Source organism: Thermobia domestica, chromosome 17 (genome assembly GCF_964235325.1).
Source record: "Thermobia domestica chromosome 17, izTheDome1.hap1.1, whole genome shotgun sequence".
In the NCBI taxonomy this organism is placed as follows: domain Eukaryota; kingdom Metazoa; phylum Arthropoda; class Insecta; order Zygentoma; family Lepismatidae; genus Thermobia; species Thermobia domestica.
The window spans coordinates 635,833-780,011 of NC_137470.1; the positions used below are offsets into that span (position 1 = coordinate 635,833).

The window sequence follows — 144,179 nt, forward strand, 5'->3', positions numbered from 1 at the left end:
ACATACAGATATACGGATGTAAAATACAGCTGGCGTATGTAGCATACCTATACGTATGTGATATATGGAAGACTGTTAGATGTCATACACCATGAAACGGCATGATGTAACACCTAAGTGAGGAAAGTCTGTAGCATATGGATAACGTGTGCTACTTGCAGATTTATGTAGTAAACATAATGATTCTGTATATTTGTACAATATACCGCTGTCCGAACAACGGACTTTTCTCAGTGTATTAATTAATAAGAATTTGCGTCCGGTGAAGGGGAATGTTAAAAGTTCGAAACATTTTCTATATTTTTATTACAACAATGAGGAATATCACAATCTAATTATAAACTAGACAAATGTTTAGAAGAGGGGTGAAAAACAGAGCCGTCGCTAGAGATTTCCTCGCCCCTACATTCACCTTATGAAGCTTTTTCTTTTCTTTCTTTCTTTTATTCAAGAGGCTTATTTTGTAGTTTTTGTTTAACTTACAAAACTGCCTTTGGCTGTACACAAATCCACTTTGAGAACATAGGCTACTATCTGTTAAAAAATGAAATTTTAATATGATTGAAACTGTGTTTTTAAAGAAATGTTCGAAATGGGTAAGAGCATCAATTTCCAGTAATAATTGTAAATTTTTGTAATTTTATTCTGTATGTGACCATATAAAGAAGAGTTTGATTTTGATTGTTTTACAGTAAACAAAAATTTGTGAAATGTAACGGAAGCTCTGAAGGGACCTTCTTTGCGAATTTCTTAATATTGATCGACAGAGGTGAAGAATAGGTTTAATGTTTGTACTTGAAATCCAAAATATAGTTTGACTACTACATATGTTTAAAATTATAGTACTTACTTAATTTCCTAATGACTGAAAATTTTGAATTTAAGGTTATTTATTATTAATAAACATACAAAATACACAGACGCGTTATATATATATATATATATAGGGGCGGATCCAGGATATGATCCAGGATATTTTGCCGTTTTATCTAGTGTAAAGCAGGATTGAAGCTCATTTTATCCAGTGTATACCTCACCGTCAAGGGGGGGGGGGCTATAGCCCCTATAGCCCCCTTAGATCCGCCACTGTATATATATATATATAACGTGTGTGTGTATTTTGTATGTATGTAGATAGATAAAAATATCACACAACTAGATACGTAAGCACAATAAAAAAAAATCCAGGCGATACAAGTAGTTGATGGAGAAATGATCCCAATCGTGTCTTCACTGTTCGCCTTTTCCCGTTTTGCTTTATTATTCTTATCACAGGAAACGTCAACCAAAAATTGGTACCGGTACTTAATGACTTGTTATCGTAAGGCAAAACGGGAACTCCCCTTTCGCCTTACAATAATTTTCATATATTGGTAGCCCTGCTTTAGCAAATATAAATGTAATTAAAATGTTCAACAGAAGGATAATAAAAAACTGGAAAGAAATAAGTTTCATTGAAAAAGAAGGTAATGTAATGGATGCGAAATCAGAAGTTAGAATTAATGATCACAGAGCAGGGGTGGACTGGCGAACTTTGGCCCAACATCAAAATATTGACCCATGAATCTGTCCATTATGGCTCATGAATCCGGATTTTTGACACCCTACTGCAATTCACGGGAACAAAGTTATACCTAATCACAAAACAAAAGAAAAGAAAGAAAAAAAGAATAAAAGAAAAACGGCATAAACATAGTCCCACAAGTTCTGGAGTGCGTAAGTGTTTGTTTTTGTACATATAACAATAGAATCAATTTTATCATTATCCACCTTACATGTATTTTTTATTTCTTTTACCTCAATATCAATTGGGATAAAATAATTCCTAACAGGAGATAGTTGGTTGCTTTCTGAGGAATCAATGTTGCAGTTTGTTGCTTTTGGAAGGGATTAAAACAAAATAGAAGGAAATTACGCCCTGGGATTTGTACCCTGCCGTAAAGACATGAGCAGCACAAGCTGGATCCATGAGATATGTTACGCCACAGGGGTAGAATTATTTATTTATTTATTCGAGAAGTCTAACAAATTTAGTGAGAAAATTTATTAAATTGAATTACTGCTTTCGCAATATCATGCATTTAGCTTTCGTTTTTCTTTTGTTCGTTTTCTTTCTTTCTTTCTTCCTCACTTTTTTTTTAATCTGTCTAATTTAACTTTGTTAAAACAGTCTATGGGAATTTTCACATTCCGATACAGTACTATGAAGAAGAAATAAAAACTATTCCTACATTTAAATATCACTTCCTAATCCAAATCTTTCTATAGTTTTGTTCTTTGTTTTTATTCGTTTCCTAGTATAATGTTTATAGGACCTGCACTTAAAAGATAGATCTGTCCTGTTCAAACAAGTTGAGCAAACTGGAAAACGACCGCGTGCTCAAACAACAGGCAAGAGGAAGAGCTAAAAATGACCGGTTCTTTTTCTTCTTCTTTTACGCACCTATTTTTACGGTAGGCGTATGGGCCAACTAACGTACCGAAATTTACATACGGACCGAAATTATTCGCCGAAAATACGTTAGTGTATGTTGGCCTTAAGAAGACGATTTTCATGGAATGCCATGCAAATCGTTAAGTGGTATGTCGAGGCTAGTGATGGGTAAATTCCCGGGAAGATATTTTTTGGGAATATTACCTGGGAAGATTCCCAAAAATGGGAATATTCCGAAAAAAATATGTACAAACACAAAAAAGTGAATTATATTAGGTCGCTCTTGGAGACACACCCCTGGTACAAATCTAGTGTGAAAATAACAATACACCTCAGTACTGCGCATGCGCAACACACATAAATTGCTTCTCTCGTAAATATGCATGTACAATTCTTTGATTGCGTCATTACTGTTACGTCATAAACCAAATTGTAACAAGCCTTATAATTGATTAAAGTTATAGCAGACGCTTTATGAATTCAGTCCGGGCTCCGGGGAGCATTAGGTGATGAAAGTAATTTTAAACACCTCTTTAATACATTTTTCCAGTTTGGCACCTTAGTTTTATAGATAAGATATAATCTTGAGTGATTTTTTTTATATAGTTCAAGTATGACGGCAAAATAACAATTAATTTAGTGCTATGATATTTGATTGAACTTCGGAAGGCAAATTACGAATATAGAGGCATTGTATTAAAATCAGCAGGTAAAATATGTTACTTCGGAAGGGAAGGGTAATATTTAAAGAACTTGTTTATGAAGCTATGGAACATGTAAGTCATCTATGAAGGTAGATACAGTGTGAAAGTAATATTTGTTTTATTTTAATATATCATGATATGCCCTTTAGGCTAAAAAAGACAGGCATCGTTAAAAAAAAATCCTTCATTACTATAGAGTCTTGTAGAAATTAGAAATGGAAACAATTATAAAACAACGGAATTTACATTTCCTTTTGGAAATAGCATCCTCATGCTTTTTAACCTACTTGGGCTAGCTTTGGGGGGCCAGTTTTTCGCCTACTTTTCTGCGATATTCTATTCCGATTCGGTCGTTTTAGGGTTTCATACGTTTGATTAGGACATCAACATAAAATTCAGACAGTATTGCCAAGCGAGAGTTAGCGAGTGAAGGCGGGTTAGAGCCCCGCAGGGCACGTTGTTTTCTGTCTTTATTACAGCTAAATGGGAAGGGGGGACCTGTGTTCTAGAACCTTGCCGCTGCAATGTGCAAAAGTAACGAGTGATCTTTTAAAACTTTGTCAAAATATGGACAAATGAATCTAAAAACAAATTGCAGAAAGTGTGGTAAGGAAATAAGTGCGAAGAAACGCGGGGAAAGTTATGCTTTTGGGTTAAGTTTAGAGTTGCCCTTCCGTTTTTCATAAAAATTAGGAAAATTTACAGGAGAAATGAGGAAAGAAATTATGATTTGGAGTTCTTATGTTATGTTTAGACGTGTAAATTTGGTAGTGAAGTTATATTTAATACGAGGAAAGATGTGTGGAAGTTGGTACTATTTGGAAGACGCGGAAGATTTCATGATTCAGCAGTATGCCCATTTTATATCGAGAACAGAACCCAACGAACCCCTGCAGGGCTTCTAACCCGTTCCTCCTCCTACTACTACTTATACTATGGATCTGTATAATAAAACTGCACGTTTTAATGTTTCTACTGCTTCTTTGTAGGTTTGAAACTGGAGGGCAACTCTAAACTTAAGCCATATTTTTTAATATAATAGTCTCCCTTCCCATTTAACTGTAATAAAGACAGAAAACATGCCCTGCGGGTCCCTATCCCGCCTTGACTCGCTAACGCTCGCTCGGCAACACTATGTGAATTAAATATTAAAGTTTGGTATAGAAAGAAACCAATGTAACTACTAACCTGTATGGCGGGACCTGTGTTCTAGAACCTACCCAACCTAACGAAACTGAACCTAAGCTTTCTTCCACCTCGCGAGGTAACGAAAGTGAACAGAAAGTCAGTAAACACAGTATAAATTGAAAATTTTTTAATTTCAGCTTTTATTACTCCTTCGGCGGAGAACCAGACGGACGACCAACTTCAAAATAAATGCCCCGACGTTATCTGCCACACTGACTTGGACGGGGACCGAAGGAGCCCACGCACCAAAAATAAGACTACCAGTAAGCCACCATGCCTCCCTGCATATGCAAAAAACTAAGATAGTGCAAAAAAAAAACACTTGATTTTGTAATCACCCATGTAAACCCTACCATGGCCTTTGTAATGCTTTCACAACAGTAACATTATACTTTGTAAACAGAAATTAAGGATTTCCTACATGGTGCAGAAATCCTACAATGGAAATTAATATCCTCTCAATTCTCCTTTCATATGCACTCACTCATTATAACCGTAAATTCACCAATATTGACGAATTATTCTTAACCAAAGACCAAAAAATTAACGTGAAATAATAAGCATACCTACTAACAACTTATACAAGGTGATAAAACTGAAACAGCAAACAGCACTCACTCATATTTTTTTCATTCAATTATGTCCGCTTATATGACGTAAAACCCTTTGTTCACCCTTTGCTTTTGATACGGAAAATATGATTGGCTGCTATGAATAGTGACATCATACAGCACCCAAAGTTTGATAGTTTCTATCCTCTTGCCTCTCTTGAGGGGGTGTGGATCTAAGCACTACCATTATATTATTATATTACGATTGGAAAGGTAAATTCGTTTCTTATCTATTGTTACTGTTATCTCCAGAGGATTCTTCAAAATGTATATTCTGAACTGTATTATGTTCTTTTATTTACATTTTATTATATTTAGAGAATACGCATAAATGTATATTTAATTAGAATATGTTCTATGCAAGTAAATATGTGAAAAAATGGTATAGTAAGTCCACATACTTTCACACCGCTAAACAGTTTAAATGAAATGTAAGTGGATTTTCTAAACTTGATTCTACTACTGATATTATAAACATATTAAATTTTTCGTTATAGTGCTTGGGGTCTCTGGTTAGATTCCAGCTCGCGCGAAGTGGGCTTGTGGTAGACAAACACCGTGTGCGTAAGTTTTCTCCGAGTTTATTGTTTCCTCCAACTTTCTTCATTATAAATTTTGTCGTTTATTATTATTATCATCACCTTTAGCTTACATGGCATACCGTATGACGTAAAACTGAAACATTTCATTTTTCTTAAGTATATTTAATCCAGTTCTTTAGTCGCATATAGCATAAAGGAAAACAGAACATTATGTGACAGACAGGACCGTGGTGTGGGCGGGGCGACCACGGTTGGCGCCGAGACGACAAATCAACAAAATTGAGGGAATTCAGATAATGTCTGTAAATGACTTTTTAAAAATAGTGGTTATTCAGATATTTTAATAATGATCAGGCAACGGCTAAGTAAAATTACTGGTAATGTACATCATCATATAGAATTATTCAACGGGAACTCTCTCCAGCCCTCTGTGAGAAGAGGTTTTATCTCGGAAAACTGACCGAGATCTGCTACAACTTACTTCTTATCCGTATGACAGTTTGGTACAAACTGAAGAAACTTCAGTAGAATTCCATAACATTTCTTTATTCTTATTCCGTCCAAGAAGTGCTCAAGTAATACCACAATAACTGCAATTCTGCAATTATCTGCTTATTTTGACACCACTTGATAATAACCGGTTAGCATCAAAAATAAAAGTTTCCAATCAATAACAGAATAAATTTTTTTTTTTTTTAGTTCTTCAATACTGTACTAACCTCATACAACAACTGTGTTTATTAACCATCAGGGACGTAGCCATGGAGGGGTCTCAAGGGTCCAACCCCCTAAAATGAACAAAGAAATAATAAAATTCAAAGAGGTGCCTGGTAATCCTTCCTTTTACTTCAAGTGTAAATTAATTTTCACGATAATGAGATCTGATAAAATCTGAATGCAAATACTGTAACAAAATCATGCAACACCAAAATCAAGTCGTGGCAAACAATACGCCACCTATATGTAAATAAAACTGGTTTTTAAATTAACAAAATGAAACTTTAACAAGGTGCGGCTTCTAAAAAGGAACCTTGTCTGTTACAATAGTCAAGAAATCGTAATAAAAACAAACAAACAAAAAAAATTTTACAACTATGAACAAGTTATATGTAAATAAGTTATTTTTAAATTATGAAATGCAGTCAAACTCAATGCATTAAATAAATGTGCATTCAGATAGAATAAATTAAGAAAAGTAAAATTATTTGTTACTAATCACAGTTACTAATCACCTAATCATCTAAATGAACGCAGTGTGCCACAGCAACAACATAGAGGTTTAAGTCAGTGTGACCATTCGAAGTCTAGTCTTGAGTCTTGAGTCTAGTCTAGGCGTTCGTTTATACGATTCTCTTTCATCTCTTGTGGCTTAGAACAATATCCAACTTCCAACATGTACGTTAATGTTTTGTTTTTTGCTTGTTTCTTTTGCATCAAGGTAATAAACCTAAATATATTTGATCATTAATTGACTTTCTCCTCATCTTCGAATGCCATCCTTCAAAATCATTTGCACATTTAATTTAGTAGTTTCTTGAGAAAAAAAAAACTTTCTGTACCCAACAACACCTAAGTGGAGCGTAAAGCTCGAAGACGATACACATAGTTTCCCATGAAAATTGGCAACATTATTGCACAAATGAACCATAAGCAAATAAACACTTAGACGGAAAAAGTAACTTTCTGTATACAAATTCCCTTTTAACTATTTTCGGCCGACCGCCACGTGTACGATAATTTCTTTGCACTCGGAGAAACATGAATCGGCGAAATATACAGGAACCATTGAATCTGTTTATTTATCTCCAACTTTTTTCATTAGGTATGGGCACGCGCGAGTTCGAGCGAGTTTTGTTTGACTCGACTCGAAACAGATATCTTTGAGCTCGACTCGAGAACTCGGCTCGAAAAATTTCCTCCAACTCGACTGGAATTTGGTTCGAGTTTGGAGTCGAGTCGAACCAAAAGGAGTCAAATCGAGCCAAATCCTGTGTGTAGTTTCAAGTACTCTCTTAAAGTATCCTACATAGACAATATAATTAGTATCAACGATACTACTACTACTACTACTACTACTACTACTACTACTACTACTACTACTACTTATTATTATTATTATTATTATTATTATTATTATTATTATTATTATTATTATTATTATTATTATTATAACAAAAACAACACCGTGCATAAACATGAAAGATAGGCACTTTGTATATGAATATTAAAAACTGGTTGACTGTCGACCTCTGTAGTCGTGAAGTCTAGGAGACAAGGACATCGTTCACGAGGTTCCGGGTTTATATTCCGGAGGAGCATCAGACCCGTTGCCAGACGGGATCAGGGGAGTGATCCCTCCCTCAAGGTTAATTGACCTCCCTGGAACTCTGAGTTGTGATAACCTGTGTTTGAGTATTTAATTAAAACATGAATTTTGTTTTCATGATAACTTTACGTCATATATCGAAAACGAGGCAAATCCTGTATGCATGTAGTTTTAAGTACTCTGAGCCTAGAAGAATGGGTGGAACGAGCAAATGAAGATTAAGGAACACATGCAAATTCAATGTCCACCCTCCGCAGAGCTGACGTCATCCTTAAGGACGAGGGGATAGATAGAAAAAGGAATTACATTTAATTACAGCAAACTGGCATCTTGGCCTATGCTGTCTGAAAAAGATGGAAGACTGGTGACGGCTATTTTAATACAGATACCATCCCGACATCGCCTCGTAGATGAAAACAGTGTACCATCCTTTTTTCTTATGTCAAATGAATGGTGTCAGGACAAAGTATGCAACGCTCATAAAAAGATGCCGAACCAAACCGAACCTTGTAAGTGTAGTACAAGTCACCTACTAGTTGAAACATTCCGTAAATGCGGCAATTGTACTATATGTGCCAAGTGTGTTCCTAGGGCCTCACTGATGCTAAAAAAAAACCTTTCTAACTAATGCCAAATATTCCTCATATTGGAAAAAATATCCCTAGACTTAGTATGGAAAGATATCAGATACATGGCATCCACGGCGGGGGGGAGTCACTGTGCCCGGACCCTCCAGGTCAAAAGTTCGCAACTCTTTTTACATGATATAGGTCTACTTGTGTTTTGCCTGCACCAGGGATGCATTCACGGGGATCCAACCGATCTGGATAAACTCAAATCTCCTGACTTTGATCCTTCCAAAAAAAAAAAAAAAGGTGCTTGCCTGGTTGTATATTACAATACGCAACAACATATTAACATGAAAAATAGGAGGATTAAATGTGATCCTTGAAAATTAAACTCCACGGTCCTGCCGTGTAAGGTAAAAATAATGCAAACATGAGACAGTAAAATCATAAATCATGCTCTAAACAGGACTCGATCCCATAAACTAGCTCATGTTTTACTCGCCGGTCCTTTCTCTCATATATCTCAACAATTTGCTTAAAAGAAAAATATAGGACATGACTTCAATGATCCGTTGTGGCAACAAAATACATTAATGTTGATAGTGCAATTTTTCAACAATTTTATAATAGACTTTTGTGTTTGAAGCACGAATAAATATGTCGTTAAATACACCATTGTATTTTTGTCTTTTGTCCGAAGCGTGCGATAGCATCCCAAATAAAACTATTGAAAGCTATATTAAACTAATATACTGTACAATAGGGATATTTGTGAAGGCTACAAGCATATTATTTAAGTGCGGAGATTCAAGAGGTCCCAGAACTCCCTCGGACCGCCGGGTAAAGGGGTTTCTGATTGGTTTCCGAGGGGCTTGTAATTAATGAGCATTGACTTATTACATCATGTAGGACCACGTTTGTCATGTCAAGTCTAGGAGACTGACCCAGTAGTACTACAGGAACGTTGATTGGCGGCTAAAATTCCGCTCAAGTTTTTTTCACTCAGTAGCAAGTACATGTGGGATAGTACCTTTACAGCAGGCCAAACTATTGTATCTAATTCTTTCCCTGCATTCTGTTGAGCGTAAGGAATGTAATCTCTCTCTAGACTTGAGATAGTATATTTGGGGTGCAGAGTCTATCACGCAAGTAATTAGAAATAGGCAAATAATTGACAAACGGAAAAGTGTTTTATGCTACAATTTGTTTCAGAAGTTATTGTAAATAAAGCATTAATTCAATCATATATGTACTTCGTATTACAATAAAGATGAAAACTACGTCATCTTAAATTAATGTGAAATTAATTTCTCTCCCCTCCTCACAGAAAACAACAAACCGAAACCGAAAGCAAAAATGAACTCGATTTAAAAATTCCCGGAAGTAAAATACATGCTTCAAGCATAAGGTAACCAGAAAATCCCTATATTTCATAGAGCTCCTTCGTGGGTAAGCGGTTAGCGTACGCGCCTTTGACATGGGGGACAAGGGTTCGATTCCCGGCGGGAGATCATGTAGTTCGGATTCAAAGTTAATCAGTAGGTCCACGTCTCATATAGCCACGCTGCTGAACGGTACGTTAAACTCCAAATAAACTAAACTCAACCTATATTTCAGACGCTTTACCAGAATCTTCCCATAATCCCTGACCACGTCAAAAATCCTTACACCGCGATATTCCTCAACATGGCAACACTAAATATTGTCCATCGTGTTGTGCACACATATGATACCGCACATCTTGTTATATGAAACGACTTTTTTAGTTACATAATGTCATTATTATCAATGATACAAATAATAATATTAATAATAATAGAACATGTATAAACATATCTGAATACTAAAAATTATATAATTTGTTTATTGATTAACTGTCGACCTCGGTCGTCTAGAAGTCTTCAAGAGGCAAGGACATCGTTCACGAGGTTATGATTTGAGTTCCGGACGAGCAAGTATTCATAATCGAGCCAAAAATTGTTAGTCATAGGTCGCGGGCTAAATATGTTCAAAACTGCTCGGCCCGGGTTTAGGGTTGTCAACGGCTCAGCTCACAACTCATTCACTATCGAGCCGAACAGAGAAGTGAGCTGAGCCAACAGCTCACTCATCCGACCCGACTAGAGCCCTCAAAATTTCTCTCAAAAGCTTTTAATGTGCGTTCATACATTAACGTAAAAGACAAAAGACAGGCAAAATAATTGTTTTATAATTCTAGTCGTTAAATTCTTAGGGTGTCTTGATTTGTTAATACTTTAAGTATATATAAGGTATTCCAATGACAATTAACACACATTTTCTTTATAAGCAGTTAGCGTACGCGCATTTCGCGTGGGAGAACTGGGTTCGATGTAGGGATGGCCAGATCCGGATATTTTTGGATCCGGATATCCGGATCCACTTGGGTCCGGATATCCGATATCCGGACACTGGATCCGGATAAGAGATTTCGGATCTTGGATCCGGATCCGAAAAAAACGGATCTTGGATCCGGATCCGAAATTTCGGATCTTGGATCCGGATCCGAAAATCCGGATCTTGGATCCGGATCCGAAAAAACGGATCATGGATCCGGATTCGAATAAAACGGATCTTGGATCCGGATCCGAAAAAACGGATCTTGGATCCGGATCCGGATCCGAAAAAAAAAACGGATCATGGATCCGGATTCGAATAAAACGGATCTTGGATCCGGATCCGAAAATCCGGATCTTGGATCCGGATCCGAATAAAACGGATCTTGGATTCGGATCCAAAATTTCGGATCTTGGATCCGGATCCGAAAAAACGGATCTTGGATCCGGATTCGAGAAACCGAATCTTGGATCCGGATCCCAAAATCCGGATCCGAAATTTCGGATTCGAAACTCCGTGTGAAAAAATTCGGGTGTTCCGAATCAGCAAAATTTTCGAAATTATTGACAAAGTGATTTTCATTCCTATGCTTAAAATAAGATTTTAAGACACTTTTGGTATCTGATTGTGTGACAGCCTTGCGTTCTCTTCATTTTGTTGATATTTGGTTTTCATGCCTTAATATGTCACAATTACTCCAAATTTGATTGAGTAAAACTGTCGACTTAGGTGAGAGCAATCTCATTGTCAGATTCGATTCTAGTAAAGATACTTGACCGAAAAGGTAGTAAATCTTTTTTAAAGCGGTCGTCCTGATGGAAATTTGTCCTTTGTTTTCTGTAACACTAGTCAAATGCTGGGATGAAACCTTAGTCTCAAGCCCAAGCTTCTTCATTAGACTCAGGCTGCTTACTTTTCTAATTCTTTCTGAGTTATTGTGGTCACTGAATGAGGCCATTTCCTAGTCGTGATGGGCTAGGCCATTCATAATGGAACAGCCCATAAAATATAGATCAAATCAAATTAAGGAGCAACTTCCTTTTCTTGCTCTTGATGAGCTTTTTTTCTTTCTTTAAAAGTACGTTTCTCCGTGACCGTACCACTCCAGTTAGAATTAAGAATTGTAGTAGAGATGAAGTTCTAAATGGCAATTAATGTATCAAAATCAATGTATTAATGTACTGTATGTGTATACAAAATACCATATGGAGCCTCGAGCAGTAACACGTGTCTTTGTAATTAGTAATCCACTACTATTAACTCTGCATAGGTTGTATAAGGAGCTGTATCATTCATGTAAACACATAGACGGATGCAGGGGGAGGGCGAAAAGTCGTTCGCCGCTACCCAGCGCCACCATTAACAGTGTACTTTAGTAGTAATTTGTGGCAATTTCAGATCATCTAAGTAATTTTTCACTGTTAGCATCCCCAACCGTCCCCTAAGAATCCATCCGCCCCCTTCAGGAGTCCGTTCTGGATTCGCCCCTGCGCAAACATAATATACAACTCATTCAAGAGTACATTTTGGTAGCTTTCTAAAATTTTTATCTTAAAGGATTGTCATTTCTCGTTGCTACTTATGCAATTTTGTCCACAGGCATACATGCAATTTCCAGTCATTACGCAAATACATTTATATACTTAATAGACCTCGGCTAGTTGGGGGCTTCGCCACTAGACCCCCGTTACTAGGGCCTCGCACCACAAAAGCCTCTAATCATAATCAATTTAAAAAGAAATGTCTGGGGATTTGCCCTTAGACCCTCTGATATCTCATTTGATCGGCCTATGACCTCGTACCTCGTAAACCTACAACCATACCGAATCTAAGTTCGAATATCAAATTGTATGTAATAACATTCCGGTATCCCGACACATACCGAATTTCAGTGCGAGTACATGGGGGCTTTCCCCCCAGCCCACACATTTGCTCGGTCTACGGCCTCGCACATCATACGCCTGCAAACAACGAATTTTTAAGGGGCCTCGGTGGCTCAGTGGTAGAGCGTTCACCTCCGGTGCTTGTGGTCCCTGGTTCGATCCCAGCTCGCGCCGTGTGGACTTTGTGGTGGACAAACACCGTGCTCGTGGGTTTTCTTGGGGTTTTCCCGTTTCCTCCCAATTTCTTCATTTCATTTATTTCTCATAATCACCGTCTCCTTTAGCCTAACTGGCATAATCGTGGGACGTAAAACTCAAGGATTTCATTTCATAACGAATTTTTGTTCAAATAACAAGTTTCATTTCTCTAACATTCCAGGATTCCGAGATATAAAAGTCTTTTCTCCCCGACCCTTTTCTTCCCCTCTAAGACATACATCAAAAAACGCTTAAGTACATACCTAATTATTTCAAATGTAAAGTCCAAATACCAAATTCTATGCTCCTAACCTTCAGAGGTTCCCAGATATTGACATGTTATTATAATAATTACAATCCCCACCCTCTTTCCTTTCCATCTCTTTTCTTTTCCTTTTTACTGAAACGTCAAAAAACACTGAAACACATGTCAAATTATTTTCAATGAGGAATGCAAATACCAAATTTCAAGTCTCTAACCTTAAAGGATATAACATATTAATACAATAATTGTAATCCCCACTTAATTTTCTTCTCGCCCTTTTTCTTCCCTTCTGGGCCACACACACACACACACACACACACACACACACCCATATATATATATATATATATATATATATATATATATATATATATATAAACGTTGAAATACGTATCTAATTATTTTAAGTGAGAAGTCCAAATACCAAATTCCATGTTTCTAACCCTTTAAGTTTCCGAGATATAGGCATATTATTATACTAATTGCAATAATTGCAATTACCACCCGCTCTTTTACTTTCTATATCTTCCCTGCCCCTTCTAATTTAAATATCAAAAAGCACTTAAACAAGTATCAAATTATTTTCAATGAGAAACCCAAATACCAAATTTGAAGTATCTAACGTCTAGAATCATCAATATTTTCCACCCCATTTCCCCCCTTCCTCGTCGAATTTCCCAAAGTCCTTCCTTAGTGGTATTCTACGTCACAAAGCCTATAAACTGTCCAAATTTCAAGTTTGTAGCTTAAGCGATTTGGCCTGTACGGTGATCTGTCACTCACTCACTCAGTCACTCAGGACTTTGCCCTTTTTATATAGAGAGATTTAAGATTTTATGGGAAAGCCATGGATTATGTCCTAAGGCCGCCAGTGTCGTAGAAATGTAATAGCTTTGCTATAAACTTTAAGCAATCAACTGACTGATCTGCGTCTATATGTATTATGTAAAATACCGCTTATGATATTTATTTTGCTCGTAATAAAAAAAAATATAAATGATGACGAAAATTCAAAGACATCCATGATTTTAGCGTAATGCTGCAGGAGTTCAGATCATTGAATTAATCATAAGAGCCGGCTGTATAAGATAGATTACATTAAATTCCAATGTGGCACAAAGAAAATATGCAGCATTACTATGCACTTTTTCAACGTTATAACACATTCTGAAAATATTATCATAGGTCTCACAAACAATCGAATTTTAATCCTAACTCGATTAATATATAACAAAAGGTAGATCTATATAACTACTGACTTGAGATGAAAGTGGCATACTTGTAGTACGTTTAAAGATATACTAAAGACTAAATGATGGAGTGTGCGCAACAATGGTCTAACCCCGAAAAATGTGAAAATGAGATTTTGATGTAATCTTTTGTCATTTAAATTCAATTGTCTTCCCACTGAGTTAGATAAAATTCACCTAGTAAATTTTATACATATGGATATTTTAGTTCTGGGTCTCAATCTAAGGCCTAAAATATTCAAAACAGGAGTCCGAATCTGAACTTCGAAATTTCGGGTGTGGATCCAGGAACCGGATATCCGGATCCACTATTCGAAACTTCGGATCCGGATCCAAGATACAAAACTTCGGATCCGGATCCAAGATCCGAAATTTCGGATCCGGATCCAAGATACAAAACTTCGGATCCGGATCTTATAGGATCCGGATATCCGAGATCCGGATCCGTCTGGCTATCCCTAGTTCGATGTCGGCCGAGGATGCTGTGGTTCGGATTCCACGTTAATCAGTAGATCCACGTCTCATATAGTCTCGCTGTTGAACGGGACGTTAAAATCAACTCAACTCAACTCACATTTTCTTTATTGTTATTGGATTTGGCTGTTGGAGATATCAGTAAAAGTGTTTAATCAGTATCAATTTGGACACCAGCGACATGCTGAGGTTCTCTCAGCCTTCAAAGTGTACGCGCGATGATGCATAAATTATCAGAAATGAATTTTATTAAAACGTAGGCCAATCTTTTGACTAGAAATAGGGTAAGTTTGAATAATATGGGCATAGTGAAAGCAAAATGAAAAAAAAATATTTTATTGATATCAAAAGATAATTTGACAGAAACATGAAATGTCTTGTCTAAAAAGAGTTCAATATTGATTAAGTTACTTTTAAATTCCAAAACATTACCTTGCATCAAGTTTGTCTATTCTCAGCAAGTTTGTTGTCTCGGTTCCAACAAACGGTATGCGCAGAAAGAGACCATTTAGAACACTAATGTCATACCCAAAGGAGGCGCAAGTGACCCATGATCCCACCCACCTAAATCAATGGAAGCTACTAAACACAGCTTCAATCCATTAATTCATCAAGATAGATATACAAGAAATTTATCAAGTTGGAAATTTATACCTGACTGTACAAGAACTTAGATTCGTAATAGTCTTATCACAGCCGAATCAAGGATTTCTTTAAACTAGACCCCCGATACAAGAAGACCCATTCAGCCGAATATACAGTCACTTCCATAAAAGCCACATCTGACCTGTAGCGAACCAACTCGAACATTTGATCAGGTTAAATGACCTGAGCCTACTTTACCTACTCTAATGGTGCAATTGGTTTAAATGGGTCGACTCACGGCTTGTTCACCACAGAGCCAAGCTCAGAAAGACCGCTCACATGTCACGTCTACCGAGTTGGCTGGATCGAGCCGATGGCTCACTTGAGCACAACCGAACCGAGCTAATGACTCATCCCAACACAGCCGGCTCGAGCCATTGGCTGCTGAGTTGAGCCGGGTCAAACAGAGCCGATTGACTCGCTTCTACCAAGCCAGTGCTAATTATAACCGAGCCGGCTCAAGCTGTTCACTCACTTGCACCGAGCCGAGCCGGTTGACATCACTATCCGGGTTCTTGTTCTAATTGGGCTAAAAAATTCAACCAGAGCTCCTTCGTGGCTAAGCGGGTTCGATTCTCGACGGGAACTCTTGTGGTTAGGACTCCACGTTAATCAGTAGGTGCCGTCTCATATAGCCTCGCTGCTGAAAGGGACGATAAAATCAAAATCAACTCAATTCAAAAATTCGACCGTGCAAGTCTCAGCCTAGATGGTAAAAACTACAGTAATTATATATTTATTCGAGTCGAGTTTCGAGGAGAGTCGCGTTTTAGCTCGACTCGTGCCCGTCCCTAGTTTTCATATTAGTGGTACTTGACGTTTTATTTGATACAGGCACCATGTCTTGGCGGCCATTTTGAAAACGGTGACTGATATGAAAAATCTTTTGCAACAGTGCTCTTTAGTTTTTTAAAAAACTAACGAACGAGATATTACTGGATATATATTTACATTTAAATTTTTAAAGTTGGGCCCTGAGCCCCCATGAAGAGCGGACCTGGGCGGCACAGCGACAATACCATTCGACGTACCTTATTGGATTTCCAATTTGAGTTATTGTTCGGTTCATTTATCTTCAAAAGGTTTCAATATATTTTCATGGAAATATTAAAATGGGCCACCCCATATAACTTTTTTTAAAGTAAAATTTTTAACTAACAAATAAAGTAACGTCTACATACAAAATATTCGATTCCCGGTTGAAGATATTGACATTTGAACCCACTACAGTGATTCGAATTCCAAGTTAAATGGTCTCTCTGTATTTTATATAGCTTCGGTGCTGAGAAAGGCCTATTTAACCTACCTAATTGAAGATACCTTAGTGAACTTAGATTTAACCGATTACACCGGCCTATCAGCATTCGAAAACTTTTTCCAATAAAATTTACGTATCGAATCTTCAATTTAAATGACGGGGTTTGTAAACAGTTTTTCATTTTCGCCGTACACCTCTAAGGGGGAAGGGAATTTTATCATAGAGAAATTTCTGCCTGCAAAATATAAATTTTATTTCGTACATTTTTTTGTCTGATGCTTTTTTTTCCGAGATATTTTGCAGTATGGAATAACAAAATTCACCCTATGTGTACCTTTTCATCCCTCATTTTAATGAACGTCCTCCATATTTTAAGTACTTTAAGAAAAAAGGTCAGTGGTAGAGCGTTTATCTCTGGTGCAAGGAGTAAATGGTTCGATCACGTATTGCGCCATGTGAGCTTATTTAGTGATGGGCAGTGGGAATTATCCCGATGGGAAGGAATTTAAAAAATGGGAATATTCCCGGGTTTTTCCCTGGCCTATAAATTCCCGGGAAGGAATTTATTTCCATTTCTTTACTTTATCTTCCAAATTATAAGAACCGTATGACTAATTACATTATTTTATATTTTATGATTTACTTCTAGGTTTTAAAGAATTTGAAGGTTAAAAATTTTAAAATTCTTTGACAGTACTTTATATAACTAATAATATGATCTTTTAAGTTCCACTTCCATTTGCACTAAAAAGTAAAGTAATTGTTTAGTATTGGGGGGCCAAAAATAGCCGAAAGTAGGATGATTTACTGAAGAAATGAGTTGAAAGTAGTGTTAAAGTAGTCAAGAAAGTATCGAACACTTTTTTTTTGTTTTTTTTTAGGGCAGTAGGGGATTTGTACAAACCGTAAAGGTAAGTCGAAGTGATTTATGTGAGAAAAGAAAGTGAATTGTTGGTTACGAAGATAGAAAACAACGTGCCCTGCGGGGCTATAATCCGCCTTCACTCGCTAACGCTTGCTCGGCAATGCTCTCTAAATTTAATGTTGGTAACGTAATTTAACGTATGAAACCATAAAACAACAACATCGGAATAGAATATCGCAAAAAAGTAAGAGCAAAATTTTGGCAGCCAGAATTTAGGGGGGTTCACCCCCCTAAATACAGGCCTGGAGACAACTGTAATAATATAGCTACTGTGATAAAAAAAACACAAAAAAAACGAACTTTGAAACCATAATATAGTAATAGAATGCAATTTTATTTAAGATTGTACATAAATTCCCAGAAAAAATCCAATTTTGGTAATCTTCCCGGGAATTTACCCATCACTAAGCTTATTTTTGTGGACCGCGGGGCTTTTCTCGCGGTTCTCCCATATTCTCACACTTTCTTCATTCCACCATTTCCTTCATTTTTCATCATCACCGTTTCCTTTAATCACCCTAGCGGACATATTCGTGGGACATAAAACTTAAAGATTTCATTTCATTCTCATTTACAGAATTATTAATATATTAAAATAAGTTTGCTGATTATTTGAAATCAGACGCTTTTCTGAAATGCACATTATGACTATCTATTCCGTGTCAATACTATAAATTATTAAGCTTTATAAAAGTAGAGGGGAAAAAGTAAACCAATCTAGCATATTTTAGAACTAACTTTCTTTCTTTTCTTTTCTTTTTTTTTAAATCGAAGTAGCGTTGCCAGACTACGGAAACAAATTTATTGTCATAATACCTAAAAATTATCGAATATCGGAAGAAATTATCGTATTTCTCGTATATATATATATATATATATATATATATATATATATATATATATATATATATATATAAAATGTGTGTGTGTGTGTAGCATCCTTGTTTAATCCCTCTTTTTTTGTTCCTGTTTATCTCCGCCCAAACCGTTGGTCTTCCTTAGGCAAAAAGAAAATACCAGTGGAAAATGTATATTCTATCCAATCCTAAAATTATCGTACGTTTTATAATTATTATTTTCTATCAACCGGAGCACAAAATTATCGTATCTTTTGATAATTATCGTACACTATGGCAACGCTGAATCGAAGTCTGTCCAAACCATTGAAACATTTCCAAATTACAAATGAAATTGCTATTTATATACAAAATATATTAAACAAACGATGGGGGAATTTTCTGTTGGCACTGGTATCGAAACTATTTGTGTACAAACAAGAATTTCGCATAAGCATTTACTTGACTTGTTATTATAGTTTACTAATAATTAAACAATTATATATGCGTGTAGAAGCGGTTTAGGTCGACCTTGGAAATATTACGGAAACAATCATTACACATATCTATCTAGTTCAATTGCACATACGCGTACGCTGATGAACTAAATAACTGAACGTGTTTCAAACACTGAAGTAGCAACACTGAATGCAAAAATTATGGAATAGAGACCATGGCGACATCTCATGAGAAGTAGGTAAACTAGAATTGGGACTGTGTAAGTCTAACTGAGTCGCGTTATATGTGGATGGTAGCGACATCCAACGGCGTAGCAGATTATTGTTAGGATTAGCGTAGTCTTGACGCAAACCATTCCTGAATGTGCCCACTTCATTGCACATTCAAATAATTTAGATGGTACTGGCATTCTGCTCCCAGTGAGCTTGTTTGTAAAGTCAGTCCGCTACTATTTTGAAGTGTATCGCAAGTATAGCGTTGCTATAATGCAAAACATTCCTGAACGTCCCTATTGTCATTGCACAGTCTTCTATCGGAACCAAATAATTTATATCGTCCTGGCACCCTGCGTCTGTGTGAGCGTTTATCAGTGAACTGTTGTAAATTTCTCCCACGTAGTTTATATCATTGATGTATTTTAAAAGTGCTAACGTGGTTGTCAATGCATTAATATATCAGGTTAGTGTTTCACGTCATGATATATATATATATATATATATATATATATATATATATATATATATATATATATATATATATTACCCCTACCCGTCCTTCACATTGTTCTCCAGAATACTTTTCCCTGGGTAATACACAGTGTTCGAAGTGGAAAAAAAAAGCAGAGGCGATATGTTTTATTATGATTTTGACTCGACGTATCTGTTATTTAAATATTGTCGTGATCAGTGAAAAACCAGAGACGGTATATCCTCATTACCGGAAAACCAGATGCGGTATGGCATACTACCGCATACCGTCTCACTTCGACCACTGGTCACACCGTAGTATCCTACTGGGCATAGATGAAGTTCACGGTATCCACCAGAAGTAACTGTATAATACATGTTTTCACATTCCCTGTGTAAATATTTGCTCCAGTCAAAGAAAAAAAAAGCGGCTTGTGTATAGCCCGCTCCCCCAGTTCTTTGTCACCGGAACTGGAAGAGTCGCTACTACTACTACTTCTACTGCTACTACTACCACTACTACTCCTACTCCTACTACTGCTACTAGTACTATTACTGCTGCTGCTACTACTACTACTACTACTACTACTTATATCCATACCTACATCCCAACCAACCCCTGCGGGACTTCTAACCCGTTCCTACTACTAGTACTACTACTACTATTGCTACTAATTACTACTACTACTACTACTACTTATACTAAAGCTTCCCCACCACAAGATTTTCATCTTAAATCTTTATAACATGTGATTCCGATTTATTAGGAACAAATAGGAATCGTTAGAATCACTATGATTCGTTAAAAATAACTGGGGGGAGCGGGCTATAGTCAATACAAAACACACAAACGAATCTGACTCAACAGCAGATTTAAACGAACAATATGTTAGTGGGTCAGGGTAGTGATGGGTAAATTTCTGGAAAGAAATTTTTCAGGAATATTCCCAAATGTAGGGATTTTTCGTGAATTTATGTACAATCACAAAGAAAACTGCATTCTATTACTATGTTATGATTTAAAAGTTAGATTCGTTTCCATCACAGTATATTATTACTGTTGTCCCCAGAGGAGTCTTTAAAATGTATATTCTTAACGATGTTATTTTATTAATACGGTAAGACGAGGTTACTTTGCACAAGATTTAAGCCATTTTAAAGAAAATCGCATTTAACTTACAAACGTGATGATTTAGAACACTGTAATTTAAACATATAATAGCTAGATATATAAGGAAAACATGAGTGCAAGTTCATTAGTAGACATTCAGTATAACCATAATTAGTTATTGAAATATATACTTTGGTGCAAAGTAACCCCATAGCTGCGGTTACTTTGCACAACATGCAAAAAAAAAAAAAAAAAAAAAAAGTATGTTGAACATACGAACGTAACATAAGTATTTATACATTTTACTTTCTATACAAAACTACTTGCAGTCTATGAAATATTGCTATTAGAATGATTATACCGGTATCAGTACTTAGCTTCAATTATTTATATTTGTAAAGAGAATTATGTATTTTCTGATACCGGCACAGGAACCCCATTCTAATAGTTCAGTGTGTCCCACAAAAATGCCAACTCAGGAAAAAAAAATTGCCGTGGACTGATTTTCCTTGGTTATTTCTTATGTGCAAGAGTATCATCCCAATCATAATTAGTGGGAGATTTACGTGATTTGGGACTTTCAGGCTGAAACTCTTCCAAATTGCATGATTCTTTTTTTTTAAAAAAAAATCTAATGTTGGTCATTCCTATGTGTATAAGCTGCAAGCTCCCCACAAAAGTGTAGTGATTTTTAAACAAAAAACAAAAAAAATAAATAAATAAAATAAAATAAAATAATAATAAAAATAAAAAATTAAAAAAGTTTGTGAGTAAAACCTCTCTCAAAGTACTTTTCTGGATCCGCCGCTGTTCATAATTTATTTTCAAACAATAAATTCATTCCGGCATCTTCCTAAATAGAAAATTAACTAAATTTAGAATGCAGGAGGTTCTAGTAGTAATAATTTCCTACATGAGTGGTTTTTTAGACCGGTGCAAAGTAACCCCGAGTAGAGGCTGAAACTGCCTTCTCCCAGTTTTACTTTTTCTATTACTTTAAAACGTTTCAAATTTCAATTTTAACTACACTGGTCGGCAAAATGAAAATCTTTTTCGCTCCCACGAACGAAAATAGGTGATTCCTATAGGTTTCGAGCTCCTGAGTTTGAATTCGTAACCTGTTTTTCTCCAGGACCTACCAGTTTTCAGGGAGGAGGGGGAGAGTTTCAATATCCACCGAAAGATGTTATTCTCCACCCATAATAATTTGCACGTTATAATTTAAATATCAATAAAAATTATGCAGATAAAATTGCATAAAAGTTAAACACTTAGGTGTCACTTGGTTTTCCTACTCCTCTTGTAATTACTACAGGGTGTCTCGCGTGTCACATTCCAACAGAAGTCTGCCAACATGTTTGCACTCCATTTATCACTGTAGCGCCTCTCCATGCTGGCTATTTGCTGGTGAAACCCTACCCCGTGTTCGTCAGAGACCTCCCCCAAGCTGTACATTTCAGGGAAGAAGTCCAGGTGGCAATGCAGGAAGAGTAACTTTAGGGACATATTACATCCCATGTTACGAAATGAAGTAATTAACCTGCCCACAATGTGTTTGTAATCAGGAGACTTATGATTCCCTACAAAGTTACTGCACACTTCTCGAAAGCCTCACTTTTACTTCATTAAGCTTAGAAGAAAATATAGTATCCTTAAAAACGTCTCTGATTTGAGGTCCCGTAAAAACACCTTCTTTCACATTGGCCTCGCTGAGTCTTGGGAATAGTTTTCTGAGATGATTAAATGCTTCACCATACCGGTTCAGGGCCTTGACGAAGACCTCCATGAGTTCTAATTTGATATGAAGGGGTGGTAAGATATTTTCTCCGGATCCAAAAGACGTTCATTAGCCACGTTCATCTCCTCTGGGACCAGTTGCTTCCTTGGCGACCATTTTGTGATGGTGTACTGATCTTTGGCTCGATTATCCCAATGACATAAGAAGCAGCAGGGCTTTATGTAACCTCCTTGTAAACCGGTGAGGATGACAATAACCTTAAGGTCAGCGCATACAGACCACTGGAACTGTTCGTAATTTATTTCCTACAATAGGTTTCGCATGTTCTCGTATGTTTCTTTCATATGTACAGCATGAGCAATAGGGATGGCTGGCTTTTCATTGCCATTGTGCAACACTCCCTTTAGACTTATTCTAGAGGAATCTACGAATAGTCTCCAATCTTCAGTGTTCTAGTTCAACTTCAGTTGTCCCATAAGCGATGGAATGTCACTGCAATACACCAAATCACCATCCTTTGTAAAATTAGGAACTAGGCTCACCTCTAGTTCATCTCATATTCACATCTTTGTTTAGTACATTCCATTGTTGAAGTAGTGGTAAAACCAAGAGGGCCTTAGACTTGGAAAGGTTTAAGACCCTGATCAGATCATTTAGCTCTTCCTGACTTATCACATGTGGTTCATTAATGTCAGGCAATGGAGCATATTTGGGATCTGACTGTGTATTCGAAGATTGTGCAACATCCTCACAAGCAGCAGGTTCTTCATCAGATGAAACAATGCACAGGGTGTATGAGTCTGGTGGTACGGGTACAGGCACACAAACATCATGTTTCACAGATCTCCTCGCGGAATCCAAGTTAGGATACTGTGTTTTATGCTTCATAGTTTTTGAAACAATTTTTATATTAGTCAGGCAGAAGTAACAGTCTGAAACATGATCACGAGGTTCGCGGCAAACCATAGGTACGGCGAACGGCATCGATTTATGTGTACCTTTGAACTATCCTGTGAGAGTACGCGCACACGAGTTACAACTTTGTTTCGGAGCCCAAACGCGATCCTAGTCGCCGATTTTACACCCGAAGTACAGATAGCAGGCTGTCTTCAGGAACGGTGACAATGGCCATGAAAATCCTTGAACATCCTTTGTTCCTTGAAAATCACTTCCCCACATATGCAGCAGAATGAATCTGTCGAATTGTTGCAAGTTATCGGCATGTTCGTTTAACACAAACGTCAATATTTCACCCAAAAATATTTTTCACCTACGGTATACACAGACACAGCGTAACACCACGTTCTAACACGAACATCAACTCGAAACTGAAATATTTGTTTCACGCGACAACGTGGTGTATGTCTTCACGCCCTTTTTTTTTTTTTAACAATTTGTCTGTCGTCTAGACGAATGGGAGCCGACGAATGATCGCAAGTTGATTAAGAAACCTTTCTCCGTGAATAACAGCTAGGTTTTAATGTATGCAGTGTGGAACGACAATAAATCTTTGCAACGCAAGCGGAGGGGGTACGTTTCCGGGGGTCGTTAGCTAGAGAAAACAATGTTGCTGGGATATAGTCTAGTAACAGTTCTTGGATTAAGATAAAAATTCAGAATTATGCACTCCAAACACGGAAAACACGTATTAAATACGAAAAATGCAATTTTTCTGTCAACTATGGAAGCAGCATCCCGCCGAAAAAAAAAAACTTACGTGCTGGAACCTTCTCGATTTGATATTCGTCATCAGTTTCTCGAAATCTATCCGCTATACCCTTCCACCCTCGTAAAATTTCTGAATTATGTACTCCAAACACGGAAAACTCATATTAAGTACGAAAGATACGATTTTTCTGTCAATTATGTAAACAGAAGCCCGCCAAAAAAAAAAAAAAAAAAGTGCAGCAACTTTATCGATGGGATATTCGTAATCAGTGTCTCGAAATGTATCGGGTACACCGTTTCACCCTTGTGGGAGGATTTTCATGCCGACCAAGTGCTATTGCATCAAAATCACATTATACACAATAGTATTCTACGAACCTGACTTAACTTTGACGGAAAGTCTTGTACGTGATATCTTTCAAATTTTAGTGGCTTTTACAGTGACTGCTTTCCATACCTCTACAACAATGAACCCTCCCGGTAATTAGAACTGATGTTAACCGCCAATATTATAGCCAAAATACAGTTAGATGTTCTGTCTTACGGTGCCAATTGAAACTTTTCTGTTCATGGTTTTGCCGAGAGAGGACTGTGAAACTCTTTTGATATTTTGTGCAAAGTAACCCCGTCTTACGATGTTTTATTATATTAAGAGAGTACGCATAAATAGATATATTTTTACAATATGTTCTATAAAAGTAAATATGTTCCAAAATTGTTATAGTAATTCCACACACTTTTAAACCGCTAAACAGTTCAAATTTAGATATAAGTGGGTTTTCTAAACTTGACTCTACTACTGATATTATAAACATACAAAATTTTTAAATGCTATAAACAAATTAAGTTAGATTACTGCCAGAAGACACATCTACCACCACTTTTTCAACATTTGCGCATAAATATGTATGTTCACAATATTTGAATGTCTTTCTTGTCTTTATAATTTTGCATGTAACACTGCCACACACGACTTTCCTTCCTACCTATTTCTCGAAATTTCATGCGTTAATTCACATGTAAAGGAAGTCCGAGTACCTCTTCAGAAATTCGAGTCAGGGAGAGGAGACAGACCGACGTCTATTACAAGGATGGTTCAGGGTTTACTAATAGTACTTTACCTCTATTTCTATATAATTCTACATTACTGTACAAAATGGTACCTTTTTATTATTTGTAAATTAGTATTTTGCTACTTTTGGCTGTTATTTAGCTTTCGGAGAGCCAGATTTTGCACCAACTTTTTTGCGATGAGGTAGTTTTATGGTTTCATACGTTAAATTACGTTACCAACATTAAACTCAGCCAGGATTCCCTAGCGAGCGTTAGCAAGTAAAGGCGGGTAAGAGCCCCGCAGGATACGTTGTTTTCTATCTTCGTTACCAACAATTCACTTTCTTTTCTCACATAAATAACTTCCACTTACCTTTACGGTTTGTACAAATCCCCTACTGCCCTAAAAAAAAAAAAAAAAAAAAAATGTGTTCGATACTTTCTTGACTGCTTGAACACCACTGTCAATTCATTTCTTCCGTAAATCATCCTAGTTTTGGCTCCCCAATACTGAACAATTACCCTACTTTAATGGAAATGGAACTTAAAAAATCATATTGTTCAAATTCTTTAAAACCTAGAAGTAAGTCATAATATATTAAAGTAAGTCGTCATATGGTTCTTATAATTTGGAAGATAAAGTAAAGAAATGGAAATACAATCCATCCCGGGAATTTATAGGCCAGGGAAAAAACCCAGGAATATTCACATTTTTAAATTCCTTTCCACCGGGAATATTCCCACTTCGCATTACTAGGTCAGGGAGGGCGAAACTGGTGGAACAGAGCTGAAGGTCGAGTGTACTTCCGTAGGAACAGGGGCATCAGTGACTCTAATGCTTAAATTTTTCCTAGCCTAATATTTAGTTGATGGAGGCCTGTGTGTGTTAGAATCGAAAAAGGATACAGGGTTAATTTCTGTCCGCCTTCATCTAAATAGAATACTTTTCCTAGGTGAAAAGGTCCAGAAGTACGTTAATAATACAAATGTACGGGAGTTGTAGTAAGAGAACTGTAACCAATTTCTGTGTAATTTAAGAATCGAATCGTACTACACGTGGAAATGAGAAACACGAAGTCTTGTAGACACTATATGTACTTAGCGGAAGCGTACATAAAAAATGTGAATACAGTGATGCAAGTACTTAATCCTTACATAACCTAACCTAATATTAATAGAAATCAGCGAAATTCTATCATTAAAAAGAAATGCCTAGACACCTTCTGCTAAACATTGGCAGAAACGAGGAATGCAAAAATTATGTATCATATATCGTGAATATTTTCACATCTTCTGTTTGTTTTGTTGTAGTATTTTTATATTGGAAGAATATTATGGCAATATTGGAAAGTGCATTACGTATTGGATAAAATTAAATAAAATTAAAATGTTAAGAAGACAGATATTCCGAAGACGTGTAGTATACTTTACTTATTCTAATTATTGATATTAGTTTTCAAAAACATCTTTAGAATTTTATTCCGCTACAATCAATCGATTTATTATGTGAAGTCTTTTTGTAAATTAGAAATATGGAAGCCATTTTGGATATAATATACATAAAGCTGCATCAGTTCCCGAAGGAGCAGGACGCTCATACTTTTAGGGATTATTCATTGAGTATGTACGAACTAACAAAGGGGGTAACAAAGCGACTCTTATTTACTTATCGACTGATACGAAAATAAAAAAGAACGTGCCTGTACTTTATATCTGCATGTGTAGTTCCTTTGTACTTTATCTATGACTATGTGTGTGTGGGGGAGGGGGAATTTAACGCATATCGTATGTCTTGTGCACATGGATACTTCTTACTGTTCCACTACGTAGGGAGATGATGTTATTTCATGTAGAAGTGGTAATAGAACACAGAAGAAACGCAGATCAGGCTGTATTCACACTTTACATTGGAGTGTGAATACAACATGATCTGGGTTTCCTCTGCGTTCTATTATCACTTGCACATGAAATAACATCATCTCCCTACGTAGTGGAACAGTAAGAAGTATCCTCGCGCACGGAAGACAAGGGGGTTCTCATGTATACTATTACCGCCATTTTCTTTGGAATTTTGTGTAAAAAATGTTATCCTAAACTCAGCATAGTAATTCTATATCTTTGTAATTTTCCCGCATCGGCCCCTTTCTGTACTCGCAATTAAAGAATTTAGGACAGAATTGCAGGAGGACAAAATGGCAGGAAACATAATGACAGGAAGACAAAATGGCAGCGTACGTAATGGCAGGATGACAAAATGGCAGCGGTCGAAATGGGAGAAGGACAGAATGGCCGAAAGTTAATTTGGCAAAAATTATAACTCCTAGGGCTCATATTTTAAGGTTTCATCTATTATATTTGTTAGTAGGTAACGGTTCTCGATTTAGTCATTTCTGCCTCGAATGTTCAATGCGTATAAATATAGCTAAATTGAACCAAGAGCGTAAATATCAGTTATCCAAACTTAACTTGAAACTTAACAAATCTTAACTTTTTTCTTATTTTTTTTATCATCTTTCAATTCTAAGTACAAGAAAATATAGATTGAAAGCATACAAAAACCTGAAAGAATTGTTACTATTTATTCTTCAATACTAATACACATCATGTTACAGACCTATAAAATTCCTTTACAGTTTTTTTCTAATTTCTTATTACATATACTTTAAATTATAAAACACAGCTTGTAGTTGCAAGAAATACTAATTACGTACATCTTTCTTAATTCTCAATAATAACGGATATCGTAGAACGGATTACAAGGAACAGTCCACAGTCGTCAGAATGACCTATTACTTACATCGTCATTAATTTTATATAACAAAACTAGCCTTTGAGTAGTTGGGGCAAAACCCCCAGGTCTGCTCGGCCTACTGCTTCGCATTTCTTATCTACCGGTCTTTCCATCAACAATAAATTTTGTGAACTCGCTCTTCGTATTTCCTGAATCTGCCCATCCGGGGGCTTCGCTGCCACACACTGTCTTTGCTCGGCCTACGGCCTCGCATCTCTTAAGTCCGTAATTCTATCGTTTCTTTTCCTATTTCAACTATCTAAAAGATAAGATTTTGTATCTTAAGAAAACGTCCGTTTAAATAACATGAGCATCTCTTCATCCCCCTTTAGACCCCTAAAAATTAAAAATATTCACTTTTGGCAATCTTCCTGTGGGTTTGTCCCAGAAAGCTACAATCATGCCAAATTTAATCATTGTAGCCCTACAGGAAATACTCAATAATTTGAGGGTGTAAAAGGTGTTCCACATGAATAACATGGGAAAGATTTTTTAGTTCCTTGGGGGGCGCGGTGGCTCAGTGGTAGAGCGTTCACCTCTGGTGCTTGGGGTCGCGGGTTCCATCCCAGCCTCCGCCAAGTGAACTTTGTGGTGGACAAACACCGTGCTCGTGGGTTTTCTCGGGGTTCTCCCGTTTCCTCCCACTTTCTTCATTCCACCATTTTCACTCATCTCTCATCATCACCGTCTCCTTTAGCCTAACCGGCATAACCGTGGGACGTAAAACTTAAAGATTTCATTTCATTTCATTTTTTAGTTCCTTATAAAACCACTCTAAAGTTGGAATATTTTGTTTTTACTGATTTACTGAGGTAGTGCCAACGAAAACGTACAAGCATACCGAATTTCAAGTTCATATGCCAATTCTAAGTATCTAAAACATGAGATTATATGTCCAAAATAAGCCCATTTAAAAAAGTTGGGGAAATTCTTCATCCTATCTTTAGACCCCTTAAAAATTAAAAATATTCAATTTTGGCAATTTTTCTGTGGGTTAGTTCCGGAAACCTACAATCATTCCAAATTTGGTCATTGTAGCCCTACAGGAAGTGCTCAATAATTTATGTCAGCTCATGTACAGTGCCCGATAATTATCCTGGCAGTGACGTAGGCTTCGCTCTTGCTCATATGCCATCCCACTGGTTAAAGCAGACGCTTCGTTCAATTCAACGTCCAATCCCAGGAAAGAGAAAATGCGCGAACACAAATACCAACTTAAAAACACGCTCCGTTCTCTACAACAGGAAAGCGAAAGGAAATGAACCTAAATGGGAGATTCGTTTTTGATAAATATACTTGTCATCTTTGTATAACGATAACTGGAGTTCAAGGAGACATAAATGCTACATTCTTTTGCTTTTATATTTATATAACTTTTATGAAGAATATGGTTATTTTATATTTGAATTTTATATATAAGTATGTGGAAAATAATTTTAAATGATAGCCATTTATGTTTATTCTGTTCTAACAACACTCAGATTTCAACATGCTACAAACTTTCGTTCTATTGAAGATTGATACAAATATGCAGTGGTCGAAATGGGAAGGGAAGTCCAAAGTTTATTTTAAAGAAACTTCCATGTCTTTACCTATAACGGTCCTTGAGTTAGAGGATGATATGTCAACGTGTTTCCTGGTCGCGGAAACAGAGCGTGGGGGTTAGTGAATGTAGCTTCGAAAAGTATAACATTTACCAATAGGACGTAAGAACAGTACTTCCAGGAAAAACAAACAAATTAGAAAAACAAAAGCGAAATGAAATAAACTGAAAAGCGCGTGTTTTCTTTCTCTAGGTCTGTACAGTCTGTGCTGACTGGTGAAAGTGGCCAATCCTTTCTTTTATTCTCGTTCTCAAAATTTTGTGTATAAGAATGGGTGATAGTACCTTACAGAAAGGCAAGCCGTTGCATTGTGATGCAGAAGAGATTGGTTTTAATGTTTACAACTTTTCTTGCAGCAAACAATAATAAATCTCACAGTGTTCATGAAACCTCCCGAGCAACATGTGTCAGTGAGAGATCCGTGTGGCGAATTATGAAAGAGAAGGAGTAAAGTCTGGACAACCCGCCGTAACACCCTGTAAAGCAAGGCCAAATACACAGAAAAGACAAACAAATTTAGATTCTTTCGATGAAGTAGTAGTTAGTAGAACAATTCACAATCTCTATGCTGAAGGCATTGTCGCCACTTTAAATAAATTATTTTGCGAACTTAAGAAAAGCATTGACTTCAAAGGTTCTGAGTGGGCATTACAACAAATAGGTTACTGCGCAAGTTTGGATTTAGGTTTTAAAAAAAAAAATCTATTGGAAATAGAAAACTGCTTTTTGAAAGGAAAGATATTGTCGTTTGACGACATAAATATAGGGTCTAATTTTATTTTTTCTTTCTTTGTCGTAACAATGCATATATATATATATATATATATATATATATATATATATGCTAGTATTAATCAAATACATTGTTATCTAAATTCTCTCTAGTTCGCTACCAGCATTATTTTAAACTGTAGTTACGACGAGACGTGCGAAGCGTTCAGTGTACCATCCAAGCACTATTTGTGAATAGCGTAAGTTGGTAGCCTTGCAACTGAGAGCGTTGACGTCACTGCCAAGATAGTTCTCGCCGACTCTAGTTTTATATATAGTTAAGATAGGATATATCGTAATATAGACTATAAACACACTTTGCAGTCGTAAGAATGACTAATTACATACCAGGTAGACCCGTATCCAGGGGGTCTAGGGTGCCGGGGGCCGGGTTCCGCTAAATTTTTGCAGCCCCTAAAATTTTCACGGTAGGCTTGCAAATGAACTATAATATAATTGGATCGCTCCCCCAAACTTCAGCCGGGTCCCCCCTACATTCTTGGGTTGGCTAACGGCCTGATGCCAGGTCGTTAACATCTTATAACACATATACTAGAACACAATATAAAAACATTCTGCAGTTGTACGAATGACTAATAATTACATCGGCGTTAATTTAATATAACATAATATATCGTAATATAGACTATAAATACTGTGGAGTCGTAAAAATGACTACTTAGTTACAGTGTCGTAAATATCCTATAACCCATATCGTAGAATATGCTATAAAAACATTGTGCAGTCTTAAGAAAAGAATGGCTATTTATTTACCCCGACATTAATTTTATATAACAAAATTTACCGTAAAATAGACTACAAAAACAATTTGCAGTCATAAGAATGACTAGCTACTTACATTGTCGTTAATTTCAAGTTCTGAGCAATTTCCCGCAAGAATTCCTCAAGATATCTTTTGTTTGTGTCATAATCCACACATAGGTTCCTCAATCTATACTGCAGATCAACATAAACCTTTTTATTTTCTTGACGGGGTATTGTCCTCTTTCGGACTAGGAAACTGTAGAATGAACGGTGGAATTTTCTTTCTGTAGTCTTTGTATGAGTTTGCATACCGTTGGGTAGTTGTATCCAACCAAATGGAAAAACTTATGGGTCCACCCCTCACATAAGTTATTTGTGCGAGAATTGTTAGACAGAGTTGCCTCATGACCATTCCAAATTTCCGGCGGAAATCTTGGTGGCACTCTCTCAATTCTTACGACATCAGAAATCTCAGAATTGAAGTATTATTAGCAGTTCGAATTTAGGAACATAATGAATAATTCGAAAATTTAAGTTGAAATCTTCATTTACCAAGTAAGAAACAAAATAGTTTAAAACCCGAGAATTCAAATTATATTTTCTGCCTTTATGTCCTCCTGCCATTTCGTCCTCTGCCATTTTGCCCTCTTGCCATTCTGTCCGTTCCCTCAATTAATTTCCTTAAATTCAAATTCGCTCGTAATTAGTTTGTTGCTGGTAGTTTTGTTGTACAGCATACAAAAGCTGACTCAAATCATTGAAATGTGTGAAATACCTCTGCATTAAAAATGCAATATATAATAATTTTCTAGAAATTGTGCATAATAGTTTAGATAGTAAGGGGAAATACGTAGGTGTTTCTCTTGATCTTTTCAAAACTATAAAATTATGAAATATGGAGCATTACTTCCAAATCGTTTAAGGAAGTTGATTCCGTAGGGGTCCAATAGACCAATTGTACGTGTAGGATACCCCAACCTTCCTTTTCACTACGCATTGCACAAAGCTTCCAAGGTGATCAGGTACTGTTAACACTGGGGGCTTGATGGTCTAGCTACATCTCGACCTAAGATTTGAAAAAATAAATAAATAAATAAATAAAGGTAACACTCCGAAGCTCAGTTGTACTCTGTTAAAGTGCAAACATCGCACGCAGCAACTACAATGATAAAATGCTTGTCACATACAACAAACGAAAGAAATTTTCATCAAGTGTTTGAAAAATTAATATGTACCAAGAAATAAGAAAAATTTTAAATGCTGGAGATTTAGAATACAGAATTTTGTTTTGTTTATTTTTGTTTTTTATATAAGATCAAAATCATAAAGGAAAACTAGTGAAGTTATTCAGGGAGCACATACGTGAGGGTGCAGATTTACAATAAATTCACCCATAGAAACAAATCTTATATGCAGTGTCTTTTTGTTAGGAAATCGTCTGCTAATAATTCCGGGGATCGTATTATATAAAATAAGTTGCATTTTAAGTTGAAGGTTAACTTTGGGAGAGTACAAGTTTTCTAGCTATGGCATTACTACTTGATCGCCGGATCTCACGAAAATGAGAAACAAAAGGGAATATTATTTAGTTTTTCACCCAAAATACTAGGTTGTGACCTTGGCTCAGTTAGTATCGTCAAATGGGGTGAATAGAAACACATTTTTGGCTATATGAGTTATAAGTCTGGTGATGTTTAAGATTTCGCGTATCACATTATTCCCAAAAAGTGTCTTAATATGCTAATGAAGTTCAGTAAACATCATATTAATTTATCAACTCCACTTTTCTTCACCTTGATTTTTCTTAATGTTTCTATTCACCCCATGGGTAGGGGTGAATAGAAACAATGACTATTTTCATTGTTGTTTCTTTTATACTATTTTAAAGGTTAAAAGAAACAGTGTATTTGTTGAGACGAACTATTTATTTGATACCTACAAGATATAAGTTCAATAAGACCAGTATTACATAAGCTACAAACTTATAAAACAATACAATGCACAATATAGGTACAAACGACCATACAGTTTTGATGATATTTTAATAAGATTTAAACCACTGAAATCACCACGGAAACTTACCATGAGTTGAGTTGATTTTGAGGTTAACGTCCCGTTCAGCAGCGAGGCTACATGAGACGTGGACCTACTGATTAACGTGGAATCAGAACCACATGAGCTCTCGCGGGGAATCGAACCCGGGTCTCCCACACCAAATTCGCGTACGCTAACAGCTTAGCCACGAAGGAGCCTGAAACTTATCATATACTTAAAGCGTGCTGACGAACTCCTAATAAAACCCAACAGTTTCGTAACAATATCCTCATGTAGTAAGAACGATTCTTCAGAAGTTTCTGAAAATTTTATTGTTTATGTGCTCCCTTATAAAACACTTCCACATATCCATCATGTTCACATTTTCGCACTTGAGTAGTGAATAGTCTTATCGAGTTTTAGCTTCTCATAAACCTTTACCACAACAAACCTTCACCAGCTTTAGAAAACCATCATCTAGTTCTTGATCGTCTGGAATGTTGTCTTTCTCCTCTTCCGACAATATAAGGGTAGGTTGAGTTTCGTTGTGATTTGATGAAAATGTATCATTTTCAGAAAAGAAACCAAAACTCTTACCAGAAACATCTATTCGTACTCTCTTCTTCTCTTGTTTAATTTTTTCATCTCTCATGCTCTTGAGAAGATCCATAAGAGAACGGTTTACAGTCTAAGATGTCTTTTGATGTTTTGTTTCTTCTCGTCCATTGTCTCTTTTTGGCAGCATCCTCAGTATTTGGTATGGACAAAGGGAAAAAATTCCACACTTTCCAAATCCAGCCCTGATATTTTCCTCCTTCAGTTTTTTTCAGACGACTGGGAAATTTGTTCTTAGAGATTGGTGATTCTTTCCTATCAGGTCCTTTTTTTCGCTTCTCAAGAATATTCCACTCCTCCAGAAGTGTTTCTATTCACTCCGCTAATTAAAAATCATAACAATAACCCAGTAAAGTTAAATTTTGATTAAAAATAATTTACAAAAGGAAAACTTTTACTATGAACGTCAGTACATAAAACAACAAACTACAAAATAGGCATATGTTCAAATGCAACAAATATGAAAATGTCATACTTACAAAGAAAGTTTGAGGAGCGCTAAAATACCTTGTAAGATTTCAGTAATACGTTAATGCTACTGCCGTCTACCTCAGTGTTCCCAACTCAGTAAAACATTTTGTCTCTGCTCTGAACACTTTAGCTGTATAAGACTATGTTAAGATATTTCAGTTTTCTTGATTAATTTATCGTCCCGATAAATCCAAAACTAATCTGGGAGTTTTGTTTCTATTCACCCCATTTGGCGGTAGTGATTATTGTTCGAAGTAAAGTATAGACGTATGGCATAGAAGCTAGGCCTAATGCATAAAACATGAACCCACTTGTGCTTGATGTCCACTAGAAAGCACGAGTACTCTCATACCGAGTCAGGGCAGGAGTGCAGCACGAAGTCCCGAACGATAACGATTGCGTCAACAGCGGTAGGTATAGGTATATACGAGGATAGTAGAAAAACACTTTATGCATGGCTTATGTGTTGAACAGCGTTGAAAAAGACACTGAATACAATCCAAATAGTACTAAAATGTGCTAAATTAGGTTAGAATAGATTTGGTTAGATGTTCCTCTTCTTTCCCGCAATTTTGTTTCCATTCTTACTACAAACTGTTCGCATGTTTAGTAGAGCATGCTTTTCAGAAAATTTAAACAACAGACACTCCTTCTTTTTGTACAACTCGAGAATATTCAGTAACTATATTGTCATTTACGCAACATTTCCACACCGCCTTTCTGACAAATCGCAAGTGTACTTCTACGCAAATAGTCCCTTCCACCTTCATATATAGTGCTGTTTGCAACATCAAAACCAACTAAAAACAACAACTATTTTCTTAAATTCAACGATTCCGTTGATCTGATTTTATTTACTCTTGTTTAAAAATCAAACTAACTTCTCCAATTAATCTTTTAATTTTCTAAAGTAGATCCGCCAAAGTATCTGTTAACCCATAACAGTTTTCTGACAAAATTTGATGCAGATACCTTAAAACGGTTGTATGAATTTCACTGGGGTGTTATGAACAAACGCGTTTTTCCGTAGATAAGAGGGACGTTTGCGATGGTGTGTATTCGCGTACATGCAGACGCGGTCGAAAAAGACTTACTAATTTGTTTAAGGTGGCCTCTACATTCAAGTTATGACTACAATTGCAAGCAATGAACCGTTTCTATCTTTACATAATGTCTCTTAATATTGCTTTTCCTTCCTAACTTGGCACGTTTCGCGTTGTAACCCTAAAGGTAGAAACAGCACGTCCGGAAAGAATGAAAAGCACCTTCATTCTTGGCAATCCACAATTGCTTCTTTGAAGGTTGTTCTGTACATAGTGTTCATATTTGCTGTGTGAATTCTTCGGTTAGGTTAGGTTAGGTTAGGTTAGATTGGACCCCTTCTTCTTCATTTTAAGTATGCGTGTCATCTGTTATCATAAAAAACTTTGAGGCAGTGCGATTCATTCCTATACCATTGTAAAGCAAAGGTACTTGCAGGGACCACCTAGCACAGGGTATGCGAATGTTTCTCAGACTCTTTTTCATTTTCACGTAACCTACCATTTTCTAGTAACCTACTCCCAAGATTAAAAGCGAGCTCAGGTCTTCAAATTCCCTTTGCTCTAAACTGGATTAGATTTTTGTCAAAAAAAATGTGGCCATATTCCAAACTCTTGTGCGGGATTTTCGGAGTTGATGCCTTCACACTGTATAGCTAAGTACGTATGTATGCATAATAAAAATTTGTACGCAATAAATGCACAGTACCAGTACTCAAGAAAATAAGAGAGTGGAAAACATCAGGAGATAAGCAATGACTTATCTGGTGGCATCATTTAACTTTGTTACAAATGTGTGCTAAGAAACAAAAGCATCATTATGATAATATGTTCCGGAAGAAATTATTATTATTATTATTATTATTATTATTATTATTATTATTATTATTATTATTATTATTATTATTAATTGTTTGGTGATCTCTTACGAACATTATGAAACTTTCAGAGCACAACGAAATCAAGTCTATGATCCGAGAAAGTGATACACTGTTTGTAGGTACGCGTACGTATATGATTATTTAGAATTGACCATTTTCTTATTCAAAAGGTATTTAGAATGGATATGAATTTATAAATAATGAAAGGGACTTCAGTTAGATATCTCAAATATGAAGTATGTAAAATGTTTTTTTCTTAAAAAAAGACGATTTATCTGTGCACTGAATGCCATAACGATAAATGATCCTGTGAAGAAGGCCCACCAAATTTTTATAAGGATGGAAAATCAAGGTATAATTTCTTACCCTTAAGTGTGAGTTCGTCTTTAACAAAAATGCAAGGAATATGTGTATATTTGTAAGTACATTATTACATTCTTTTTACATTTTATAATCATCGTGGCTACATGAATGAATAATTACTTGAAATATGAAGTACATCTCTGCCATATAACTACTTTCCATGTGACCTAGTACCAAAATAATTTTAATAAAGAGTGAATTGGTCTGACGTCTCTCTACAAAAGCCTGATATTAAAGCACATATCTATATAGATGGATAAACCTCATAGAAACGTTTTCACGAGCGGTATAGTAGTAGAAAATGCATTGATAAGAGACCAAGGGAAGACCTAAACCAGTTTGCTGTTATGAATCTCAAGTTCTAGGATACAGTATGAGAAGTTTTTCACTACTTATTTTATTTATTTATTTATTTATTTCGGTAATTCAAAAGTAGTGAGCCTTGTGCACAAAAGATGGCGTGATCATCCCAAATCTTAGATTATATGAGTCTCAGCCGGTAAGGCTTAAAAGCATTTGTTAGCAGACAGTTGAAGCTAGTAGATGTAAACCGTATTGAAATTCTCGCATTCAGACGTAAAATATTATGCCGTGAAAATGAATGATCTAGTCGCAAAGCTGCACTACATCTTTCGATTTTATTGCGATTAAGATGTAAATGCTGCGCAGGCCTGCTAAGAGATTAGTGTTGTTTACTAACAAGAGATGTTATAAAAAATAGAAGCCAAAACATAGTTCAGTCGCTTTCGCTCTAGAAATTTTGATGTCCAGGATGCTACTCGCGGTCAGCGACCAATCACAGAGAGAATGAATGATATTTCGGCAAAAGTCGCGGGACAAGTTCGACATATTAGCAGTAATGACATCGCCAATTACTTAACATAATTAAAGCGTTTGGATAAATCTGGTTAGAAAAGGAGAGCGATTCCCGGCGGGAGGTAATGTGTTTTGGATTCTATGTTAATCAGTACGTCCACGTCTCACATAGCCTAGCTGCTGAACGGGACGTTAAACTCAAAATCAACTCAACAAGAGCTCGACACTTGGGTGGCATATTGTGATTAAGTTTCTATTTGAGAATCTTGCTTAAGTAAACCGAATTCTAGCCATTTCTGAAGCGGCTGATCACGAGCGGTGAAAATATATAACAAACAACACCAATGTATAGGAGAGATTGAAGTCGAATCGAGCAGAAGTTCTATAATCTTTTGCAAAGCCTACACTCCGCGCCGGTAGATTAACTGTGCGTTTGGTGGAATTGAAGGAGCATTTTGCACCACCAACTGCTGTTGCCAGGGAGACTGACGACCTGTCAGAAACTCAGAGAATTCGGTTCAGAAGATATGACCCTAGTAGCAGAGACAAGTTGCAATTTGCTTGCTGTAAACTTGCATTCGAAATTAGCAAGAGCATGACGCAAACTGGATTACAGTAATGAAGTGACCTGAGGGCAACCTTCCATTCAGCGTTCTACTTAAGCTTGACTCGAGCGTTTTACGCTGGCTGGAAGACAATTGCCAATGAACTACCAGTGATGTTATGACGATCTGCGAATGATCTAAAGTACCGGTATCGCTTGAAAGTACAGCAAAAGCAGATTATGAAGGCACGCGTTAAAAGAGCAAGCGTAGAAAGCCAAAAGCCAATCACGTGTCAATTGGCCGAAACTTTCTTGCTACATTAGGATTTATCTACCGTATAATACGGGTTTGTCACTGTCAGACTATTGTTTGTTTCGGTATCTGGGGAATTCCGTGAACGGAGTTAAGTTAGATTTAAAAACAAGCCTGTTCAATCCATGTGTCACAATTTTTGCCCTGAAACTACAGAAGCTCTGTAGCAACAGGATTATGGTGTAACCGGAGAAATGACAAAATCATCGACTAAACTGGTGCAAATGTGGTTCTATAATATTTTCTAATCACAATTAACGTACTCCGAATTCTGACGTACAAAGGCTCGATGTTATTTAGACAAAACAACTTCCTTTATTTGTATATTTACTAACATTTTTGATTTCGGTGTGTACAGCTACTGCCCTAAACATTTTGCTCATTAATGCAGATCAATTGGATTACGTTAGGTACCATTAGGGTTAGAAAGTTTTCCTACCATGAGAGCGGATATTTTTTTAATAAAATATTTCAGTCAAATATAGCGTATGTAACTTGTTAAGGGATTGTTCTTTCGTAAATTTAAGGTATACATGCGCTGCTCTATAAAACATTAAGTAAGTACATTCCCCACTACTCCTTTGTATAAGCACTCTCTAGATGCTCTGTGGTTAGCCTGTGGACCTTTTCCACAAAAAGACCGGTTCATTTCCAACATTAACTAGTATGTCCTTGTTTCATATAACATTGGTGCTACAATGGACGCCAAACACCAATACAACCCAAACATGCTAGAAGAAAATCCAATGACTATCAAATAGTGCAAAGCAAGATCATCAAATTAAAATTCGCAGCAACCGCTACAAAATAAAATTAACTAGAATTTTCTAGCGCTACAGGTACTTAAGTAAAAACGAAAAACTGGGAAGAACGAGTAAATCTTTCTTTAAAATATTACACTGCGCCTTTGAAATGTTATCGCTTTTTAAGTGGAAAATTGGTATAACATTACATTGTACATTTTATTTATGAAATTAAAATTAGTAATGTAGCAGAGGAAATTTTAGTTTTGGCGTTTTCTCTTCTTATGGAACACTGGTCGTCCGTTGCGAACTTGTAGCTTTATTTAAGAACAAAAAAGCAAGTATCGTACTTTGATAAAATGTACTTAGGTATATAAAAAAGGCAATATTGTAATATATTGCATGGGTGTGTTTACAGTATGAGTATTTCTATAGTTCGGTATGGTTCTGTATTTTCAATATTTAGTTATATCAGTATTTAATATCACTAGTAGCAAAATTTCGATATTTAAAATACTAGTTTCAATATCTTTTACATTCCTTGTCTAATGCCAAACCATTTCACCCACTAATTCAATTTCTCAAGAAGTTGCACTTACCATTTTCTTCCCCCGACCAGCTTATAAATTTAATTAAAACGGCTTATATTTTTCTTATTACTTTCAGATTTCTTTGTTTCTCTTGAGAATGAAATGCTGAAGGTTTCAAATCTCCAACGTCAACACATCTTGTGATAGCAAAATGGATTTACATTATTTAGATCTTGCTTGTAATAAAGTTGAAATGAAGAGACAAAATGTTCCGGTTAAAATTGAAATGAAAACAGAAATCGAGTCATCTGAAGAATATAATTATAAACTGTGTACTAGTAACACCAATGACCATAAAGATCCCAAAAAAATACGTACAGATTGTGAGGAACGAAAAGATGCGACGGAAGGAGAGAATATCGCATCAGAAAGTAATGAAGATGAAACAATATCAGATTGGAAACTAACTTCGAAAGCAATATGTTTGGTCAAGCGTTTATCAACAGCTGATGTAAACCCCAAACGTTTTTACAGCAATATGAAACCAATATCCACCGATCATACACACAATTCGGAAGAATCTGCCACTATTAGAGGTAAAAAAGATAACGAAAGGGACGTTCAAGAGAGTAATCGAAAAGCAAGTAGCAATGTTCAGACCCTCAGGTACGTATAAATGCTGTTATTTTTTCAAAAATATCTTGTATAAATGTTTTTTCAACAGCTGCAATAATAGGTTTTTCGTTTAGCTTAAACTGAGTTACTGGAATTGCAAATATTTGAACATATAAAGAAACATATGCGTAGCCTTGAAGTAAGTGTTCAAACGTAACGGCAAATTCCTCTAAGCCTCCTCCTTGCTCCAAACCTTGAGTGTTAGGATTATACTCACATGCTTTTGAGTAATGTGAAGAGCGATCCTTCTTATAAACAGGTGCTTGCGCATAAAACTTTCACTCAGCATTAATTTAAACAAGATATAAACAGCTGTCAGGTACAAAGACTACTTAATAAAAGTATTCTGAAATTCTATGTGGAATAAGAAGTATTTGTTTAGTGCGCAACATATGATGGCAGGCCTCATCGTATGGCTTTGCACCGCTATTAGTAGCAGTAGTATTTTTACACCGATATTTGTGATGATACTGGACTGGAATCGTTGCCATGTTCTTACAGCACACGTTTGCTATTAGATCAATTCCTTTTCATTCGCCTGAGAAATGTTTGACTTTTCTTGAGGCCACACTTTAGAGCGGAGCACAAAATTTCTCACGCCATAAGTATCAAAATTCAGCAGTAAGCGGTCAAACAAAAGTAAGGAAAAAGATTTGTTTGGTTAGACAGGAAGGTCAAGGCAAGACGTGGTGACTTTTGATCCCCAATTGTGAAAAAAAAAGCCATAAGATATATGACTGTGTTTGTGGAACTGGGTGCGAGGATGTTGTTGATCTCTACAGTAAGAAGTAAGACAAAGTAGTCGGAAACATCTCTTTGTAAGACACTCACCGTGTTCTCCCTTATTTGACCAAAATTTACGTCACACATAAAACCAAACCAACACTGAAGTGCATAATAGTTCATCAGTAAGTTTGCATACTTCTTCAGCAATAAAGCTAAAGTGTGAATGTATGGTGGAATACAGGTTAATAGATGTCTTGCAAATTTTTCTTCATTGCAGTTTCATTTGTAATTCTCCAACTTGATTCCCCACTTTTACTGAGAATAATTACACACAATCTTTCACTCAAAAGGCAAAAGTACATGATTTTAAACTACTACTAAGGGACACTTACATTTCAGAAACACTTAGATGTTTAAAGAATTCTTTGTCTGTTTCAGATTAAGTCAAAAATACTTTTCCGATATTTGTATGTTTAATATATGCACAAAAAAATCTGATAATGTTAGTAAAACCCGTTTCAACATATGTTGCTCATGCGCGTCTGGAAGAAAATGTAAACAATTCGAGAACATAAAAGTAGCTGAAGTACTGTTATTTCTTCCATGCACATTAGGTTCTGGAACAATTGTTTTCTAGTTTCATTATGTATCTCATATGTGGAAAAATATGATGATTCTGGATTCACTGCACTGTTTTCTGTTTCAAAGCAATGGATCAAAGTGTAATGAAACAATGTACCAACATATGAGGTTAATTAAGAGAAACTGCCCTTCTCTAAACACGATCAATGGGTCTAACGATGACTGTATTGGATTAGATTTCGAGTTTAGCGTCCGGTTGAGCAGCGAGGGTATATGGGACATGGACATTCAGCCTAACTCTATATCCGAACCATATAATATCCTGCTGGGAATAGATCCCAGATCTCTCACACCAATGACGTACGCCATCTACGTGGACCTCAAAAACCAAACGACAATAACCATGTTAACGTATTCAGTATAACTTTTCCTCAAATGAAGAGAAATTTATTAACGTGATTTGAATTGGATTTTTGAAACCGATGACTTGTGTGTATTTCTATCCTTCAGTTTTACCTACAATCTTCAAGTATAATTTTCTTTCATGCCAAAAAGTGCTTCTGTGCATTATTGTAGTCGTAATTATGTCTAGATTTCTTTTGTAAGGTCCATTCGTTCAGGTCTAACACTTGATTGACATCATTTGGTTTTAACTCCAATTCTCATATTTCCTTTCCGAGATTAAGCAAAAATTTAAGTCTCATAAAACCCACAGTTAAATGGTTTTAAATGGGGTCTGTTAACTTTAGTTCTATACCACCCATTGGTTTCTGTTTGATAAGCGTCGTACGAAAGAGAAAAAAGATGGAAGAATGCTACAAGTTGTAAAGTAAGTTTCAGTTTCTTGTTTGTGGATACCGCGAACACATCTTTGGTGACGAGGGCAAAATTGCTATTTACGTGGTAAATGTGGTGACAGTTACGCTGTTAGTAGCTGTATATAATGAATAGTATATGCATCTGTGTTATACTTTTATGTAGTATTTTCCTTTCAATCCGTTCTAACAACGCTATAAATAAATTAATAACGTTAGTTTGTTATCCTTATGCCTATAATTATCTAATAATTTCCATGCATGAATAATTAACATTTTCTTTTCTGTGATTGGTTATAGATCAATTTACTATTTGTATGTGTTTAAGAATAACATATTAGCTCAGTATTTCTACCATACACATAAAAATTGTACTTGTTTATTTTGTGCTAATTTTACGCCGTATTTCAAACGAAATATATTCATGCATTTTTAATTTACATGTATGCTAATGCTTTTTTCCGGAGAATATAATGTTCATATATGGCGATGGAACACTTTCTCGTTATTTTTTTTAGTCTTAATTAGCAGTGTTCGATGCGCCTCGTTTTTATTAAAAAAATATATGGTATGTACGGATGGGTTGTCATAGGTAATCTTTGACTCCTTGTCCAATCTCAGAATTTTTCCAGTTGCTGTGCCTTATAGATGGTATTTTATTATAACAGACAATGTACCATTTCATCTTTGGGTTTCTACACACATGCTGTAACTTAAATTTTGGTCAAATACAGGGTAGAGAGACGCGCCATATACATATATGCCTCCAAGTATTTCGAATTTTTCCTTACTGTAATGATCAACAATTTCCGCTTCAAGTTACATAAACGTAGTCATATATCTTAGCACATAACATTTTGCTGAGTTGAAGATCAAAAAACACCACGTTACAGGTTAACGCTTCCTGTATGACTAATATTTTTTTATTAGTTTGCGCACTTACTGTTGGATACTTCAAATTTTTATGTATGACATGAGAACTTTCGTGCTAACTTCTGATATATACGAGGGTCATTTAACTCGAACTGGTAACACTGTACGATTGGAGACAAATGACGAACGTAGTGTGTTCCGTGAATGTGTACGGGTCAATTCAACGCTGCTGCGGTTCCATATTACGTGTATGTTGCGAGTAGACATTGTTAAAGTGATTGTTGTGTGAAATACCAACCTAACGCAGTGTTCACGTGTGCAGAACAGCGTGTGTTTTATCAAATTCTAGGTGGCACGAGGGCAAAATGCTAAGCCGATCCACAGAGGATTAGCATAGGCCTGTGGTGAAGCTGCTCTACCGTATCGGACAGTGGCGAGATGGGTTGCAGCATTTCAGGCGGGACGACATTCAACAAATAAAATACACGTCGGAGGGCATATGGGAACGGCTACTGACGAAATTCGTATTGTAATACTACGGACACTGCTTGATGGTGATCGGCGCTGGACATGTAGTAAATTGGCGCAGGAGCCCAACATTTCTTCCGGAACAGTGTTCCGCATGCTAACACAAGATCTTGGAATGCTGAGAATTGCAGCCACATGGGTACCGATTGCTCTGACCGATTTTGAAAGTGGCATAGGTGGAAATGTGCGCGCCAACACCTTCATCGTTACATTGAGGAAAGTGATGACTTCTTGCACCACATTATTGCAAGTGACGAAACGTGGGGAAGATCCTACAAGCCTTATTGAAACGTCAGTCAGTCAACACCCAGAATCTCCACGACCGAAAAATCTTGCGCAAGAGCCAGCAAACTTGAAGGTGATGATAAGGTGAAGGTGAAGGTACGACCACCAAGGCATTATCCTGCCACATCAAGTTCCGCAGGCTGTTACCGTCAAGGCTGCATACTATGCTTCATATCTCAATGACCATTTGCGACCAGCATAGCAGCGCTAACGTCCTCACCTCCTGGAGTCTGGACCAATTCTCCTACACGACAATGGGGTTGGGAGGTACTGGAGCACCGGCCATACTTCCCGGATATGAGTCCCTGCGAGTTTGATCTTTCCCAAAAATGAATGTACTTCTCAGGGGAAACGTTTCAGAGACATTCCCAGCGTTGTTCGTGCCTTAGGGCGCACTGTCAACACCCTCTCACAACGTAGGGCTTTGACAGGTATTTAACGGTTACCAGGCATCTAGCGAAGGGTTCAACAGGCTGGCGGAGACTACATCGAATCACTGTAAGCTTCTTCAGGTGAGTGATTTACTACATTCCACGTGTGCGTGGGTTTTCTCGGGGTTCTCCCGTTTCCTCCCACTTTCTTCATTCCACCATTTCACTCGTCTCTCACCATCACCGTCTCCTTTAGCCTAACCGGCATAATCATGGGACGTAAAACTCAAACATTTCATTTCATTTTCACTACATTCCATTCCACAATTATGTTGCCACTTCGATTTAAATTACCCTCGTATACTGACTATCAACGCATTAGGCTACTTGTGTTTTATGGTGGAATTGGTTATTTCTGCTTATGCAACAAGGAGATTTTGAATGATATGCTCTGCTGTTCTCATGGGCTCTGAAACACTGGCGCTTGCGCAATTGGTGTGTACAGTTGTGAAGGTTTCTTGAGAAACTGCTATTCAATTTACCGAACACGTGATGGGCACACTAAGTTCGCATGACTATACAAACACACCCTTTCTCAGCAGTAGTACGAACTCATAGATTACACTACCATTTTATGTGAGAGGGGTGAAGTATTACTGTGAAAATGCTGATAAGGCACGTTGTGCATGGTTAGAGATATCCACCAGGGGAAATTTCGTATCTTTTGAAGAGGGATGGAATTTCATCTCTAGACCACACTTTGAAATCATCCTCTAGCTCACACAACTGCGAATCTACTATCGCAATTTAACGTGAGATATTACTAATTTCTTTCCAAGGTTGTGTGCTTCACCAGGGATTGAATCAAGGATTACGAGTATTGAGGGCACGTGTTAACCTTTCTCACTTCAAAAGGGAACTTGCTCCTTTGAACAGAGTTATAGTAGGTTTTATGATGTGTTGTATGGAAAGAGGAAAAAAAATATATTTTATCCTTCAATATTTATTCTATGGTATATATAAAAACCATAATATAGACATGTCTCTTTCTATTTTCGCATAATATTGTGCTCAGTCGGACATCTTACACTTACAAGGAAGTAATTAAAGTGGTACGGGTGAATCTCAATATGTTATATATGGTTGGAAAGGCAATTCCTTTTCACCTTCACATAAGAAATATCTAGCTTCAATGGGGCCTGCAGGGTGCGTGATGACCATTTAAATATTCGAGCAAGGGACGCTCCAAGACACCAGAAAAAGTGAACAAAAAAAGAAGCTATGATACGATTAAAGGAGTAGTGGTGTATATAGGTTTGAAAGGTAGCTAATACGAATCTGACATCAAATGTTTATAAATCAAAATGGCGGACACATTCTATATATCTGAAATAGGGTATATAGAAACATTCCACGGTCGCTATGTATGAATCGGTTACAGAAGTGTAAAATTCAAAATGGCGAATCCAACATGGCGAAGAAAATGGAAAACACTGCATGGAACTGAAACATTGTAGTGGCAGTAAAAATTTCCTGTTTGAAGAGCAAATAATCCGACAACTGTGTTCATGGTATCACATTATGCCGTTTACACTTGTAAACCTAGGTATGCAGTAATGCACACCCAAGCACAGAAGTATCCCCCCCTCCTAAGTGCTCTAATTCCATTACTTGGGGTCCAGGTCATTTGCCTACAGAGATGTAACCCAAATTATATGTTACTTTTCTGTGCACTGACAGCAGTTGGTAGCCCTTATGAAGGTGTTTATGCTAGTAAAATTTTAAAGTAGGTGACTAACGAAACATTTCTCTATTCTAAGATGAATCTCTATGATTCGGATCGTAGTTTCGAAAGAACACCACATATTAATCTCAATATTGCTGTGTATGTAATGTATTATTTCTTTATATACTGTATGTTTAGAGAAACAAAAATACTAACCACGCATGAATCAGTCAATGCTTGAAAGTAGCTGAAAATATCAAATCTAGAACAACTGTTGGAAATAAGTTTGTAAATGATTGCCTTTATTGAGGGATTTCCTCCAATTCTCCTCATTCGAACATATTTTTCTTTCTGGAGGGAAGATCTTTCTTGTCACATTGAGTATACATTGAAATCAAAATTGAAACATTTGGAAAGGTTTCAACCTGGGTCCGCCGAATACAAGTTCAGTACGCTAATCACTTACCTAATGCGTCACTTCATCTTACAATTATTAGCTACTTAAAATCGTTGCATGTAAGACTATAGAAAATACTAATGCTCATATGATTCCAATTCTGTTATTACTTTCATATTATTATTATTATTGGAAGGGGAGACTTGGCTACATATTTTGTATTATATGAAGCTTTGGTTATTCAATTTGATTTTTGTTGTTGATATGGAACGTATTTGAAGTGGTGATTGCTTAAAACATTAATCTTTCTGGCAGTAGTAGTAGAATAAGAAGAAGTTGTAGAAACATAAGCAATTTCTTTGAAATAATAACATTTGTTTTTGATCAGTCGTATTTTTTACCTATACTAACGATATTCGTCAATTGTTCGCTAAACGCGTTACATTCCCAGACAATACGAATCAAGGTTAATACTGCTGACGTCATCTTGTAGGTTATTGTTCTATTACCAGTGCACTGAAGAAAGTTGTATAAACACAGACCGAGAGAAATTGAATATTTTCTGTTATCTTACATTGGAAGAATCAACAATACAAATAATAAAAAAAAAATATTAATTACCCGACGGGAATCGAACTGAGGACCGCCGGAGTGTGAAACTAACGCTTATCTCCCTACCCTTATACATCGCTGTCAATTACGTAGGCGAAAACTTGGTGTGACCTGTCTTAATCAAATTGCACATTTTTACCATTTGAATGTTGTAAGTGTCTTGTTTTGTTTAAGGGCCACGGTGGCTCAGTGGTAGAGCGTTCACCTCTGGTGCTTGGTGTCCCGGGTTCGATCCCAGCCCCCGCCAAGTGAACTTTGTGGTGGACAAACACCGTGTGCGTGGGTTTTCTCGGGGTTTTCCCGTTTCCTCCCCGTTTCTTCATTCCACAATTTCATTCATCACCACTCATCACCGTCTCCTTTAGCCTAACCGGCATAACCGTGGGACGTAAAACTCAAAGATTTCATTTCTTGTTTTGTTCACAATAAAATAGTGTGTGTTATGTAAACACAATATCAAGAGAATTCAAATCTAAATTGACAAAGTTAATTGTTGAAAATGAGTGTTTGAAGGAGTATTAGTGGATGCTGTTGCAGCATTTAGATATGCGGAAATTTAACGTCCTGCTTTAGGAGCAAGGCTAATGTTATGTGAAACTACAGATTAAATACATCTCTTCGAGTATTTCTTTATAATTATATACTTTCACGAGCCAGTAATATACATTGCAGATTGTCGAGTTCAACGTTTTATCCTGGTTGCTCGATATTGGGGAAAACCTCCTCCGAAAGCGTGATGTGTGCACAGAACACTCAAACGTACTTTGTATATACTTTTTTCTGTTTATTACGTTATTTTGTATGAAAGCTCTTTTTGTGAAAGGTAGAAAAGGAAAGGTGATAATGCAAACAACCTGAAATTCAAGCTATTCCATGCTGAAAGCGTCCGTGGAATTGCGGTGGGCAACTAGAGACCTCTTGTCAAAAATTAGATGCCCTGCAGTGATGATTTGCTGTAGTCTCACTTCCGTTCTGAAAATTATACCACCAGCGACAGAGACGCGACGAAACGCCAATGAACCACAAAATTACTCCCCCAAAATATGTTAAATCTTGTATGCGTGATTTGTTTACATTACAAGGAATCTATGAAAACACTTAGAAAAGTACCCCGAAGCGGGCGCGAGCCAACAACCTTACGATCCGAAGGCGTGTGTTCTTGCGACTTCGCCAAGGAGGCGATAAAGGTGACGTCGCATATAAAGGGATTAATTATTGAGGTCTTTTTAATTTGGTCAATCAGAGAGCTCCTGGAACCGTGTATATTCGACGACAGCCGTTTGGGATCAGAGGAAGTGTGTTGGCCATGTAGTTTTATATTAAAATTACACGCATCTATTTACTTTATTTCATAGTTCTCCCATTTTCGCGTACTTTTAGATAAATAAATAGATGCGCGTAATTTTATTATACAATTATATGTTGAACGCCTTTTTTAAATCCCAAACGGTTATCGTCGAATAAGCACGGTTAAAGGAACACTGTGTCGGTCAAATTAAAAAGACTCATAGATTTATCCCTCTGTAAGGAGTTGCTTATGTGAGTGTCACAATGACTTACTCAAGATTTCCTTCTTTAACCCAAAAACATGTTACATAGACGTTTTTCAATGAGGAACATGTCACGGAACGTTCTTAAAGGTTATGCTACGTCATCGGTTTCAGCCATGGTCCCGATTTACAGTAAAGTTCTTCTTTACCTTCTAGTTTCCAAAGAAGAAAAGATGGTAGAAATTAATTCACATTCTTTAAATTATATCAACACATATCGAAATAGTGTGTGTTATGTTTATCTAACATAACTACTAGTTTTTTTCTTATAATTGTATGAGGAATTGATGGTTAAGTCTGAAAGTAGAGAACTGCTATTACAGCGCCCCGGGTTCGAATCCCGTCGTGGCATTTAATATTTGCTATTTATTTGAAGGTATTGCTTATGTAATTGATATTGCAATTCTACTATTTCTCTATTATTATTACTATTATTGTTATTGGAAAGTCGAGACTTGGCTACATATTTTATATTTTATGAATTTTCTGATTGGGTTTGAAGTCTTTGTTGAATGATCAACACATTCCATTGTAGGGGGTTTGCCACAGGGAAATATCATCCTCTTGTCTTATATTTGTTTACTTGCACGATACACCAAGCCTGGATACTACGTTTCACTTTTCTATATCTACGGGAAATACCCTAGCTTTGATGATCATAAGAGAGTAAGTTGATAAGCGATCAGATCAATGAACATTCCTTATTAACAATATTTAAAATATCAGGTTGTTGGAAAAATCACGACGTATTTCGGTAAAATATAACAAATGATTTGTAGATATACTAGAGTTATTCGGATAATGCAGTAGTTATATCATGAATAGCTAAGATGTTGAGCGTATTGTGTATTAATATTGCTTTTGTTTGGTTTCGTTTATCTTACAACACACAGAAGATGGAAGACATAAAATTGCATGTTCACCATATTTTATTTGTTTACTTCAGGCAAGGGAAGAAAGTGCGAATAGTGTTTGTCATTTTATTGTCCTTAACGTTTCTGTGTTTAGTCTCTGTTCTTAAAAAGTTACTGGATAAACTGTTACAGTTAGTAAAACGCGTTAAAATAGAAAACATAAAGTACTGAGGAAGGTTCGTTTAATTAGTTAACATTTAGGAAAACAATTGCGTGCCCTGGAACACCAGATTCCAGTCAATATGAATATCTGTCCAGTGCCAAGTCGTGAAAAATCAGGGCCCAAGGCGAGAGCATACGGCAGCACCCCGTAGATATGATTGAGATCGCTACGAAAGCCGCGAAGCGCCACCATGGTTGGCAAAAAACAATTTTCAGAAGTAAACCCTGCTTTTCCTTGATTTTGAGGACCTTTAACACATTTTTCTTCTTTTCTTTTATTTTTCCTCTCGACTTTTGCGCTCCCTTACTTGGTTGCCCGAGGCCGTAGCCCCGCTCGCTTTCCGTCACGGCACGGCATTGTACCTGTGAAGAGTTCCAAGCACTCAAAAGACCAATTTCTCATGCATGGCCTTGATTGTTTGTATGTCCTTTTAGTTCTCAATTTGAAGTTGAATTCCCTGGACTATTCTTTCTTCATAATACTTTATATTTCATCATGACTGAAATCAGAAAGTTTCACCATTATTACATTGGAATCGTAAAAGTGCGTAACTACTGAATTTACTGCACATCCAGGTTTTCTCTTCTCCCAGAACAGTGATGTCTTAGGGAAGTGGCTTATGCGTTAATTTCATAATGTTTTTGTCGCGGGTCCGATAACCCCTGAGGATATTAAAGAAGTTTTTTATAATTTGCAATATTTATACTTCTCGTGTATATTTATATGAAAAATATTCAATTTCTCTGGGTCTCAGAGTTGAGACGACTTTCTTCACAGGTGAAATGTCAACTACACAAAATTACGTCATCCGGATCAACCTTGATTCGCACTGTCTGGGAACGTGACGTTTCTGGACAAGAACTGGTGAATGCATAAGGATAAACACGTCCTTACTGTTATAGCATGGGCCAAAAATGAGTTCCTAGAAATTGTTCCTACCTGTGCATAAATTGCAAATAATAATCGAACTTACAACTCTAGTCATGAGAATGATCCTATTTGAGATGTCACCTCACTTTTTTACCTAGAAGAAGGGCAGAGCAAAATGCATTAATGTTATCAGCTAAACAAATATTTATATTCCATTTCTTGTTGTCTTAAAATGATAATTCTATCTGTAAATCCATAAACGTAATATTATTGCGTTCATGTGTAAACGTCAAAACACCTGACATACTGTATGTATTTTCTGTTCCTATGACTTTTTCTTTCCTTCTGTGGCAAGGTCCGTCGACCCTACTGTTTCGCGCTTTTACAGGTCCCTTCATAACTTGCTGTTTCTGCGTAGCCACTTTCTCCAGCTGTAGTGTGACGTCACCGCGGTGAAGCAGGGACAAATATCGTATGCTAAGCCTATGTTCCGCCGTAGCGATTTGCAAAGGAAAACAAATTTTTAAATGCAATAAAAATAAAGACTACATACAGATACAATATGTACTCACTATAGCATTGAGTAGCACTTGCAGAATAGCTTTGCATCCGCTATTTTAAAGAACATTCCTCCTGCGGAGTTCCTGTGTTTTTCTATTCAAAAACCAAATTCTGAAGTATGTCTTAGCCTTGTCGAATAGTTCAAGATCGAAGTGTCTTTCTTAGGACATCAAACGGTAGGCCAATCACATTCTTTTTCTTTTCTTCGATTCACAGTTTTTTGTGAAATGTTCGAAATATTACTTCATACTATATTATTGCTTCCATCCGCCTGGAAGAAGGTGAAACGAAACCACCACGTAGCCACATATTGCCACCATTGAACTTCGAAAGAATCGCAACTATCTTGAATCCTGAGACTTCAACTTTCGATATGATTTCGAAGAGTAATTTTTTTAGTTTTCATTGTCTTATCGAAATCATAATACACCGGCTATTTCCACACATCTATTAAGCCTTGAATCATTGCCTCCTGGACATTTCTGTGGGGTCCTAAAAATAAATAAACGTATTGGTCATAGCATACGTGCCTATTAACATTAAATTCATCAAATATAAGCACTGAACATTTTCCCACACTGTTTAAGTAGTACCCCTGCTAAGTCAAAATTTTCAAAACTGGGGTAAGAATACCCGAAAAAAACGGTAATTTTTGCATACAACATCTAAATGTTGACACATTGGGTACGGGGATTCGAACTTGTAACCGCAGATGATTGTATAATTTATCAATGAGGCGTGTTGTGTTAATGCACGAATTATATCTTAATCAAGCCATCTTAGTTTTTTTCTTGCCATTTATTAGCATATTTACTTGGTCTAGTGTAAAACTTTTTCGTAATGTATTATCACCCGGTTATTAGCCACTTCAGTGAAGCGACCACAATATTATATTTTAGAACTGCCCTTTGAAATTAATTCTTTATTATATTTGCTTTCCAATTCTTTTAACTTCGTTTGTAAACATATTATTTTGGCTTTGTACATACTGTTAGACTTCAGTTTTTCGTTCTCTTTACGCAAAAAGGAGACCTCTTCTTTTGGTTTATGCCTCTCACTCTTCACAGAACAAGTGGGAAATAACATAAAGAGAGAGTTATTTTTTTGTTTCAGTCACAATAGTTATTTCATCTGGCTGCACGCCAATGTCTGATTTGTTTTTTTCTTTAAACACCTAACTTCCGTACATTTAATTCTTTCATTATTTACATCAACACGGTTCCGTATGGCAATGGTAAGTTTAGTGAAGGCACATCTTGTTTAAACTTTTTCTTGGGTAAAATATTTAGAAGCTCACATTTTAAATTATGTCCATAAGGTTCGGGAATAAAATGATCGGAACAGACGCTGGCGTTTTCAACTTTTAAGATGTCTTTCCGACAGCATTACTCTTGCCAAACTTTCCGCAGTGGATCCGAGGGAAATACATGATAAATAACTTTGGAACCCGTAGTATTTCTACTATAATTGCAATAAGTACTTAGTGTAGAATTCGACATGCTTATAGGCCAACACGAGCACTACAGTAATTAATGTTTTCTTAATACAGGAAAGTAAGAATCACTCACTTTCCTGCAAAAATCAAAGAAACAAGCAAGGGTGAATGACAAGAACCTGGGGGAAAGCTGTTTCTGCTCCCGCCGTGACGTCACAATTTTACTGCACCTTCGGTTTCCAAAGAAGGGTAGTTATGACGCGACCTTAAAAGAGGAATGGAACAGTAGGGTTGACGGACCTTGCCTCTGTGGTAATAATAATAATAATAATAAAGGAATAACAGAATTACAATACCAATTACACAAACATTGCCTTGTCATATAGATAAAGTAATAATTGCCAGGAAGGAATTTGAACCCAGGTAGTTAGAATTGGAGTTTCTGACTTTCGGAATTTTTTCTTAGAAACCACCACAACCTGGGTATTTTTCGCCAGTGGCCAGTGGATATTTTCCTCATTGAGGAACGTCTATTTAATTTGTTTCTGAGTTAAGCAAGGAAATCTCGAGAAAGTCAATTTGACACACACATAAGCATTAGTATCTTGTGTGTATTCTTCCACGAGACGATTTTAACTAGGTATTAGTTTGGGTGAAAGACTGAGTGGCGCAGTAGGTGACATCTCATTGAATTCTATTCCGTAGACCCGGGTTCAAATTCCAGCCAGTCTAAAACTTTTTAAAATGTTTTAAATTCAATTTCAATGCATACTCAGTGTGACAAGCAAGATCTTCTCTTCCCTAGAAAGAAAGAGATGTTGGAATAAGGAGAGTTGGAGAAGGTTTGTCAATGGAGACAGTGATTTACAAACTTATTTCCAACAGTTTTTCCAGATTTGATATTTTCATCTTCTTTGTAGCATTACCTGATTCATGCGTGATCAATGTTTTTATTTCTTTGAATATACAGTATATATTGAAATAATAGATTACATACACAGCAGTATTGAGGTTAACATATGATGTTCATTGGGTAACATCCTCTGAACCAGAGAGATTGATCTCAGAATGGAGGAATGTTTCGTTCATCATGTACTCACAATTTTACTTGCATAAATACCTGACTCAGTGCTGGCAACTGCTGTGAGTGCCGAGAAATATTACGTGTAATTTGGGTTGCATCTGGACAGGCGTTGTCAGAACTGCTATTTATCTGGAAACCCAAGTAGTGGAATTAGAGCACTTAGTGGGGATATATTTTTGTGGTTGGCTGTACGTAACATCCGTGTAAGAAGATGAAAGTAAGAGTTTAAAATGGCTAATGATAATGTTAGAGGTCAAGGAAAGAGGGGTTACTAGGTTTTACGACAAAATACATAAGAACACGGAGCGTAGGAAGTGTACTAGTAGCAACCTTTCGAAGGGTATGTAACATACACTGATTTGCGAGTATTTCTTCAGGGAGGAGGAGGGAGTTAACAGTAAAATAATCATCGTCTATGATTGCAATCCGTTAGCATCACAGTACTTCCATGTGTGCCAAACACTTCTATGCCTTCATTTCGGCATTATTATATAGCAAACATGCTCCCTGTTCTTTGTAAATCACCTGCCCTTACTTGCTCCCTTATGTACTGCACGTATTATTCTACTACATGTGTAATGATCACATATGTCTTTTCGGTAATATTTTTGTCCCGTTTGTCCGCCATATTGAATCTTTCATATTGCATTTTCTAATTTAACATTGGATTTATATTGCGAGACCACGAAAATCTCTACCTAATCTCTTTCAGTTCTAAAGCAGTATTTTGCACTTTGCCCGGTATCTTGGATCTACCTTTTTGAATTTAGCATTTTTGGTATCTCTACGTACCTGATTTCCAATTCATAACTTGTTTCTTTCTAAATCTGTACGCCATTTTGAATTGGGAACATTTTATGCCAGATTCGTATTCAGATGCCTTTTAAAGTTACATATATTACATCTCAAAACAATTATATAATAGCTTATTATTTCGTCCATTTCTTGTGTTTCGGAACGTGTCTTGTTTATATCTTGAAATGGCTGTCACGCCTCCTAAAGCCGCCATTCCAATGAGATATTTCACATGTGAGGTGTACTAAGTGTGACCTTTACTATGTATACCCCCCGTATATGCAGTCGAGTCAGCAAATTTTTTGTGACTTGTTAGATCAAAGGTTAATGACCTTAACCCGGAGTCAGTGACCTAGGGGTACCTAGGAATCTCCCCTCTGTATTTTGGAAGGGATACCTTGGCCCACTCCAAAAATTTTGGCAGAATGAAATAAGACAAACCTCTCTTAAATTTTTGAAATTGCCAAATCTTAAAGTTTGGTATGGTATGGTGTGTACTTCAATAAGTTTTGTATGTCAATCTCGTTTCCCTTTATGGTTCGAAAATTACGAAAACTTCGGACTTCGCAGGCTATTGAACCAAAGTATTCCCTTTGATGAGGCCTTATTTCTTTACATAATTATATAGGCAGGTACATGGGCTCATTCTCTTTTACAAGACATAGGTATATTGGTGCACCCCTTTGAAAATTTGGGAGGGATACATTGGCCCACCCTTAAATTTTGTAAATTGCCGAATTAAAAAAAATAAGTATAATAGTATATGATATCAATATATGTCACTATAAATTTGGGTGATTCATTTCGTTCCCTTTTACAGTTAAAAATTGCCAACTATTAGTACGACCACATTTTCGATTATTGAACCAGTTTTTCCCTTTGATGAAAATTTAATATATTATATGGACGTGTACAGAAGTCTATTCTCTTTCATAAGATATAGGTGCATTGGTCCACCCCCTTGAAAGTTTAACTCTTATCCGGGCAACCGGGGCCTCCCAGGCCCAGTAGCTTCATTTTTCTAAAATTTCTTAATAACCATACATATTTCGAAGACATAAAACACTGAATTCTTCTATCTTTCGTCGAAGTTAAAATCATGAACATATCGAGTTGGTAAAGCTAATGTTTTTTTTTTAATTTGAAAATCTTTTCCTGACGTAACCGGGCAACCGGGGCCTAGGAGGCCCCGTATAACTTTAGTGAAATTCCTGTCAAATATTAGATCAAATTGTGACATAATTATATATTGAACACGTGACTATTGTAACCTTTAGTCGGAACAGTATGCGGCAACAGACATTAAATTTTGAGTGTTCTACACTTAAAATATATACTGGGCCTGACAGGCCCCGGTTGCCCGTTTACGTTACAAAAATGTCTGGACCGGATTTGCTATTCTGCTTGGCGGCTTACAAAAGCGTGACACGAAGTTTCGCAACTTGACAAAAATATATACAGGTACATTCTAGACTAGTCTAAACAGTAAGTGACAATAGGCATTGATTTTGTGTATTCTGCACTTAAAATATATACTGGGCCTCACAGACCCCGGTAGGCCGTTTACGTTACAAAAATGTCTTGCCCGGATAAGGGTTAAGAGGGTACATTGGCCAGCCCCTTAAATTTTAAACATTTTATATAATAATATAGGGTCCTAATAAATATCATTATAAATTTCAGTGAATTATTTAGTTCCCCTTGATGGGTAGAAAATTGTCAAAAGTGTAAATTTCGGAAGTTATTGACTAAATTTATTCCCTTTGATAAGTATTTAACACGTTATATAAATATGTACAGGGGTTTTTTTCCTTTATAGTACATGCATACTTTGATGCTCTATTTTTAAATTCTTTTGAGATAAATAGGACCATTTCTTAAATTTGGAAAGTACCAAATAGCAAAATTCGGTAAACGCTCTCTAGGAACTTTGTAAATTTTTATGTTAGTCTTGTTCCCTTTTAAAGGTATAAAATGGCGAAATATTCAAATTTCGAATGTTCTTGACCTATTTTATGTTTATGGATACGACTTTATTATCTTCTGTGATGAAATGAATGAGTACGTTGTTTATTACATTTCATGAGACATAAGTATATTTGTGCACCAATTTTAAATTCTGGGAGGGGTATATTCCTTCATTAAATTTTGGGAATTGTCAAACCAATAATTTGTAATTGTTCTTAGACTATGAATATGTATCGTTGTAGAAAACGGGTGGTTCAGTTTATCCCATTCTTCAAGTAAATAATTGTCAAATATTAGTATGGTTACATGGTCATTTATCTTCTTTAATGGGAGTATGGTTATATAGGGGTCCATGGCATTGGTACATTGATGTGTTCCTCTTAAACTTTGGGAGGAGTACTTAGGATCGCTGTACCTAAATTTGAGAATTGTCAAAATGGAATTACGTAATATTCATTTCTGTACATTTTATTGACTGATTTTTCCCGCCTATGCATAAAAGAAATTCAAAAATATAGGATTAAGCAATACGTTGTTACCACCTGGAAGGTGTTTGAATCATGTTATTGTCCTTGATGAGATTTAACACGTTATATGAATATATGCAGTATACAATGATTCATTTCCTTTTATATTACGTGTACACTTTAACGCTCCTTTTCAAAATCTGTTGCGGTACACAAGAACAGTTCTTAAGGTTGGGAGTTACCTAATAACACGTTTCTAGACCCTACCTGGTTCTCCTTATTTCCTTCTAAGGTAAACAATTGCTGGAGGTTATTCACATATTTGATGTTATTACATGAGACTTATCTAGAACATATGGTTAAATACGTGGTTAATTCTTATACTGAGGTATGTTGGTGCAATATGAAAAGGTACGTAACACCATTCTTTAAATTTGGTAATTGTGATAAACAAAAATTTAGTATCATGCGCGAAATCTGAATGATGTGCTTAATGTCCAACACTCGATTGATATGAAAGAATACTTTGAACTTCAGTCACAACTCATAGTCTAAGATCATTGGTGGAAAGTTATATTTATTGAAATCTGATTGGTTGATTTTTTGCTCGAGCTTTAAATTATGGACTTGAAATCTGATACGTAACCTAAACAATTTTACAGTTTGAATCTTAATAGTTGTAGTTATGTCTCATAGTCTATAGCCAATATTTACATATGATACCTGATGTGAAACAACACTTTGAACTTTACTTACAACTCACTGTCTAAAGTGATGCAATCCGATTGGTTAGTCACTGACAAAATCACTGTTGATGCTACCTGATTGCCTGATCACATTTTTAGGTGGAATCTGATTGGATGATCACGTTAAAATTTTTGGTGCACACAGTTTTGCTTAAGGTTTTATCGATTGCTGTTTAAATATTTATTTCAAAATTTATTTCAAAAGTTTTAGTTATTTTTGTTGTATTTGAGTTGAAAATTATGTTTTTGAAATTTTTGTTTGAAAAATTAGTTTGAAAACCATTCGTTTCAAAATTTTCTTTCCAAATTTTCAATTTCGATATTTTTATTTGAATAGTTTGTTTCGATAATTTTTAGTTACGAAATTTTCGTTTCATTTTTTTTGAAAATTTTGAAATTTTATTTTTTTTATTTTCGAAATTTTCTTTTTGAAATTATTTTTTGAAAAAAATAGATTCAAAATTTTATTTTGAAAATATTTAATTTGAGAATTTTCTTTTGAATTTTTGTTTGGAAACTTTTTTTTCAAAGTTTTTAGTTTGACATTTTTTCAGTTAACAAATTATTGCACTCATTAGTAAAGAACCTTTTCTAAAACAACTTGAACTGTTCAGAACAATGGGCTGGCAACAATGGTTTATCATGATGCAATAGTACATAATAAAGCGTGATATTTTTCCTTTAGGTTGCACTTGAAATGAAGAATTCAAATCAATGAAGTTGATAATTTTATTACACTGCACTGGTTAACTTCATACATCCATACCAAATAAAGGTGCTTGATATTGTTGAGACGATTTATTTCAGTGTTATTGCTTACATGCTGTCACGTCATTGAAATAGAATTTGCTGACGTAAGAATACCAAACTAAATTCACAAATCCCATTGAGTGATAAATTGGAGTTGATGATTTTATCATTGCTGCCGTCATGTTGACATGTAATTTGCTGACCAAACCAGATCTACTAAACAGAAAGATTACGCTGTGTACTAAATTCAAATTGATGACTCTGGTCCAAGAATCCTTTGAAAGATAAAGTTACGGATTCAGTTCTTAAGAAGCGCAATAGTTCTTGTTTTCATGCTTCCATGAGTAAATATCTGGCTGGTAAAATAATATTCTTATCATTTTCATGCTTCACTACGATTCTTAATCCAAACTTTGTAGGAATTATTTGGCTATTACATTCTATAAGGTATATCCTGCTGTAAATCAGTAATCTTGGTAAATGAATTCATCAAATCACATGTGTTTGTAAAGAAGTAGACACTGTAGAAACTATAGACAAGTAGCCATGATGACGTTATCATGAGTACTATGTCGATCGTATTTATATATAGACGGATGTGATGCAGAACTGATGATGTTGCATTAACATGTTCTCACGTGTGCTATTGGATCATGATGAAGCAGTGTTGCCAGATCTTTTAGTTCTAAACAGTTCCGGCCCTTTTCAAAACGGCTCCTTACCAGTAAGTATAATAATTTGCAAACTTAAAGGAATTTAAATTTTAAAAAAAATGTTCGAAACAAAATTTTCGTACTGAAAAAATTCAAAACAAAATTTTGAAATAAAAAACTATCAAATTAAAATTTTGAAACTAAAAATTCTCAAACAGAAAACTCTCAAACAAAAGTTTGAAACGAAAAGTTTTGAAACAAAAATTTTGAAACTATTTTTCGTACAAAATTTTCAAATTAAAAAATAAAAATTTGAACATAAGAATTTTGAAACAAAGTTTTTCAAAATAGAATTTTTTAAGCAAAAATTTCGAAACTAAGAATTTACAAAGAAAATCTTGAAAGGTCTTCAAGCAAAATGTTCAAAACGAAATTTTCAAGTAAAATACACCAAAAATAACTAAAACTTTTGAAACCAAGATTTTCAAATAAATATTTAAATAGTAATCGATAAAATGAATGGAGCAAACATTTTAAAGTGATCAACCAATCAGATTTCATGGAAGATAGTGATCAGCCAATCAGATTGCATCACCTATTAAGTTTCAAGTCTGTAATTTAAAATCTCGAGGTAAAAATCAGCCAATCAGAATTCAACAAAGATAACTTTCCACCAATGATCTTAGACTACGAGTTTTCACTAAAGTTCAAAGTATTGTTTCATATCAATCGAATGCTGAACATTAAGTATGATTCAAACTTCCTGCCTCATACTAGAATTTTGTTTACCACAATTCCTAAATTTTATGAATAATCTTACATAACTTCCAAAATGTATCAATATGGTTAAGTCTTGAGTTAACCACTTACTTAAGCATATAATTATGTTGAAGGAAAGTCTCATCTAAGAACATCAGTTAAGCCAATAACCTGTGGCATGTGTTTGCCTTAGAAGGAAATATGCAAAACGAACTATGATCTAGCAAGTTTACCGAAATTTATTATTTGGTAACTCCGAAACTTAAGAAGTGTTCCTATATACCGCAACAAAATTTGAAAAGTAGCATTAAAATGTACATGCCCTATAAAAGGAAATGAATCGCTCTATACTACCATATATCCCTTAAACGTGTTAAACCTCATCAAATTAATAACATGAATCGAACACCTTCCCGTGTTACCACGTATTGCTTACGTTTATATTTTGGTATTTATTTACCCAAACTCGGGAATAATCAAAACCAATAAATGTTCAGAAATGTATATTAAGTAATTTCAATTTGACAATTCTCAAATTTAACCAGAGTGATTCTAGGTACCCCTCCCAAAGGTTTAAGAGGAACGTATCAATGTACGAAAGTCGCGGGCCCCTATGTAACCATATAAGATAGTAAAGTCCCATCAAAAAATATAAATGACCATGTGACCATAATAATATTTGACAATTAGTTACCCTAAGAATGGGATAAACTAAACCACCCAATTTTCTACTATGATGCATATTCATATTCTAAGAACAATAACAAATTATTGGTTTGACAATTCCCAGAATTTAATGATGAAGGAATGTACCCCTTCCAACATTTAAGATTGATGCACAAATATACCTATGTCTTATGGAAAGTAATAAACCCTGTACCCATTCATATAATTATATAAGATAACAAAGCCGTTTCAAAGAAGATAAAATATGTCAATATCCTTCGAAATTGAAATATTTACTCATTTTTTATTCACAAATGGGAACAAGGCATACAGCATAATTTAGAATGGGTCCTAGAGAACCTTCACCGAATTTTTTCATTTTTTAATTCCCAAATTTAGGAAATGGTCTTTTGTACCCCAACAACATTTAAAAAGGAAGCGTCAAAGTATACTTGTAAATGAAAGGAAATGAACCCCTGTACATATCCTTGTACTGCGCTAAATCCTTATCAAAAGGAATAAATTGGATCAGTAACTTCAGAAATTTACATTTATAGCATTTTTACCCGTGAAAGGGATCGAGAAAAAGTACCAAAATTTATAGTGATATTTAGTAAGGCACTATAGTATTATACTGTATTTTTAAATTGGACATTTTCTAAAATATAAGACATGGGTCAATGTCCCCGCCATAAATATTCAAAGTGGTGCACTAATGTACCTGTGTCTGATGAAAGAAAATGGTTCCCTGTACACGCTCATATAACCATATAAGGTAATAAGACATCATCAAAAGGAATAAATTGTGTCATTAACTGAATACGTAGTCTCACTATTTTTTGGCAACTTTTTAACCGTAAAAGGGAACGAGATGGAAATGTAAAGGCTGGATCAATGTACCCTTCCCAAAATTTTGAAGGAGTTCACCAATATACATACGTCTTATGAAAGAGAATGAACCCCTGTACACGCCCATATAACGATGTAAGGCAATAAGACATCATGAAAGGCAATAAACTAAGTCAAACACCTCCGAAATTTCAATTTTTGGCAATTTTTTAAACGTAAAAAGGAACGAGATGGAAATTAAAGAGGTGGGCCAATGGAAAGATCCCAAAATTCTAAAGGATTGCACCAATGTATCTGTCTTATGAAAGACAATGGACCCTTGTATACGCCCATATAGCCATATAAGACTATAAAACATCATCAAAGGCAATAAACTAAGTCAAACACCTCCGAAATTTCAATATTTGGCATTTTCTACCCACGAAAGGGTAACAGATGGACCCCTGAAACTTATAAGCGTAGATACCTGGCTCCTATCCTACCATAACAAATTTTCAGATTAGGCAATTTTTAAAATCTAAGGTAGTAGTTCTATGTACCGCTGGCAAAATTTAGGGGATGGACCAAGGTATGGTTGCCAAATTTTGAGTGGGTAGTCCTAGGTACACCTTGGTCATTGATCCTGCGGCAAGGGCATTGCTGATTGACCTATGACGTCACTAATATTTTGCTGACCCAGTTGCACTAACTATTACTTTCCATATATACAGAGCTTACTACTACTTTCCATATATTAAGAGTGTTTCAAAACAACAGCTTCATTGTTCGGGCGTTGGATCCTGACACTGAGGGCAAAGAAAATGTATATACCAATCTGGGTGCACAAATACTTTCTTTCGGAATTATAAGCTGCCGAAACCATGAAAATGTGAACTTTTAAAGTCTATAGCTCTAAAACTATGAGATCTAGTGTAGTCGGATCAAAACTTTACTTAGGAACTAATATGTGCCCTATCCAAAAATCCATGTTTCATAAACCTCAGGTACTCACGAAACAATTTCTATGGAGGGAGTTTGGGTACGGGCATAAAATTTAAAGGATTCACCAACTACCTCTATAAAAATTGTTGCGCAGGATTCTGAAACAGTACTACCGCAGGATTCTGAAACAGTACTACCGCAGGATTCTGAAACATGGATATTTGAATAGGGCACATACTAGTTCCTAAGTACAATCTTGACCCGACTACGGTATAGGATTTAAATTGCATTTTTTCATGTTTTCTGCAGCCTTTAACTCCGAAGGGAAGCATTTGTGCACCCAGCTTGGTCTATACCTTTTCTCTTCCCTTGGTATCAGGATTCAACGCCCAAACGATGAAGATGCTGTATTGAAACTCCCTGTATATATGGAAAGTAGTAGTAAACCAGACCGTTACGGTCGCGGGTCCAGAATCTCGCTGAGGAAATTCATTATTTTTTTATAATTTCCAATATTGATAATTCTGATGTATATTTATATGAAAAAAGTATTCAATTTCTTTCGGTCTTAGAATTGAGACGACTTCCTTCACAGGCGAAATGCCAACAACACAAAATTACGTCATCCGTATCAACCTTGATTCGTACTGTCTGGGAATGTGACGTTTCTGGGCATGAAGTGATGAATACATCAGGGATAAACACGTCCTTACTGCTGTAGTATGGGCCAGAAATGAGTTCCCAGAAATTGTTCCTACCTGTGCATTAATTGCAAACAGTGATCGAACTTACAACACTAATCATGGGAATGATCCTATTTGAGATGTCAGCTCACTTTTCTACCTAGAAGAAGGGCGAAACACAATGTATTAGTGTTGTCAGCTAACAAATATTTATATTCCATTTCTTGTTGTGATAAAATGATAACTCTCTCTGTAAATCAATGAACGTAATATTATTGCGTTCATGTGTAAACGCCAAAACATCTGACATACTATATATATTTTCTTTTCCTATGTCACTTTTTTCCTTCTCTGGTAATGATAATAATAATAATAATAATAATAATAATAATAATAATAATAATAATAATAATAATAAAGGAATAACAGACTTACAATACCAATTAGACAAACATTGCCTTGTCATATAGAAAAAGTAATAATTACCAGGAAGGGATTTAAACCGAGGTAGTTCGAATTGGAGTTTCTTGCTCTCGGAATTTTTTCTAAGAAATCACCCCAACCGGTGATAAAATAATTTTATCTGTAAATCCATAAACGTTATATTATTGCGTTCATGTGTAAACCTAAGAAACATCTGACATACTGTATATCCTTTCTGTCCTATGAATACCTTCGACAATATTACTTTTCCTTTCCATTGTGGTAACAATAATAATAATAATAATAAGTGAGAGAACAGTCCTCAGAACATCCTTTTATATACGAGGCTTGCTCAGTTAAAATTTAAATTAGCATTGTTTTTCCCATTTTGATTTAAGAGCAATTAATGAGCTTCGGTAGCCGCTGACGGCTGCTTATGGAAAGGGAACGCTCTTCCCGAATGAGTACCAACTAAAATAAAATAAAACCTGAAATACTGGTACTATTTGCATCTTATATTTATGTGTGTAATTTACATCCGACAAAATGATAAAGAAATCACATTGTTTACTGTGAGAGTATTGAAAAACTACTTTTTTTTTTTTTAAATCAAAGGAATGCCGGCTACAATATTGTAGGCGCGCGTTATGAAGAAAAGAAGCTTGACATTTTTTTGACAAAGGTCACTTTCTGGTTATTTTTCCTTTACCTGTGACTAGAAGGGAATAATTTTGGGTTACCCATTTATACCAAAAATATAATTAACGGATTCTGACTTACCCAATTCAGTACACTCAGATATCTCTGCAACTTACTGACATAGAAAAAAGTCTATTTACCGTTAAATGTTCATTGCAAAATGAACCAAAACGTGAGATTAGATAACTCCATTTTTTCAGTTATTCCCTTTGACGTTGAAGGTCAAGAATTTTTATATTTAAATGCATTCCGAGCATGTTAAAAATGACCTACTCTGTGCAAAATTTTAAAAATAAATATAGCCTTTCTTTGTCATTATATTAAGGCTTTCTGCTTGTAATTACAACAAGTTCTCGCAATTACTTAATTTTCTAGCCTAATAATTGATGATATAATACATAAATAACTTCAGTGACTTCGTACTTCAATTATCCCTTATACTAATGAGTCCTCTTTCTATAGTATCTTTCTGATATTATACATAAAAATGTAGAAACGATTTGAGATAAAGAAGGAAGGATATTCTCTTTGCAGAATAGAAATATAAAAACTTCCCGATTGTACTCGGTTCCATATTTCTACAGCTTTTCATGTAACACCAGAATAGTATCATACTTCAGTTTATCACGAAATATAACTCATGGTTGCCTAATAACGTGAAAATTAAGATCTAATAATAAGTATAATAAAAAACTAGTATTTTCCTATTGTTCCTGTATTTTACATGCAAGCGCTAGGTATTTTTTGTTGTTTCTTATTATTTATCTCCATTTGCTTGTTTATTGAATTCGTTACAGATTCCATAGACTTTCTGTCTCCAGAAAGCCGAATGCGTTTAATATACGAAAAGATATAATTCTCCATTCAGCTGAGAAATCGCATACTTCGAACGAATTTTACAAAGGATACATGAGAGAACATTCGGCAATAATAACACATACAGGTGGAAACCCTCTTTCGTGCGAAGAATGCGGGAAGGCATTTAGTCGAAGTTCAACTTTAGCAACGCACATGTTAATACATAAAGGTGAAAAACCTCATTCGTGCGAAGAGTGCGGTAAGAAATTTAGGTATCGTTCATATTTGCCAATACACATGTTAATACATACAGGTGAAAAACCTCATTCCTGCGAAGAGTGCGGAGAGGCATTTAGTCGAAGTTCATATTTGGCAACGCACATGTTAAAACATACAGGTGAAAAACCTTATACATGCCAAGAGTGTGGTAAGAAATTTAGGGATCGTTCAGCTTTGGCAAGACACATGTTAATACATACAGGTGTAAAACCTTATTCTTGCAAAGAGTGTGGGAAGGGTTTTCTTGAAACTAAAACTTTGGCGAGACACATGTTAATACATACAGGTGAAAAACCTTATACATGCCAAGAGTGTGGTAAGAAATTTAGGCATCGTTCACGTTTGGCAAAACACATGTTAATACATACAGGTGAAAAACCTTATTCGTGCAAAGAGTGTGGGAAGGGATTTACTGAAACTAAAACTTTGGCAATACACATGTTAATACATAAAGGCGAAAAACCTCATTCGTGCGAAGAGTGCGGTAAGAAATTTAGGCATCGTTCATCTTTGGCAATACACATGTTAATACATACAGGTGAAAAACCTCATTCCTGCGAAGAGTGCGGAGAGGCATTTAGTCGAAGTTCATATTTGGCAACGCACATGTTAAAACATACAGGTGAAAAACCTTATACATGCCAAGAGTGTGGTAAGAAATTTAGAGATCGTTCATACTTGCCAAAACACATGTTAATACATACAGGTGAAAAACTTCATTTGTGCGAAGAGTGCGGAGAGGCATTTAGTCGAAGTTCATCTTTGGCAAGACACATGTTAATACATACAAGTGAAGAAACTTTGTAGCCACTAAGTATATATAGCTATTTTTCGCTGTAGGGCCGCGGTGGTTCAGTGGAAGAGCGTTCACCTCTGGTGCTTGGGGTCCCAGCATCGATCCCAGCCCCCGCCAAGTGAACTTCGTTGTGGAAAAACACCGTGTGCGTGGGTTTCCTCGGGGTTTCCCGTTTCCTCCAACTTTCTTCATTCCAGCCTTTTATTCATTACTCATCATCAACGTCTCCTTTATCTTCTTCGGCATAGGCGTGGGACGTAAAACTGAAAGATTTCAATTAATTTTGCGCTGTAAAAGGGTACGTACAAAACGGTCGACGGAATTCTTCTTAAGCAATGCAATGAGCAGTTGTCAAATATTGTCGTGAAACAAGTGTATTTACCATCAGCTTGATGGTTATTATCGTTTTGTTCAAAACTATTGTTCGAATTAGTTCAATTACGACCGTGTATGTGAAAGACAACAATATTTGCGTCATTCATTACTGGGAGCTTGAAAACAGGAAAGTTATAGAGGAGAAAAGATGAAGGAAAATCCAGGAAAAAAGGATTCGATAGCAAAAGAAGAAAACTACAGAAAGAAGAGAATTGCAAAGAATAATGAAAACTTGAAAGCCTGTGACACAAAATGAGAAATAAATCTGGGAAAACGGGGGAAAATTTGAATTCGTCCCGAGAAAAGAAAAAATGTATATAAAAAATCAAACTTACCAACCGAAAGTGGTAGAAATAAAACATTTCCGGTTTTACGTTGAACTCTATAGAGCAAATTCGGTAATAACGACGAGCGGCTTTCTGTAATGGCAAATCCTTTAGATTGGATCTGGCAAGAAATTACCGATAAATAAATTACCACACGCAAATCAAGCCCAAAACTTGGCCAAGCTCGGCCAGCAAATGTAGAGATCTTAGGTTGAGGGCTGCCCACCACCGAATTTTGTTCCGATTCGGCCAATAGTTATAAAGAAAATGCTGCTGGCTAATTAAGTAGTTATCAAGAAATAAGGTATGAAATGCAACCCGTGTTCGCCCTGTTCTTGGCCGAGTTTGACCACAGAATATACCAGTACTTATTCCTTAGGAAATTGGCTAGTATTTCACAAACTTTAGTAAACATCCGGCTAATATTTAATTTAAAAATAAACTCTAGTAAAAACCGTAAAGAGGATGACATAATATGTTCTCAATTGATACAGATACCGCAATTTGTATCATATTTCTTTCACTTCTGGTATTAATACAGAGATTGCTGTCGAGATGGAATACACTTTTGGGGTACTTAATGAATTACATAAAATCCCTTCTAGCTCTCCAATCTATAACACTCAATTTATAACCGGAAGTGATTGATATCTGCCACTTCTGCTTTTAGTATAAAGTTTAGAGTCGAGATAGAACATTTTCTTGGGACAGTAAATGATTATAGAAAACCGTTTCTCCTTATTTGTTATCTTTTCTAATCTATTGCGATCAACACTGGGTTTTGCTGCTTCCGGTTTGGAGTTTAAGAGAGATAATAACTTAACTGTTCCCACAACGTTAAATTGATTCCATAAAGCTGCTTATCCCTATATCTTATAGTTTATGGTCTATGTAAATTAAATTGAAACCGGAAGTTATAGGTGATTTCTACACTTCCTTTTTACTAGAGTGTTAAGCACGAAGATGAAAGTTACTGCTGGAACGCTTTATCGATTGCTGAAAACTGCTTCTTACTATCTGTTATCGTTTTCGCTCTAAAGTGATCAACGTTAAAACCGGAAGTGGTTCATTTTTTTACCACTTTCGGTTTTACTAGAGTGTTAGTGTGAAGATGAAGGTTGTCCCTGATATGCTATATAGATCCCTGGAAACTGCTTCTTACTATCTAATACCGTTTTTGCTGTATAGTGATCAACGTTGAAACCGGGAATGGCTCAAGTCTGTTACTTTCAGAATTTACTAGCTTGCTAAATGTGAAGAAGGTTATCGTTGAAAAATTTAATTGATTGCTGAAAACATCTTCTTGTTATCTATTATCGTTTTTGCTCTATAGTAATGAATGCTAAAACTAGGGATGGCCACGAGCGAGTTTTCTTTGAAACTCGACTCGACTCGAAACAGACATCCTTGAAATCGACTCGAGAACTCGGCTCGAAAAATTTCCTCCGACTCGACTCGAATTTGGTTCGAGTTTCGAGTCGAGTCGAGCGAAGTCGATCCGAATCGTGTGTGTAGTTCAAGTACTCTCTTCAAGTATCATATACACACAATACAATTATTATCAATGACACTACTACTACTACTACAAATTATTATTATTATTATTATAAGAGCCGCCGTGGCTCGTTGGTAGAGCGTTCACCTGTGGTGCATGGGGTCCCGGGTTCCATCTCTGCTCCCGCCAAGTGAACCTTGTGGTGGTCGAACACCGTGTGCATGGGTTTCCTCGGGGCTCGCCTGTTTCCTCCCACTTTCTTCATTCCACCATTTCATTCATTTCTCATCACCCCATCTCCTTTAGCCTAGCAGATATAAGAGTGGGACGTAAAACTCACATATTTATTATTATTACAGCGTTTTGCTTCGCAATCGGAAGGTCCCGTGCTCGAATCCAGAGTTCAGTATCCTGACTGAGGTTTTCCAGGGTTTTCCTCAGTTACACCAGGTCAATGTTGAGATGGTACCTTAAAATACAGACCCTGGCCGCCATCCTTGCACTTCCTTTCCCAATGTTGTTATTATTGTTGATTTGTTGAGTGCTCCAGTGTAAAATGACCTCTGAGATTGTATCTGGTAGCATAGTAATAAATAAATAAATATATCTCTCGTTCACTTAATTCTGCAAAATATGGCTGATGGTGGGCATGAAGTCATACGTTTGCAGGTACATATACACTTCCTAAGAGACCACCACTTCTACGATACTTTTTTGATACGAGAAAGACACAAACTTTGTCTCCTAGACTATTGTCATGGTCAGTATATGAGTAACTTTAAGACACAATCTATGCTACATTCGCGAAGTGTTCTCTCGGGATTCGTGTAAAATTGATTCAAATGCAAAGTTCTCCGCGGCCCAATGCATATTGCACTAATTTTAACGGCCCATATGTAATTTGCATATTTATGGGCCTTCATATATCCGGAATTCAATCATACACTACTATAACGCTCGGGAACAACATTGTTTTTACACTAGCTTCTTTAGATGGAACTGGACATGAATGTGGGTATATACAAAACAAATTGGATCTAAGAATTGTTGTGAATGAATATTAGTCTAGTAGTACTTTACTGAGTAAATAGGCAGAACGATATGGAGTAGAGATATGAATCGGATAAGCACAACAGTGGCTTGTGATTGAAGAAGACAAAATTATGTATGTAACACTGTTGTCAGAAATAAGATAAACTACGAATAATGATAATACATTGTAGATATTCATTATTATTATTATTATTATTATTAATTTCAGCACGCAAAGTGTCACACATGTAAATATTTCGTGAAAGCAGAGAAATGAACTTGTTTTTCCGATTGCCTTTATAAATAGCTGTGAGATTCTTCCTGTTATTTTAAGGAGTGTCTGCAAATTTTGACTACCATATCTTTGCTCAAATAAATGACACACTGCCGCAGAAAGGTAATATTGTTCTTCTCTTATTTTTATTACCTACAATAAAAAGGAAAGAGCGTAAAACTATTCAGTAAAGAAAAGTCTGAACCTCTGTAGGGACCTCTGATTACAGATTCCGTTTGGTGGTAACTTGTTTACTTGCAGAGTTGCAGTGCTGTTGAACAATAAACCACACGTGTTCAGTTGCAGAACTCGTATTCTGCAGTCTAAATCTGTAAGAACGTTTGCCTCCAATGAATAAGATAAAAGAGAATTTCTGTCCATACAAAATATGAAGAAGCGAAGTCAGCACTTTATTTACCATGATATGCGGGGAGCGCGGTAGCTCATTGGTAGAGCGTTCACCTCCGTGCTTGGGGTCCTTGGTTCGATCCCAGCTCGCGCCGTGTGGACCTTGTGGTGGAAAAAAACCCTGCTCGTGAGTTTTCTCGGGATTCTCCCGTTTCCTCCCACCTTCTTTTACGGTTTCCTATATCTCTCATCACCACCCTCTCCTTTAGCCTAACCGGCATAACCGTGGGACATAAAATTTCATTTCATTTTTACCATGATATGAGAGGAGTTAGCGAACATAATGATAATTGTCACTTCTGGTAAAATTAAGTTATTAGGTGGAGTAGATTGGTATTAAACCACAAAGGAAACTTGTTTGGTATGTGTCATTGTATCGAATTGCATAGGAATGATGAAATTTCTTTTCATACTTACTCGAAAGTAAGAAAATGTGGCATACAATTATGTTTCCACGAGCTGCCCATATTATACAAATAACAAATTTATTATCCGCAATAGGCTTTTTGCAAATATTGGTAATAATAATAATAATAATAATAATAATAATAATAATAATATGTAGAAACTAGATGACGATTATTCTTCTCGCAAGAAATTCTAAATATGAGGAATTTAAAAATACCATAGGAAAATTATACAGCTAAAGACAATATAGGAATATTACGAAAGAATATAATGAAGATAATTTAGAATTAAGTATGATTTCTTTTGTCACTAGAATTCTTTATAATGATTGATACTAACAGAAAAACAGACTAATAAAGCAATGTGTTAATACTGAAAAATTAGTAATTTCTCCATATAGCCTATATTCAGAAAACTGATCAATTTTGAATTATCCCTTTCACTAATCATTCATAATGGGAGCCATTTCAACACAGCTATACCCAGTCACATATATAAAGACAAGGAGATTTAATGTTGATAATTATGGATGGGGGGTAATTCGATATATATACATAATCGATATATATATAATAAAATATTGGAAAATATTGTAAATTTTAAGTATTAATTAATTAATTACGATTATTCATAACGTGAGAGCTGCTTCAACACGGCTATAGCATAAAGGTGTATACCAGAAGATAAATTGATACCGACATCAATTTGATTAAAGAGGAGTTACATTAGACACATCATGTATAAGCCTATATCCATCTTAGAATACCCCGGCAACGCTGTTATTTTTTTGTTCTGGAGTTAGCAGTTATCTGAATCACCGCGGTGCTCGTCCCGGGTTTAGGGTTGTGAACGGATCGAGTGGCCCGGCTAACAGCTCATCTACTATCGAGCCGAACCGAGAAGTGAGCCGAGTCAACACCTCACCTAACCGCGACGGCAAAATCCGATGACTCACCTGAGCCGAACCAAACCGATTCGGTGGCTGATCCCGAACGAGCCGGCTCGAGTTGTTCGCTCAGTTGAACCGAGACTAGCCCGTTGACATCACTTAATCGGGTTAGGTTTCTGCTTAGGTTCAGAAATACGACCGTGCAGGTCTCAGCCTTGATGGTAAAAATTACAGTATATACATATATTTGTGCTCACGACATTTGAGGCTGTCCTTTTATTTTAAAAAATAATCTATTGTTGTCTCGTTATCGAGACGAGATGAGATGCAAACAGTGTCCCCTCTCGTGAGCAACACTAAAAGTATTCCGCATTACGGCTTTCATTTCTCATGGCTTTCGCTTTCCAGTTTAATCAGGCCATGACTTCAAAACGAGCTAAACGAGCGAGCCATGTATCAAACTCGATTCGACTGGAAACTCGATCTCAAAAACAGTAACTCGACTCGAGAAAACTACGTTTGACTCGGCTCGACTCGTGCCCATCCCTAGCTAAAACCGGAAATGGCTCATTTCTACCATTCCCAGTTCTACTAGAATGTTAAGAATAAGATGAGAGATTCCCTTGAAACGTATAATCGATTGCCGAGAACCGCTTTTCGGTATCCATTACCGTTTTTGTTTTATATTGGTCAACGTTAAAACCTGAAATAACTATTTCTACCATTTTGTTTGTCGAATCATTTCTATTAATGAACTCTCTAGAGAAAATCTACTTATTGAAGAAAGAAAAAAGAGAGAGAGAGACAGAGAAAATTCGCATCCTTTTAAATGCTATCGTTTGAAGTAACGGACGTATGTATGTACGTACACTGACATTACGATATTACAAGTTCCACTACGTGATCCTAATAATAATAAAATCTTAAAGAGGATCATGTTATACTTTCTGTACTGGTTTTGGAACCAGAAGTTCTAGTATATTTCTTTCACTTCCGATTTGAGTAGAAGGATTACTGCCAAGATGGAATATACTCTTGGAGCACTTAATGAGTTACCTAAAAAGCCTTCTCGCTATCTACTCTATAACGCTCAATGTTATAACCGGGAGCGATTGATTTCTACCACTTCAAGTTTTAGTTGAAAAATTAGAGACGAGATAGAACATATTCTTGGGACACTTAATGGATTTCAGAAAACCTCTTCTCGCTATTTAGTATCGTTTTAATCTGTTGTAATCAACACTAAAATGGGAAGTAGTTGAGTTTTGCTACTTCCGATTTGATTAGAAGTTTGAGAGGGGAGACGATATTAATTCCCACAATGCTATATTCATACCTAAAACAGCTTCTTCCTATCTCACTATGTAGATTAATTTGAAGCCAGAAGTCATAGTTAGGTTAATTTCTATCTCTTCCGGTTTTATCAATATGTTAAGGATGAAGCTGAAAGTTATCCTTGATACCCTTTATCGATTGCCGAAAACTGCTTCTTAAAATTTATTACCATTTCCGCTCTATAGTGATCAACGCTACAATCGGAAATTACCCATTTCTACCACTTCCAGTTGGCGAATCACCTCCATTAACGAACTCCTTCGAGAGGAACCACTCTACTTATTTATTGCAAAGAGCAGAATTTAAAAAATTCACATTCGTCCAAAGTTATCGTGTGAAGTAACGGTCGCACGTATGTACGTAGTAATATCGATAAGTTCCACTACGCGATCTCAATTAATACTTCATATACCCCCGCCACACGCACACACACACACACTAGCATATGTACACACGAAAGTATACCTGGTAGTATCCACACGCTTACGCCGGAAACTAGAAACACACAGACAGAGAGAGAGAAAATCTTGTTGTTCCTTTCAACTGAATGCACCATTACTCACAAAAAACAATTAAAAAAGAAAAAGAAAAAAGTTGTAAATTAAACTTTCAAAGATTGGTACCACTGCTGCATGTAACACATGAAATTGTTCCATAATGATTGATTCCATAATATGATGTATATGGGTTTCTTAATGGTAGTATAACAAAATACCTTCAAATTGAACACAAAATAAAAAGTGAAATTTATTCCTCAAACTTTGTAAAATCGAAGTAAGTGGGCATTATGGGTGCAGTCTACAATAACAATATATGCAAATAAATTTTAATATACTTCACTTTTTCTAGTGGGTGCAATAAAGCTTTGAATAGTGTTTGGTTTCATTATCATTAATATATATATATATATATATATATATATATATATATATATATATATATATATAAATATATAATATCATTAATATATATATATATATATAAATCCCTCTACCAATATGGAGACCTCTTCGCAACCGGTAGAACGGCTGGAGTATAGAATTTTTTTGGAGGGATATGTCGTCTCTAGACATTGAGGATGACACCGTAGTCAACTTTTTTCTTCAAAATTGATGTATTTCTTCCTGTTCCCAAACTGGCGTTTTTTGGAGACAATTCACTCAAGTAGCTCTTCGGAGAACAGTATAGATGCTTTTTTACGTACAGTTTCAGGCAATTTCTGCGCCCATTTAAGCAGAAGTACCAACGTTTGCTCAGGCGTCCAATTAGCAAGCGGACTTCCGGCGAAGCTGTGTATAGATGTTTTACGCACCTCTAGTTATGGTAACAGATATGTATGTATTGATCTGATGGAGCGACGAGGTCTTTATTCTGGTCCTTCAGCTTTTTACTATATACAAGGAGTATCAGACCACCTGTCCCAGGCAATTTTTCTTGTCTCGTAGTGCACGTAGACACTTCAAACAAAAAATGAACTACCAAATCGTATGTGAAGAACCAAATAGTGGTGCTTCCGTATCCAGTTGAGTAGGGGGAATACTTCCACGGGGGATCGACTTCAAAAATTTTAAAAGGAATACTTCCACGGGGGATCAACTTCAAAAAAATTATATGAAAAGTAGTATCAGTTTCGATTTCTTTTTAAGTAGGCCTATTATTAAAAAACAAACAATTTTGCACGAAACACTTTTCGTTAAATTCTATGGTTTGGCATCTATGGATGTTATTTGTTGTTCAATTTCTATCAGACGACCCGTCCCACGCATTTTTCTCAGTTCGTACTTCGTAATGCAGGTAGACACTTCAAACAAACAAACAAAAAAAAAAAAAGGAATGACCAAATCGTATGTGAAGAATCAAACTGTGATTCTTTCATATTTTGCGGCGTAGCGAGAATACTTCCGCGGGGGATCAACTCCAAAATTTTCAATGGAAACTGGTACCAATTTCGATTTATTTGGAAGTATTATTGAAAAGGAAACAACTTTTACAGGAACATTTTTTGTTAAACTCTACGGTTTGGCATCTATGTATTATTTGCTGTTGAATTTGCAACTGAGAACAACAGTTTTAATTGGTAATGACTCCAAAAGAACATGAGATAGCACGTGTTCTATTAAATAGTTGTTGCAAACTCTTTACAGCATTCAGTGTCAAACGTTATGACATATCTCGTCTACTTATCAACAAACGAAAACAATATTACAGGACAGCACTAGTTTAAATTTCGGAATCTGAACCAATTTAAAACAGAAAAACAGAGAAAAGCACTCTTTGGTTTTAAACTACGTATGAAACAAATTTGGATGTAAAGTCCAACAGCCTCCCTAAAAATCAAACATACGAAATCACTGCCACTCTCTTACTCTTCTAAACTTATGTAAACATTTTAATAAATTACTTTTCGGAACGCATTGCACTAACAATTGTTCAAGAATAGTACAAACAAACAAACTGAAGATAATAAATAAAATAAATGACATGAACTGCAAGTTCTGAACATTCTCACCAAAATGTTCTGATGAAACATGGGTTCCTGGCGCTCACCCATTGACAAAACTCCAGATGTTTATGGAAATCATTATTCTTGGAGTTTTTGGCGCAGACGAACATGATAGGGATTTAACGCGTTATTGTGAAGAATCCTCCAAATCATTATGTGGCTCATAGCAGCATCCCTAGCTAATCGTCCTGTTGAGATTTGGGGAACCACAAGGACTGCATCAAGGATGTCGGGAGACAGTTTATCCTGAACATGGCGCCTGATCTGCAGACTTCGTTGTGGTGAGGATGGACGTTCCCAATCCTTTGCACACAAAGTGCCGATCAGACAATATATTCTGATGAAGGCAAATCGGTTGAGAGCTACGTCCATGTGACATACCTTTTGGTATGCCTCTGAAACAGGATGCGCTACATAGTATTCGGATGTCTTTACTCCAGCATTCTTGCGCATCCACAGTGAACAAGCATCATTTTATGCGTCTTGAAGTGGTTTCATAAAACACCTATCAGTGAGTTGAGTCTTGTGAGTGATATGTGGAGAAGTACTGACCAGTGAATCCTGTTGTCCCACGCATATTTAATCACTTTCTGTTCTTTATGACTGCCATGTCCATCAACAATTAGCAGAACTGGGATGTGAGGGGAAGGATGACAGAATTTCACAGTGTTGCAACGAAGTTTAAAAAAAAGTATCACTCGTTATCCAATCAGTACTTTGTGCTATAGCAATACTCTCAGGTGGAGCATCAACCAACAGTCCCTCACTCATTCTTTCGTGCGGAAATACGACTATGAAGAAGGGTAGTACAAACTAACCAGTAGCACTCACGCAGAGTATCAATGTTATATTCCGACCTATTTCGCCCGACGTAGGATTGCAAGATTTTGTAAGCGAAAGAACGGGACACCAATCTCACGCTCTATAGCCATTAAGATCACGGTTCCTACTCATTTGGTAAGAATCGATTATATCTGTCTTTTCCAGATTAGTAGCCACTTACAATTTTCCAGTTCACTTTTATATACAGTTAGCACAAATGAAGCCCCACAAAGGATGTATAAAAATGTGGAGAGGTAACGGGAGAGCTGCCTGGTGTCCCTTATTCCGAATTAGGAGCTTTTGCGTTTAACATGCCCTAAATATTGCGCCAATTACGAAGTCACTTCTCATAAATTGGGAAGTCACTTCTTAAGCTCGCATAAAAACCTTTCACAGCACTCTGTTTATCTTTGTTGAACCTGTCATTGATATTTAGTTCTTCAGCTAAGTCAAACTAGCTTCAGGTATTCTTACCGTGATAATGATATTAAACGATCAGCTAACTGTTTCACATTGCATTTCAGCCCTTTTCCATACATATATTCCTGGGAAAGTATTTTCTCAACTCCTAACTTACGCGCAACAGGTAATTTCATTCCTTGCTTTCGCTGTGACAGTCTGTGTTGCAGAGAAGTATTTGGGACACCAAATCTATGTATCAAATGCCATGTGAAGCAGTTAGCTGATCGCTTAATGGCATTATCATAATAAGAATAACTAAAGCTAGTTTGGCTTAGTTGAAGAACCAAATATGAAAGCATCACCATTTGTTGTTTGAAGTGAATACGTGCACTACGAGCCAAAAAAAAAAAGCCTGGGACGGGTGATCTGATACACCCTGTATACATGTTACTTTAAAATTTCTTCAAAATTCCTGAAATGGGTTAAGTGAAATAACATCTGAGGTTTGAAAACATTACTTTCAGTTTCAAACAGTGTTCAGTTCTTTTAAAATAAAACGTTTCCTTTAATTGGTGAATATGCAACTGAGGTAAACCTTATGGCGTTTTTTTTTCTTCAAATGTAATTTTCTGTTATGTAAAAGTAAAGCGTTGACTTTCATTTATATATCTACAGAAGACTTCAAAACTGCTGTAATATACACAAAATCTGTAAAACTGAATTTGCGCTGAAAATGTGTGAGAACAATATTTTTACAATTTTAAACATCATGTTCACTTCTGTATATATTAAGTGTTTCCGAGGTTCCCAACATAGTTTCGTTGGGGTGAAAGTCCGTGGCCATAGGAAAAATTGTTGAATATACATCTCAACTAAAAGTTCATAAGAATAAAAGTTTAGCAGTTTCAAGCGTAGGTTTCAATTAAAGCGGGTTGAAGGACATTTTTAGATACCGTATTTACGCGAGTCTAAAACGCTCTCAAATGTGAGACGAAAAAAAGAACTACTCGGCATTGACTTTTAAGAATGAAAAAGATAAATAAACAGGTGAAAACACAATAAAATTTTTCGTCTTCCATTTTCAGTTTCCAATTTCTCGATAAAACAATTTCCCATTTTTCGGAAAATGTGGGTATTCCTAGTACACATTTTTCACAGAATCATGACTAACGAGATTAGCTATCTCCGGCGAAACTCAATAGTTTACTGCTGTAAATTGGGTCTTTCTGACAGTGCAAAATGTAGGCCTAAACTTGCAAACTCGAATGTAAGACACACCTTGATTTTGGGGCTGAAAAATAATTAAAAATGTGCGTTTTAGGATTGCGTAAATACGGTATTTGAAAATGGAGGACAGGAGGATAAAACAAGACGCTCAGCCATTCACGATATCCCAAAGAAAGCTACATCCATTTAAACTGTGACTTTTCCTTCCCCACGATCGTGAATACAAACTAGTATTGTGCGGTCATTTCTTGAACATGGATAAGAATATTGCACTTTGTTATTAGACCATATAAAGAAAGCATAGCTCATGCAAGTTGGTGCTCTAGCACACAACGTCTTGCTCATACTAAACTACTTGAACACTAGATTTGAGGCAAACTGTATTGATCGTCAAGGAGCCCGAGGCTTATTTTGAGTTCGATGAACTACGCTTTCTGGGAGTACGGTTAATCTCTGTTGTATTGCAGCGTATAGATTCACGACCGGGCTCATCTTTGCCCGAAAACAAAAGGATATATAAGGGAAGCAATTTGCCCAAATTGCTCCCCCCCCCCCGCCGTATTTTTATTCTTTACCATTCCGCTTCAAAACGGATAGAATTCAACAGAGAGCACAATGAACAAATGTGCTCTCATCTATGATACGAGACTTTTTAGACACCCTGTAAACAAACTTCATATATCTTTGCTTCTTGAAACTATTGTCATCCCCTTTAAACTTTTAGCCTTATACGTATAGCTTTACTACGAACTTTTATATTAACCTATCATCCTCCGCAACGAAATCTACTTTTTTTTTTTCTTGACACTCACCCTCTTTAAATCAAATCTTTTTCAAGCTGTTGCTTCGTAATGAACAATTTAATTCAGTCGCATTTTTCATTACAACCTTAAGTGCTCATTGACGAGTGTTACATCAGGAGGCAAGTAAAAGTCTTGAAGCCTAAAATACCAATTAATCTATAAAGAAATCTTACTCCCAGTAGTGACAGGAAATGCAATAGTGTTGATTATCCGCATTAATTGAGACCGAGGTTACGCATCTAATTAAACATGCGTTTTTTTTTAGCAAAGAAAGGCACTACAGTACATTGTTACTTTTCTTATAATACGTCAAGCTTGAAAAAGTGATGGCGGAATCTCAAGCAACCTTCAAAGCGTTCAGGTACTAGTTTAGACTATCATGTTTACGATGTTCCAAGGAAAATATATAAAGGAGAAAATGTCTGAAGAGTGATCAGATGGAATGATGCTTGCTTTCTCGCAACCTTTTAGCTTCAGTGCCTTGTGCTGATTCAAAAATTATTATATTAGAAAATAGTGGATATATGATAGCACTGCTTTATAATTATTACTGCTTTCTAATTAATTGAGACTGTATTTTTTGTGTCTCAATTAACAATTGTTTTTATTTTTTCTCAACTAATATAGATCGTTTTTGATTATTTTTACAAATCAACCCACTACAAATTTCCCATATATTCCCATATACAAATTTCCCAAATTTCAAATCTTGACCCACTGACCTATTCCATCTTTGGTGCAGACATTATATCCTTTGGGGAATTTCCTTGGAAAAAATCATCATAGTCCAAGTCTTCAAAAGTGTGAAGCCTGATTGAGATTCAGACATCATTTCAACAAACCAGAAAACAAGATACAGTAATCGGAAGAATTTTCATTGAATTTGCGTAATGAGGACAACATGATTAAAATTTCGTACTCATCAAGATTACTCGAGAAAAGTATAAGTAAGTCATAAGAGCTGTCAGCTTAACAACTCTCTTCTTCTTCGGTCGGGGTAAAATAGGACTAGCTTATCAAGTTGCATGTCAAAGTTTAACTTTCTAAATTAAATCATTCTGATTTGCTCAGTGATGATATTAATTTATATTAAGTAAGCAAAGCTTGTAGCATGTAAAATGTCACAAACATTATCACACTAGAAGTTTACTGGAAAGATTTACTGGAAGTGAAAATACAAGTATTGATAAATTACTTTCTTATTGGAAAAAGTTTCTTCAATTTACACACAGTATGAAAGATTGTAAGTTACTTTGAATAAAACCGTCAGTAATAGAATTTAATTACTTGACCAATAATTATGTACTAATGTTTGCACTAAATTATTTTGAGAACAAACTTACATCATTTACTTAAATTATTTTAACCCCAGCCAAAAACAGGGAATAATTAAGGAGGAAAATAAGTAATTTAACATCGAGGAAGAGTTGCACCTAAACAGATGAAATTACTCGTACTTTTAAAGAAGCTCGAAAGCAGTTGACTGTACCAGTAAATATATCAGCACAATCTTCCTGTCTTTGCCCAACAATGAAATATTAAAATTACCCTTACCAATTTCAACCTAGAGATTACAAATGTTCAGAAAAGGAAGTTCATATCTCTTTTAAGGGCTTGATTGTGCCGACGTTTTAAAGTTATTTGCCTTTCTCATTGTTAAAGCATGTCATACACCATGAACGAGCTCGGTATTCCGTTTTGTACGCACTCAGTTCGAACTTTTTACATGTTCGAACTTTTTAAAAATCCCGTCAATTAGAGATTTCGGCGCCCGGGGTGAAGTAGAATTCGGCACCCAGTACAGACACCTTAGAGCTTCCTTTTTTTAGATAAGAAAAGCAGCTTTTGTTTTTATGCTACACTGAACTTTTATTAAGCTGCTTGAAAGATCATTACAACAGCCAAAAACGATCATTATGTATTCTTTTACAAATAAAAGCTGCTTTCAAGAGGTTTATTTTGGAATTTCTGTTAAACTTGACAAAACTCCCTTTGGTTCTACTCAAATCCACTTGGAGAACAGTTAAGGAAACTTACAGTACAACTATTTGTAATATTTCATACTATCGATAAGAAATGAAATTTCACTACATTAGAAACTTTGTGCTTTTAAAATGTTCGACATGAATTATAGCATTAATTTCCAGTAATAATTGTAAACTTTTGTAATTTTATTCTGTAGGTAAATAGGATTTTAATTTCAATTATTTTACGGTAAAAATATTTGGTGAAATGTAATGGAAATTTAGAAGGAGCCTTCTTTGCGAATTTCTCAATATTGATCTATGGAGTTAAAGAATATGTTTAATGCTGTATTTCAAATCCAAAATATAGTTCGCTACAACATTTTGAAATAATAGTAATTATGTAATCCCTTAATGAATAGAAGTTTTGAATTTAAGATTGCTTATTATTAATTAACATATTAAAAATACACTAACACACATACAAACATATACATTATATATATGTATACGTTTGGTATGTATGCTGATAGAAAAACCACAAAACTAGATACGTATGCACAAATGAAAATATCCTGGCGATATAAGTAGTTTATGGAGAAATGATTCCAACAAATTCCTTCAAATTGGAAGCATTTCACATTGCCTATGAAGGAAAAAAAATACACTGGTAGCGATCAGTGTTTGAAAAAGAGAAAATTCGCTGACTCCTTTTTTACAACTGCTTGAAGTTCGAAAGTGTTATTATTTCTCCTGTTTACATACACTTTTAACATTCCCGCGAAAACAGCAACTTGCATGTCCTCTCGTGTCTCTTCACTCCTTTCATTTCCGTATCTTCATTCTCACAGAAATATTAATCCCATTGGTTAGAAAAGCATGATTAAGTAAGCAAACTCATCACCATCAACGTATTTCAGACTCAGACTTTGACTCTTTCTGATTTTGAAAACGCTCTTGAGTACATTATAAATCATTTCTTAGCACCTTATATATATCACATCGTGACTAAAAATCATATACAACAATAACTTTCTTTGAGTACTAACATGTAACACTTCCCAAGCAACACTCCGATTTTGATAAAATTTGGCAGGTAGATATTACACATGAAATAAATGAATACGTATTTTCTTTTTACGGAAAAACAGTTTTGGGGGTGCATGGGGTCCGCGGCTCGATTCCACTTGGCGCCAAGTGAAATTTGAGGTGGACAAATACCGTGTGCATGGGTATGGGTTTTCTTGGGATTTTCCATTTTCCTCCCACTTTCTTCATTTCACCATTTCATTCATCATCATTCTTCCTTACCGTAGGTGCATAATCGTGCAACTAGATATTTCATTTAATTTTAATTTCAATAATAATAATAAACAATTAATTCAACTGAAAGACTGTAATTTATGTTGACGGCAATTATCATAAATATGCAACCATTATAAAAACAATTCTTTGAGTAGAAAGATAATCCTTTCCAAGTGTTAACGAATGCACACGAGATAAGACATGTCTCGAGGAAGAGACGAGACGCGCTTTGTGACATCCAAAATAAGACGTGACAAATGTTTTGGACACGAGATAGCTTTTAAAATGTCTCGTCTTGTCTGGAATGTCTCGAAATCAAAAGTCTAAGTTTTAAAATTATTTTTCAAGATCTATTCTCTCAAAAGTAGCGCTCTGCCTTAAAATTAAGGAAATAAATTCAACTCCAAGAATAAACTACACCTCGTAAATTTTTCTAAGAGAAATATCTGATACTGCAATATAGGGTTGTTAATTAAATATTAATTAATGAAAAATAAACAATTGTTAAAGCCATTTTGGAGAAAATAGCATTTTTCGATTTTCGGCTGTTAGTAAACCACACTTATTTTAGGCGGTAGGAAAAAAATTGGAAATCTCCTGTAGGAATACTGTGGAAATCCTAAGTTTAATACTTGGTGTAGATACGTTGAACGGTATGGCCTCTAGGCGAGTGCATAAAAAATGTACCGAACGGACGGACCGGAAGGACGGGTATCGAAAAATCACATTTTCGGTATGTAGACGCTATGAAGTATGTAAATCTGTTGAAATCTGAATTTGATATACTATTTTCACAATCACCATATTTTCTTCTCTCTTTTGTCGCTCGAAAAAGAAAAGCCTGAGTTTACCACAAAAATCTAGGAAGTTTACCAAAAAATATTCAATTACAGGGCCACCACACTAAACTTTTTCAATTGAATTTCTTAACTGTGTTAGGCCGCAGTTGTTACTGAAGTGTGAGTAGTAGGACATGGTTACTTCTGGCGATATTTTGACCCTTTTTGCTAACCAGATCTTTTACATATAAAAATTAATGAAGCTGTACTATGCGCAAAGTATCCCCATAACTACAATGTTAAAGTGAGATTGAATATGCTTTTATGACATTTAAAACCATAAAAACTTACATCTAAAACTACACTATATATAATTACATCTAAATCTACAACTCTTCTATCTTTTTATGACCCCATGGTAGGGTATTGATCCCATCCTTTAAAACACATCTCTTATCATCCACACAACTTATAGCTAACTTATTTACTTCTATACTGTACAAATCGTGCTTATAACTTCTAATCAAATTCATCTTTTTATAATATTCTCTTTGGCTAATCAAACAGTCCTTAGATTCATTAAATGCAAGTTCTTTATACACAACACTCTTCTTAACACCTTTAGCTTTTTCACAACACTTTTCTTTATCGAACTTCCCTTAAAATCTTTATCTGCTAAATCTATTTGTGGTGCTTTTATACTGTACATCTTACTTCTTAAACCCACAAACTCTTCTATGATTGTACCTTTAATCTCATCCTTCATCTTACCAAGTATTTTCTTATTGACCTGTGGTATCTTATATTTGTTATCTTTAGGGTAATCACTCGTGTCGAAGTAATCAATATAATTTTTCATGTCCTCGTACACATCTTCTGTTTGGATATGGTATATATAACTATCGGTATCTGTATAACATACTTCTATTTTGTCTTGGTATTTTGGTTTCATCACATTATAATGGAAATCGTACATTAAATATTTTGACAAATCTAGAATTGACATACCAACATAAATCGGTTTGTTAAATTGCACTTTAATCTTGTTCATGTGAACTGCTACTAAATTTTCCGTAAAAAAACTGTAGTACTCTTATAATTCGGTTTTGCTACAAGTTTCTCGTATTTTTTCTCATCACTTACAAGTTTGATATTAACTCTGTTTCCAATATTTTCCATAGTCTTCCCAAATACTGAATTATTCATGAGCTTATAAAAGTCTTTTTCAAAATCATTTGTTGCTTTCGTTCTCATTTGTGTGTTTAAATCAATATATTAATTTAACCAATCTGATTGTTCGAACTCTATTACTCGATGTATCTTGTTAAGTTTTAATCCAAGTGTAAGACACTGTTTTAGGTTTCGATAGTGAATTACATATTTTTCTTTGTCATATAGGGTTGTTAATAGCTTCGATTGTTTTGAACCAGGCGGACATATATTTTGAGGAGCTAATGGATAGTCTTTGTGATAGTCATGTAATTCTTTAGGATATTCAAGATCAACTTCTAATATGTAACCAGTATCAGAATCATCAGGTATATTTGTGAAATCTATTTCTCTTATCTCATCTTCATTTAACCATCTAAATCCCTTATACGGTAAATATTGACTCATTGCCCACCCATACAAGTTATTGGCATCTAGATACATTAAGTAAGAATCTTCTTTATTCTTATCATAATCTTCCATGTACTTATTGTTTGCTTTTACATACCTTTTTGAGCATTGACTAATTCCACCTCTTATACCTTTCTCTACCATTAATACCATATCATAATCCCATAACAATTCTAATTTTATATTTGTCATCTTTAACATTGCATCCCAAGGTAAACCTGGTGCCGTCATATACCAAGCAGGATCAAGATCATAAGCTTTAAGACATGTTTCTCTAAAGTTCTCAAACACATCTGCTAACAATAATACATCTGTTTTCAAATATAAATCATGGAATTATCCGAGATTCTTAATGTCAAATGTTTCCCATACTTTCTTTGCATGTTCATAATCTTCATCTCTTATATGTGTGTTCATAAGCTTGTTGAAGAATGCTTCCTTTAGTGGTAGTTTTCTTTCTCTAAACCTATCCCAATTGTTAACATAATCATATGGGTAAACACCTTTTCTTATTACAAGTTGAAACTGTTCTTGATTAGGATAAAAGTGTTGTGTATGTATCATTTGCTCAGGTTTCAAGTTTGATGATAATTTGTCTAAACTAGAAGCCATAAATCTAAACGAATCTACAAATTTCAATTTAATAGTTCCAACCTTTTTACTGAATGATATGTATCTTTCCTCGTTATTGGGTATTAGATCTATTTCTTCTTTATTACATTCAAGTTCTTTTTTAAGCAAGTGAGAGTCATATCCTGTCAAGTTATGTATGATCACTGGTACAAACTTTGGTAATTTGACTTTTAAATTGCAGTTATTACATAGAGGTGCTACAAATTTTCCTGTTATATGATCGTGATGCTTAACTTTATGATTTTCTTTAGTATACTCCTGTTTACAGTAATAACAACATTTAGATTCATTGAACTCTTTTCTCTGACTTTTTGTTAATGGTAATTCGTTATTTTGTTTGTATATGTTCGATATGTGTTTAGCTTCTTTTGTTAACAGTCTTATAAATTTATTAGCAGCGTTCTTACCTCTATACAAAACAGGATTGGATTTACTTCCATCGCTCTTACTACATAATAACAAAATCCAGATGGTTTATGTTGTTGATATTTTTTCGTATATGGCTCGTTATCCGGATAACATTCTTCAAAACCCATAACTTTATGTAACAAACATTAAAAATCAGCATAAATCACAAATGGCATTTTCATTGTGTATTGATAGTTTTTAAATTCAACGCATTTACCTTCTTCGGGCATTATTATTTTTACTGGCTCATTTAACGAACGATCTTGCTCATGTTTATTTAAAGCGTTTTGGGAGTAAAAGTATAACAAACATCTGTCACATAAATATTTTCGAGCTCTCTTTTTAGTTAATTGTGTGCATACTAGTCTGCTTAAATCCTTAATCCAACAATAGTGTGTTTTAACTTGGTCTTCATTTTGTTCTTTTATATATAATAAATTGACATGATTTTCTTGCTTGTTTTGTGTGTGATGTAGTATATAGATTGAATAGTCTTTATCATATGCATAAACATTTATAGAAATATTAAGTAATTTTTCGGCTCTTGGAATATCACATAGTTTTACAGGAAAATGAATATTTTTTTAATTTTTCTTCTAAGTATTTAACAGCTTGCTTGTACTTGGAAGGTCGTTGTGGATCTTTATTAACTGGGTATAGTGCAGAAGCGATTGAATATAAGAAACATTTTTCATCTTCATTCTTTACATTAATTTCTGCCTTTTTGTTTTGAATTTGTTTAGGTAATTCTATGTATGTTGATCCCCTATATGGTGTATATTTTGCGATTGCTAGTTGTAAAAAGTTAATGTTAATAAGAGCCCAGCCAGAACCTCTAGCTTGGAGCTCATCCATTCTTGTTCTTAACCTTTGTTTCATCTTAGTTATTTCTTCTTTCAAATTACTTGATCGATATATTTCTTGGTTTTCAGTGTTAATTTGAAGTTTTGAGTTTCTTTACCTTTCTTATATGTACAACTTATATAAAGATTAGCTTTCAATGAACTATGTTTACTTAAGCTAATTTGTAATCTGTTTAATATAGCTTTAGATGTTGTAGTAATATATTGTTCAAGTGGATCTTGTGGTTTGTAATCTGTTGTAAATCTCCATGTTTCTAATCTTGATTTTAATGCAATCTTCTGACGTTTTACATCGATTGGTACTGATTCAACTTTGATTTTTGGTTCTTCAATTATTTCTTGTTTAAATGGGAATATATTTCTAATCTGTTCATCATCATAGTGTTTAAGAAAGTCTATCAGTTCTGCTTTTCTTAATCGGGAATATCTTCTGATTCCCTTCTCCTTACATTGTCGTCTTAACTCTATTACGGTATATCTACTATAATTGCTCATCTTTTATTATATATATTGAGCTCCTCCGTGGCTAAGCGGTTAGCGTACGCGCCTTTGGCGCGGGAGTCCCGGGTTCGATTCCCGGCGGGAGCTCATGTGGTTCGGATTCCACGTTAATCAGTAGGTCCACGTCTCATATAGCCTCGCTGCTGAACGGGACGCTAAACTAAAATCAACTCAACTCTTTTATTATATAGAAAATCTCACTATTACTCAATTTTTATCTTCGCCGGATTATTTCTATTCATTTTTGTACTATTTTTACTTCCATTTATCCTAATACAACACTTAACATTGAACACGCCTGCCATTGTCTACATATTACGCGTTGTATTAGAACAAGACTTTGATGAGAATAACCCATCAAAGTCACATATACACATATTAAAATTAAATCACTTTTGTAAACTTACTCATCATCATCATAATCATCACTACCATATTTATATTCATCATCACTTCTCAAATCAGATGTTTTTTGTTGCATTATTAATAATTCCTTTTCCTTTAACAGTATTTGCTTCTCTAGTAGTGCCGCTAAGAGTTTAAGATCATGATGAATTAGTTTAAGTCTATCATGTAATAAATCAAATTCTTTCTCCATATTTATTGCATAGAAAACCAACAAAAATAAAATAAATTTAAAAAATCTAAGAATAAAAACGAACATAACTAGTGCTAAGGAAATATTATCTTACAAACCTATATTTGGTTGTGTATGTAAACATTTAGATATTGGTGGTTATAATGATGAAGACAAAATAAATTTTAGCGTATCCATAGGTATCTTAGATCATTTGTTCAAGAAAGCCACTAAAGAAAACAACTCATTTCTCATACAAAACATTCTATATGCGAACGTTATGAATTTGTCTGATGAGATATTAGATTCACTGACTAATGAACAATGGTTATCTATAGGTTATGATGATTATGAGGAGGAATATAACTATGATCACATTACAGAAGACTTCATACGTAAATATAAGGAGAAAGTTAATTTGAGTGAAATATGTTTATGGAAAAAGTTATCGGAAGAGTTTATAAGAGAATTAGCTGATAAAGTTGATTGGGAGAATATTTCGGAAAGCCAAGACTTATCAGAAGACTTTATAAGAGAATTTGCAGATAGAGTTGATTGGAAAGAAGTATCGTTAAATCAAAACCTATCTGAAGAATTTATTAATGAGTTTATAGACAAAGTTGATTTTGATGATATATCTTATGGAAGCAAACTCTCTGAAGCCTTTATACGAAAACATGCAGATAGAGTTGATTGGTGGAGCTTATGTAGGATTCAGCAATTATCAGAAAACGTTATAAGAGATTACGCTGACAAAGTAGATTGGATAACAATTTCAATGTTTCAAAATTTAACAGAAGGATTTATTGCAGAGTTCAAGAACCGCGTTTATTGGGATAACATTTCAATTTTTCAAGACCACTCTGGAGAGTTTATGTATTTATTTAGACATTTTGTGGATTGGAGAGTTATAATAAGAAAATACCGTGATAATTCTTATTTAGGTAGTATATTGAATTTAGCATTCGATGTTACAGAAGATGGTTTGTTTAATGTTTAACTAATTACCTTTTATGACTATTATATCGTAAAAGTTGTAACCTTAATTATCTTATATGACTAGTATATCATAAAAGTTGTAATTTTAATTATCTAATATTAACCTTAATTATCAGATATTAACCTTAATTATCAGATAATAACCGATCATATAAACAATCAATTTCTTTAATCAATTCTTCTTCTGATAGGGGTGTCCAAAACTCATTACCCTTACCTTTACGAATATCTAGTTCTTGCTGCATTAGATTGAATAGCTTAATACTGTTAGGATCTCTAAACTTTTCATATATTATTACATGATTCGGATATTTTTCTTCTGCTTCATTAAGAGGCTTATATAGACTTCTCTTTTGGCATCTGATAGCATAATAAGGGAAAAGATCATTAGGTTTGTTCTTCTTATATATGATTCGACAATTATCTTTTGAAACATCATCTGTATATGGTGCTGCGATTGTTTTAAGACGATTTATTTCCTTTTCTTGTTTCTCATTGTTTATACGTAACTGATTCATTTGTTATTCTATCTCTTCCACTCTTGCTTCTAGTTGTTCCTGTTCATCCTTTTATTGTTTAAAGTCTTTTGTGTAATAGTCGATAATGATTTGATTGCATTTAAGGTAAAACTCAGGAGAAACCCATCGAGATATATCCAAAATTAACTCTTTACATTCATATGTTCCTCTTATTTTGTTCCATGTTTCACCTTTACCTCCTGCTACTTTTTTGATAATTTCTACAGCCGGAATTCCGACCCTGGAAATATATGTTATGAGTTCTTTCGATTCTTTATTTTCTAACCAATGTTTAAATTCTTTTCCGCCATCCTGACATAGTTTAGTAGCATTGAAGTATCCTGTACTCTTATCTATAATCAGTTTAAAATCACCAAAAATACCATACCAATAATTATCTTTAATCTGTTCATAGCAAATATCGTTTAAACTAAGAGAACTATCCATAGTACTCATATTTATTATATACAAAATCATTATTTTTTACCGAAGCATATCTGCTCCAGTTAAACATCCATGGTGAAGAGTAACGTTTCATTACTGTGTAAGATGAATTTTCAAAGTAGCCCGGTCCACTTAGTTTGTTATTATAAAATACTAGCCTTTTATGGAATAATAACCATAAAAGACAACATTTATATTTACACTACAACATTACTTTTATCTACCCAACTATTATGTGAATCATCAAAACCTAGCCATTTAACATATACTTTATCACCTTTCCTTCTTAACACCTTTTCCACCAAGTATTCATCTTTATGTTTCGTCTTTAATAGTTCTGGTTCGTAAAATCTACCTTGTACATCCTCTTCTTCTAAATCTTTAATTCTATATGTAGGTGGATTAGATGGAATAACTTCACTGATAACAAATACTTCTGTTGACCAATTATATGTATATCCTTTCTCAAATAACCCTTTCGATTTACTTATACGAACATGATCGCCTAATTTGTATTTGGGTTTAACACGCTTATATTCTTTCTTATACACTTTCTCCAATATTGCTCGCTCATTCTTTTTATTAACTTCTACAGGCTTTAAACCAATTGTTCTATGAATTTGATGATTATACTCTTTAACTAGTGTTGGTAATGTATCTATCCATTTATAATTTCCTTGTGTCGTGAACTTCTTCCACATGTTCTGTTTAAGTTTTCTATTGAATCTTTCAACAACAGAAGCTTTCTTACCACTATAGGTTGAGTAATGATTAATCTTATTTTCCTCCATCAACTTCCTAAACTCTTTATTATAAAACTCTTCACCTTGATCAGTTTGTAAGTTACTAGGTTTTCTTGTTCTTAATATGGATTCAAATGCTTCTGTAACATTTTTACCACTCTTTAACAGGAACAGCAAACGCATATTTTGAAAAAAAAACATCTATAATCGTTAACAAATATTTATAACCTTTATTTAATTTGGAAACACCTTTTAATACTCCACTATCCATTTCTACAAGATCAGCTTGCCAAAGATCATCGATACCTTTTATAACCACACTTAGTCTATCAAAGTTTTTTCTAGATGGTTTGTGAATTTCTTCTATAATGTCTTCTATAACACCTTTACCTTCTTCTAGTCAATCCTGCTTTTTAACGAATTGAGTTTTATTAATTCCATACACAGAGCAAATACCCTTCTTTAGATATCTTCCATTCTTTGTTTGTTCTATTCTAATAGTATCTTTCTTCGTATCTGTCGATTTCTTACACTTAACACAATACATCCTGTTTATTATATAGAAAATCAATAACTATCGCTGTTTAATATTAGGCTATCAACATTCTCATCATCATCATCACTATCTTCATCTTCTCTTTCTACATGCATAATAAGCAATAATAACTTACCATGTTTCAGATCAGAATCTTTAGATGGTCTAACTGCTAATTGATCATTTATATTAAAATGTTGGGGAAAACTTTCAATTAGAGAACCATTTAAATATACATCTATAAAATACGTATTATAAGATGATTCTATATGCATTATCCTACCTTTATAAAGAAATTTGTATGCGGTAGATAGGTTATGTATTAAAAAGAACGGATTTTCAACATTTTCTGATATCAATCGACCTGGAAGCTCTATAACATAACTCCGTTTGATGAAGTTAAGCTTTTCTTTTAACATGACAATATCTTTTCTCACAACTGTATTAGCTAACTCTGATATCATTTTAACATTACCAAAGATATCCATATTTATTGTATAGCAAATGTCTTTACGAAAGCTCTCTTTCTATGTATATTACAACAAACAATAATTGCCCTTCTTCCATAGCAGAATTTTTATTTGGTTTAATCGTAATTATATCGTTCTTCTTAAAGTCAAAAGGTATCTCTTTAATCAAAGTATCACCCAAATATATATCTAGAAAGTATTTATCCAAACTTAATTCCATATGCATTATTTTACCATCATAAAGAAATTTATAACCATTAGAGAGATTAAACATTCTAAAGATTGGCTCCTTAACATTTTTAGCTCTCAATCGCCATAATAAGGGTATAGTTTCTTTCTGCATAATCAATTTAGTAGTATCCATCTTCATCTTTTGAAAATCTTCTTTCTTTATGTATGCGTTTTGTACTGCATCTTCAAATTGTTTTCTATCGTTTTCTAATTGAGCTTCTAATGATCTAAGTTGACTTATGCTAACAATATCATTTAAATTCTCCAACAATTTTAATTTTTCTTTACTAATATCAACACTATCTTTTCTATCTTTAACATTACCAAATATATCCATACTCATTTATTATACAGAAAATGTCCATCCTAATTTTTCAAAACATTTCTTTAACATCTCTATTTGTTTAGGCGAATGTTTAAAATCAATATCAACATGAACATCATGCTTTTTCAACAGATGGTAAAATACACATTTTAAGTTAATAAACAATACTCTTTTCGGATACAATTCTTTAAAGGTTTCGTATAAGTTTTCGAAGTCGTTTATAAGTGTTTCTTCCATACGTTGTAAATTTAATGGTTTTTGATCGGTAAGGTGATAGTGTATTAAATAAACATCATCATAATATTTTGTGTATTTGTTTTTCTTTAGTACTTCTAGAACATCTTTTGTTGATATTATATCTTTTGGTTTATCTCTAAATTCATCATTTAACACCTTGAACATATCTTTACTAATATATCTATCCTGTAAAGCTTGTAAACGAGATAACTGTAGCTTAAATCTTTTTGTAGTATCATACCATGGTTTTCTTGCACAACCGGCTTTCATTTCTTCTTTAGTACTGTAAGCCTAACCACTCTCTACAGAACAATCATTACAAATGCACCTATCCATACATTTTATTAATGACTTACTACCACAATTACTGCATTTTAATGGTCTAGAGCTATAATTTGACAACAAATTCTTTAAGGTGATTATTGGACGTAACTTTTTCAACTCTTCCTCCGTATACAAAAATTTAGGTATGAATATTCTCCAAAAATCAATAACATCATATACATTGTTTCTATCTTTTAAGTCTATCTCACTAACATACTCAAAATACTGATAAAAATTATATCTAACTAGATCATCGAGTTCATCCTGATGCTTCTCAAAATAATCTAAAAATCTATTGTGTGTAGCTTCCATATTTATTTTAAAGAAAAATTTTATGGATATAAACCATAAAAGCACTTAAACTTAATCATTTTTAATCATGTACATAACGTCACTAAAAGAATACCCTTGATTTAGAAGATTTAAAACCTTAACACAAAGATGACCACATATAACTGAATTAAAGTCTTGTATTCGTTCATCATTGTAAAATAAGTTTTCGGTGCAAAGATATTGTACTAGTTGTATAGGAGGAACACCACCATAAGAATCGAACACGTACTTTTCGTTGTTATCTTTCCAATAACATATCCAATGAGTACCAATGTTTTCTGATTTATCAAGATTAACTACACCACACTCATTTATATTGGGTTTTTGTGGAAGTTCATCACTCATAAATACCCTCTAAATCGTTTTATCTGTAATTCTTTAACCAACCTCTCTATATCGAAGTTGGTCAATGGTTTTAGTTTTTTGACTTCTTGGTTTACCTGCTCCCTGGTTTTCTTCCATAGCCATATTGTGTCTTTTTTGTTCTTCGAGTTCTTGTTTATTTTTCTTAGCATCAAGTACAGTTTCAGTAATCGCTGCTGCACCACCTGCTAATGAACCAACTGCTCCTAAAGCTGATAAAATGGCTGGAATTGTAAAGATAAAACAACCCATATGCTCTTTCTTAATCTTTTTCATTTGTGCAGTAGTTAAAGTTAAATCCATTTCTTTACATTCTTTAATTTTCTTGGCTTTATCGTTAAGTTGTTTCTTTGTTAATACATGATCAATATATAAATCCCTTAGTTCACTGTAAGGAACACTAAACATACAACCTTTAATAGAACACATCTTCCTATTTATTTAAGAGAAAATCTTGGTTTGTAAAAATACAGTTGTTGTAGCTCCACCAAAATCAATTAAGGAATCATTCTCATCTGTTATCCTTAACTCAAAATTATCAACCTTGTCTTTAGATATAGGGAAAAATAATGGATAAGTAGGTTCGTAAATAATACTATGTTTAAACTCGGCATCTGTTTTAAATGATGCTATAATTCCTGTTTCTCTATGTGTGTACTCTGTATCTTTAACAAACATACCATCTGCTATATTACAGTTAACATTAATTGTTTCGAACGGATGAAACTTTGGCAACTTACTTCCAATATGTGTTTTGTTCTTTTCTAAAACTTCAAAAGGATTAAACCCAAGGACAGTACCTATACCTCCGATTGTAATATCATTATCATCAGTTTCTATTTTCACTCTGTTTCTTAAATGATCTTCTGATAATGTTATGTTGATTGATTGAGATTTCAAATACTCATTAAGTGATTTCAAATTGTATTGCCCTTCTGATATAAAGACTTGTTTATTACCATACGAGAAACTGTTTTTTCCTGTTGTTATGTTTGGAGTTAGATATGTACTGTAAAACCCAACTAGTCCTATACTTAAATAGTTGTTACTATTGTCTAATTCGTAATGGAGTTTCTTCTTTAAAACAGAAGTATCACTCGTTAACTTAAATACCTTAGCCATTTATTATATAATCAATGAATGAGTTTGATTTACCTAGAGATATTCTAAGAGAGAAAGTAATCAAGTTACTAGAAAATATCATTCAAAAATTAGAATACAGTTTAAAGAAGAAAAAGAGAAAACTACGAATTATTAGATATGCATACTACACTTTGATCACGTTATCAGTTATACTTTCTGCAACAACTGGATTTATTAATATTTTTATATCTGTAACAATTTATTCAATATTAACAACATCTCTTGCAACTGGAAGTGCTATAATAACAGGTTTGTCTTCTAAGTTAAACATAAGCAAAAGAAAAGATAAATATAAAACCATTGTCACTTGTATTAACTCATTTAAAGAACAGTTAGAGATTATAATAACATTAAATGGCGAAATGGATAACGAATATATAAAAGATACGTTGCTTAAGATCAGGGAACAACTTAAAGATATAAGATCATAAAAGGTGATGATTTTCTTTATAATAAATGAGTAAGAACGCTATTAATTGGGGTGTAAAAGAGATGATAAAAGAAACAGCAGTTAAGAAAAATGGAGAGCTTATACCTGATGATATTCGATGTCTTATAGTGGGTCCATCTGGGTGTGGTAAAACTTTTTTGTTATTTAACTTCTTATTACAGCCATGTAGGTTAAACAACAATTACTTCTACATATATTCTAAAAGCATGAATCGGCCAAAGTATGAGCAGTTAAAAGAACGATTTGAAAAAGCAAAACTAAAGTTTAAGAAGCAAATAGCAACGTTCTTAAGCAGTAATGATTGTATTGTACCTATTGATGAATGTGAAAAATACTCTGTTGTTGTGTTTGACGATTACATTTTGGAGAACCAAGATACTGTTAGAAATTACTTTACGAGAGGTAGACATAGACAGTTAGACTGTTTCTGTCTTGCACAAACATATTCAAAAGTACCTAAACAGCTTATAAGAGATAACGTTAACCTTTTATGTGTATTTAGACAAGATGATACTAATCTTAAACATGTGTATAATGAGTTTGTTGGAGGAGATATGCCTTATGATAAGTTTAAAGAGATATGCTTAAAAAATTGGCAAGATGATTATGGTTTTATAGTAATCGATATGACAAGGAAGGTAAACAATGGTAAGTATAGGCACAAAATACAACACTTTATAAACGTTTGATGTTTTTTGATGTTTTTTGAACGTTTATTAATGTTTTTTGACGTTTATTGATGTTCTTTGACGTTTATTGATGTTGAGGTTATATTTTGAAAGGGATCCAGCGCTGGTGGACCCCAGATTCTTGAATTCTTTTTGATATTTTTCTTTGACGTTGTTTTGAATGGTATTTGCTGTCTTCCCATACTCTAAAATTTTAGCAACGTCCTTACCTTTGAACCAAAACACTTTATAAACATTTGACGCTTCTTCACGTTTATTAACGTTTTTCACCTTTACTGACGTTTTTTCTCGTTTTAACGTTTATGTTTTTTGACGTTTTTTCACGTTTATTGACGTTTTTTCTCGTTTATTGACGTTTGTTTGTTTTCTCTTTAATAAATGGATGAGAAAGAAATTAATAAGAATATTAAGTTAAAGGAGTTCTTGATTAAGGGCTTCAAATCTTGGAAGAAAGAAAGAGCAGGTATATATGATAAATTTAAGACACAAGAACAACCTGTAATTGATGCTATTCAAAACTTTTGAAGTGAGATCAAAGAAGTAGCAGAATAAAATAAAAATCTAATAACTGAACTTGTTCCAGTTGTACATAAGACGGCTTCAATAGATCCTAGTCTACTAGAAACACCTAAAAAGATAACTTATGATAGTTCCCCAAGTAGTAGTGATACGCCTATAACGGGAGAAATAAAGCAAATGAGAAAACAAAGACAAAGTGGAAGGAGTAGAACCTTTAACAACAGCACAATCATTTGGTAAGATTGCAACGAAATATTATAGTAAAAGAAATGATAGTGTATTTGGAATAAGAACTGTAGAAGAAGATGGAAAAATAATAAATAAGATAGGAAATCCAGAAGTTAAAGTGAGCGGTGATGATTTGATAGTTAATGGTAAAACTTATAAAGGAACAAAAGGTTTATGGAAATTGTTAACGGTGAATACTAATAAACCATTGAAGATTATGATGATGACGATTTTGAACAGTACAAGGAAATAATAATAGAATCAGATGCTGTATTCCAAAAATATAATCGAGATAAAAATTAGCATCTAGTAGAGGTTCTAAGTACATTAATATTATCAAGCCTATTTGGGATAATTATATTAAACCATCTTTACCTCCAACACCAACAAAAAAGAACACGACACCTAAAAGGACTGGTGAAGGAATTAAACAATATACTGAGATACCTAAAGAATATATATGGATGGATGATGTGAGAAAGTTAATTGATCGGTTAATAGTTATAGATGGAGAAGAAAAGGCTGGTAATAATAACTTTTATAATGAGAAAGTAGGTATAGTGAGTATGATTAATAATAAGCTTTCACAATTTATTCCTAATGATCCAAAAGGTATAGGTTATTTGATTAAGATCTTAAATACATTACCACCACGATTCTGGAATGATGAGAAGCTTGGGAAAGGACTAATGATTAAGATTTTAAACATGAAGGGAATACCAGAGTTACATATACCTGGCTTCAGATTTAGTGGGCCTTTTACGAAGCTACAAGAAAGATTAGAAAGAGGTGATAAAGGTATTAAACTATTAGATGAGGCCTGTAAAGAACACGATATATACTACAGAGACAAAAAAAGAAACAGAGTCAAGACATATTGCAGATAACTAGAAACTAAAGAATGGAAAAGAGCATTTAGTAGTGATGCGTCAATTGGTGAACGATTAGCTGCTTTTGGAGTTGGTACTGCTATGAATGCTAAGGTTAAGTTAGGATGGAGATTATAAGGTTTTTATGTATATTTCTTTATGTATGTTATTATGTATAAGTCTTTTATGTACACGTTCCATAAAAGCGTTGTTTCAAGATTTTCTTTATAGTAAATGGATAGTGTTGAGAGTTACGAGTTACAGAGTTTTAAAGCTAACACAAGAACATTTAATAATTTGAATGAAGCTAACAAAGATATTGAGTTTGATTTCGATGTGGGCGATGGCTCTATACATCCACACAAAACAGATTGTCATATGACTTTTGAAGTTGTTGGCGCATCAGTTGGAGGAACATTTGGTGCAAATGATACTATAAAACTTGTAGATAACTTCTTACCATTCTTCTTTTCTCAAATTGAGGTTAGAAAGCATGGAGTTGTTATAGATAAGATTGAACTACATGGAATAACATCTACAGCTATCGGAAGATTAAAGATTTCCAAACCAGAAGTTGAATATCTAAAACAAGCAGGATTTGAAACAGATGATAAACTTGGTCTAAGAAGGGACTTTAGTGTTTTGTACCCATTAAGATTAATTCCAGGCTTTTTAAGTGATTATAAAGAGGTTATGTGGAAAGGTGGATTGAGAATAACATTTACAAAAGCTAACAACAATAACGATGTCTTGTACAAATGGACTGGATCAGGAGCAGGTGCAGCAGCTCCTCATGATGGAAAAATAACAATAAAAAGTATGGAGATAAGAATGCCTATTGTTGAATACGAATCTAATTATGAAAACAAGTTAAAGTTGAATATTCTTAAAGAACCTAAAATCATGTTTATTCTATACTTATCAATGTGTTCAAAAGACTGTTGTAGGTTTTTTCTTGGAGTTTGATGTTACTACTCAATTTAATTCTAGACTACTTGATATGCCCGATTTCGTAGTTGTAATGTTCCAAACTGATAGAAGTGGTAAACAAACAGCAGATGCAAATAAGTTTGATCATTGTAAGGTAAAGAATATCTATCTTAAGAATGGGAGGAATGAGGTATTTCCAAAAGAATCAAGAAACTTAGATATTGCTAACAGGGATTATTTTAAGATGTATGAAGATTATACTGCATTTAAAAGAACAACATGTGGCAATACCGAAATATACTATGATCCTAAAGAATTTATAGAAAACAGACCAATGTGTGTGATTAATTGCAGTAAGAGGAAGAATGTATCAGTAAATGAGAGAACAAACATAAAGATTGTAGTAGACTTTGCAGAAGCTGTGGCTGCTGATACTATAAGCTATGTGATTTTAATTGGACAAAAGAACTTCACATATGATCCTAAGAATGAGAAAGTAGTAGAAGAGTTTTAGATAGTTACATGTATTTTTTGTAATGTTTATGGAAATTTTTCCATAAACGAAATTGATAAAAATGAATAAATATTTTTGGTGAAGATAAAAATTGAAGAGTGTTCATTAATTTTCTATATAATAAATACGATGGCGAGTCATATTGATTTTTTTAAATAAACTTGGAAGTCTTGAGCAAAAACAAGTTGTTGGATTAAGAGAATTAGAATTAAATACAGAATATAAGATTGTGAAAATGGAAAAGATTAAAACAAAGTTTGGAAAGAGCATTTTAGTTGAGTGTGAGGAGTTTAAGGTCTTTCTTCCACCTAGATTTACAAAACACTTAACAGATAAAATGATTGATGAGATCGTTAAAGATGGAATAAAAATCAAATACACTGGTTTAAAAGATAATTATCCAACTGTTGAGTTTTGTATATAAATTTCAAATGATGATCGGTTTTGTGAATCCAAAAAATAAAAAAATGAATAAAAATATGTCGTCAGAAGTAAAAATGGAGTGGATAGAGTGGATCCTCAAAAGAAATTTATACTTACTAATAGTTTCAATGTAATTGTAAAAAATATGCAAACCGAAGTTCAAGTGGTTTTTGATATTAACGGCTGTCTATTCAGCTTGAATTATGATCAGTGGACTGAGTTTAAGAAATCATTGTTCCCCATAGAGAACGAAGTTAGCAGAAGATTCCATTATCAATATCCGAACTTGAAATTTTAAGAATGTTTTAAATGTATAAGTGTTTTTATGATTTCATTAACAATATCCGAACTTGTAATTTTAAGTGTATATGTGTTTTTATAGTATCAAGACTATAAAAAACTAAGGCCTTTGGGTATACAGAACACAATACCGTTTGAATTTTAAAGATATATGCATAAATGAGGGATTTATTTGAGTTTTTGTAAGTATATCCTTAGAGTTATGCAACCTACAAAACATTCGATAGATATTAAATTTATTTGCCTATTGATTGTCGTTTGAATTTTGAAAATCGGTTAATATTTGATGAAATTATAACAAGTTCAAAATTTCGGGATTTTTTACGGGTTTATTTTTGAGTTTTCGGGAAAATGTTATTCTTTAAAAAAGTCTTAGATTTTTGTGGTAATTATGGTAGTATTTTTTATTTTTCAAAAGTAACAATAATTATTGAAATTATTAGAAATTAGAATCATATTCTTAAAGGTAGGCAACCAGTTTTCCATGAAAAAATAGCACTTTTAAGGCTCTATCGATTGTTTTTTGAATTTTGAAAATCGGTTAATATTCGGTGAAGTTACAGCAAATTTTAACAAATTCAAAATTTTCGGAAATTTTTTGACGCCTTATTTTTGGGTTTTCGGAAAAGTATTATTCTTTAAAAAAGTCTTAGAATTTTGTGAAGATTATGCTAGTATTTTGTATTTTTCAAATATCTGAATTTTTATTTTTTGCAGTGTATACCAACTCATAATTTTTTTTCTGAAATTTGCCAACTTTTTTGTTTGAAGAGTTAGCACATTATAACTATGGGGGGGTAAAACTACCCCATTAAAAATATTTGGGTAAACACTATATTATTTGGTAAGTGGGTTGGCAACACTGACATTTTTTTCTTTTTTTGAACATTGATGTTTTAGCTATATTTGTTAGCTAGGTGGGCATTTTAAGAAGTTACTCACTCAGTAGATAGTGCTGCATATCGTGTTGTTTATCACTTTGCTAATAGATGGCGTTACTTGTAGAAGTATTTGTTCATATATAAGGACCGATTTTCTCTTTATTCCACAGCACTAGACAGTAGCTCAATTGGTTAGTGCGCGGTTCCATAAAGCTTGTGGTTCGTAAACTGATAACGTAGGTTCGAATCCTCGCCATGCAATTGCAAATTTATATGTACTGCCGGGGTATAAATTTGTAATTTCTCAAGGAACTGTAAAGTGAATTGAGCTATACAGCTGTCTTTCATCACAGATGGCTACAGTGTCCTCACTTCTGACTCATGTGTGGGATAAGGCTGGGCGTCTCTGTTATTTGGGACAGCAAAAAGGGAAGGGAGGGGAACCTGGCGCCAGGGATGGGAGGGGATGTATACAATAAGATTGTGAGCTGTGTGGGTGAATGTTGTGACTCGTATTCAGATAGGTAGCTATACTGAGGCTGGGTGGAAAGCCACATGTTTGGTTACAGACCTCAAAGGAAGGAAGGAAAGAAAGAAAGAAGAAAGGCACATAGAAATTGAACAAAAAATCCTAGGATCTATCTGGGGGGAAACAACAACAACATCAGCGCTAACCTCTCAGATGGCTCCTAGGATTTCTGCGACGGCAGTTTTGCTGAAATAAACTCTGAATTTTTAAACATATTTATTTAACCTATTTCTTATGATCTCGTGTTGTGGTGTTCCAATGTTAGTACTGGAATCGTTCAAAATGAATCAGTGACAGATCACCTTTTCCGGAGTTGTATGTATTCCTAAGTTTTTAAAGCTAATTATTAACGGATTTTCATGATTCAAGTGTCAAATGAAAGCTTATAAACTGGAGATTAAGATGCATTTTGTGTAGGATTCCAACGTAAGATTTTAGATGTAAGTTTTTATCATTTTAAATGTCATAAAAGCCTATGCCATCTCACTTTAACATTGTAGTTATGGGGATACTTTGCGCTGTGTAACTTTGTAAAAAATCTGGTTCGAAAAAAGGAACAAAATTGCACCAGAAGTAACCATGTCCTACTACTAGTGTGTATTTGTATAATACGAATAAAATTATCGTATTATTCAAATACATCGAATGTCAGATTATCGAATAAAAAACTTCGATTGAAGAAAATCCACACTGCAAAACTAAGTCACACTTTGAGCATATTTTCATTAGACATATAATGCAACAATTAATGCAATAATTGTTTATGAAATATGAAAAAATCAAATTAGTCATTTTTGAGAAAGTCGTTCAAAAAGAACACGTCAGGAGCAACCTACCTGTTGTGAATTGTTTCGAACAACGAGTTAAGATATACTTTTGGTTATTTATGAAATATTTATTTGCGAAATTTGAACAAAATCGCCAGTCGTTCGAGAAAATTGTCGGGAAAAACCTTGAAAACGTTTTGTCGGGGAAATAAAACGTCGTGCCTCCTCATAGATCTTAAATTTTGTTACGTGGTTGCTCAAATTACTACTAAAGAAAGCACTTTAAACTAAGATGTCTAAAGTTACTACATTATGTAACGGTGGCATATTCAGGAATAATAATAATAATAATAATAGTATTAATAATAATAATAATATGAATGTCTTTGGAGAGCGGAAATTATGTGACACGAATCATTATATGTAGAGCTTTAAGATGAGTGGTCATAGGAGAGGAAAAACATGACTTTTTTCTGTATAAATCTCTAACGTAAAGATTATGTACTGAAGGTAAGGAGCATAATCATTCTACAACAGGTTGCTTTTACGTAGAATATCAGTTACTTCAGTTCTCCTCCTTCGGGCTACTTACCTCATGTGGTAAATTCAAAACAATTCCAATTTAAGACAAATACATTGTAAAACTTTTGCGTAATTAAAAATATATAGGGAAATCTGTTATCAGTGTCCAAAAAGTAGATAGAAGACTATCAAGTGAGAAACATTGTGAAACTTTATAAAATTCTCCAAATTAGAATTAACATTTACTGGAAAACATTCGTTATGCACCAGTGAGCATGTAGTGAGCAGTGAGCACAGGGGAAATAACTACGAAACTGTTTGCAAACAAAAATTAGAAACACTAATGCAAGTGCCACAACGATATTTTTTCTTTTTTGGTTGAGTCATGAGTTTTACACATATGTTACAATTTGAATCTTTCCCACATAAAAAAATAAATAAAATAACCATACAAATAAAAATGACAACGGCACTTCCATGGGATTCGAACGCACTACCTTCGGCATACAGACTAGTTGCTTTAACTGCCTGAGCTAATTGTTTTCTAACGTGAACTGAACCTGTTCTACGGTAAAGAGAAATTTTCATTACGATTGTGCTAAGAATTCGTCTTTTTCCATAGGTAATTTCCACTATTTGCTCTATCTATACGTTAATACTTAGAATAGATTCATATATTTGGAGTTCGCTGATAATGCATGTAATAAGACATATTAGAAATGTGTCGTTAAACGTTTCGTTTGTAGATCTAATCCACGTTTCTCTCAATGACATAGATGTCGCTTCTTCGTGTTGAACTGCAGAATTCCCTCGCGTTCTTCAAAATTTCCCACTTTAGTAGAGTTGGTAATTCTCGAGATTTCTGTCGATTTAATTATGACCAACCTTTGTGGGTTTATCGTAAATAAAACTATATTATCTCTCTCTTGTCTCACTTGCTCCAAACTTTGGTTTCATGGCTTCCAGCGCCCACAAAAGGTTGTCATAAACCATACAAGCAATCCTCGTCTCCACCGACCGCTGGAATGATATCGGGGGAGAGAAGAGTGCTTGCCGTAAAGATAGATGAAGAAAACAAATTAATGTAAATAATCTATAAATTGTTACAACGCCCTGTAAAGCTATAAGCAATTACGGCTAAGAATTAAACGTGAGATTAAAATTGCGAGTACTATGTATTGTAATTAAACAAAAAATATACAATAAGTAAACTACAAGCAAATTATATATTTTAACAACCTGAGCGCTCAAAATGATTACTTTACTTTTTATTTTCTTAAGCTCATTTACTTTGATCAGGTGGCTTTCTCAATTTGTAAGAATGATTCTTTCTCAATTCTACTTACAGTTTGCGTTGGCGGCATGGAATGAGAGTATTGAGAGTAGTGAATAATTTATATAACACTCGCGTTTTACTATGCACTGCACAAGGAGGGTGGGGATTAAGTCAGCCGCAATTTCCTCTTCTGCGCTATCCTCTCCACATAAATCTGGTTCTCAAATCCAATCCAATAGTTCATGTGTCATACGAAAGAAAGCATACAACAATCATGCTGCTCACAATAGGATCATCGTTTGGAGGTTCTCCTGCCAAGATTCATTGACTGCATCGAAGAACGTTTAAAACTAACTTGCTAGCCCTTTATCTTTTCGGCTACAACAACTCATAAAATCACAAAACGAGTTTAGGTTCAAGGGTCGCTCTATAATTACACAACAACAACACTTGGTTCCTTTCGCTTCAACTTCTTAGGAACAACAACGGGCACAAAGCTCTGGAAACTTAAAGTCAGGTCGACGGGCTGGGTACGAGCCCGTGTAAAAGCCTACTCTACGTGCGGGACGCACGACAGGTGCGAAGGCACCACTGCCTATCCGAGTCTCTTCAATAGACTGACTTGCTTTCTTCGCCAATCTATTGTGCTGCTTTTCCAAAGGGAAAATCCCGGTTTTAACTCGAAACGCAACCAACTGATGCAATGGCTAAATTTAGCGATGAGAAATCTTGCTAGAATGTTCTGTGGAGCGATTCTTCTTTCTTTTTAACCATAAAAGGACTGCTGGGCGATTCGATCGAAGTTGGTTGCTCACACACACATTCAAACATATATGTATATGCTTGAGAAGAGAGAGATTTCTTGGAAAATTTCCATACGAGGTCTGTTTATTAATTTTGAATTTCACACTGCAAAGATTGTCTTTCTTCTCTTGATTAACACAATTAATGAGCACCAAAAAATCCGTAAGAACCTATGGCGCCCGCAGGGCTCCCAGCAAATTGATACAATTTGCGATGAGAATCCTGGCCGTCGAAGGGTTAATGGTCTATACTGGGATGTCACTTGAGGGTCATTATGTTTTTGAACGTCCTATATATATATCGACTGTCACTGAGAATTCACCATAAAGATTTGGTATATCGGGACTATACTGTATATAACGTATTTCACTAATGTACTGAAGTGTTACTAGAAAATCACTATACTGGGGAACACACTGTATATGAATCGAAGATCGTTGGGGACTCACTATGAAAATTCGACGTATTGGGACTGCACTATATATATTGCACTTCACTAAGTAACTGTGTGGTTATTCGCCCTGTATGACAACAAGCCACCTTTGTTAAAGCCACCTATTATGTTCTTTGAAGCCACCTTTTATTTATATTAAGCCACTTTTAAGTTCTAATTAAGCCACCTTTTATTTAAATGAAGCCATCTTTATGCCACTATTAGTAAATTGTTCATTTTTAATTTATTTATATTTCCAGTTTATAGTTTCTTTTATTTGTTTATTTATTTTTTCAAATATCGGTTTCTCACTATAATTCAGTATACTTTAATTTACTTTTCAATTGTTTTTCACTAAACACATAATATATTGAAATACGTTAAGCCAAATAAATGTACAAATAAACATTAATATAGAAAATACTTAACTACTAAACAGTAATAAAATGTGTATACCGATTTCGGAAGTGTAGCCTAACAACGGAATGAACGTTAATATCGGAATTCCTAGTATAGGTATTGTGTAGTGTGGTGTGTGTATATAGGCACCTTTTACAACAAACTTAATTAATACTCAAATTTTCTAAAATAACATCAAAATGATTATATCAACTAATATATATTCATAAATGCAAAATATTAATAATCCAAAAGAGTTTTCAAAACAAAAATTCGTAAAATACTCATGAAGTAAATCACATACTAATTATTCAAAATACTATATTCTCAATTTACTAAAAATCAAAAGTACTAAAAGAATGCAAAATCGAATATACTATCAAGTTTCAATAATCATATTGCTCAAACAACAAACAAAAGATTCATTGTTTTGTTTCAAATAAACTTAAAATCACATGTCAACTCACTTTTTTTTTTTAATTATCAGCATTGGTCACAGCAAACGTAAACTTTTATTTTACTTATTTATTTATTGCAATAAGTATGTGGGCATCAACACTAGTGCACGGATCTTGTATAACATTGGCGAACATATAACTTTTGGCTGATACAATCATTTTCTACTCTCATTTTCAACAAGCATCTTATTGGCAAAGGCAAACTACAACTCCATTTTACGGGCATTCATCACAAACGCATATCACATAATAAGAGGGATATACAATCCACGTCTAAAAACATTAAACACTTAAAAACGACATTCCCTACTCGTCTAGGAACAGGCTAGGTATTCGGGAAATAATAGGGAGTATCCATCTCTAGACGTGAGTCGCCCTCTTAATGGCCTTTGACATCACGTTAAAATACACGTACGTAGTAACAATAAATTCATATAAGAATGCCGCTCTATACAGCCTTTGGCATCTTAAATATAGCCCTAATTCATTTGTAATGCTCAATTGCCATTCGGTTGAACTCAAACGTAAACAGCTCAAAATACTTTGCACACAATCATTTTGTTCGTTCTTTGACCATTATCAATATCAACGTGACTATCAAATTTAAACTTGATTGCCTCAACATACTATAAGCGATGGAATCTATCAGTTACTATTAAATCGTACAACAAACCAATTTCTTTCCATTATTTATTTATTTATTTATTTTTTAAATTCTCAATTCTCAAAATGCTCAAACTCAACCTAAATTTTCGTTATAGTTGTGTGAGTTTATTGACAAGTGCTGATTCGAAACGGTATTTTCTCTCCTTGCAAGCTTTCGAACATAAGAATAATCGGTTGAACAACAAAATAATTCGTTAATTATAATCATGTTATTCAAATGAAGCCTGTAGCGAAAGCTCCAACTAACACTTTTTTCATATTAGAATGAATAAAACTCTAATAAAGTGAATTAAACTGAATTTTTCCACCTGTATGAATTATTTAAGACAAAACAAAGCTAAATTAGGTATTCCCTCCTTGCTGTGAGTCGTTGAGCAATAGATAAACTTGTGAAAAATTATAAGAGCAAACTTTTTTTTTTTAATATGCTTTCCACATTAAGATTACTTCTTCATTTCTAAATATTTGTTTTCCAGAATAATAATTAAAATTATACAAATATACTATGTAAATATGATACGATATAGAAACAAACTTCAAATTCTAGTTATACTTTCTCATTAGATATGCAAAATATATTCATAAAACTAGTAAAATTCAAAACTAAACAAACTCTGCCTATATATTAACATTTTTTACGTATTATACCATAATATGCAAAATGATTAAAATATCAATCTATATACTTGCATTTCATAACCCAACTAGTAAACTTTAAAACATTTTAATATATGCATGAGTTAAACGGCGGTTAAGCCTTTCGAAGTGCCATCCTGAGTGTCATTGGTTGACACCTCAGGTCGTAAGTCGTTAATTAAACAAAAATATAGGTTAGTGAATTGGTCCCGAAGACCGAAAGGCACAGACTTACAATCTTACGTAACTGGAGTGTGCGGGGTCGTTGAACTCCCCGACGATTTGAATAAATCGCTCGTGCACTAAATCCTAGTCCCTCCCAGCTGAATGCTTCGCTCATTACAGCTATGTCATAATCGGGTAAATTTTTCCAACCCCAATTGGACTGTCAGTATCTAGACCTAAAGAAGGTGTTTTAAGAAAATAAACATATGAAAAGGACAATAAGAATACCCTGGGGAGGGGAAGTTCGATACTACAGCCCTGCATCTCGATATCATTAACCATTCAATAACTATTAGTTATTTTAGGCCCGCTCATACCTACAAAATTAGTAGGTTTACAAAATATTCTTTTAAAGAGCGCTAGCCGATAAATGTGCGACCTGCTGGCAAAAATACACGTATCAACATCAGGATTATTGTCACATCCGGGAGTAATTCACAATCGAGAATAAATCATTACGTCTGACCATATCACTAACAATCAGAATGTCATATTCGTTATTCAATTAATTTCACCTTATAACATTTATTATTCACATTTCCTCAATTTCTAAGATACGCTCATTTCAAAAATTTAAAACAATGTTTATCAAATTTTGTCCAAAATCAAACCAATAATGTTAATGAATTCAAAGCTAATGATAAATTTAGTTATCAAATTTCCATAATGTTTTATAACTTGTTCATTAAACATTAATACAATTTAGCATCTGCTGTTACGTAATAAAGTTGATGTATTCTCATAACGTAAATTTAATTCTGAAAAACATTACCTAAAATCCCAACTTAATATCTTAAGTTTATTTATTTATTTATTTTTAACATGGCTATAACAACTTATTAACAACAATTTTGTGATAGACGTTTAATGGCAACTAACTGGGTTATGGGCACTTACAAAACTGGGCTAAAATAATTCGTATTGCGGTTGTCTTTAAAAAGACAGTTTACACAACATAAGAGGGATAACTTCACCTCAAAGCATGGGCGTTTCTAGAAATATTTCCTACACATTCCCAACATCGGACGTAAAAGGGATATACATATCAACCTTATGGACCATTGTCATTTAATAGCATAAACGCACAAAAATATAGGCTTCTTGCCTCTTCCAGCACCCTTGGCTGGGAACTTAACAACGACAACGAGGGAAAAATCAACCTCGAAAAACACAGATGCGGCCTTTCATTGCCCTTTGCATCGTGTACACTTCGCAATATACATAATTCATGGTCCTCAATATAAGCGTCTGCCTCTCTATAGGCCCTATACGCTATGATCGCCCTCTATGCGAATATCATTGCTAACATCCTGAAATTCAACATCGGTGTCGCTCTTCAATTAGCCTTTGACACCAGCATTAACCCGCAACATGGAGCTGCTTATTAACCTAATCCATTCTTGCCCAATTATAGTTCTTAAACTGCCACTGGCCTTTTGCCTTGCATATCTCAGTTACTTACTGCCACTATACGTCCTTTTTTTTCATTTCGTTTCAAAGCATTTCAAATTGAACAAAACTGATTGCCAAATCGTTTCACTAAACTGAAATAAGTTTCTAATGCAAACTTAAACAAATATCAAGAATACTTCAACATTGAATTCTTTACGATGCAAAATATTATTCACTTTTAATAAAATATTTCACTTTTAAATATACCAAATATCAAATACCTAAACACTCAAAAGTCGAAATAAAATTTTGAAGTGTGTGTGTCTAATAACCAAATTCACACACTAGCTGAGGCCCAATCGGACGCTACCCCGATTTCGTCACTTTAATTTGGAAAGAAAATAGTGACGCCTCTAAGGGTTGAATTATATTTTTCAACCTTTTGCCTCTTCTTAACTTGTAGAACAGTTTTTCTAATTAAATTCAATTAAGTTCAAAACTTCATTAATGTCATGACAAATACCCACTGACTTTGCATAACGAACATCATATGTGGATAGTTTCATAAACAAATTTATTAAATTCAACATTATTTCCAATTACTTACAAAACCATACTAAATATTATTTAATTTTCAGTATTTCGACGCCTAACCAATCTTATATTACAAAACTCATTATGCTCTTGCACATACTTAATGACAAAGTCAGATGAAAGGATTCATTGACTGAAGGAGAAACATTCTTTTTTTTTTTCAAAAATCCAAATTTCATAATTAATTGTAACATTCAACAGTATTTCTCTAATTGAATTTTAAGTATCTCTAATTGCCTAACATTTCTCTAAATGCATGATGCTATGGGGACAGCTAAATGTTTATATAAACATACAAGATAAATGAATAAAAACTCGAAAGAAAATGGAGTGGTAGAATTTTATTAATGACATTTAGTTCCCAAGGCCGGAAGCACCGGAAAAGAAATAAGACATACAAAACACAAACATCCTAACAGAAGTTCGATACAGAAGTTCCGTATCCGAAACGGGATAATCAAAATTTCCAAAAGTGGATGGGTGTTATTAAAATTTTCAAAGTCCGAAATCGCGGTCTAAATTGATTACCTATTTAAAAATTTCCAATGCTGTCCTTCCTCTGCTCCTTACATTTCTCTTTTATCTCCCAAAACTGTAAAGAAACAATAAAACATGACATTTCAATGAACGTACCTGATTATAAATGGATACTGGTGGTTCCTCTGGATGGGCGCGTCGGTGACGGTATGCACACACTTGAAGCTGAAAAACAAATTCCTAACTTTCGAGATTCGGTGGGGAATAATTAAAGTAAAAGAATAATAATCTTTATTTTCATTCTCTATAAAAGCTTAAAAGTCATATTCGGTGTTTAATTTCTCGTCTCTTTCGGGATTCAGTCCAAATTCGGGGAAAGTTCGCGCTTCGGTTACGCTACAGATTTCATTTTCCACCGATGCCGATTACACTTGTAAGCCTGCAATTTCATACGCTTACGAGTACTTTTCCAATTAGTTTTTTTCTGATTTGCGAGGCTTTTCTCCTTTCTACGACGTGTTTACTGAATTTCCACGCGATGATACGCCTTAGTTTGCGACGGTTGAATTTACGATGCATCACGATGCCTTGCATAGATTGCTCTTCGCGTTTGCGTTTCTTAAAATTCCTCTGAGTCGATGTTTTCAGAATTTGCACGTTTGGTCCAAAATAACCTCGCCTACATTTTAACTTTGATTGATGTCTAGTTTGTCTGCGGTTGCATTTACTTTGTTTCGGATTACACTTACTAGCGCGCTTTTCATTTATTCTTAACTCACTGTCTAGCATACGTTTGGCGTTTGTTCGCTTGCATTGCGCGTATATTCTGGAGTTAGGCCGACGAATATTATTGTTACCAAGAACGATCAGCTGTTTCGCCTTCCGACTACTTGCACAATCGAGTTTTTCCTTTCTACACATTCGCGCTGGTGGGACATTAATTTTAAAATTTGCATGCGCGAAAGAATCAAACTTACTACACTCATGACCCACTTGTCTATAGCTACTTTTACGCCTATGAACCTTGATCTTACTAGCTATGCGCCGTGACATCCTTCTGTTTCGAACTAGTATGCTGTGGAAAATTGGCTGACCATTTCGAACTACCTTGTCTTTCCTTTGTGCCTTATCCTTACATTTTAATTTCTTCGCTAGTGTATGCTTACTTTTCGGCCTGCATTGTTGTCTGGTTACGGGTAATGGTTTTGACCAATTTATCACACAAGAGCTATTGACTATGTAAAACACAATTCTCTTTGCGGGCTTATATCTCAAACTCTTCACTTGAAGTCGTTGACCTATACCACTATGTTCAAAGTCGATACGGACAGAGTCGAATCGCAATATAAAGACGTAACTCATACTAAACGACATGTACGGTACTACAGACGAATATGTAGTTGTAAGATCGCGCAGAACAATTCGCTCGCGATACAAATGTAACAGCATTAAATTCTTAATCTCGCACAGAAATAATAACTCAACTCTCAAGCCTTCCCTGGCTTCTCCGAGAGGACGGGTACGCGCTACCACAGCGCTACCGTTCATTACGTGTGAAGCATCGGCATCCCTTGCCGGCATTGCAACTACATTTAAAACCTGTCTACGGATACTCGCATCAAGCCGTGTTTAATTACTGTCTTTGTATTGCCTATTTCTTTTCTCTGAACGCTAACATCCTCTGGGTTTGCTCTACATGTATTTACCATCAACTTTCCTTCAAGCATTTTACACGACACATTGAGTTCTTGTTCGAACTTACAAAACAATTCATCCGCCACTGCGCAAAGTTGTTTACCAAAATCATAGTCAATAGTCTCACTAACATTGTTTTTCCTAACCACTATTTCCGGTGAAAACAAACAAATTTCTTCAAATACATGATTATCAAGTAACTCACAATTCTCTTCCGTAACCTGCGCTTGTACGTACTCAAAGGTTTTTTCGATTTCTAATGCGCCTTGCACTTCGTATGCTACACTTGGAACTACGCTGACACTAGCCTGATATACTATTAAAGGTGGTAATTCGCTACTAACACATTCAAAACGGATATTATTGACACAAATTTCCTTCGTTTCATAGCTAATCAAAGGTGTCGCTATTTCAAACGGTTCCTGATTGATGTCAAGTATGTTTACTTCTTGAAAGTCTACTTTGATCTCACTAACACTAGACTGATGTAAAAGTAATGGTGGTGGTTCAATAACTACAGGTGTAGAAATCTGACATCGTTCTGTACATTCATTTTCTACAAGGGTGACTTTAACTTGTGCCTGCTCTACATGATTTTCCTCTAAATTATTTTTACTTTCTAAACATTCAAATTCGATTGGCTTGCTTTCACAGCTATCCGGCTGTTTGACACTGAACGGTGGTAACTGAGTTTCAGCGGGGGGTAAAATATCATATGTTTCCTGACATAAATTGTCTACTGTAACTATACGTGCATACTGCGGTTCAACTTTCGACGATAATTTTAATTCCAAACATCTTTCAAAATCTACATATTCAAAATCATGAAACGCGTGTTTATTCCAGGTTTTCAATTTGCTTAAAGTTATGTAACGAGTAGGTGATGCTGACCTGCACAACAGCTGCTTGCCTGAATCTACTTCGGATGTATCAGCTGATTTCTTATTCTTAGCTTTGTGTTTCCTACGCTTACCGGGTTCACTTTCGAGTTCTCTTACAATTTGTTCATGCAAGTATTCATCGTACCTCGAGTCTCCTATTTTTTGATACTGTTCTAAAATAAATTGCAATTCTTGCATCGTACGTCTACCTATGACTATAATTCGTCGTCTGTCATCTGTGCGCACTTCTGCCGTAACGTCAAATGTAAATGGCCAAGTTTTTACGGTGAAAGTAACTTCTTTCGGAACGTTCGAATTTTTATCTCTATCTGGTGAATCAAAACATTCTAATTGACGAACCCTACGCCAAGTGATATAATTGGTTTCTTCACTCTTATCTAAATATATGTCGAAAAAATTTCCGTCTATAGTTACTTTAAACGGCCTCATGATTTTTTTTAACAAGAACTCGAAACTAAACTCTGGAATATTCTAAGTGTTTAACATTAAGTTCCACTAAGTATTGTTTTCTAAGTTTGGTCTAATCTGTGCTAACTGGTCCTTTGACCATGTTTGAAGTTGTTCTAAAATACTAAAATCCATGTTTACTAAATTACAAGTATTCAACTCACAATATAAAACATGCAAAAATAAACACTTGAGTTCACCGACAAAATGTAAACAAACACCTTTCTGAAACTATTTCATCATTTCAATTACACAAAATTGTTATTTTGTTTTAAAATTTCATTTTACAAAGTGTTTCGATAAACAGTTAACATAAACAAACAAATTATTATTCATTCATTACTCTCTTGAGTGCGTATGTGATTTGAGTGTGTGTGTATGTGTGTGTATCTGTGATCAGCTGTTCGATATGTTCACTTATACGTACAATAAAAGTTGACGGAACAAAAGTTCGCGAACAAACAAGATGTTTTAATTTCACACGAAACAACTGTGGTAATTGAATTTGCTTCTGTTTTCAAACACTACCTATTATTTTCTTTCCTCTTGCTCTTTTCTTTTCACGAGTTAAAACAATCTACGCATGATTCTGCGCCCAGTTGGCTGCTTGCAACTACGTGATTCAAATGTTTACTATTTTCGTATTTTAATAAATGAACGCTGAAATAATTAAATGCAGTTCTATCCGAAGATTTTAACAACCTGAGCGCTCAAAATGATTACTTTACTTTTTATTTTCTTAAGGTCATTTACTTTGATCAGGTGGCTTTCTCAATTTGTAAGAATGATTCTTTCTCAATTCTACTTACAGTTTGCGTTGGCGGCATGGAATGAGAGTATTGAGAGTAGTGAATAATTTATATAACACTCGCGTTTCACTATGCACTGCACAAGGAAGGTGGGGATTAAGTCAGCCGCAATTTCCTCTTCTGGGCTATCCTCTCCACATAAATCTGGTTCTCAAATCCAATCCAATAGTTCATGTGTCATACGAAAGAAAGCATACAACAATCATGCTGCTCACAATAGGATCAACGTTTGGAGGTTCTCCTGCCAAGATTCATTGACTGCATCGAAGAACGTTTAAAACTAACTTGCTAGCCCTTTATCTTTTCGGCTACAACAACTCATAAAATCACAAAACGAGTTTAGGTTCAAGGGTCGCTCTATAATTACACAACAACAACACTTGGTTCCTTTCGCTTCAACTTCTTAGGAACAACAACGGGCACAAAGCTCTGGAAACTTAAAGTCAGGTCGACGGGCTGGGTACGAGCCCGTGTAAAAGCCTACTCTACGTGCGGGACGCACGACAGGTGCGAAGGCACCCCTGCCTATCCGAGTCTCTTCAATAGACTGACTTGCTTTCTTCGCCAATCTATTGTGCTGCTTTTCCAAAGGGAAAATCCCGGTTTTAACTCGAAACGCAACCAACTGATGCAATGGCTAAATTTAGCGATGAGAAATCTTGCTAGAATGTTCTGTGGAGCGATTCTTCTTTCTTTTTAACCATAAAAGGACTGCTGGGCGATTCGATCGAAGTTGGTTGCTCACACACACACATTCAAACATATATGTATATGCTTGAGAAGAGAGAGAGTTCTTGGAAAATTTCCATACGAGGTCTGTTTATTAATTTTGAATTTCACACTGCATAGATTGTCTTTCTTCTCTTGATTAACACAATTAATGAGCACCAAAAAATCGGTAACATAATGTTTTTTGCTTCTAATTTATTTATTTTAAGCTAATATCTAATACAAATATTAAAAACGGGTTTGTTATTAACCTGTCCTGTTGGGTAAACCTTCCGAAATTTAGAACATATAAAGAAAACGGAGATATTTTCAAAAAAAATCTTCAAAATAAAGAGACGCGTCATTTATTTTGCTCATAGTAGTACAAGCTAAAAACATTGATACTTTTTCTTATCGTCTTGTATATTACTATATAAAATATTCTGTCAGTTTTTTCAGTTATTGTTTAATCATTGTTTAATTCCTTCATTCGTGTTGTTTGTTCTAGCTTTCGAAACCGTGAGAAATCTCTCTATCTGCGAACAGAACAAAGTGCATGCACGAGCCAATGATGAGCACAGCTGCCAGCTGCGAAATGAGAACTTCCAGTGGTCCAACACGCCTTGATGTATATAGAACTATACGCTCGACAAGCTATACGCCCGCGACTGTCGCGCACCTGCTGATGAAACCCTGAACTGCAGTTATAGAAAAAGTTATCTCAGCACCGTTGGGACCACCAACGTCAATTTTCAAGGTTGATTTCTACGCACTAGTGGTGGTGAGAGGAGACAATCTAACACGGTTTCCCACTGGACGACCATATAGTGTCGCCTGATCGACCAGGTCGCTTGATGGAATGCAAATCGCCAATGTATGGTCGTTCCATCAGTATCAGGATATATATATAAATACCTTTCATAACGCGATATGTATTATTAAATGACATATTTACGAATATACAATATGTTTGTCAATTGGTGTTACTCACAAGACAGGATATAACATTTACTCGTCTTCTCGTCTCGATTCTCAGAATTTTTCTCGTCTGGTCTCGATTTTGTTTTCTTGTTTTGTAATTTGTGTAGAAAATTTTTGCTCTGTAGGTTTCCTAATTTAATGAAGAATTGATCAAAATGCTTCCGCAGTGCGTGAACTCCTTAAAGAGTAAATGCAACCACATTTAAATATCTTTATTATTACAGTATGTTATATCGTTACTTGCATATCTTCAAACGATTATTGATGCTCTTCACATTGTTCGTATAATCACTCCATGAACTTATAGGTTTTATATTAGGAATCGTGTAACAACAAAACATTGTTTGAGACCTAAATATTGGACGAACTATTATAGCCGACGAGACTACAGAACATTTTCGTACCGTCTCAAATTTTAAACTCTACTTCTCCTCACGTTATCCGTCTCATTTTCGAGACGAGACAAAATATTTTATGTATCGTGGGCAACACTATTGACTATTTAATTTATTAAAGTGATCAGATTCATGCAGTAAATAGCATGTATAAGTGAAAATACTGTATAAGTCGGGCCATGAATTGACTTGGTTGCGAAATGACTATATTATTAAAACTCAAAGAATGGAGACAAAATGAAATGAAATTTTTGAGTTTTACGTCCCACGGTTATGCCGGTTAGGCTAAAGGAGACGGTGATGATGAGTAATGAATGAAATGGTGGAATGAAGAAAGTGGGAGGAAACGGGAGAACCCCGAGAAAACCCACGCACACGGTGTTTGTCCACCACAAAGTTCACTTGGCGGAGGCTGGGATCGAACCCGGGACCCCAAGCACCAGAGGTGAACGCTCTACCACTGAGCCACCGCGGCCCCTGGAGACAAAGTGACTCAGTGGTAGACTATTGGAAGGGATCTCTTGTTACCAGACCATGTTAGCTTGTCTGGTCAATATTGTATCCACGGATTATCTCAAAATGTTCCGTTTTTATTCCATTAAATCATTTCACAATCATTCACTTTCATTATTAATGTTTTACGGTACAGGCTACACCGCATAACAGTGACTTGTAAACAAATATATTTCTTTTTCTACTTACAATGGACATTTCCACTGATTTTTTTTATCACACTGAAAAATACTATTACAATTGCTGATCACGGAAAGCACTTCCTTACGTCTCTCCGTGCTTGTAAATAACCCAAAATAGCGATTAAAGTTTGGGCTCTAACTCGTGCGCTCAAAACAACGACGTTTGTAGTCGGTAGTAGAAGAAGAAGGTTATATAGTTTACACTGAGTGGTTTGTTTGCAAGGTATATAAAATAACGTAAAGTTTGTTTGGTCATTGTATTTATTGCTGATTGGATTTAAATGTTTATGCCATCGCACAGTGGTCCAGAAACCCTGAAAATGTGGCCAAAATAGGAAGATGTGGTTCCATGTCCATGAAACTTGACAGATAAAGGTTTGTGAGGTCCCTGAATACGATTCTGATACCCAAAATAAAAACTTCAAAATGGCGGATCCAATATGGCGGACAGAAAAAAGAAAAAATCAAGCCATGGAGCTGAAATTGGGTAAATAAAGGTTTTGGGAGTCGCTGAATACGAATCTGATATCCAAATGAAAAAGTGCAAAATGGCGGATCCAATATGGCAGATTGTGGAAACAAATAAGACATGTAGTCACCAAATGTGTATAATAGAATGCAATATATATATTATCTAACTGAAATATGTACCACATTCTATGAAAATGTGCACACTCCTCAGTCCGTGTTGCATTGTACATACAAAACAAGTATTTTGTTCAGAACAATAACCAACGTGACAGATAGGCAGTTAATAGTCTAACACAGTTTTTCGGACTGATCATCAGAAGACTGTGCATGCGGAGCCTCTATATCTGTCAAAAGCATGAGTACAGCTGGAGACAGTTGCTTTTTCCTATGCTTCTGTGCCATGTGTTCGCGAAGCGTCGAGATTTTGGGATCACTTGTGATTAGGAGTCACAGAAATGCATCTCGCAACGTGTCCCCTCGTGTGCACTTAAGAGAATGATGTTCCCTGTACTGTTTGATATGCTTGTTTCGGGCCTCCTGGGCCTCTTCGGACATCTGCCCAATAGGTAATATGCAATGACTGATAATTGCGGATCCATGAATAAGAACTTTATGCACTGAAGCGGGCATGTAGAACCACGAATAGTGTTGAAAGTACAGTTCCAGTATATCATTTGACCAAGCATCAAATTTACGTGGATCTATCTCCAGCCCACAAGATAAGGCGTGAAGCAACACAGCACACTTCTCGATAAGATCCGGGTTCAGACCTGTTATGAATGCAACCTTATCGGGATGTTGAAAGAAAGAAGCAGTGTTTCCGTCATTTGAAGTACCGCTTCCGCCTTGCCTTGGTTCATCGATGATCAGCCCTTGCTGGGCCTTCATGGCCTTTTGGATGTCGGCTTGCTTCTTCTTTATGATCGGTTTGTGTTCTTTACGAATTTGCCATCTTCGAAGATTCAAGCGGTATGCAACATGAAGCAGCCACTCCATAAAACGGATCCATGTATGAAGAGGAGACAGTCCGAAGCCAAGATTGTCAGGTTTTACTGGCTTAGGGCCCGTTTTCAATGTGTTCATCTCCTTTGCCGTTGCGCCACACACATAGCAGGTCTGTGCTGATTTTGTGTGCGTAATCGCGTTACAGACTTTGCCGTCAACCATGTGAAATGCAGGCTGTGTGTGACCTCAAATACCTTTCCTGCGATGGTGATTTGACTAGGCGTCAGTTCTCGTATTTGTCCCTGCATACATTCAAATTCTTGTCGTATCAGTTCAGTTGTTTCCTTCTTAAACTGCAACCTTATGGGCCTTCAGAATCTCGGGGATGATGGCCGCTGATTCTGCCACACTACGACTCGTAATCCCTTCCTTTTATAGAACAGTTGAATTGGTACAATTGACGTGAACACAATGGCAGTGTCTGTAAAGCCCTCCTCTTGTGCAACTTGTTTATATTCAGCGTCTCCAGTAGTACCATCGCATCCCCATTTGGTGATGAGCTGAAGTGACATACTATATTTTGCTGGAATTCTTTCTAGCACAGGCTCCTTGTTTGTACAATTCGTGCAGCTGTGTGGTCTAGCAGCGATTGCAGGGACACCTCCGCCTGGGACTCGGTAACGTCGATCAGTTCCGGGTAGCACGCTTTTTCTGCGTCAAGCACATGATTATATGCAGGATATATATCACATGATAAGTTCTTGCGCCGTTTCACAACAGCTGGTACTGATGGCGTATCAGATTTCCTTCAAGGAGCAACGCCAGAGCTTCGTTCGCAGTATAACGCTTTGCAGTTGTCTGTTGTGACTGCTTCCAAGCCCTCCTCATTTTGGCAGCCCTGGTTGGTGATTTTTTTCATTTTATGCAGCAGTTAGGTCTTTTCCAACTCAGCCTCCTCTCTGTATTTCATAGCAGCCGCATATACGAGACACTCACCACTTTCTGCCGACGATCGTAATGACTCCGTCTTTCTCCGCCTCGAGCGCTCGCTGATCGCCGCGAAGCCTGTATGCGGCCTTTCCCTTCATTTTATTGACGAAGAAGGTTCTGGCTCAGCTGCACTGTCCGGTCGAAACACGAAAACTAACGCATTGTTCAACCACTCCCCATGTTCCGCTTCTAATCTTTCATAATTTCTTGTGCACTGATCTAGCTTCTGAAACAATTGGTAGCAAAACTCATTCACAGTTCGCTTCGCTTCTTCTGCTAGTTACGCTGCTGTTTCCTCCCTCAGGAACGTGACAAGGTGCTTTTCTTTTTGCAGACCTGCGTCCTGCAGTGGCTCGTAAAACATGGACAAGTTTTCGTCTTGATATATGATACGCCATGTCTGAAACGAAAAGAAAATGTCCATTCAGCATTAATGACCTATACTGTTCGTCACATTACGATTATCATAATTACTGATACTGTAAGTCATAACTCTGTTATACACACAACACACTGTTATTGTATTGCTGAGGTCTGTCATTGTGATTTGTGTGGCAATGTATGTGCTGACATCACATATAGTCTTCTATTTACTCCTTCATGCACAATTTCTCGTCATTAGGTTTTCAATTTCCAATCGTTTCAATTGTACATGCTTTTAGTTAGTTTGAATAGTTTTTTGTCACAACTATTTTATTACAAACACAATGAGAGCATTATTTGCACAGTCGAACACACATGAAATGCCGTTGGTTTCATTTCTCTACTCAATACCTTACTCCAGCTTTCTTTGCGAACCTTTAGTCTAGCAACACTGAATATCTACAGATGGCAATACTGAAGGTGCTTTTTCCATCTCCTTTGTGCCGACTAACATTATCTATGGTCATGGTACTTTACTGTTCATTATCTCTATTCGTTTATGAGACAATAGCGAACGAATGAATATCAACGTTTGCCTTCCAGAGGGTCTGGCCGCCCCGTACTTTCATTTATTTTCATTACTTCAACTACAAACTGACCCTGTTAGTATGTTTCTGGTTTCGGATTTACACTTCTCATGTCATAATGCTTTAGAACAACATATTTCCATATATACGACAGTTTACCCTTGTTGTTCAGTCACTTCGTACATTTTTGTTTACTATCAGCTTCCCGCAAACATCCCTCGATTTTACACATCCGAGCAAAATGGAGCAAGGTTTGTTTGTATTGTCTAACTCCGAGGATATTGGGCTCATATGTACGAGAAACATCTGAGCTTCACTTGGCTTCACTCAAAAGAAAAGTCTAGAAACACAAAAATACACGCATACTTTGTTTCCTTTGCTACGCTTACCTTCAACGCTCATTCCAACAGGACACTGTAATCACATCACACTTCTACGCACACCAACAGCAAGTATAAGCCTTGCATATATAATATATCCCGACCCCTTGTTCAGTCGACGAAGGACATACATAACACAACACTGGCAACTTTGTTGTATCTAGCTGATACACAACTGCTGTTTTGTGTACAGGCAACCTCTGACATTGGGCGCCAGTCACAGACTGTGGGACGCTATTATTTGAAACACCCATGTCAATATGACTGCCCAAGGTCAATGCCTATCCAGCACTACTACTAGTTCCGAGATTTGCGTCATGTAATTTTGGCCAGGTTTTGAGGGTCTCTGGACCACTGTGCATCGCAGTGAAAACGAGAAGAGAACATGGAAACATCAAAAACATCCTATAAGTGGTGTATAGTACCATTGTGTACGAATACCTCCATAAGAACACTGGAAAAACTGTTCATCGCCGTTCCAAAGGATGAAAAGCGAAGGCAAGCATGGATAAAAGCTGTTCGACGTGATGTAAACAGCATCGGAAAAAAGACCTTGTGTTTTGTTTGTGAAGATCATTTCAATGTAAGTATAGTTATAATATTTATTCAATTATTAAAATATAATTTCGTAGTAGTAGATTAATTTCAAATGCACCACAATTTCGAACATTTACAAGGAAATTGAGTATATGGCAACTTACAACGTATTTATAAGGATCATTGTACAGGCGGCAGAAATAAACTTAAATAATCTGTGATAGCTTAGGATTAAGGGTAGCCTGTCAAATTAAAAATAAATAAATAAATGTTCTTGCTTTAAACGATTCCCTCCAGCGTTCTGGTCTGTGTCTTGCTTTTCGAATTATTTCCTATAGCTTTCTGGACGTTATATCCTAGCGCATGACCAAATAGTTGAACAGATTAATATTATGGCTGCTAATGACGTGCTACAATTATTTCACCATAGAATTTACTTGCAGTGCCTTAGATTTAATTCTAGGCTACGAGTTGCATTCATGGGTGCAGTTTCTCTTTACGAGAACTCCCCCTTACGGGTTGCCAGGCATTAGTGCTATATCGCCGAACCAATTTGAAAATCGAAAAGAAGTACCAAAATGTAATGCATTTGATTATATTTGGTTGAATTAGATTACGTTACGTTAGGTTAGGGGCACATAAAGACTAGTGTAAAAACACAAACCAACCTGTACTAGGTGACCACTAAAAAGCACGAACGCCATCTAACGGAGTCAAGCTGGGCGAAGCTAGTGGATCCGCATCCAAAGAGAGCAGGCGCTTTGACGACGGTGGGTATACGCATAAGAGAGGGTAGTGAAAACATGTGGCTTTTGGCAATCTTACAAATTTTAATACCACTTATAATGGTTTCATACTAACAACGCTTCACTTGTAACCATAAAATACAGCTTCTGTATACTGTGCAGAAATATATTGCCGTTGAGTTAGAAGTCACTTACTTTCAAAACTGAGGCTTTTAAATTTATGCAATTTCAAGAAGAAAATCGTGTACAGTAGTTTATTGGGTAATTAGTAATATTAAGAAAGTTTACCTCACTTTTCTTTAATCATTAATAGGACTCAGGCCCGTAGCCAGCCCCAAAACTTAGGGGGGGCCCGATCCAACCATATGATAGTTCATCACCATATTATATTTCTTTTGCAAGCCTACTGTAAAACTTTTAGAGGGCCACCAAAAATTGAGGGGGGCTCGCCCCCGTAGACCCCCCTGGATACGTGCCTGTTAGGACTATGTATAGTATAGTATGTAACACAATAAAGTAAAATTTTCACATTTATTAAGGATTTATACAACTTCATTTTAAACTGCCCACCACAAAGTTGATATATCGATGACATTTCTAAGTAAGAAAGTTAGAAGCTACACGCTTTCAAATTGGAAATGTGTACTTATTTTGGTTTGGTTTGAAGTAAGTTAACGTTCCTTCCAGGAGCAAGGCTGAATGAGACGTGGCTTCACAGCTTAACGTAGAATCCAAAATAAAAGAGCTTCCACCGGGAAATTGAACCAAGTCTCTCGCTCCGAAGAAAATAAGTGTGATATTCATAATTATATAGTTAATCCGGTTAAGATTCGGTATGAGTTTAGTGTAGCTAAATAGTTCAAAAGTAACCAACACAAAATATTTATATTGCAGATTAATAAATATTTAGTGAGGTACTATTAGAACTACCTATCTATGTAATAAAGAATTTCCTTTTTATATTTTATCACCTAACGTTTTATTTACTCTCAATGGAGAATAACTTTTTTATATTCTTAACAAAGATTCAGACGTCATATATATATATATACATATATATATATATATATATATATATATATATATATAAGAAAAAGATCATAATATTTTGTGGACTATCGGTCCAGTTTCCAAACATTATTAAACCTGAAATGTGTCATTTTGAGTAGGATGTAAAAAAAAATCTAAGTTAGTGTAATGATACATTTAAATCAGCCTCAACCTCTTCATTAACCGTAACGATTTTGTACAGTATTAATATAATAATGCGTAGAGATCAAATTTAATTTTCACCAATCTTTTAATGTAAGTCAATAACTCTGAATGAAAGATACTAAGAATTGATTCTGTAGCTTATTCTGCCAACTTATGTTTCTTGCAAATCGGAAACTGATACTCACCATATTTCAAAATTCGTCTGCTTGCTATATGGATTTTCAGTTTGCTGTTCCCGATCGGGGTAGAAAATGGGATATTGGTATAAAACTTATATTTACACGTTTTTCAATAAAATTGTACATTGAAAGTTTTCGATTTTTTTGTTTCAGTTGGAAGAAGATATGGAAAATTACGTACGATATAAGTTAATGAAACATGTGATCATTAAAATGAGAAGTGATGTTGTGCCTCATATATTCGATTGCCAGCCCAGGACACCACTCTTTTCTCTAAAACCTAGAGGAGTGTCATTAAAGAGGCAAAGAATTAGACTTGTTGAAGAAGCTTTATCTAGTGAAGTAGAATTAACCACCAATGATAACGATCAAGGTAAGAAGCTATGAATATTAATTAATTTCGCGTATTTATTTACCACTTTGATGTATTTATTTACCATACTCACATACACGGTAATAAATTCAATTCAACACTTATTTATTGAAAGCAATAGCGTCCATAAATACAATACTAGGTTCGTTAATAATTTGCATGTTATCCCCCAAAATTTCTTGTTTTTTTTTTTTTTTTTCAAAAAAGCGTATATATTAACTGTACAAAAATTGTCAATAAGTTACCTGACTTTCTTAAGCAAAACAAAACATATTCTGTGTTTAAATCTGATCTTCACGAGTTTTTAGTAGATAAGTGTTTCTACTCGGTAAATGAGTTTTTTGAAGGCAATGTATAAGTGTTTTTTTGTTAATTATGTTATGAATGTGTAAGCTTATAAAAGCCATAGTTATGTATGTGTTACTCTATTTGTAAGTTTTTTAATAAAATATATGTAATTATTTTGTAATTTTGACAACTGTATGCGTACTCGAGAATATTCTCATTTGTATGCAAAACAGGCAAATAAGTAAAAAAAAAAAATACTATAATTCGATGATTCGAAAATCATTGCTGCATTGAAATGTCCGACTTTACGTCTGGTGGGCAACTTCAGCTTTCCTCTGTAATGCAACATGGATGAAGCAAGGTGTATGACGTTACAGACTTCGTACTTGTTCAGGAACAGGCTGAGGTACCCACTTCAAGACAGTGTGTTGTTGAGCAGCTCATTCTTAAGTAAGATAAAGAAGTATTCTAAGTTCACTTTGAAAATATATTCATAGGAACAAGACGGTGCTTATTCAAACCCACTTTACTTAATAGCGTTCTTATTTAGTAATGTGGTTCACATGTACAGAAGGCTGTTTCAGCCTTATGGCAGTGAAGTACAGACCCATGCCCTAGGGCGTAAAAGCCCGTTTCCACCAGCGATCATGTTCGATGTGAGAGCCCCGTTGGTGAACGATTGCACGCCACGTAGTTTCCACTGAAGGAGACCTTTATTAAGCACTCCCTGATCCAATTTCGCCCACTCCTCCTTGCACACTTTCCAAAGGCCACCAAGTGTGGTCGGACGACGCTTATTGATGTTCCGTTTGAGGAGGCCGAAAGCACAGAAGTCCATATAGGATGCATCTGGTGACTTGAAGGGGATGTCTCGAAATGGGATAGCCTTTACACCTGTCTTCTGTTCCATACGTGTCATGTAGGCCACCGTTCGTTTGGCAGTATGGCTGCTGGCCTTGTCCTGGTGGATGAACACTCTGTCAGTGTCATTGCCATACAAAGCCGGGGCATGTTGGCGATAGATGGGTTCCAGTACATGCTCGATATAATACGCTGCATTCACCTTGACATTTGATGACACCCGGTGTATCGGAAGCTTTCCTTTTACACAGAAACAAGTCACTACCATAAATCCCTTTGGAAAACTCTCCTTGCAGGAGCGAACCCACTTTGCATGATCGGTTCCATCACTGCGGCGGTAGTAAATTGTACGCATCTGCTGGGATCCTGTCAAGTAGACCTATGCTTCATCGTAGATGATGAAATAACGCTATTTGTCACCTGCCAGGTAACCTTCATACAGCCTTTTGCATGCCACCCGCCGTTCTGCGATGTGCGTTGGCTTCAGAACCTGGGCCCGCCGCTTGTGTGCACTTCTGAGTCCCAAATTATCGTATGATTCGGTGTACAGTTGCAGTTGACCGCCCAACACGCCTCGCTATGTCACGCTGGGTGGGTGGATTCTCCTGGGTCACAAACTGGCAAATCTTGGCAATGACGTCTTGACTGCGTTGTGGAGCCGGTTGCTTCTTTTGCTCCTTTTGACGACGCATGCCAATGGTTTGCTCTGGGTTTGCATTGCGATGGATGGCTGCATTAATTCCCTTATCAGACACTGTGAAACCTTTCTTTTTGTAGTGTTCTTATTCGCTATAGCTGTAGCCTATATCAGAAAGTGCTATGATGTAGCCCTCCCCAAAAAAGTCGATTTTCGGCGGCACTCTGATCACACACGTCTCTCCTCTGCACGGCTTGTACACAAGTGTCTGGCTTCTCCGTACTGCGTGCGTCACCATGCTGACGCGAAACTAACGCCTCTGGTGGTGACTGCAAATTCTACCATAAGGATAAAACAGTCTTCTGTATACTTTCTAGTAGAGTTCTCTGGTTTCATTTCTGAGTTTCCAAATGTGTTCTTAGTTTCCACATGTCCTCAGTAGCTATTTATTTGCTGATATTATTGACCTACTAATACTCATCTGTTTCTATTTTGCAGATGTTCTTGAAACGCGAGAAACACAGAAAGAGGATGCTTCCATAAACCAACTGAATATTCGTCACATTGCTGTGCAAGCCATTTGAGTAAATTGTTCGTTATTTGAGTAAAAGCACAATGTGAACACCTGCAACATTGGGTACAGTGAACAGTGTGAAATGTTCACCGACAAAGCAGCCGCTAAGAGATACTAGTTCGTCTCCAGTCAAGTTCGCAGTTTTAGACGTAGATGATGTTTACACTTCCAGCTCTAGTGAATTACATGAGAATGATGTGTGTTCTGAATGGGAAAAGGATGATAACTTATCAATGGACTACGAAAACAGTGAAGAAGAACAAGACCAAAATATGAAAGAAATCAGTTTGAATAGAGCTCGCACCCTTTTCACGAGAAACCGAATGCAGTATTTAGGGATTTCACAAAAAGACTTATATGTTATGGATTTATTAGCCCAAGATATTGGAAATGTTACCCATAGATTATCTCCTAAAGATATTGTCTTTCTTGTTCTTAAAAAAATACGATTAAATGATACGTTCGCAGTATTGGCTGATGATTTTGGAGTGTCGCGTTCATATGCAAACTTTCTATTAGAAAATACTTGCCAGTTGTTGCACATAATTTCAAACAATTAGTCATATGGCCGCCATCAGAAATGATAAAACGACAACTTCCACATTCTTTTCTGGCTCGATACATAAATGTGGAAAGTATAATAGATTGCTTCAAAATCGAGATAGAAAAACCATCAGACCCAGTACATCAAGCATTGACTTGGTCTGAATATAAGAAGTGTAATACTTTAAAGTATTTAATATCAGCAACTCCGGACGGGTTAATCAATTTTGTATCTAAAGGTTATGGTGGAAGAATATCAGATACCATCCTTCTAGAAGAAAGTGGGTACTTAAACCATGTGAGAGATGGGACAACCGTAATGGCTGATAGAGCCTTCAAGCATATTGAAACCTTACTAGCTCAAAAAAATTGTAAACTTGTACGGCCTCCAAGTCTTCCAGCTAACAACGTTTTTACTAAAGAAAATTGTAAGGAAACTAAAAGAATTGCAAGCTTAAGAATAAACATTGAACGAGTTATTCGTCGTCTGAGAGATTTTAAGTTACTAACTCCCCATTCGTGCTTACAAATACGCTCGTTGGGGAATATTGATAATTGCGTATATGTAGCTGCTGGGTTATGCAATATGCAGGGGGCACTGCATATGTAATACACTCATGTATCTGCCATCCCCAAAGGTCACACTTTAAATGAACTGTTTTAAATTTATCTCTGTTTTTGATGTTCCTGGGCAAAGTGAAAACCCCAACAAAAACTAATCGAAATATATCGAATAGCTACAGTGATTTCCAAATGAGATTAGTTATTATTTTTATTTGCAATCCTCACACATCTCTGCTGACTTTCCCGAAATTTCAAAAACCCACAGAAATTAAAGTAACTACTGTATAGTATATTCATATTGAGTATATATAAAACTCTGCTTTGCTTGTGCTTATTTCGCTTGTAAATACTTATGATATATAACATATTTATTAAGGATTGTCTACATGTTACAAAAATCATAATTTCTATACATATAAAGTCTGTTCAGACAGTAATCATATTGATTTTCTTGGGCTACTCACAAGGACCGGATGACTAAGTTTCATGGCGTGATACTTGGTGGAAAATGTTAGATAAACGATCGATTTCTCGTCAGTTGTCTGTGGAGTTTAACAGAACATGGATAGCTTGCGAAGTGGATAGCTGTTTGAGCGTCGCGTAACGGTCAAAATACAGGACTGTCGATTTTGGGTTAAACTTTAAAAATCCAACAGCGAGATGCAAATACAGAATGCCTACGGGAAGGATACTCTACCGAAATCACAAGAGTGTAGCACAAAATGTTCGGAGAATGAGGAAAAAGCGTCGAAAATAAATTGTCTTTTATGGTTTTTACTTGGCAAACGATCAGTGTTGTATTACGTAGAAGTGCTTAAGTGGATGCAAAACATAGACATGATTTCCGCCCGCAGATCGCCAACACCTGGGTGCTTAATCATACTACTACTTGTTTCCCTTGCTCGAACTTAGCTCAAAAGGATACACTTTTTAGCAGTTATATAATATGCAAGTCGCTGTGACGAAGGCTGTAAAGATCCTTTGAAAGGCTTCCAGGCAAAGTACGACGTATGGCAGAACCGGTGGCAAGGATATAGTTATGTTCAATAATGTAATTTCGAAGAATTTTACTGAATGTAAGCATATCTCAATGAATTTTATGCAGTCAATTTCATTACTTTCAGTCAGATCTTGTATATGTTTACAAACTTGACTGAGATCAATACATTTTCTGGTGTATATGTATATAATCAAAAAATTACAAGTGTATGTATAAAGTGTCTAATTTAGCTTACTTTGCTTATATATATCTATTTGAAAAAGTACATAAATGCTATTTTTTTTATAAATGTGTGAATTTAGAAACTCATAATTTAATTATACGATCGGGATGATTAAATTTAACTGTTATGATTGGGTGACTATTATGTGTTCTTTTGTCCAGGTGTTCCAACTCACAATACTCAGAAGTATTTTATTAACTTTATTTCTTAAGCATTTGTAATTTTGCATTTGTTGTAAATCCATTATGTGACTTTTACTATGTTTTTCTCCTAATCTTATTCAGATTTTTTTAAAGGTTGAAACCGATGTATTTTGTTAAAAGGAGCAAATCTACTTTAAGTATTGAATTAGTTATACTTTTCACAGATTTGTATATAAATATAAAAACATGTTTCAGAGTAGTAATATATTGATTTGAAAATAAAGTATGTACAAACTTGGTTTCAGAATCTGCGTTGTTCACTTATTTCCATTAAAACTTCGTAAATGTGTACAATAACTTTAATAGTGTACAAGAAGTGTTACGAAGAATACAAAGTAAAACGTCAAATTTATCTGTAATAAAAATACCGATCTTGACCAGTGTTAATGTTATGTTTACTTATCAAATATGTTTTGTTGAATACGATAACTGTGTGCAAACGTTTGATCTGATTCTTCACTAATTACACAGAAAGAAAAAAAAGTATGAAAGAATTTAAATATTAAATTTTAACTTGGAACTACTATATAAAAATTGTTGTAAGCTATTCTCTTCCTTATTTCTTAATGTTTTTTTTTTCATTTTATGTCAATAAGAGAAAATGTAAATTCAAGATAGTTTTTGCTAAACTATTAATTTCACAAATTTTCTAATGAACATCTATTGGCATTTAGCATAACTATTTCTCGTCTAAAGAGCGTAAGCGATAAACAGAATATTTTAAAATTATTTTTGTCAACAGAATAAATGGAAGTAAAACTAGAACCTAAAGTAATATGAATTGAAGTAAAAATATTATTTTAAATTTACAGCTGCAATGCTTATATATTTATAGAAAAAAGTATTTTTAAAAATGCTATTATTGTTATTGCATGAGAACATTAAGCCATGAAGCAGAGAAACGAATAATTCAGCGAATGATATTGATAGTATGCGAAAACAGGAAAAAAAAAAAAAGATGCCCACCACCAGCGTAGGCCCTCATCATGATAAAGATGTGCTAGCAATGTAAAAATCTGTACAATGACAGGTTTCCTCAACTCCGCAGGTGTTATTACAGATTTATTGATAGATGTAAAATGTAAGTAATACGAGTGAATAGGTAGAGAAGGGCGCATCCGTGGACCAAATTGCGGATCCTTATCTTTATCAATGAATGTAAGAACTTCCTTGCCTTTCCTTATACAAACCTCACATGGCGTGGCGTCTAATCAGGGATCTCTCACTAAGGGTAAGTACAGTTTCTTTTCTAATAATGTACCAATTTTGAAAGATGGTGATGAAACTGCAGAAATGATTTCTATTAGTATATATACCATTTCAGTTTAGGTATATAGGGTCCTGACTTAAACAGTATTAAAATTAACCAACATGTGCTTTTATATCATTTTAGATTCTATTTTATATGTATTGAGTTATGGTACTGTTGAGCTACGATGTTCAATGTACGTACCATTTGTTCAGCCATATTTTGAAAACTGACAACCAAACAGATGTTCTTCAGAGCAATTTGGATTAATTATAAAACATGGGATGGATGTTATCGTATTGCAGGAAGAGGCTTGCTTGTTCTGCTGCATGTCACTTGTGCAGGTTTTTGTCGACAATGATGCTATACCTCTCTGAGACACACCATGCTTCCCTCGGCTATTGCGTGTGTGTGTGTGCAGCCATGTCGCAGAATAGTTATGCTTGAAAAGACGTCTATAACTATTTTGCGAGCCCTCACCGTTGCTACTAGCTAGCGCGTATGCCTTTTGTGTGCACCTAGTCCCGTGTTCGATATCCGCCGAGAAAGCACATTTTTTTCATTAATCAGCTATCTCCTTTAGACCAAAATGTATAGAGAGAGAAGTAAAAAAAAGTCTGCAACATAGCTGAACATACCATAATGCCGGAGGACAGCACCGTATATCTCAGAGATAGGTGATAACCATATAAGCTACCACTAGAAATCGAAATTACATCTTCCACACCCAAGGCTAGAACGCTAACCATTTAATTACGATGGAGCTCTATCCAGTCACTGGATTGCTATTGCATTTGTAGAATTTCTAAAACATTAATACCAATCACTATATAATGGATCTTCAGCAAGGGACGATGGTATAGTGGCTATGAAAAACCATTTTTTTAAACTAGTCTAATGGGTTTTGTTGAGGAAAATTGAGCTTTCAAATTTGCACAGATATTTAAAGCCATTTTCCTATTTAAAATATCATTTAAGCATTCATGTTCTATTGTACATATGAAACTATAGAATTCCCTTGTAGGCAGTGGTGGCCTACATTTTACACTTCTAACGCGGGTTCCTGGTTTGAACTCAGCTCCCGTTAAGTGGGCTTTGGGGTGGACAAACACCGTGTGCATGTTTTTTTCGAGATTCTCCTGTTTCTTTCCACTCTCGTCACGGCACCATTATCATTCATCTCATCATCATCTACCTTAGCTTCAGTGCATAATTGTGAGACATTGGACTAGACTTTAAAAAAATCGCACAAGGGAATCAGTGAATTCCCATCCGCGTTTCGTGGAACACATTTTGCACCATTGACACAATTCGACCTCGAGAAAGCATGGTGAGTTACTAAAATTTTGCATAGATTTTGAGCCTCCGTTTCCCCGTTAGAATACGCATTTCAGTAAGAAGAACATAATACACACCCTCTTTGAGGTACGTGGTAACTACATTCAAAAATTCACTTCAAACGGCTTAGCCGTTTTCTCGTGATCCAATCACAAAATCCTTTTAATTTTTACATAGTAAATTTCAGCTTAACACCTAAAGCGAATTTGATCAAACGCAAACAAAATTAGTTATGTATGATTCACAAAGCTATATTTTTTCGATTATTTTCTGCTCAAGTTCTCTTGAATACATATTTTGACCCAACTCTGAAACTAGGAGTATATTGAGAAACACGATTGAAGAAGGTAATTATATTCACGTTATGCTTATTATTTCAATCCAAGATCTGGAGCATATTTTTTCAGGTAGGGTTTTCGTGTGATAAATAAATAAAAATAAAAAAGAAAGCTGGGGGAAATTCCAACATCCCTAAATGTATTTTCTTTTCACATACTTCTGCACATTACTGACTCCATGGCCATAAACCCGTCATGCCTGAGGAATGACGAGCAGCACACTATCCAGGAAAGGGGGGAGGAACTTGACTGGAACGTGTATGTTAGGTACTATACTGTGAATGAGTAAAACCAGGAAAAACTTCACTAAGGATGAGTGGCCGAAAAAGTTGTTATACCTTTTCGCACAGTGCCTCTACCGGAAATCGAACCCAAGGCCGCTTGCACCAAAGTGTCTGACAAAAAACTTATCACTATTTGACATGGATTATGGGTAACATGTATGACTTGCAACTAGCGATCCGTGTTGAAATACTACAACGGGTTCGACCTTCTTTTTTCCAAGGCAAAATATTGCAAAGGAAAGTGCATGCAAACAATGAACCACCTGGTTCCCTGCCATACACGTAACCCTCACTTCACGATACAGTGGTATTTTTTTTTTTTTTTGATACACACTTGCTTTATGCGGTCTTGTCACATCATATCTTTACCGAGCTCTACCGCCGAAATAAAATCATATTATGTTTTAATCTTCATTTTATATTTATCATCACCCCCTCTCCCCACTAAGCACGGGCACGAGTTTTAGACCATCCAACACACCACTAGGAAAATAAAGAAGATAATCAATTTCGCCTCATTTTGAACTCAAAACATTTTTCTGGGTCAAAATTAAAATCTGGTGTCCGGCTTACCGTGGCAGTGAATAACTACTTGGTTGTTCAATCCTTGTGCACACCAACCAGTCAGTGTTTCACATTGGTTTTGTGAGAATCTATATGAAAAATGAGTCCGATCTTGGAAAAAGACTGCTGCCATAAATTCAATACTAACCACAGATTATTGCTTAGTGCGATGATACACGTGTATATGCTAGTTATGGATAAATCCTTCATTAAGTATAATAACCATGAACTACTTTATATAACTAGTAATTTGAGGAAAAGGAAACAAATCTGAAAAAACAAACATTTTATATTTAGAACTGAACATTCTAAACATTATTTACATTACTGCTATTATAAACAGGACCCAATTTCACATCTAAAACATAAGAAGGTAACATGAAATATGACTCAAATCACATGTTAACCAGTAATAGAACTAATTTTATAACAAAGACATACAGAGTGATTATTTCGCTACTAGACTCAAGTAATTGCCATTATCTCCAAGACTATTTAGTACATTCTAAATATGCATACGTAACACACGCCTTGCAAGCATGTCGTTACTAGAGATGATGCTGGTAACGTTTGTCACTACTGTCGAAGCACAGTTCAACGCAACACGTCATGTTTGGGGTTACGTCTTCTCTAGTCTTTTCACGACATCTGCAATGGTTAGCTTTGATGTAACTTTCCGTCATATTTATTCAAACATTCGACATGCTACTGCTTAAAGTAACCTATCGCTGTAGTTACGAACTATAAAATCACGCCTCTGTTGTGTACATCGTTGCCCTTTGCCAGCACCAACACAATATCAGGTCAGTGTTCATATTGTAAATACGGCAATGCGTAATACGGCGCCAGTTGTCTCGACGACATAAGGACTCTTTCCCCTTCCTTCCCAAGGACCTATATTTGTTTGATGCATGCTTCATAATTATACGCTTCGGACTTGAAATATTTGCATTTTTGGGGCTAGTACCGAAAGAATCTCCCCGTGTATTTACACCAAAATTTATACAGATAATAGACAATTGAACTCATAACTTAAATCTAGAATGCGTAATGTTTAGTTCAAAGGAATGTTTTATGACATATTCTATTAGTAGTAAATAAACAGTTACATTTTATACAATATTCACCATTGTAGAATAAAATAGTACATAGTATCTTCAACAAAATAAATTTTGTAAAGTAAAAAGAGAATATAAAATACATTTCCAACGAACTGAATCAAAGTTGATTCTGAATATAATTGTTATAGTACTTGATTTTTTGGTTTCACGAAAATAAGCCTTCGTACCCAATTAAATGTACTTTCGTATATATTTCAATACACGCTGGTGTCTTCCTCAATATGCACACATTCTTGCATGCACACAACGATGCATGGGTATTGAGAAAGATACCAGCGTGTGTTGGAATATAAATGGAAGCTACATGTAATGAAATACAAAGAATGTCTTCACTTTCAATATGTAACCTATAACATCCTTAATATTCTTAGTTTTATTATTATCTCTTAATTGTTATTTTCAATTATCCACAATTGTTTTTCTTTTCGTGTAAAAGTGAGAGAAACAATTTTCTACCGACACTTTTCTTGATACATGATTAAATACACTTAATTAAAGTAACGAATAAAACAATCATCAGTAGTTACATCTTTCTTGCAAATTGAATCTGACACCAGACAAACAAGAGAATACAGGGTGGCCCAAAAGTAGTGTTACACCCCTGCATTGATCAAGTATAACATTCTAGTCTATGGGTTTATTTGCTTCGGCTCTTCCGAGCTTAAGATGTAGATAAAAGGACATTAAGAACAAATAATAAAGAAATTAAGTCTACCTGATGGATAAAAATAAGAAATGATACAGAATGCAATGAGCTGATTAGTATTTACTGAATAATTATTTTGGGCCATCCTGTATTTTTTTTTTAAGAAAAAGCTTATTAACGATGCAATAATTTCGGAAATATAGCAACCTCCCAGAATTTTTTGATTGGAAAATAACTTCTGCAATGAAATCCTCATTGTATTTAATAAGATGAATATCAACATTCTTTGTTTTTTGGAATTGTGGATCTGTAATGCACAACAGTCCTTTTCTCTTAAATGCAATATGCATCTGAAATTGAATCCGTGCTAGACATTTTGAAGCCGGAGAGCCTGTATTGAGTATATTTTTTTTACAGATTTAGTGTTCTGGGGACACTTTATTTCCACAACACAATTATCGTCCACAGCATCAGGTGATGCACCAAAGAAAGGCAAATCTGGCTTCAAAACTAGTCCGCGCCTGGAAAATTTCCTACCAGTCAGTTCTTCGACCCTGTGAAGAACTGAAGGTTCAAGTTTGCGTCCGCGTACCATAGCTTGAGTCTCTACACTGCGAGAACCCAATATGGTTTCCACAGGACTACCGTCAGTAGTATGACAGCGACTAGCTTCATAAATTCTTGAAGCAGTAATCCTTCCAAAGCGAAGTTTATGCCATAGCTCGGACTCATTTTGAGATGACGTCAGTTCTGAAGCTTCAATACAAGCGAAATCCTTCATCATACTGCTGCAGAACTCTTGAAACTCATCAAGAGTATTCTTTCCAGTGAAAGAAAACCAGCAACATAAGTTATGCAGCGATAGTTCATCTATTGGTGTAACTGGAGTAGAATGACTAATTAACAAGTTCTGTCGCCCTCTTCTTTTACCTTCTTCAATCACTGCTGACAAAAGGTCTGTTCTAGGGGGAACGAATGGTATATTAACGTTTGAAGAAACCAATGCACTACTACAAACAAATTTTCTTGCCCCACCAACACATGACAGAACAGACTTTTTCCAGTAGCATGTAGTGGACGTGGTTGCTGGCTCTTCACTCCGTCTATGTATCCACATTAAAAATGCTACAGCGTGTTTACAGTCGCCAGCAAAAAATAAATAAGTAAATAATAAGACTTTTCTTTAAATCGAAATAAGTATAAAAGATTATATTGCATATTAACATATATTTACGACACATTGATATAACATTATTTGTATTTTACCTAATAACATGACTGAGTCTCATTTATCCTACTTTACAACATTCTTATCTTTTAGCACCAGCAGCTACGAACACGGTAATGCACTACTGTCATTACGATTAAGTAAATTTTAATGCAGTGTATCAGCTGGAAATACACCAATAAGAAATGTAAGTATCTGGCAGTTAACAATGAAAGAGTTGCCCGGTTTAAATTTTTGGACAAGTTTTATCTTCAGCACACGGAAGATCGCAAACAATATTAGTGAAGCGCATCCTCTTGATGATGATTTAAAAGTGTTGGAAATTGCGTCGTTTACTGTGCGTCAAAAAATTGAGCGGCGTTTGCGGTTTGCTGAACTCAAGTTGCTTGTGATCGTACAGGGAAATTTAGGCAACAGAACCACAAGACCATCGTTACATTGTTCGGTGACCTAAAAGAATTGCTGGAAACTTTCAGTGTTGAGGAAGAAAGGCAGTGACAAGAAACTGATGGATGAAGAGATAGTTAAAGCAGTTCGGAAAGCTTTTCAGCAAAACTCACGCAAACCAGTCAGGAATATGAGTAAACATCTATTACAGTAATGGATTTCTGTCCCTGTGAAGGGCTTAGCCATATTATTACAGTATTCGGGTTCGAACCTTATTGGTCCCAATCGGGGTAAATCCTTTTATTACTGTAAGTGGTTCGTGTCCTGCGGTCCCAAAGTGGGCTTGCGCTTTTATTATGGTCTGGGTTTGATTCTCCACCGTAAGTATGTCTTCTTTAGATTTTAACAACAGGTTGGATCGACTGTCAAAGCTGACCATATAGCCGCTGGACAATAGGTTCAGAGTTCGGTCAGAACGTTTCGGGAAACCGGCGCAAAAGCAGATTCTAACTGTACTCTCAGTGCTGATGCAATTTAATAATTTAGAAATTATTACATTGCATGGGCACTGGTTATTCAAGCTGAAATGGAAAGTAGTTCAAGTTATTTCTTAGACTAACAAATGCAAACTTAAATCATGATTATTATTTTGAAAAGATACTCAGATATTCATTTTTGATTTAATTGACATTTAGACTTCACGAACAAATATTACATTAATAGTGACACTTGAATTTGGATAACTAATAATGATAATGATATTTTAACTTAGTCCTCCCATTAATTATTAAGGACGCGGTTGACACGAGTTATTCGTTATATTTCATCATATTGTCGATTTCCACTATTTTAATAGCACTGTTTACTCACTGTGATATTTGAAGAGAAACTATTATCGATGATTCCAATGGGGGTGTCCAGAAAATTGCGGGTTGCTCTCCTTCATCTTCTTTCCGATGAGCTAATCACCAACGATTTTAAATATGTTTGTTTCTGTTGTAATCACATTCATTTTGCGAACACTCCTTTAATATAGTCGAACGTTATAGTTAGCATTTTACGAAGAATATATCATTATAAGTACAGTAATAGCGTATATTCGCTTGTTTTAATCTCCATGGCAAACACAAACCGCTATCGCACCAAGCATCATTGTCAGACCATTCGTGGTTGCTTCGTCGGGTGTATTTCTAACACTAACTTAACTTTTCTTCCCGTCTCTTCTTGTTGCTAAGCAACAACTCGCCTTTCTACGCAGTTTGGTGATGTCAGAAGTTAAAAATAGCTTTGACAATTTATAGATAGGAATGTTTAGAGACGACGATTGTTCTTTGTGCTGAATTTTAGCTCCTTATTTGGGAAGGAGAGAGAAACTCTACGATCTCCGTCGCAGACGAGACGCACATACATATATGCACATTCGTTTGTTGGCTGAGAGAAAAATTCTTGAGAGCACTATTATGCGAGGTTCATTTAAAAAGTTAAAAATTTTCTTCATTAATAATCGATCAACTAGACCGTACAGTTACATTGGCGCTCGACAGGACGTTTGTTTTGAGGGAGAGAGAAAAACAAACAGAACCCTGCAACACTGATTACTTCACTAGTGTCACCAAATTTCATCCATTAGTCTTCAAAGGGTTAACATCACTTAACTCTTCTCGAGATGATATAACGAAAAATTTTTAAAGTCCATTCGGAAGTACGGTAACTAACACGTGGGCCATACGAAACGAATTCCGGATTACGGTTGGGCCATAATTTTTTAAAAAAGTTTATCAATGTCTTTTATTATATTAATATTTGATATTTTGAAACATTTAAATGCCACAATTTCAAACACAACAAAACATAAACAAAGGTATTATTACTTTTTTTAAATATCACATTCAATAATTGAACAACTAATTACTGGCATTGTTTACGATTAACACAAAAATATCACAAGTATATTAAGTAATCATTGTAACCTAAAATATTTACTTATGTAGTGCCTTGTACTTTTAAGTGTAACATGAATTATTTTTTTTTACTATTGTCAAAAAACATTCATTTTCAATATGTACTTTCATTGAAAACAACTTCTAACATTCTTGAAAACTAACACAATAACTGTATATCTGTTTTCATTTATTGTTATTATTATTAGTAGTATTATTTCAATTATCATTACTACTATAAAACAAATATATAACACACAAATTAAATTCAAATATGAGCACATGTAAATATTTTTAAAATATTCATTACGGTATGAAAATTATTAAATTCTCAACAACACTCAATATCATGATATTTACAATTATTGCATTCCGGTTAAAAATTAACTAAGAATGGACTGAGCAGTGGATGGTTTGTCAAACCATTACACTTTTCAAAGTGTCTGCCCTCCGAAATTTCGAAGATACCTACCCACATTAAAATTTCATTTATTTCCAACCCGAGATGAGGGTTAATTATAGAATAACAGGTTAATATTAAAAAGAATATAGATGGGTATAATACGAAAACTGCCTACGTCGGGCGTTACATAAATATAATATTACCCAAAAGTGGGAGAAAACATCAACTCAATAGCTTGGCGTACATTTTTGCTGTTTTTCCATTACTTTGGAAAAAAAATATCAACGGCCATCTGGAAGTCGCATAGCTAATCACAGATGCCTGCTACATCATATTAAACAACAACAATTTTTTTTATTATTATCAAAATCATTGCAAAGGTCGATTTCATACAGTACAAGCAGTCCAGCTTAACGAAGTTTTTGTTTATCCTACACCTACTCTAGGTTTTTTCAACACAAAAACAATTTTCAAAGGTTTCATTTGCCAATAAACAAGTATTGTGAATGCATATACTAGTACGAAGTTTTCATCAATCCTGATTACATCAGAAAGCGGTAGCTCAAAACACAAAATCGGTTTTTCACCACGTATGATTGCTGCATAGCACAAGAAATTGACTAACTTATCACTGCTTGAGTAGCAATTACTTTTCTTTCGTAATAATTTTCGATGTGCACCAATTTTACTGTATTCAGAAATAACACTGAATTGCATTTTTTGTTTCAGTAGGTTTTTCCATTTACCTGTATGTTTGATCTTTGTTATGAGGTCAAGATCAGCTGATAGCACACAACTGATAGTGATTGGTGATTGACATTTAATTTTCCTATTATGTTCATTTTCAAATCGCTGAGACGCAAAAGATTTATCCACCCGATTACCACATTCTTCCTGAAAAGGTTCGTGATTTTTGTTACTCGCAGGTGATGCGTGGTCAGCACCTGACCTCTTTACTAAATCATTGATTGCTAAATTACTAGTGTGATTTGATTTAAAATTTCGGTCACTTTTTTCAAAAGTACACGTAGAGAATTGATTACTATGGTGCGACAAAACAACTTTACAATTACAACTATTTGTTTGAGCATTGGTGCGACTGTAATGTTTATTTCTCAAAAAACATTTACGAACAAACTTGGAAAACTTAGAAAAACAATACAGCATACTTTTAACTCTTTTTAGTTTCCGTCTGACTTTATATACTTTCTTTTATGTTGCCGGTGCTTTTTGCCACAACGCAATTTGCAAATTACGTTTTCGTACCATTTGACAAACATTTCGTAACCTACTAAAATTATCGTGACAGGTTTTTAATTTGTCTTCCCACGTTACTGAGTTATGTTCATTACCATTAGGCCTACCTGGCGTAAAACCGTTTGTACAATTTTCTAAATACACAATTTGAATGCAAGTGACTATGCAAAAGGTGACATAATTCATTTGTTCTATCTGTATGTTTTTAACTTTCAACTCACAGCTTAAAGAACTACTCTTCTCTTGACAAATCTCTACAACCCTAACAGACACAAAAAATAAACAAGTTTTGTGAAACGGAACGCATTCTAATTTACTGGTTAGCAAGGTGCCACAGAGGCAATTTTCCTCTAATAAACATAGTACACTACAAAGCTGCGTGAATGGGCCGTTCTCGCCTTCATTCTCAACGCAATTTATTACCACTCTAGTAAACCTTTCTGTATTGTCGCACGCATTGCATCCGTGAATGCCTTTTGTTCCTTTACAAAACAAACAAACAACAGCTGGAACAGCTGACCGCTCGCTCACACACAGAGCTACGCTGGACGTGACCAACTCGATGGTTGGTGGAGGTTGAAAAGAGACAGCTGGGTTGAGCTCGTTATTCTTTTATCTTTCTGTTTCTTTTCTTTCTAAAATGCTATTCGACAGAGACAAAATAAATTCTTTGGCCTGGCCTAACTCAACATTAACGTGACTAACAACAGGAATGATTTCTTTTTCTACCTTTAATTCACACTCAGATATTTCTTCAACGTGTTCAAATTCATTGTCAAGAAATTCAACTTGGGCTTGATTTACGACAATAGGTGGTGACTGGGAACTAATACATGGCAAAATAGTACAACTTTCAACACATTCATTTTTCAGTGTTCGTGCGTATGCTTTCTGAGCTACGGGGGCAATGTCCCACAAAATACCTTCAAACTCACGTTTAACAAATTCTAAATTACTTTCAGCAAATTTTATTTCTAATGGTACTGTTTTTCTTTGACGATCAACGTAATTTTGAATATTTTCTAACTCATTAGCTTTTACAAAAGGCTGCGCAAAAGTTACAGTTTCAGGAGGATCAGCAAACCTAACCCGTTTCGGTGGTACAACTTTACAATTTATTTTCTGATTATCACTGGAATCCTTGTTACAACTAACATTGTGATGCTTTGAATATCTTTTGTATATCCTTTCAGCTAACCTTTCTTTTGCAGTACGTACAATGTCTGAATTTTCATAGTGAACTTTCAATTTACGTTTAATGTCTGACAAAAAAATAAATTCTGATTCAAGAACACATTCATCTTTGACCTTTCGATAAAAATCAGATTTACGTAATTTACACATTTTAGCAAAAACTTTATCTTCAATTTCAGCCCTATATTTTATGTTCCTTTTCAAAAGAGATTTTGCAATTTCCTGTTTAGCTCTTTTACGAATTTTACAAACTTCTTGTTCTACTTTTAATGCATTTTCAACTTCTAACAATGTAAAAGGTTCTTTTCTATATCTGAACTGACTTTCTACTATTACGTACTCTGTTTCTTTCCATATTTTTCGCATTTCATGCAAGACAGGAATTATTTCTCTATTTACGGACATGATGATTAATTTACTAATGCCAAAACAACAAAATTAAATAGCACTAGTAAGGCACTACAATTTACCTTAATCGAGAAAATACAATTAGCGTCGCTTTTATGCGGCTTTACCGAACGTTCCTGTGATATCGGGCGACATTTTATTACAGTAATGGATTTCTGTCCCTGTGAAGGGCTTAGCCATATTATTACAGTATTCGGGTTCGAACCTTATTGGTCCCAATCGGGGTAAATACTTTTATTACTGTAAGTGGTTCGTGTCCTGCGGTCCCAAAGTGGGCTTGCGCTTTTATTATGGTCTGGGTTCGATTCTCCACCGTAAGTATGTCTTCTTTAGATTTTAACAACAGGTTGGATCGACCGTCAAAGCTGACCATATAGCCGCTGGACAATAGGTTCAGAGTTCGGTCAGAACGTTTCGGGAAACCGGCGCAAAAGCAGATTCTAACTGTACTCTCAGTGCTGATGCAATTTAATAATTTAGAAATTATTACATTGCATGGGCACTGGTTATTCAAGCTGAAATGGAAAGTAGTTCAAGTTATTTCTTAGACTAACAAATGCAAACTTAAATCATGATTATTATTTTGAAAAGATACTCAGATATTCATTTTTGTTTTAATTGACATTTAGATTTCACGAACAAATATTACATTAATAGTGACACTTGAATTTGGATAACTAATAATGATAATGGTATTTTAACTTAGTCCTCCCATTAATTATTAAGGACGCGGTTGACACGAGTTATTCGTTATATTTCATCATATTGTCGATTTCCACTATTTTAATAGCACTGTTTACTCACTGTGATATTTGAAGAGAAACTATTATCGATGATTCCAATGGGGGTGTCCAGAAAATTGCGGGTTGCTCTCCTTCATCTTCTTTCCGATGAGCTAATCACCAACGATTTTAAATATGTTTGTTTCTGTTGTAATCACATTCATTTTGCGAACACTCCTTTAATATAGTCGAACGTTATAGTTAGCATTTTACGAAGAATATATCATTATAAGTACAGTAATAGCGTATATTCGCTTGTTTTAGTCTCCATGGCAAACACAAACCGCTATCGCACCAAGCATCATTGTCAGACCATTCGTGGTTGCTTCGTCGGGTGTATTTCTAACACTAACTTAACTTTTCTTCCCGTCTCTTCTTGTTGCTAAGCAACAACTCGCCTTTCTACGCAGTTTGGTGATGTCAGAAGTTAAAAATAGCTATGACAACTTATAGATAGGAATGTTTAGAGACGACGATTGTTCTTTGTGCTGAATTTTAGCTCCTTATTTGGGAAGGAGAGAGGAACTCTACGATCTCCGTCGCAGACGAGACGCACATACATATATGCACATTCGTTTGTTGGCTGAGAGAAAAATTCTTGAGAGCACTATTATGCGAGGTTCATTTAAAAAGTTAAAAATTTTCTTCATTAATAATCGATCAACTAGACCGTACAGTTACACAACTTCGGATCCCACGATGATGTACCACATTGATACATATGCTAACTACACAGATCCCTGCTGTATTACTCCCGTAATATCAGATTTCCTGGATAACTATTCCGTAAAGAGAGGCCCTATTGTATGACCCCAGAAGCTAGCCCGATTTTTTTTAAGCGTACGTTGTATGCCATACACCGGTGTTAGGATTAGATGACTTATTACAAGAAATACTGCTGCCTGCAAGTCTGTAATACTTTAGAAAGATTCAACACTTCCTTGACGTTTGCCGAGCAACCAAAGCAACTCACGTGAAAATCTGAACTTATTGTATTATCGTTAGATTGTCGAACATAAAGCAATTGATTTTCATAGCAATTCGTAAATATTCTATCCTCATTTCACAGACACAAATTCCATTCTAACATACCCAACCTTAGAGCGGGAGACCCGAGTCATTGGAAGCTCATGTGGTTCGGTTTCCATGTTAAGCTGGTCCACGTCTCATATAGCTTTGATGCTGAAAGGTTGGTTTAATTGATAAACTCTGGTCAATTAAACGAACTAACCAAATTCAAAGTGCATCCGCGACTATTACATTTCTACAGCGTAAATATATTCTTTAAGGTCATAAACTTTAACTAACCTGCTGCAGCTGCACAATCTTCACATTTGGCCACTTCTACCTTTTCTTCTTTTTCATTTATAATTACACAAACGGTGTAATTTTTATTTTTAACCTTGTGTTCTGGCGTTACGCGGACTTTAATAATGCAGCGATCATTTTCTCTCTGAAGCTGGATGTATCCTACAGCTTCGTCTCCATATGAGGTCCTTGCTGATCTGAAACATTAAGAAAATAATTTACTAAGAATCATATTTCGCAAACGGCGCGAAATATTCAAAATATAATTTATAAACTCTCCACTTTATGATACCATTTTGTCGATTTTCATTACGATACATTCATATATCAAATTTAACATACCTCCGACAATTCTAACTCCAACCGGAAGTGGGCTTAAATCTTGCAAACGATGCGAGATTTTGAAAAAAACATTATCGAAAATTATCTCCTAATTATGATATCCATTGCCAATTTTTATCAAGATGTCTTTCACTTGTGTCTGTAAAGGGACATGTACAGATGTTTTGAGGAATGATAAGGAGAGTCATTGTCATATGAGAATGATGCGCTGTGTAGAGAGCGCAGGGTCAACTAGTAATTTATTATTTTATTAACAAAAGGAATCGAATAATCTCGTATGCACATATTAATATTATTCGTTATACAAGAATTTTAAGTGCATCTCTAATTACGCAACCATACATGAATTTATGGGTTAGTTATTTCTTCACAAAATATACTAGTAGTATTGCATAAATTGTTTCTGACAGGAAACGTTGCATTTATGGATACAAATTCGCTGTAGGAGACCTTAACCATTATGGATATAAATACATATGGACATGCATCATAAAATCGATATTGATATAGCTAAACATAAACAACCTGTGATAAGTGGCCGCTTAAAAGCACGAAATATATCTAACCCATGTAAAGGTAGGGCGAAGCTAGTGGATTGCCACGGATGCGTCCGTAGGAAGCAGGTGCGTCAGCGACGGTGGACATACACGAGTACGCGAATATAGCGGAAACACTATGTTACTAAATGCCGTACCTGTAGGCCAGCTTTATCGTTATTAATCGTGATTTAATACACTGCATTGACATACAAATTTAGTTCACCACAGTTTCCTTATAGAGAACTACGTGTTTGAAAGCATTCCGATTACTTAAAAAAGGGGGGGATGTAAGAGGTAATATCCTCATATAGTTTGATTAATTATATGACCCTATTAATTTTTACAAATCTACTGTGCCTTAAAACAACACCGGACCTAATCTTGCTTCAGTATTGAAGAAACACGCGACAAAGTAAGTTGTTATTGTAACCGACCCCGTTTACGGATCCATATATCGGTAATTTTTGCAGAATAATATATAATTAAACAAAAAGTAGGGTGGCATTTAGTATCTTCCCCCAAATCTACACATAAGGTGTTTTATGCCATATACGGTTTTGTGGTATCCTCGTTAGTGTATACCCACCATCGCTGATACGTCTGCTCTGAGCCAGTTAGGCGGCATTCATGCCTTTTAGTGGCCTCCTAGCACAATTGGTTAATACGTTTGGCACAATAGTTCTTATCGCGTACATACATTTAAGTCCTCCTAAAATGAATCTACACACAAATGCCAGTCCACACCTCCATCAACTGGTACAAGTATACTGAGCCGGTACTTCAGCCACAGTCACTACCACGTGATTTGGGGGAGAAACAAAATAATACCCGAAAAAGTATTGCAATTTTACCTCTAATATCACTTATAATGTTGAGAAACGTAGTATAAAGTGTACGCTTTTAAGCACGTAATAGTCTATAAGCAAGATACGATGGAATGAATTTGTTTCCATGAATGTGTAAAGTCACGAACCGAACGACTAACATGAGGAACACAGTGTATCCTTTCCTACGTCTATATTGACTGTAGTTGACACAGCTGCTCATCAGCTTTGCCCTATCTGACTCGGTTAAACAGTTCTTGCTTTTACTGGCCACCTAGATTAGATTGATTAATATTTTTGTACGGCATTTAGTATCTCCTCCGACTAGTTTCATGGCTCGAAAACCGAGTACCTTGCTTCTGTCTAGATTGTGATAAAGGTGGAAAACTACGAGCCCTGCGTGGCTTCTAACCCCTTCGCTCGCTCAGCTATATTTTGTGAAATAAGTAAAAGTGGAGATTCTATATGTGCAAAATTGGAGGAGAAACTAAGTATCAGCCGTATTTTTTTCACTATATTTTTAATGGTGTATATCGGATGCAGTATTTATATCCGTAACGATGGAGGGTAATTGTTTAGTAATGGAGACCAACACTAACGAAGACAGAAAACAACGTGCCCTGAGGGGCTGTAACCCGCCCTCACTCGCTAACGCTTGCTTGGCAATACTGTCTGAATTAAATGTTATTAACCTAACCTAACCGAATGTGAATTGAATATCGCAAAAAAAAAAAAAAAAAAAAAAAAGGTTAAAAATCTGGCCCCTCAAAGCAAACCATTATCCCGAAGGACTTCTCCCAATGTAAATCTGACCCGGAATGCAACTTAACCAGAATAAAAAATTCATAACATAGAAGAACTGCATTTACTAATGAAAGGAGTTATTTACATGAATCCATGTACGGATTCGTAGGGACGACTTGGGCAATGGGGACCAGTTGTCGACAGGGACAAGATGGGTATGATTCGATTCGTATTAACGAGTAGATCAATAATTGATATGCCATTTTCCCGAAAATTCAATTTTTACCCGGGAAATTAATAAAAATTCGGGATTTTGAGCAATGGGGACCAGTTGTCAACAGGGACGAGATGGGTATCATTCGATTCGTATTAACAAGTAGATCAATAATTGATATGCCATTTTCCCGAAAATTCAATTTTTACCCGGGAAATTAATAAAAATTCGTGATTTTGAGCAATGGGAACCAGTTGTCGACAGGGACGAGATGGGTATCATTC

At 35.3% G+C, this 144,179-nt stretch overlaps 2 protein-coding genes across 2 annotated transcripts; both read left to right on the forward strand.

Moving 5' to 3' along the window:
* The first annotated feature begins 19,269 nt into the window (after nt 1–19,269).
* On the forward strand, nt 19,270–72,992 carry LOC145674437 (uncharacterized). The gene is made up of 3 exons (XM_081744494.1): nt 19,270–19,600; nt 39,596–40,125; nt 64,803–72,992. The coding sequence occupies exons 2-3, from the start codon at nt 39,671–39,673 to the stop codon at nt 65,887–65,889; spliced, it is 1,542 nt and encodes a 513-aa protein (XP_081600620.1). The 5' UTR covers nt 19,270–19,600; nt 39,596–39,670; the 3' UTR covers nt 65,890–72,992.
* A 46,056-nt stretch (nt 72,993–119,048) lies between these two features.
* LOC145674684 (uncharacterized) lies at nt 119,049–127,001 on the forward strand. Its single transcript, XM_081744914.1, has 3 exons — nt 119,049–119,425; nt 121,673–121,892; nt 124,177–127,001. Exons 1-3 carry the CDS (start codon nt 119,228–119,230, stop codon nt 124,260–124,262), a joined length of 504 nt encoding a protein of 167 aa, XP_081601040.1. The 5' UTR covers nt 119,049–119,227; the 3' UTR covers nt 124,263–127,001.
* Nucleotides 127,002–144,179: the final 17,178 nt, after the last annotated feature.

What these genes read in the sequence shown, in the direction of transcription:
- LOC145674684 (XM_081744914.1), top strand. Translation starts at nt 119,228, where the DNA reads ATGGAAACATCAAAAACATCCTATAAGTGGTGTATAGTACCATTGTGT. An exon ending in TTTGTGAAGATCATTTCAAT is followed by an intron (nt 119,426 to 121,672) that starts GTAAGTATAGTT and finishes TTTTTGTTTCAG; the next exon opens with TTGGAAGAAGATATGGAAAA. An exon ending in CACCAATGATAACGATCAAG is followed by an intron (nt 121,893 to 124,176) that starts GTAAGAAGCTAT and finishes TCTATTTTGCAG; the next exon opens with ATGTTCTTGAAACGCGAGAA.
- LOC145674437 (XM_081744494.1), top strand. Translation starts at nt 39,671, where the DNA reads ATGGATTTACATTATTTAGATCTTGCTTGTAATAAAGTTGAAATGAAG. An exon ending in AGCAATGTTCAGACCCTCAG is followed by an intron (nt 40,126 to 64,802) that starts GTACGTATAAAT and finishes AATTCGTTACAG; the next exon opens with ATTCCATAGACTTTCTGTCT.